The 121,896-nt window shown below is 36.6% G+C and overlaps 1 protein-coding gene across 1 annotated transcript; it reads right to left on the bottom strand.

The window, feature by feature from the left end:
- Positions 1-67,740: 67,740 nt before the first annotated feature.
- Positions 67,741-119,190, bottom strand: LOC132280954 (protein ROOT HAIR DEFECTIVE 3 homolog 2-like). The gene is made up of 22 exons (XM_059782701.1): positions 118,870-119,190; positions 105,199-105,265; positions 104,955-105,057; positions 104,600-104,670; positions 103,568-103,631; positions 103,426-103,491; positions 103,250-103,297; positions 103,084-103,146; positions 102,948-103,004; positions 102,074-102,232; positions 101,861-101,929; positions 101,678-101,769; positions 99,094-99,172; positions 96,339-96,504; positions 73,125-73,249; positions 72,678-72,940; positions 72,518-72,599; positions 72,260-72,421; positions 72,069-72,173; positions 70,934-70,960; positions 70,146-70,306; positions 67,741-68,179 (listed from the first exon to the last, which is right to left on the bottom strand). The coding sequence occupies exons 1-22, from the start codon at positions 119,021-119,023 to the stop codon at positions 67,741-67,743; spliced, it is 2,622 nt and encodes an 873-aa protein (XP_059638684.1). The 5' UTR covers positions 119,024-119,190.
- Positions 119,191-121,896: the final 2,706 nt, after the last annotated feature.

The raw sequence follows: 121,896 nt of genomic DNA on the forward strand, positions 1-121,896 counted from the left end.
ATTTGTAACAATGTCCTAAGAGAATCCAAAATCATAATTAAGTTCAAAACTTATATACAATAATTAAGGTATATAAACCACCTTCCATGCACAAGTAATTTGAAACCACACAAACCATGTCTTAGGGTTCCAAGTCTAAAATGGCATACCAAATGACAAGTCTTTATCATGATATAATGCACAATATAATACCATTACTTTATCTATTTAAATCATGCCACAATAATGAGCTTTATATACTAGATTATAACATTATAGGAATAGGTTTCTAAAATAATTACCAATAGTAATCAATAAGAATATATAATTATCACCAGAACATTATAGCAATTCAAGTCAATAAGAATTATATATAACATTAATAATTCTACACAAGATAAATACATATCATACATGCTTAAATCAATAAATCCTACGTCAAATGTGAGGATTTCCTATAATATGCAAGACTATAATGCTAAAAGCATGTACACAATATATATTAAACCCCAAAGGAACATAAAACACTTGAAGTATAAACATACTACCACCCCTACCTCAATAGAGAATTGAATCTCTATAATCCAAAGCAACCAAGCTTAAAAGAGAAAACTAAACTAGGGTTTTGTAGAGGAGAATGAGAGGAAACTTTTACTTCCCAAGGTTTAAAGTCTAAGGTGAGTGGAAGGAAGGCCAAAATGAAGCATAAAGCTCTAAGCGAAGTTTTTCTTCAATGGTGGCTAGGTTAGGGTTTGAGAGTAATGAGAGTGAGGAAGATGAAATGAAATGAGGTGAGTGGAGGATTTAGTATTCCTCCACTCATTATGTGTTCTTACACCATAGTCTTCACACACACTAAGTGTAAGACTTAATTTGGGACCTACACTTGTCACTAATCCATGTCTCCTTCCTAGGCTTAATCTTAAGCCTACACTTGTCAACCATCAAAGCCAATAAGTGCACCTATCCAAGGCCAACAAGTGGCTGAATCTCCATCCTCCACATGGCACAAGATTAAGTTTCCAAATGACTCCACCCCAATGCCAACAAGTGACTCCATGAGAGTGTGACACTTGTCACACTTTCTAAAAATTACAAAAAGTTCATTTTTCAAAATATCTTCCAAATTAAATTACAAAATGGTCCCTAAGACGAAAAATAATTACTTTACATAATTACACTAAAATCCCAAAAATTAAGAATGTTCCCAAAAAAGTATGCATCCATACCCTTTACGAAAAAGTAAGCAACTAGCATGCTTTTATATAAAAGTAAAAATACAAATATCTTGGAAATTAAATATTATGGATGCATGCAAAGCCAGAATCAAATCCGAGCATAAAAAGTGTGGTTATGCAAGGAAAACGATAAATGGGAAAAAGACGAAATAGGGCAAAAGACGAAAAAAAGAAATTACCAAAAAAAAGGAAAAGAAGGAAAATGACCAGGTCATTACAGTAACCTATTTTTCGTGTGGAATAAATTTTAAAAACACATCCCCAACATAAATCTAAGGCATTGGTTTCAAGAATAAGTTTATCTACTGTTTGAGAAAAATAAACTTTAGGAATGTTCACGAGATCTTTTTTAATCTGTTAAACTACTATTTTGTCATTGTCAGTTCATTCAAAGATGTTATCTTTTTGGAGCTTCTTTATTAAAGGAATTTTTTTTTAGACAAACCTTTAATAAAAGTGCAACCATAATTTAAGATTCCAAGAAAACTTTGATGTTGTTTTTTTTTTTTTATCTTGAATAACATCAGGAAAATCACGAATTTTTATAATGATATGATCCTATAGTTTTATCCCTTTTTGGGTTAAAACTAGACCTAGGAAATCAATAATTTCTTGTTCAACTACTAATTTGTCTGGTGACAAAATAACTCCATGTTTTTGGAATTTAGCAGATAATAGTTTTAAATGCTTCTTATGGTCTTCCCTTGTATTAGAAAAGACTAAGATATCGTCGATGTATAATATGACAAAATCTTTAAGGTTGTTATAGAACTTATCCATCCATCTTTTATAGATTTGAGGTATAGTATTGAGACCGAATGGCATTATAGTCCACTGATAATGACCTCGTGGTGTGCTAAAAGTAATTAATGGCTTTGACTTTTTTTTTTTTTTTTTTTTAATTTGAATTGCCAAGCTTTGCAATCAAACTTGCTGAAGATTTTTGCTCAGTAAGTTTGGTTGATTAGAACATCTTTTCGAGGATTAAAATAACCATCGAAAATTAAATGTTCGTTAAGCCGCTCATTATTGATTACCATACGAGCTTTTCCTCGTTTGCCCTCACTATGGTTTCTTACCATAAAAACAGGGCTACTATGAGGACTTTTAGTATGTTCAATAAGCTTCTTTTCTAGAAGTTCTTGAAGCTGATCATCAAACTCATCTATATCTTTTTTTTAGATATATCGTGGGTTTTACTCTGATAATGACGTTGGGATCCTTAAGCTTTATTCTGCAAAAACCAGGGCTACATTTCTAGAGTGTTAAACGATTATCAGAGAACTTTTGTCTCAAAAGAGCATACAACCAATGTTTTTCAATTAAAGCTAAAATATCATTTTCTCTTTTGGGTGGAGAAAAGTTTTTGTCACATACTGAGGCAAGATTTTCTCGGATAAGGATCTCAACCACTGTATTATCTTTTGGAGTTAAAGAAATTATTTTTTTCTTTTAATTGTATTGGCAAATAGGTGTAAATGAAATTACAACCAAAGATAAAATCTCATGTATGAATGGAAAGCAAAGTAATTTTGGAATAATGAATTTTTTTTCATTAAGCCAAATAGCAATATCTTTTGCTTTGAATTGGATAACAGTATGCAGTGCTTCAGGATCTATACCTTGAACACCTATGGGTTGTTTCATTGTTCTCCATTTGTTTGTTGGTATTGCATTGTATCTGCAGTAGCTGGTTGTGGCTCCAATATCAATGAAAACACAAAGATTATATGGCTTATAGCCTTTAAAATTGGAAATGCCATTGACATAGGCATAGTTCTTCTTCTTTCCTTGTGAAGGAGCAAAGAAGATTTCTTCCTTTTTGTGTTACAAGTGAAAAAACTTGGCGAAGTTAACTGATTGATTTGTTCCAGGAAGAATAGTCATTCTTTTTTCTGAAAGGATTCACTTGCCCTTTTATTCTTCAGTAAACCTTCTTCTAGGAGGTAGATCTGAAGGATGGATATTTGATCGTCTAGGAGGGCGTATTTTATCCCATCCTTGTGTTGTGTTATCTTTAATTTATAAAATAATCACTAGCAATAGAACGAATCCTTGTAGGATTGCACTATAAAGAGGTTGTCGGACCCACAGGGAGATTAGTATTTATGTTCTGCTTTTAATTAATTCCTATTGGTTTACAGGTAACTAGTTGAATTGTTTGATTGGTTATCACGATTTAAAAACAAAAATTAAATTAAAATTATGCTAAAGTGATCAGAGAGAGAAAGGTCTTACGGCTTTGACTTCACCACAATCATCGTACTATGGTTAACTGTTTCAACTCTGGAATTTTAACAAATTATATTTTAAATGAATTGAACTCAATAACATTCATTCAATTTGGGTTTTAAAAAAAGATGTTTTATAAAATTTAGTTAACTATAACCTGTCTGCGGTTAGCATGGACTATCCACCTACCAACTTTAGCTATTTTAACTACATTGTAAATAATCCATCTTTCCTAAGCATAGACTATGAAAACATTCTTTTATAAAAATGTTGGAACACCATTATATGACCTTTATTCTTATGTCCAGCAGGGCTCCGCCAGATACCGTCTAATAAGAATAGGTTGAGAATAGAGAACAAACAGTTATATCTAAGATAAGGTAATAACAATTTGTAATCTATTTAAAGCATTAAATCCAATTGAGTTGTCTCAATTGCTTATAGTTAAATAATCAAAAACATAATAAATATTAAAACATCCCAGAGTTAAGAATAATCAAACCATAATACTAGATTAGGTTGCATCAGTGTCCTAGGAGAGGAGTTAGCTACTCATGACGATACTAGATATCATCTGTGTTGGAATTATCTCCATCGTCACGAACGACACTTCTCTTCTTAGGATCTTCACCTTCTAAGGTTGTGGTAAAAGCTGCCACTACAGTATCAGCCTTCTAAATAATACGAGAAAAAGGGACCTCTTCTATCAAGGCCTATGCCTTCTTTTATAGAAAAAAATAAAGGTTGGGTGGGCTTTTAGGTCTTCTGACCCATCTGTAATGAGATATGACTTGTAAAGAGAACAATCCCGTAACTTAAATCTGATGTGTCATATAAGGCTCGTGCTTTAGGAAGTAGAGCTCGAGCTTGGAGGTTCAGGCTCGAGCTTTGGGAACAGAGCTCAACCTTCTTTGGATTAGTGCTCCAGCTTCAATGAATGGTGCTCGAGCTTTAATGAATGGTGCTCAATCTTCACTTTGACACTTAGCCAAATTCCTTCAACTATTTTCCGAAGCGTCTTTTCCTTCAACACTTAGAATATTTTTGGGCTTTATCTCTTTTAACATTGCTTGATCTAAGCATCATGAGCTCGAGCACTAGGTGCCAGGCTCAAGCTTTAGGTACTCCAGGCTCGAGCTTTGGGTAGTGGTGCTTGATCCTTGAGGTTTGGCACGAGGCCTTGGAAGCTTGGTTCTTCTATGGAAATCAACTCTTTAAATTCCAACGCCTTGTGCTCGAGCTTTAGGGTTAAGGCTTGAGCACCCTATGGTTAGGCTCGACCACCCTGGAGGTAAGGCTCGAGTTTCAATGCCTTGTTGATTTTTCTTCTTTTACTTATAGGGCTCGAGCCTCAAGACTTGGGCTCGAGCTTTGGATCTTGAATTCTTCCAAACTTCACCATTCAAGCTCTCAGCTTGTTGTGACTAACCGGCAATGACTCTGTAAGCTTTAATATCATCATAATGCCCTGGTTTTAACCGTTTCTTTGGGAAAGTACCTATAAACACACATTAAACATAAATCAGTCTAACAATGGATAGAAGAATCACTTTAGGCCTTAACATACGTATATTTAAGGGCTCGAATATTGGTAGTCCCTTAGCAATACAGAACTAAAAAGCCGCTTTCGTGGGAATTATGGTTGCATTTTGCCTATGCAACAAGCCTTTAAATCCCTAGGTTATTCCTAGTGGACGAGTTGTAGTCTTGTGAGGGTTTCCAGTCCACAAACATCTCAAATTAGTGTCTTAATTGTACGATAAGCTCATTCAAGCTTGTATTCAAATCATATAATGACCCAGTCATTTTCCTTCCTTTCCTTTTTTCTCAAATTTTACAGATAAATTTTTTCCATTTAATTTTCTTTTCTGAGTTCTGTTTCATGTCACTTGGTGTCATCTCGAGTGCTTGGAAATGGTTTTTGAGACTCTTTTGTCCAAATTAACAACTTCCATTAAGGATCGAATCATTTGCCATATTTTCACTTTTCGGACACTATACATTTTTTATCCTTTTCCCTATTTTGTCTTTTCCCTATTTGTCACTTTTCAGTACAACCTCACTTTTCATGCTCGGAGTTGGTTTTTGACTTCACATATCTTCATTCTAAGTGGTTTCCACGAGTAAGAAAGTACTCTGGTTGCTCCCGGTGTCCATAGGGGCATGGATGCACAGTTCTTTGGAATCCTTTTCTTTTCTTGGGGTATTTTTCATAAATATCTTTTAAAGATATTTTATTTTAGGGGTTTTTGAGAAATTATTTTTGGAAGATATTTTTATTCTGGGTCATTAGTGCAGTTAACCCTTTTTGTAGGGGCGATTGTGCAATTAATGAAAGTTATTGCAAAATACTTCGTTTTGAGCCTGGATCCTCGTACGGGAATCATTTCCACCTTTCATTGAGTCGTGTACTCTTTGAATTTCCTTCTGGTTGTTTTTCTCCAGTTTCACGGTTTCTTGCCCTAGTTGCCGCCGAACTTATTCGGGGCATATCTCTCTACTCAGGACTTTGTTTTTGGCGCTGCTTCTTTTATTGTTCATATTTTCTCTTTTTAGTTCTTTTTCATCCACAGAGTTTCACTGTTTGAGCACGTCTGCTCAAATTTCACTTTTCCGGACCCAGTGAGGTCTTTTCGGGGCACTTTTAGAGTTTTCCTATAAATAGAATGTCTTAAAGTGAAAAGTCACTTTTTGATCATCTTCCTCCCCTTCTTGGCCGACAGCCATAGGAGCCCAAGGGACTGCCTTCACTCTTTCTTCTCCTCCACTCGATTTCCTTTGTAAAAAGCTTCGAGCCTTAACGTTTATTATTCGTATTGATGACGCGCACCTTTCCCCCTTATTAGAACCCGTTTTTGACTAATTTTTAAGTTTGGGTTTGAAGTCAAGTTGTGATTTTGATGGGGCTTCCTTGGGATTCTTGTTCATTGTGTTGTCCACTACAAAACCCTGAAGTATCGTTGGATTTGGAGCACTTTTCTTTCAGTGTGGATTTGAGATTTTCATCTTAAATTGAGGTAGGGGGTGTTCTAGTTTATTATTCTTGATGTATTGCATGCTAGTGAAGTTTATGCAACTTATTTACATGCTTTGACATGAAATCTAGAGATTTTATTATTTATTTTTCTAGTGAGGGATTTGATTTTCCCAGTTAGTAATAACTTGGCTTAAACATGTGGCATACTATTAAATTACCCCTTGACATGTTCATTGACATATATTAAATTGAAATTTTTTGAATAAGTATTGAAGTTTTTATTTAATATTTATCTTGAATGAAAGTTTAATTCATGTGGCCTTAACTAGCACAAAATTAACATGTGTTGTCATATTATATTACACCCTAGCATGCTCTTCAACATAGGTGAATTTGAGAGTAATCAGAGATATTTTAAAATCTCGAGAATATTTAACTAATTGATTAATTAATTTATTCCATGTATACTATTCACTCCATTGGATTTCTAACTTGATATTCTTGATGTGCATGTCATATACTTTCATATATATTAAATCGGGAATATTTGGCTAGGTTTTGAAACCTTTCATTTAATTATTTTTCTAGTATTAAAGTTTAATAACTCATGGCCATATCTTACATAGAATTCACTTGTATCATGCTTTTAAATCAAGTCTTGACATATTGTATAACATATATTAATTTGAGATAATTTGGATAAATTTCAAAATCCAGAGATTTTAATTAAATGAATTAATTAAAATCCATTCAATGATTCTTTGGGCTTGATTAAGTTTCTAACTTGGTCTTCATGATTTCATTGACAAGTTCCTTCACGTGTATCACATTGAGAATAACCGGATAAGTTTTGAAACTTACATTTAATTATTTTCCTTTGTATGGAACTTAACTCACATGGTTGTGTCTTGTATGAAGTAAACTTGGAACTTGACATTGAACTCGGCCTTGACATGATCCTTGACATAACTTGTTTGTAGAACATTTGCACTTGCCTTGAAATCTTGATAATTTAATCCCTTAAGTAGATTAAATTTCCTTTTATGCTTCCATTGAGTGAATCATGCCTTGATTTTGAATCCTTGCTAATCTTATGAATCAGACTTTCATTTCATGGACTTTTATCTTTTTATCAAGTATCGTAACCCCTTGTACCTAGGTTTCATTAATGTACTTAATGAACATACACATTTGTCTTGGAATGGTTTAATTACACATATGTTATTTAGTAAGTAATTGAATCATGTATCTTATACTTTTGGTATATTTACTTCAATGGATTTCTTGTGCTATATATCTTAGTTCTAGTCTATATAAATGCACACTGCGATTTCTTGACATTTCACATGCCATCATAGTTGAGAACTTAGGGCATGACTTGTGTGTTTCCAAATTTTTGGTTGTGCATGAAACGTGGTTAATTCATTTCTTGTATCTTGATACTATCTTGACTTCCATAACTTGTTGATTATGGAACTTGGGATATCAATCAAGAATTTACATGGCTAGGACTTGGTTCTAGTACGGGAGATAGAGAACTTCCTACACTATAGTGCGCACTAGGAAAAGGTACCCATGGGTTAGTAGCCCTAAAGTGATCCCAAGAGTACGGTTTTAATCCGGGCGATATCCGAGTGTCCACATTAGTTGATTTCACTCTTTAAATTTCAAGTTGCTATTCCTTGAAGATTTAAAACTTGTCGTATTATGTGAAATGCTCTGATCTTGTTAATTGCATAGATATTATACCATATCCTTGATTCATGTATCACTCTTATCATGATAATTGGAATGCTCCAATCATGTTAATTGCATTGATAATGTAATTCTTGTTAACTTGTATACGAGTATACTTCTTGTTGTGTTTGTTGGTATGTTCCAACCATGTAAATTGCATTGATAATGTGATCCTTGTATTCTAGTATTCTCTTGGCATATTGTATGGATTATTCCAAACCTTGCTTAGGTGTATTGATAATGCAATTCATGTTGATCTATTTTCAAGCATCCATCTTATCATACTCTTTGGATTATCCCAACCTTGATTCGTTTCATATATATATATGTATCATGATTCTTGTTGATTATACTCTAAGGTAGCTTAAGATGCTTCCTGAGTCTCACCTTAACATAGACGCTCGGTGGCATAACCTTTATTTTTTTTATTATTGTTTTATGTTAATGTAAAAATCTACAAAGAAATCAAGTCTATGCATGCTCATTCCCTACGAGTAAACTTGTTTACTCACCCTAAAGTTACCTGGAGTATTGTTTCAGGTACGAAGGCCTGAATCGTGATGCTCATCATTCATTGGATGACTTGTAGCTTTTAAATTTCCATTTCATGCAAATGTTAGCTTGAAATGTCATTTTGTAGCTTATATTTGATTCCATATATGTAATGTGTACACAAGTACACTCTTTTTAATGTATTTAACATGTATAAAATGAGGCCAGAGGCCAATGACATGTACCTTGTATTCTATGCACTTTCGTTTTCAAGGTTCACTATGAAAATATTGAAAAATGCTAAGTCATTGCTTCATAACTTTTGCATCAGGTGTGGGAATTCCATTCTTTTTCTTTCCTAGGGTTTCTATGATCATGTATGAAGTGTCACCAAGGGCCAAGCACTATTTGTTTGGGTTTCGTGTTTTAGTCTTCAAGTTTCCCATTTTTAGTCATTTTTCTCAGTTGAGAGGTCATATTTTGCATCGAAGTTATTTTGAGGCCGCGGACTATTAGGACGCGTCTGAAATGGTTTTTTACATTTGTGTGTATATCTATATTACACAAAACTCTTAAGTTTCAACTTTTGACCTATTTTTGGGCGATCTATGAATTTTCAAGAAAATTCATGCATTGGGGTATCATTTTAATTTCCTCTTGGTTTTGGCATTTTTGGATGCTTGCATGACGCTAGGGAATGTTTTCAAACTTGTTCGGATCATTTAGAATGCATGTTTAGCCTTAGAGATGGACTAAACACCTCACACACAGATTGCAGCAGCTTTTTCTGTTGCAGTAGATGTGTCGGTCGACTGTTGAGGATCCATCAGCCGGTTAACAAGCCTTGTGGATCCATTGCAGTAGCCTTTTAGTGGAAAACATCATTTTGGCCTGCTGATCATTGGGGTTCAGTTGGTTGATGATTTAGTTTCAGCCAGCTGACCCTTACCGTCAGTCGATCGATCCTCCCTGGAGCTTCTCCATTTCAGTTTTTCTTGGGCAGCCTTGTTGTATCAACTTTGGGAGATCATATCTCTTTCATTTTAAATCCAAACTGGGAAATTCTTGAGTTTAAATTCAAGAGCTTGAAGTTAGCCTTCTAATGGTACTAACCACTCATCAAAACTCCATCTATAATGTGAGTTACTCTAGTTCTAATGAAATAGGTTTGTAGTAACTCTTAAATGGAGAAGGCCACTTTGTTTTAATTTCATATCATTTCCACTCGGACTCAGAATCAGGCGATTCTTGAGTCTAACTTCATTCATTTTTGTTGTCTTTCCAATGGTGTGCACGGTGGCACCTATTTTAGTTTGGAATGACCATTTTACCCTTAGTTCGTTTCTTTTCGGGTTTAGCATTCTTGTTTCAATTGCTTGGCTTATTTGAGTTACATGGCTTCATGGGAAGTCATTTTGGTATCTTAGGGATGACGTACATCTCTAGTGGTCATTTTACTTCTTCCGCTTCCACATTTCGGATTCGTTATCGGGTCATTCTTCGGTTCATCACTAACGCACTAGGTTATAAAATCCAGGGTCGTCACAAGTGGTATCAGAGTATCCAGGTTCGAATACCATTGACAACGGGTTTTGGGCGCATATCATGCTTATGTTGGTTTGCTTTGATATGTCATTTGTATCATGATAACATGTCTTGTATGATAACATGTTCATATGCTCAGGTATTTTGAGACATCCATTATTTGTTCAGCATGTTTTATATGTATATATGCTCCCTGATAACATGGTCTGGGTTAATATTATGTCCTGGTGTGATATCATGTCTGCGTACTTATGTTTGCATCACCGTATGCAACGTATGTCGGCATACCTTACGTTTTTCATTAACATGTATTGTTGTACCATGTACTTACGTGTTCCTTAATAACATGTTTTGACTTGATAACATGTCTGCTTCCTTATGTGGCAACTTGTTTAGTAGCTTATCTCGACTGTCTTAGCATATGATATATGCTTGTTTACCTTAGCACATTGTACCTGCTCGTTATTTTAGCATATAGTATATGCTTGTCTGTTTGAGTTCATTGTATACGCTTGTTCATCTTGACATGATTATATGCAGTATATCGTCATGCTTTACGTTCTTCTTTTGTATACACTAACGTGCTTTTTGTGATCTTGCTACTTGTGTGAGTAGATAGTCCGTTGCTATGTTGCATGCTAGATGTTTCCTTTTATGTCTAGTTTTAACATTGTCTCTTAGGATCTATCGCATCCCATGGATGCATTCTTGTTTTATGAGTTTCTTCTTTGGATAGGAGAAATTCATTCTGTAAGGACCCATGTCGGGAACCTGCTTGTCTATTTTGTTGGTTGGATGTTTCGAGACCTTAGTCTGACGGTCGATGTGAGTAAAACTCATGTGAGCATAGAATCGTAGTCCTTATCTGGTAGAGTGAGATGCGGGCCAGGGAGGCACCATTTCATTTCCTTTTCCTTAGTGGTTTCACGACGTGGTCGGGAAGTGTCATGGGTGTTTTGCAATGTAGGAGCTGCTGGCTCTACTTGCACTGTAGATCTAAGGCCTTAAGCATAGCGGTGCCTATGACATTGTTGTCAGAGTTTTAGGATTAGCTACCCCAACTCTTGCAGATGCTTGGTTCCTGTAATGCTTTTGGTAATGATCATTTCCGATATTGATGTCATCCGTATCGATAGGATTTTTAGAGTTGACCTAGTTCGGGGCAGGTTCTGAACTAGTGCCTTATATTGTCATGCTACCTTACGGACGAGTAAGTGTGGGCGGGTTCTAGTCACTATTCGTATTGTCTTATCACTCTCTTCTTTCATCATAATTTAACGTTTCATTGTCTTAGGATTCTCTCGGTGGTCGACGTTGAGTTGACAGGTTGATACGTATGAGGTTTTGTCTCAGTTCGTGGTTTCGCGTTCCTTTAGTTGATCTTGAGACTTCTGGAATTGTCCTTCAGTGCTTTATGAGCTGTCATTTGGTCTGACCATTTGTTCGGTCCATGTTCTATTTGTTCAGGTATGTGTCTAATCTTGGGGACAAAATTCCTTTAAGAATGGTAGGTTGTAATGACCCGGTCATTTTCCTTCTTTTCCTTTTTCTTAAATTTTACGGATAAATTTTTTCCGTTTAATTTTTTTTCCTGAGTTCTGTTTTTTGTCGCTTGGTGTCATCTCGAATGCTTGAAAATGGTTTTGAAACTCTTTTGTTTAGATTGACAACTTCCTTTAAGGACCGAGTCATTTCCACATTTTTACTTTTCAGACACTAAACACTTTTTGTCCTTTTCCCTACTTTGTCTTTTCCTCATTTGTCACTTTAAGGCACAACCTCACTTTTCATGCTCGGAGTTGGTTTTTGACTTCACGTATCTTCATTCTAAGTGGTTTCCACGAAATACGTATCTTTACTTTTGTAAAAAAGTACTTTGGTTGCTCTCGGTGTCCATAAAGGCATGAATGCACAGTTTTTTGAATCTTTTTCTTTCCTTGGGGTATTTTTTGTAAATATCTTTTGAAGATATTTTATTTCAGGGGTTTTTTAGAAAATATTTTTGGAAGATATTTTTATTCTGGGCCATTAGTGCAGTTAACCCTTTTTATAGGGGTCCTTGTGCAATTAACGAAAGTTTTTGCAAAATATCTCATTTTTAGCCTGGATCCTCGTACGGGATTCATTTTTACCTTTCATTGAGTCGTGTACTCTTAGAATTTCCTTTTGGTTTTTTTTTTTCTCTAGTTTTAGGGTTTTTGGCCCTAGTTGCCGCCGAACTTGTTTGGGGCATATCTCTCTGCTCGGGACTTGAATTTTAACATCGTTTCTTCTGTTGTTTATATTTTCTCATTTTGGTTCTTTTTTATTCACGGAGTTTCACCATTTGAGTATGGCTGCTTAAATTCCACTTTTCCAGACCTAGCGGGGCCCTTTCGAGGCACTTTTAGGGTTTCCCTATAAATAATTGTCTTAAAGTGACAAGTCACTTTTTGATCATCTTCCTCCCCCTCTTGGCCGGCAGCCATGGGATCCCAAGGGGCTGCCTTCACTATTTCTTCTCCTCCATTTGATTTCCTTTGTAAAAAGCTTCGAGCCTTAACGTTTATTGTTTGCCTTGACGATGCGTACCTTTCCCCCTTATTAGAAATCATTTTTTACCAATTTTTGAGTTCGGGTTTGAAGTCAAGTTTTGATTTTCATGGGGCTTCCTTGGGATTCTTGTTCATCGTGTTGTCCCCGACAAAACCCCGAAGTATCGTCGGATTCAGAGCACTTTTCTTTCGATGGGGATTTGAGATTTTCATCTCAAATTGAGGTAGGGGTATTATAGTTTATTATTCTTGATGTTGTGCATTCTAGTGATGTTTATGCAACTTATTTACATGCTTTGACATGAAATCTAGAGATTTTATTATTTATTTTTCTTGTGAGGGATTTGATTTTCCCGGTTGGTTATAGCTTGGTTTAAACATGTGGCATACTATTAAATTACCCTTTGACATTTTCATTGACATATATTAAATTGAAAGCATTTGAATAAGTATTGAAGTTTTTATTTAATATTTATCTTGAATGAAAGTTTAATTCATGTGGCCTTAACTAGCTTGAAATTAACATGTGTTGTCATATTATATTAGGCCCTAGCATACTCTTCAACATAGGTGAATTTGAGAGTAATCGGAGATGTTTTAAAATCTAGAGAATATTTAATTAATTGATTAATTAATTTATTCCATGTGTACTATTCACTCTATTGGATTTCCGACTTGATATTCTTGATGTGCATGCCATATACTTTCGTATATATTAAATCGGGAATATTTGGTTAGGTTTTGAAACCTTTCATTTAATTATTTTTCTAGTATTAAAGTTTAATACTCATGGCCGTATCTTGCATGGAATTCACTTGTATCTTGCTTTTAAATCAAGTCTTGACATATTGTATAACATATATTAATTTGAGATAATTTGGATAAATTTTAAAATCTAGAGATTTTAATTAAATGAATTAATTAAAATCCATTCAATGATTCCTTGGGCTTAATTAAGTTTCTAACTTGGTCTTCAGTATTTCCTTAACAAGTTCCTTCACTTGTATCACATTGAGAATAATCGGATAAGTTTTGAAACTTATATTTAATTATATTCCTTTGTATGGAACTTAACTCACATGGTTGTGTCTTGTATGAAGTAAACTTGTAACTTGACATTGAACTTGGCCTTGACATGATCCTTGACATAACTTGTTCGTAGAATATTTGTACTTGCCTTGAAATCTTGATAATTTAATCCCTTAAGTAGATTAAATTTCCTTTTATACTTCCATCGAGTTAATCATGCCTTGATTTTGAATCCTTGTTAATCTTATGAATCAGACTTGTATTTCTTGGACTTTTATCTTTTTATCAAGCATCGTGACCCCTTACCTAGGTTTCATTAATGTACTTCATGAACATGCACATTTGTCTTGGAATGGTTTAATTACACATGTGTTGTTTAGTGAGTAATTGAATCATGTATCTTATACTTGTGGTATATTTACTTCAATGGATTTCTTATGCTATATATCTCAGTTCTAGTCTATATGGATGCACACTGCGATTTCTTGACATTTCACATGCCGTCATAGTTGAGAACTTAGGGCATGACTTGTGTGTTTCCAAAATCTTGGTTGTGCATGAAACGTGGTTAATGCATTTATTGTATTTTGATCCTATCTTGACTTGCACGACTTGTTGATTTTAGAACTTGGGATATCAATCAAAAATTAACATGGCTAGGACTTGGTTCTAGTATGGGAGATAGAGAGCTCCCTACACTATAGTGCGCACTAGGGGAAGGTACACATGGGTTAGTGGCCCTAAAGTGATCCCAAGAGTACGGTTTTAATCCGGGCGATATACAAGTTTTCACATTGGTTGAATTCATTCTTTAAATTTTAAGTTGTTATTCCGTGAAGATTTAAAACTTGTCATATTATGTGAAATGCTCCAATCTTGTTAATTGCATAGATATTATGCTATGTCCTTGATTCATGTATCACTCCTATCGTGATAATTGGAATGCTCCAATCATATTAATTGCATTAATAATGTAATTCTTGTTAACTTGTATACAAGTATACTTCTTGTCGTGTTAATTGGTATGTTCCAATCATGTAAATTGCATTGATAATGTGATCCTTGTATTCTAGTATTCTCTTGTCATGTTGTATGGATTATTCCAAACTTTGCTTAGTTATATTGATAATGCAATTCATGTTGATCTATTTTTAGGCATCCATCTTATCATGCTCTTTGGATTATCCCAACCTTGATTCATTTCATATATGTGTATGTATCATGATTCTTATTGATTATACTCTAAGGTAGCTTAGGATGCTCCATGAGTCTCACCTTGACATAGATGTTAGGTGGCATGACCTTTTTTTTTTTTTTTATTGTTTTAAGTTAATGTAAAAATCGACAAAGAAATCGAGTCTATGCATGCTCATTCCCTACGAGTAAACTTATTTACTCACCCTAAAGTTACCGGAGGTATTGTTTCCGGTACGAAGGCTTGGTTTGTGATGCTCATCATTCGTTGGATGACTTGCAGCTTTTAAGTTTCTATTTCATGCAAATGTTAGCATGAAATGTCATTTTGTAGCTTATATGTCAAAAACTTGTATATTTGATTCCATATATGTAATGTGTACATAAGTACACTCTTTTTAATGTATTTGACATGTATAAGATGAGGCTGGAGGCCAATGACATGTATAAGATGAGGCCGGAGGCCAATGACATGTATCTTGTATTCTATGCACTTTCATTTTCAAGGTTCACTATTAAAATATTGAAAAATGCTAAGTCATTGCTTCATAACTTTTGCATCGGGTGTAGGAATTCCATTCTTTTTCTTTCCTAGGGTTTCTATGATCATGTATGAGGTGTGTCCAAGGGCCAAGCACCATTTGTTTGGGTTTCGCGTTTTGGTCTTCAAGTTTCCCATTTTTAGTCATTTTTGGCCGTTGAGAGGTCATATTTTGCATCGGAGTTATTTTGAGGCCGCAGACCATTGGGATGCATCCTATATGTCTTTTTATGTTCGCATGTATGTTTATATTGCACAAAAATCTTAAGTTTCAACTTTTGACCTATTTTGGGTGATTTTATGAATTTTCATGAAAATTCATGCATTGAGGTATCATTTTAATTTCCTCTTGGTTTTGGCATGTTTTGGATGCTTACATGACGCTAGGGAATGTTTTTAAACTTGTTCGGATCATGTAGAATGCATGTTTAGCCTTAGAGATGGACCAAGCACCTCACACACACATTGCAACAACTTTTTCTGCTACAGTAGATGTGTCGTTCGGCTGATAAGGATCCATCAGTCGGCTGACAAGCCTCGAGGATCCATTCCAGTAGCCTTTTAGTGTAAAACATCATTTCAGCCAGCCGATCATTGGGGTTCGGTCAGCTAATGATTAAGTTTTGGCCTTCTGACCCTTGTCGTTGGTCAACCGATCCTCCCTGGAGCTTCTCCATTTCAGTTTTTCGTGGGCAGCCTTATTGTATCAACGTTGGGAGATCATATCTCTTTTATTTTAAATCCAAACTAGGTCATTCTTTAGTCTAAATTCAAGAACTTGAAGTTAGCTTTCCAATGGTACTAACCACTCATCAGAACTCCATCTATAGTGTGAGTTATTCTAGTTCTAGTGAAATAGGTTCGTGGTAACTCTTAAACGGAGAAGGCCACTTTGTTTTAATTTCATATCTTTTCTTCTCGGACTCAAAATCAGGTGATTCTTGAGTCTAACTTCGTTCATTTTTTGTTGTCTTTCCAATGGGTGTGCACGGTGGCACCCATTTCAGTTTGGAATGACCATTTTGCCCTTAGTTCATTTCTTTTCAGGTTTGGCATTCTTGCTTCAATTGCTTGGCTTATTTGAGTTCGATGTCTTCATGGAAAGTCTTTTTGGTGTGTTAGGGATAACGTATATCTCTAGTGGCCATTTTACTTCTTCCGCTTCCGCATTTTGGATCCGTTATCGGGTCATTCTTTCGATTCATTACTAATGTACTTAAAATCCAGGGTTGTCACAATTCATATTATCCCTATAGATCATTAATCAGTCAAATATGGTAAGTACAGCCTATCATGTAATCAAAAAAACTTTCAACTTTCAATTTCAATTTCAATTTAGCAACCATGGTCCCCACATGCTAATTTAATCCTTCATTCAACAATCTTAATATCAAAAACACTTTTTGAAAGTGGTCCTACAATTAAACATGTGGTTTACTATCCGTGCTTGTATTCATTCCCTACTATTCCTCAATTCACAGGCAAACTTTTTAAATTCCAACTCTTAAGGCATTTATTATTTTTTTCAAGGTATGCATTTTTTCAAAAAGGATACCGTGCAATGTTCAGGTCTATTAAGCTTTCTAGATCACCCTTGTAATGAACTTTCACCCAATGACTCCTAGACCAGATGTTTTTAGGGCATTAAGTAGTAAAGCACCCCTCCGGACCTAATTGTTTAAGTAATCTAGGCAATCTAAACCCCCTATGTAACAAGCTTTCAGCTAACGATTCCCAAACCAGATGGTCTTAGGGCATCAGGTGTTAGAACACACCCCTAAGGACTTAATCACTTAAGCAATCTTGGTAGAGACCTGAACTTGATCATTTTTTACTTCTTTTCTTCACTTTTTTTTTTTTTTTTAATTTTTTTTTTTCATTCACATTGGTGAAGAATTTTTTTCTTTTATTGCATTGCATACATACCACTTTATTTTTTTCTTTTATTTTTTTATTTTTTTATTTTTATGCCTTGGTTATCAAAATTATCAAATCCTCCTGATCATCTCGGTTTAACTCAAAACAAAACAAGATTTCTAGTATTTACCCCATAGAATTCATACGAGTGTGAATATGTGCAGAGTGTAGCATCTTAGAGATTAATTTCGTTAAATAAGGATATCATCCTAACAGAGTAAACCACATGCCACTAATTGATTTCAAAAAATTTCAAGAATCCCTTTTCACAATATTTTAGCATACAAACCATTTCTAACCAACATCAGACTGCAAACAGAGTATATGGCAAGCGACAGACTTAAACTCATGCTAATAACATTAAATATCATATCATGTCCTTATGTTAGCAAATTGTTTTTGAATTTCTCCCAACTTTACCTTACTCCCAAACTTATTGTGCACATTGTCCTCAATGGGAGAACAAGAGAGAGTTAAAAAGATATTACCATACAAGCAGACCAGCAAAGATAGAGATCAAAATGAAGCTCAGAAGGGAAATGGAGAAATCACCCCCAAACTTAATTTGTATTATCTGACAAAATGAACAAACTTGAACACACATCAGAGTATTAAACATATCGAATAATAATATAGAAATATCACATGAAGTACAAATAGTAACATAAGCATAATAAAAGCAAAAACATATATATAAATGATCATGATTAGTACAATGCTTTCAAAATAACAAAATTAGGGCAGATATACATCATAAAGAAATAAATACATCCAAAAGACTGCCATAGTCAACAAAAAAAACTATAGAAACACCCTAGATAGCTAATCTATTTATAGGGGAGGAGTATCTGTAGATGTAGAAGGGGCGGATGGAGTGCGACGTAATAACTACTCTAATATGCTTTGCTGCGCAGTTAGCATCAACCTTCTATTTTAAGGTACAAAGGTTCGAGCCCTAACATGAAGACTCGAGTATGGCCTAAGGATGATAAAGGGCTAGAGCTTAGTTGTTGCAGGCTCGAGCATTTAGTAGCTGATGCTCGAGCTTCAAAGTGCAAGCTCGAGCATTAAGACAAATTTTTGGATATTTTCTATTTTCTATTTTTTAATTTTTATTTTCTTTTTCTTGTTTATCCTAAACCTAAACTAAACTAAACATAAAATAAACATAAGAAATTAATTAAAACCGAGAAAAATAATTAAAGTACAAACAAAAATAAAAACTAAAAATAAACTATGGTGCAACATACAAATGCTAAGTTTAACGTCGATAACTCGACAGCATATTAAGTTTAACGTCGATAGCTCAATGAAAATTGACTTCTCTAGTCCAAGTAAATAGGATCATAAAGTTCTACTGTCTCTACTATGCCGACTACCCTCTGTGTAGGGCTTAAGTCTCTGTCCATTGACTTTGGACAGTTGTCCAGTCTTGTAATCTTGTATTTCAATCGCACTATAAGGTGTAACAGAAATAACCACTTATAGACCATCCCAATGTGACTTCAGTTTACCAGGAAAAAGTTTCAGTCGTGTATTAAACAACCACACCTTCTTCCCAGACTCAAAAGTCTTATGCAAGATATGTTTGTCATGAAATGCCTTAGTCTTCAAGTTGTAAACCTTAGCACTCTCATAAGCATCATTGCATAATTCTTTAAGCTCTGTTAGTTGAAGCATTTTGTTAGATTTAGCAGAGTTCATATCAAAATTGAGCTTTTTTATGGCCAGAAAGCTCTGTGTTCTAATTCTACAGGAAGGTGGCACCCTTTACCATAGATGAGACGGTAAAGTGACATACCAATCGGAGTCTTAAAAGTTGTTCGGTAAGCCCACAAAGCATCATTTAGTCTTAAAGACCAATCTTTACAATCTGACTTAACCATTTTTTCAATAATTCTCTTAATTTCACGATTGGATAATTCAACTTGGCCACTTGTTTGGGGATGACAGGGAGTAGTAACTTTATGAGTGATGGAGTATCTTTGTACCAAAGTACGGAAGTACCTATTACAGAAGTGAGCACCCCCATCACTAATAATAGCTCGTGGCATACCAAACAGACTAAAAATGTTCATTTAAATGAACTCAACCATAACTAAGTGATCAACGGTTTTAGTAGCCACTGCTTCAACCCATATAGATACATAATCTATAGCCAAAAGAATATATTCATTATGATTTGACTGAATGAAAGGACCATGAAATCAATACTCCATACATCAAAAACCTCAATGACTAAGATTGGAGTTAAGGGCATCATGTTTCTTCTAGAAATTGATCTTGAAAGAGTGAATGCCAAAAGAAACCACATCGAAGAATTTTAACTGCAGTTTTCTTTAGGCTGAAATGACCTCCACAAGCTAAGCTATAACAGAAGGTCAGAATACTATGAAATTCACTCTCAAGAACACATCTACAAATGATTTGATCAGCATAATATTTGAAAAGCTGAGGATGTTCCCAATAGTACATCTTAATCTAAGAGAAGAATCGATCTTTTTCCTGGTTTGACCAAGACAAAAGAATTTTGCCTATTACGAGGTAATTCACAATATCAGGAAACCAAGGCAAATCTGTATGAGAAACCCCAAAAAGTTATTCATCTAGAAAGAAATCACAGACTGGAAGTGAAGTTGAAGTATCCTCAATAAAAATTCTAGAAAGATGGTTAGCTACTATATTCTCTGACCCTTTCTTATCCCAGATCTCATAATCAAACTCTTGAAGCAAGAGGATCCATCGAATCAAATGAGGTTTGGTTTCCTTTTTGGAGAGAAGATGTCTCAAAGCAGAATGATCAAAATAGACCACTACTTTGGAACCCAACAGATAAGACCTAAATTTGTCCAAAGCAAAGACAACTGTAAGCAACTCTTTTTCAATAGTGATATAATTCAATTGTGCTTCTAAAAGAGTTTTGCTCGCATAGTAGATAACATGAGGAAGCTTATCTATTCGTTGTCCTAAGACAACACCCATAACATAATCAGATACGTCACACATGATTTTAAATGGAAGAGCCCAGTTTGGAGGATTCATGATAGGAGCTGAAGAAAAAAGAGAGTGAAGCTTTTGAAAAGCTTCTAGGCATGATTCATTAAAGATAAAAGGAGCGTCCATTGAAAGTAGATTACACAAAGGACGAGAAATTTTGCTGAAATCTTTAATGAATCGTCGATAAAACCCGGCGTGCCCAAGAAATGATCGCACTCCCCTTACGGAGGTAGGAGGAGGCAATTTAGAGATCAAATCTACTTTGGCTCTAACAACTTCTTCTTCTTTTTTTCCTAAATGGAGGAAATTTTATAAAATAAAAATTATATTACAAAGGATCCATGAGCCATACCCCATACCAAACAATAAAAATAGTTGCCAAAATAGGCAAACTCACAACTAACCACAACCTAGTGAAAGACTGAAATAACATCTTGGAGACAAACTCCCAAGATGTCCATAATTTCTCACAAAACACTCTTAGCTAAATCATTTGGAGAAGTATAAAATTCATTATGCAATCTGGCATTCCTTTCCTTCCATAGGTAATATAGACTTGCAGTGAAAATCATCCTACAAAACTTTGTCCTTATAGAATTCATTTTGAATTTCAGAGCACAGTCCAAAGCCAACGCTTGAATTGAGTTAAAAGGTTGTAAAATCCAATGACAAATATCAGCCAAGCACTTACATACCGTCCAAGAAAATTCACAGCAACAAAAGAGATGATCAGCACTCTCAATAGGCTCTAACAACTTCAATACCTCTCTCTGAGATGATATATCCTAAAATGATCCCCTCTTGAACTAGAAAATGGCTCTTCTCCCAACTAAGAATAAGATTAGTCTCCCTACAACGCTGAAGTACTATGGACAGATTTTGGAGACAGTTTTCAAATGTGATCTGAAAACAGACTAGTCATCCATAAAGACCTCAAAAAACTTTTCAACTATGTTTGAAAAGATAGACATCATACACCTCTGGAATGTTGCTGGCGCATTACACAATCCAAAAGGCATCCGTCTATATACACATGTACCAGATGGACAAGTGAAAGTAGTTTTCTCTTGATCCTTAAGATCAATAGCTACTTGATTATAGCTAGAATATCCGTCTAAAAAGCAATAATAGCTCTAGCCAACCAATCGCTTTAGAATTTGATCAATGAATGGAAGAGGAAAATGATCTTTTCTAGTAGTGGTGTTGAGTTTTCGGTAATCAATACATGCACGCCATCTAGTGTTGGTGCGTTGTGAAACTAATTCTCCCTCATAATTCTCAACTACTGTAATACCGGTCTTTTTAGGTACTACCTGAGTAGGACTCACCCACTTACTATCTGAGATGGGGTAGATTATTCCCGCATCTAGCAACTTCACAATGTCCTTCAAAACCACCTCCTTCAAATTAAGATTCAATCATCTTTAGAGTTCCCGAGATGTTCGAGAATCCTCCTCCAAATGAATCTGATGCATGCAAATTGTAGGACTAATTCCTTTTAAATCAGCCATACTACACCTAATAACCTCTTTATTTTGCTCAAGAACTTTTAAGAGACTATTTTCTTGTGAACTTGTAAGATTAGAAGCAATGATCACCGGGAGGGTGTCATTTAAACCCAAGAAAACATACTTGAGCTTGTCTGGTAGTGGCTTAAGCTCAAGCTTAGGTAGAGACTCTGAAGAAGGAATAGGCGGAGTACTAGAAAGTGGAGGAAAATGCTCAAGTCTAGATATCCATGGAGGAAAATCTGTGATAGGAGTGGAATTGAGCAAGGAATTTACTTCAGCTATTGAAGATTCGATATCCAAGTCTTCATAATTGAAGTAATTTAGAGAAACTTCTAAAGGATCCTTGGATTAAATAGTTGGAAGTGATTCTTCAACCAACTCATCAATAACATCAAGGAAGAAGCATTCACTATCATTGTGTGGATGATAAATAGCATTGAAGATGTTTAGCTTGACCTTTATATTTCCAAAAGATAAATCCATGGCTCTAGTCTTATAGTTAATGCAAGCATTCACTGTGGCTAGAAAGGGATGCCCAAGAACAACAAAAATATACTTTTTGGAATTGTGGACCGGTTCTGTATCAAGAACTAAGAAATCCACTGGAAAAAAGGACTTGTCCACTTTTATGAGTACATCTTCAACAATACCTCATGGTTATCTGACAGAATAATCAGCAAGCTATAGAACAACCAACGTAGGTTTTTACTCTTATACACCAAGTAAGGAATAAGATTAACACTAGCTTCAAGATCAAGAAGTGCTCGCTCTATCACATTGTTTCCAATGATACAAGAAATTATAGGAGCATCAGGATCTTTAACCGTTAGAGGAATGTTGTACTTAAGAATAACACTGACTTGCTCGGTGAGACAATTTTCTTAAGAACTTGGCTTTTAGATTTCCGCTTGAGAGTGCACAAGTCCTTTAAAAATTTGGAGTAGGCTGGAATTTGCTTTATAGTATCAAGTAGAGGAAGATTGATTTTGACCTATTTAAAGACCTCCATCATATCTTAAATTTTTTCCTTATGTTTACCAAAGTGGGAGGGTTCCTTGAGATGTCCAGGATAAGGCGTTCTTGGCTCATAAGCTGTCTCGGGGTTAGGAACAGATGAAGAAGTGCTCCACCTTCAACTCCTGTGGTGGATTATGGAATAGAACTTGAGGAAACATCCTTGGGATGTTGATTATGGATGATAGGAACAACAGGAACCCAAAGCCTTTTTTTTCTTCCTATCCTTTTTCAACTTTATTATCAACCACTCCACCACTTCTCAATATAGTAATAGCCTGAACTTGCTCATGATAAATGCTTGAGGAATTAGTTTCATCAATCATGTAAATCAACCCTTTCGGCTAGGCTACTAGCTGACTTGGTAGCTTTCCATCATCTCTTCGATATAAAGTGTAACGACCCTGGATATTTATAAATCTAGTGTGTCCTATGATGACCCAAAACAGATCCAAAAATCCAGAAGCAAAAACAAGACAACGGTCTCCCAAGGCATAACACACCTCTAAGACCCTAAGATGACCTTCCATGAGGTCATGAAACCCAAAGGAATAAAGTGCGGAAGCAAGAGATAAAAAAAAAATAACAATTAAGCCCCTAGGGGCAAAATAGTCATTTCTAAAAATATAGATTTGGGTGCCACTGAGCACACCACTGGAAAGACAACGAAAAATTAATCAAGATGGACTCAAGAATTACATGATTCGGAGTCCGAACGAAGGAGAAACGGCAAGACGAAGAAAAATGAGCACTTAAGGCTAAAAGGGTAAAATGGAAATTCCAACTTAAATGGGTACCCCCGTATACACCATTGGATAGACGATAAAAAATTATCAAATATGGTCTCAAGAATTACTTGATTTGGACTCCGGATGGCAAAGATATCAAGTCTTGAAGTCAAAGGAAGGGAAACTCTATCCCGGTTCGAACCAAATTCTGATACTACCTTACTAAACAGAATTGGTTCCAAATCCCAAAAGCCAAATTCCAATTATCCTTGGCCGTCCTTTCTTGGTAACCTCAAATGCTAACATCAATTGTAGGACGGGGGTAATGAAAATCTCATTTGGGCATATGAAAGTGAAGTTGAATATCTTCAATCTGACCCTAAATTCATTTGACAAGCATGAAGAAGTGACTGTTGTAGAAAAATGTCTAGACAATGATTGTGAAAGAATGGAGTCTTTGCTTGAAACCAAAACTTCAAAAAGTTCATCTTCAACCTTGAATTCAAAAAAAGATGTTTCAAAATCTTACTTTGAAAGAGCATGGAAGCCCGAAGATCACATTGACAAAGGACCAACAAATTCCTTTGAACCTAATCCAACAAGTTCTTTAGGGAACCGTTTGTTGGGTGGAATTCAAAATACTTATCACCCCGACAAGGAGGGGATGCATTACAAGATGTTTGATCAGTGCTAAAAGAGCCCAACGTCTTGCTAGAGACGTTAAAGACTAGTAAATGCTTCGTGGGGCTATTCCTCCCTCATTTCTATTTTATCTTTCATTTCTTGCGTCGTCTAGATATGTTTTGGAATTCATACACTTGGCTAGGAATTTAGATTGAGTATGCATGCACTTTCAATCTGAAAATAGGGATTTTGTCTAAGTTCGATCGATCCCAAAAGAGATTCGATCGATCGAACACTCATCCCTGCATCCAATCATTGCTTTGTTCCATCGATCTGAAAATTCCTGCATAAATCAGCCCTCTGTGTATCGTTTGAGAATTCCTTTGGATTGATCTGAAAGTTCCTAGATCGATCCAACTTTTTCTTGGATCGATCTTCACTCCACACTTAGAAAATTTTTGAGATCCATGAAAAATGGCCTCTCTGTGCATCGTTCGAACTTCTCTGCTTGAATTCACATGTTCAATCGATCGAAGTACCTTTTCGATCGATCTCAGCTTGATCAATCTCTACTCTTTGTTGACCTTGATTTTGATTTTGATTTTGATTGCATTAGTGTTTTTATTTTTATTTTATTTTATTTTATTTTATCTTATCTTAAAAAACCTTTAAAAGATTTTTTTTTTTATTTTAGATTAAAGATTTTTGATTTTTAATTTCTACTTTTCGTTTCATTTTAAAATTTTAAAAATCCAAAAATTTATATATTTTCAAAAATTCCAAAAAAAAATTGTATCTTATGTTATTTTTCCAAAAATCCAAAAACAAAATGTTTTGAATTTCAATTTTTAAATATTCAAATATATATATAAAAAAAATTAAAAAAATAAAATAAAATTGTTGTCGAGGTGAGATCGATCTCAACATTTTCAAGATCGATCTTGTTCGATCGATCGGAAATTTTCCCTGATCGATCGAACCTGTCGGGAAATATTTTTAAAAACAAAACCCTAAGGTCATTTGATCGATTCATAGATCGATCTACAGACCTTCTCAACCCTCGCCGTTGCAACCCATCTCTCTCCCATCTTCGGCGAGCCCTCCGGCGACCTTCCCGAGGCTCGAATCTCGCTCCTTCATCTTAGATCTCATTTCTCTCCTTCGCACCACTCGTCTCTCTCGGATTTGGTAAGTTCCAAGTTCTCCCCTTGATTTTAAGTTTCAATCTACCTATTTGTGATGCTTGCCATGTTAGACCTAAGGTTGCTTTGTCTGAATCTTACCATATTTGAATTTTCTATGATTTTGTATATATATGTATATATATATATATATATAGTTTTGTATATATATTTCATTTTTAATTCAATTTTTGAATGTCACGGGCCAAACAAGTGACCCATATCGTGTTGTTGATGTGTGAGAGGGCCTCACAAGTCTGCTTGGGTGCCCCCGTGCCTTCCACATCACAGATCTATGACATTTCGAATTTCCCGTCCCAGTTCGATCGATCGAACTTTTCTCAGATCGATCATACAAAGATCGATCGAATTTTTCTCAAATCGATCTCATAGAGATCGATCTCACATTTTTGTGATCAATCGAACTTCATAGATTTGCATCCCACACTTCACACACTTTCTTTTGTGAGTCCATGCTATTTCATACATGCCCAATGCTTGTGTTTTCCACATTGGATGCATTCCATACTTATATTGTTTAGCATGCTTCACTTACTGTCACTGTTTATTTAGCCCCGTCATCACTTGCATAGATTCATGTCTTGTGTTGTCTATCTTATTTGACATACGTGTTTCTATATATTGTGCTTCAATACTTAATGCCAATACTAACTTATATTCAAGTGTTTTTCTTTCTATTTTACAGGCCATGGCTAGGGTCAAGACTGTTGCCCGTTAACATTATCATCGCCGAGTCAGGCCCAGATTAGAAGGGCCAGGTGAGCCTTCTCATATTAGGGAGCAGCCCGAGCATCAGGCAGGACCATCTCAGGTCCCAGATCCTAAGCAGCCTGAGCAGCTAGAGGATTATACAGAGGCTGATCTAGCTCAGTCCCCATCAGACAGCAGACTACAGTCTTCTGCTTCTGCATCCTCATCATCTCATGATGAGGTTGAGTATACACCATCACCTTCTTCATCTCTGCCTCCTGCACAGCCAGACCAGGGCATAGACAGACCTTTGCCAAGATACTCACGCCTTCAGGTGGCGCATGAGTCAATTTTTGACTTTTCTTTCTTCTCCCAGTATATCCTTCCCAGGGCAGCCCACGAGGACAATGACCGCAGGGGCATTTCAGCCATTCTAGCCCCGGTCACTTACCCAGTTTACCCGAGGCTTGTTCGGATGTTCTTTCAGAACCTCCGACCTACCTCGAGTAATCTGGTGGAGCTGCACACTACAGCGGATGGCTATCCTATCCACATCACAGTGGAGATCGACTCTGGCCCGATCCTGCCGATTCCCGCATGCCTGCCTTCTTGAGCTTGAGCTCGATTATCCTATTTTGGAGATGAGGCCTTCTTATACATTTATGGCCAAGGCACTTACAGGCCATTACAATGAGGGCAACACATTTGCTACTCGCACCTATTTGCCCGATGACCTGTGGATCTTTGATTCGGTCATGTACCGAAATATGTTCATGGCCGGCTATAAGATCCAGAGGCACGGCGATTATTTAACAGCCTATATGCTCTCTATAAAGGGTGTTGGGTTTCTATTCCAGCCGACTGTGATAATGAAGCTTTATGCTGACTATATCAGCAAGGCCAAGCCCAAGCCCAAGCGGGCTAAGTATCTTCCATTTGGCCATCTGATCAATCAGATCCTCCAGGATCAGCGCTATCCATTTCATCCTAATGAGCGCTCAGAGACAGAAGCTTGCCATTTTGGCAAGAAAGACTGGAATAAGAGCTACAATGCTCTTATTAAGAGTCTTTTAAAGGACGCAGCGATAGCAACAGAGGAGGCTGAGAAGGAGGAGATAGCAGCAGCAGCAGAGGCAGACGCACCAGCAGCGGATGATCCAGTAGTCGATCCAGCTGCAGTCCATATGGACATTGACTTAGAGCAGCATCCTGCAGAGGGTTTACAACATCACTCTCCAGCAGGGTCGCCAATTCATTCTCCGGAGCACGCTCAAGATGTACTACAGTTTCCTGATCCGTTCATACCTGAGGCTCCAATACAGACACCCAACTTTGGAAAGCGTCTCTAGACTTTGGAGGATGCCGTAGTCTCTATCTGCACAGAAACTGTCTCCATCCGAGCTGACATTTCCTCCCTGCGTACGGATGTCAAAACTGCGCTGCGAGACATATCCCGGGATATCCGTGGAGCGCGTCCTGCCCATTCTACCTCCTTAGCATGATCTTCATATCTCTCTATTACCTGTTTTACATATCTGTGATATTTACTATTTTTACTACTGTTGTGATATTTTTACGACCAGTCTATTGGCCCAGACATTCTGATGTACATTATTTTTACATTATTTTTATCTTTTGCTATATATGCATTATTTTGCTCTCTTTCGAATGTCATACCTTATATTGATATATATGTATTTGATTGACTCCATCAGGTGCACCCCAGTGATTTCAGTGAGAGAAAGTGCTGCCCAAATTTTCAGGACCACCCTTTTTCCTCTCTCTCTCTCTTTACTTCAATTTCTTATCCCATTTACACTTGCATGTCCACTATGCACTGTTATTATTCCCCTTTGTTATCTAATGAGCTTTTATCCAGTGCCATCTTTTCAGGACCATAGTTAATCCCAAGTTTGTGGGGGGTTATACCGCCTACCTTAGATACTTGTGTCCTGGCCATTCTTTGCTATAGCAACACTGGTATACTCTTTCCTTTGTTCTCTTTACACATTGAAGATATTGTGCTATTTAAGTTTGGGGGGGTAATGGTGTTAATTGCAGTATTTGCTTTCAATTTTAAATTTTAAGCATGACTTGTGTATTTGAGGGATTGTCTATGATTGGTTCATAACTAGCGATGATTTTGATCTTTTAAGGACTATATTGTTTAAAATTTAAAAATTGCTTGACTTAAGAGTCCAATACTCATTATATGCCTTGTGGATGCCATTTAGGAATAAATTTTTTGAAAGATTAATATCTTACTTGCACTTGTGGTCCACATTATCCTGATTTTGTGATTGTTTTTAGATTCCCTCTAAGATTCTACACTAGCATAGGTGTACACTAGCATTCATTTGTAGAGTACATGCTTTGTTGATTATTGAATTGGTTATATCCTAATTGGGCTAGTAGTGCATTGAAAGCTTTCATTTTGATAAAGGTGGATAACAAACCCTTTTCATTGAGTAGCCGAGATTCTAGCCTCATCAACCACTGAACTTCTCGCGCCGAAAGGTGGAGAGCCCAAACTCTAGGTTAATAATTGAACATGAAAAAAAAAAAAAAAAGGTTGCAAAAGCAATAAAAAAGTGAAGACTTCTCCCAAAAGGTGAGAAGTGGGAAATGATTAGATGGAGGTTGTTTTGATTTGTAACCTAATTGATTTGAACTTGTAAGTCCTTAGGGGTGTTTGAACGCCTAATACCCTAAAGCCGTCTGGTTTGGGAGTCATTAACCTAATGCTCGACCTCATGGATCGCTAGAAAACTTAATAAATCAACACATTGCACTATGCTTCCATCTTTGATCCTTTCAAAAAAAAAAAAAATTGAGTGAAAAGAATAAGCGCACCTAGAACAATAAAGCTTTAATAAGAGGTCCACTCTTTGTCTTGATGATCGGTCTTAGATTTGTGTGCTAGTTTGAGGGTAAGGATGTGATTATTTCTTTAGTTAGCTAAGATAGTAACATATTTGATGTCGGTCCACTCAAAAAGGATTCTAGTGTTGTTTTGATTTGCATGATCATTTTCTTGATGTGTGGAGGACCATACTTGCTTGCTTGATGTTAAAATTTTGAGAGATTGCTTGAAAATGGTTGAAAAATTGTATACTTGAGGTAGTTTTCTCCCAATGCTTGTTTGCAATATTGGTACCTCTTTTATGAGAATGAGCTTAATGTTTGTGGGTATCATTTCTGGAAACCCTCACGAGACTTCACTAGTCCACTAGGGGTAACCTAGGGGTTTAAAAGGCTTGTTGCATATGCTAAATGCAATCGTGTTCCCTACGAAAGTGGCGTTATCCATTTATTACTTTTTAGTTCATACTTGTACAGTTATTCATTTCATTCCTTTACTTTCTAGTTCATTGCTAGGGACTAGTAATATTTAAGTTTGGGGGTGTGATAAGCGCTGAAAAGTGCGCATTTAAACCCCTTAAGCTTAGGTATTCTAGGACCTTTATCTATCTTACGTTCCCATTTTAGACTAATTTCGTGTTATTGCCCTTTTTAGGTGCTTATCCCCAAAATAAGCTAATTCGGCCAAATAAGAGCTTAAAAGAAGGTAACTCAAGCTGGATGGAAGAAAGGAGCAAAGTAGAAGCAGATTGAAGCAAAGTGTGGAAATTCAGCAGGTTCAATCGATCACAAGGATACTTCGATCGATCGAAAGTTCATCGATCTAGACTCTCCAAGATGGATCCAAGCTCTTTTGTCCTTATCCAAAGATCCCACAAAGTTTGATCGATCCAACAATTCTCAAATCGATCGAAAAGATTCCATCTTATCCTGTTGTACCACCCTACATACCACTTTTGTCTCATTCCCTAAATTATCTCAGATCTGTCCTTATCCAAAAAGGTGCCGCCATGGGAGGATCGATCCAGCCAAAGTTTGATAGATCTCAGCCATATTTGATCGATCACAGCACAGGTTTGATCGATCGAGCCCTCTCAAATCCGAAAAAAATATATTTTCAGCTCATTAAAAGTTATCTCATTGTGCAATCATTGGAGGAGCCCTTGTGTACGAGCCTAGACCATTGGGTGTGACATTTGAGCTACCTATATAAGGAATATGAGCCACTTTTACACATATGCTTAGATAGATAGTTTTTGATAATCTTAGACACAATTCTTAGAGAGGAAGAAAAAAGAAGAGGAGGCTAGAGACATTCTTGAGAGGTTTTCCATCTTCCACAAGAAGAAGAGCACTTCTACTATGGAGATAGCCCTTGAGGGTTGGAGGACACCATTCATGAGTGGCTAGACATCTTCTTGGGGCTAGAGTTAGCCCTAAGCATGCTTTCTTTACCATGATTTATGTATTTCGTTATTGATGCATGTCTATGTGTGTTGATGCTATAGATCTAGAGATTATCAAGACATAGTGCTTAATAGAATACTCTTGTGGTTTATTTGATGGATCATACTCATTTCTTGATGGATTGTGCCTTGCCCTTAGTCTAATTAGTTTAATTTTCATGTCATTAGCTTAGATGTAGTGTAGCTACCTTAGTTGTTAAATGGGAGGACAATATATGCTTATTGTTTGATATTTCATACTTATGAATGCAAGTAGTATATTTCTCTAATTATGTGATGTGTTTGGATTGTGAGCTTAAAGAAGGATTAATGACTTAGTTTGATGTATTGTGCTATTCATTGTGTTGTTTAGACAATATATACTTAATTGATCATCCATGCTTATTAAAACAACCACACACACTCACTATTGTTGCAACATATGTTTTCCCCCTCATTAATTGTGAATTGAGTGTATAGAAAGGTGATGCTTAGTGGTGATCTCTAAGTCCCAAGATCTCTCTCTCTTATTTTCTCTACCCTTTAATTACTTGTTTTATATTGATCTTGTTCAATCTTAATTGTAGTTTAATCAACCAAATAACATACCTTTGATCATTCAACCTACTAACCCTAAGCATTGTTCCATTACTAGTAGCCCTTCAATCCCTTGGGACGATCCCTACTCACCCTTGCTATATTTTTAGTTAATGGTAGTAGTGGCATTTATAAATGTAAAACTTAGCTACATTACACATCCACTATCTTTTGCACATCTTTAAACGTTGGTGCTTAACGACAACACCAAGCTACATTCAAACAACAAAACACTAATCACAATATCTATGCAATTTAACCAACATAGAAGCATGCTATACAAAGTAACAAGATATAGATTCTCAAAGTTATCAACTTGAACTCTAAAATACGAAAACAACTAAATATAACAATTTAGTATAATTAGAATTTCTAATACATCGCATCAAGACATAGATTCTCACAGTTATCAATTTAAAATCTAAAAGTGCTTAAACAACTAAATATTGCAATTTAGTATAATTAGAATTTCTAATACCACACATCAAGACATAGATTCTCTAAGTTATAAACTTGAAATCTAAAGGTGTGAAATCAAATAGTGGGAGACTTAGACATCTAAGCTGTCGAGACCTCAATGGTTATTCGGAGCATTAACCCGCTGGTTATACCACCCCTAGTGTGTACTATATTGTAGAGAGCTCTCTATCTCCCGAACTAGAGCCAAACTCTAGCCATGTCTCAGTAACAATGTCCCAAGTGACTCCAAAATAATAAGTTAACAACTTATATATATTAAATAGTATACGAAACTACCTTCATGCACAAGTAGGTTGAAACCATATAATACATGCTCTAAATCCACAACTACTATAGGATGACAAGGTCGAATCTTCATAGTGCGATTTGTTACTCGCTATAATAACATCACATATCGAATATTCAGTGTGTGATTCATTACACGCTATAACAACATAATTCAATATTGAAAACATAAACTGAAGAATCTAATACAAGTCTAAAATCATGCTTTAAACATACAATCAATGTCAAACACATGATTTAATCAGTTATGCAGTAGAAACAGAAATTAATTAAATAAAACAATTAATTTCCCTAAGTTTCTAATCTCAATCAAATGGTCCCTAATTAATATATGTTAAACAACATAGCATGGTCATTACATATACCAAATCAAAAACTTAATTAGGCCATTTGAATAATAAAATAGAATTTAACTAAATCATGATAATCAAATCCCTAATTTCTAAAACAATATCAAATGGTCCCAAATTAACATATGCTAGTATACAAGTCATAGTCATCACAAATATCAAGTTAAAACACAATTAAGTCAATGGAACTTTTAAAATACATTTTAATTAATCTTTTTAATTAAAATTTTTACATTTTCATACTTAACCAAATGCTCTCAAATTAAAGTATGTTAAAGTACATGCCAAGACTTAATTTAAAAGCATGTCACAAGTTAATTTCATGTAAGGTACATCTACGAGAATTAAACTTTCACAAAAGATAATTATTAAATAAAAAGTGCAATTCTAATTCAAATTATTCCAATTTAATATATGTTAACAAACATATTAAAGCATAATTTATTATCATGCCACAATTTAATTCTAAGCTATATACATCCTTGTAAATTAAATCTTATACAAAGAAATAAATATTACTAATATTCTAGATTTAATACAAGGCATGCAAACAAGTTGTATAATCATGGAAAACACTCAATACAACACATACAAAATCCTAAAACACCCCCTACCTCCATTTGAGATGCAATTTCAAATCCCCACCGAAAGAAAAGTACTCTGAATCCGACGATACTTCGGGGTTTTGTCGGGGACAACACGATGAATAAAAACCCCAAGGAAGCCCCATCAAAATCATAACTTGACTTCGAACCCGAACTTAAGAAATGGCCAAAACGAGATTCCAATTGGTGGAACTAAAGGCTTCACCAAGACGGACATAAAACACGAAGGCACTATGACTTTTCATTAAAGAGAAGAAGCTCAGAAGAGGAGAGAGAAGATGACAGTCATGGCTAGCATGGGATCTGACCAAGAGAGAAGAGAGAGAGAGAAAAATCTAATTTTTCTTTCTAAGACCCCCTATTTATAGAAAAACCCTAAAAGTGTCCCGAACGGGCCCCGTCGGGTTTGGAAAAGTGGAATTTTAGCAGACACGCTCAAACAGCAAAACTCCATGAATGAAAAAGAACAAAAATAAGAAAATATGAACAATGGAAGAAATGGCTTCTAAAATTGAGTCCCGAGCAGAGAGATATGCCCCAAACAAGTTTGTTTGCAACTAGGGTCAAAAACCTTGAAACTAGAGAAAAATTACCAGAAGGAAATTCTAAGAGTACATGACTTGACAAAAAGTGAAAATAAATCCCGTACGAGGATTCAGGCTCAAAATGAGGCATTTAGCAATAACTTTCATTAATTACATAATAGCCCCTCCAAAAAGTGAAAATTGCATAACTGACCCAGAATGAAAATATCTTCCAAAAATATTTTCTTAGAAACCCCTAAAATAAAATATCTTTAAAATATATTTATGAAAACCACCTCAAGAAAAGAAAAAAATTTCAAAAAACTTTGCATCCATACCCCTATGGATACCGGGAGCAACCAGAGTACCTTTTTGCAAAAGTAAAGATACGTATTTCGTGGAAACCACTGAGAATGAAGATACATGAAGTCAAAAACCAACTCTGAACACAAAAGTGTGGTTATGCCAATAAAGTGACAAATAGGGAAAAGACAAAATAGGGAAAATAACGAAAAGTGAATAGTATCCGAAAAATAAAAATGTGGAAATGACGCGGTTCTCAAAGGAAGTTGTCAATCCATGGAAAAGAGTCTCAAAAATCATTCTAGAGCACTCGAGATGACGCTAAGTGATGATAAACTAAACTCAGAAAGGAAAAGATCATCGAAAAAAAAAATATTCGTGAAAATCTGAGAAAAGGAAAGGAAGGAAAATGACTGGGTCATTATATTTTACAAGTAATAAGACTATGTTCTTAGATGCACATCGTCCTTAGAGGCTTATGAGCAATTTGGAACATTTTTGTATTTTGCCATGCAAATGTTTAGCATATTTTTCCTTTGATGTTATTTTTTTGCATACCATAGATATATGGTATTTTAGAAGCTAAGATGGCTTCCTTGATATGTAATGTGTATCTAAGTATACTTTTTTATGCATATTTTGTATATATAACATGAGGCCAAGAGCCATTGGTTTTTAAAGTTCACAAGTATGTTGTTAAACTTGTTTTGGATCACTGGGAATACATGTATAGCCTCATGGCTGCCTTAAACTTGCTTATTGTTTTGTCGTTCAGTTGTTTTCTCATTTTTGTTTTATCGTTCAATTGTTTTCTCATTTCTATTTTGTCGTTCGACTATTTTCTCATTTCTGTTTTATCGTTCGGCTATTTTCTCGTCTCTGTTTTGTCATTCGGCAAATTGTTGCCTTCTACTTCATCATTCGGCCAGACGTCCGAACGCTTGATTTTTTCGTCAGAACGTTTGTCAATGTAAGTCAGAATGCTTGACTTTGCAAGTCCAAATGCTTGATCCTTTCGTCAGAACGTTTGGCCATGTAGGTCAAAATGCCTGACTTTGCAAGTCCGAACTTGATCCTTTCGTCAGAACGTTTGGCCATGCAGGTCAGAACGCCTGACCTTGTGAGTCAGAACACTTGAACCTTTTGTCAAGACGCTTGAGCCTTTTGTCAGGACGCTTAAACCTTTTGACCAAACACTTGAACCATTTGTCAAAACGCCTGACCATGTAGGTCAAAACTTCTGACCCTGATGAGTGGTGAACCGACGCTCAACCTTGATGAGTGATGACCCAATGCTCGGCCTTGATGAGTGCCGAACAGGTGCTCGGCCTTGTTGAGTGCTGAACGAGCGCTTAACACTAATGAGTGCCAAACGAGCATTTGGTGCTTTGGCATTGGACAAGTACTCGTCCATGCCTTGAAACCCTTTCTTTTCTTTCACTTTGATCACCTTTCACTTCCGCATTTTGGATCCATTATCAGGTCAACTTTTGGGTCATCACTGACGCACCGGCTTGAAAAACTTAGGCCGTCACAGGTGGTATCAAAGCTTCCTTAGTTTGAATACCTTAGGACGATTGGTTTTGGGTGTATATCCTACTTTCGTTGATAAACTTTGGTATATATTCATATACTTTTGAGAATATGTTTTGGCATTGTAACATGTTTATGTGTTTCTTGATAACACTTTCGGTATTATGACATGTCTCTATGTTTATATGCTTATGTGTATAAAAGCATCTTAGTTTGACATGTATGCTTATTTGCTTAAGTGCTTAACCATTTAAACAACTTTCTTTGATTGCTTTAGCATGACCGTATGTTGCATACCTTGTCTTGCTTCGTGTTTTATGCACTCATAGTTTGAGTTGCATTCGGTCATAATAACTTGTGTTATTGTTGACCTATTTCCCTTCGTACGTCTAGCATCATGGTTGTCACGCGTGGAGAGTCTTCACGTCAGGGCATTAAGGAACAGGTGGCTAAAACCGAGTTCATAAGGGGTTCAGGAAAGCCCAGAATTCCAGTTCGTGGCGTGGATGCTAATCCACTGTAGGCACCGACTTATGAGGAGTGAGTGGCTTAGGGAATCAATCAGGGGATTACTGAATCCCTACAGGAGTTGATACGTAGGCAGGTGGCAGGGATACAGATTCTGGCATAGGCACTGGCACTGATAGTCAATGAGGCAATGGAGTACTTCATGCGAATACATAGGGTTAAGATTTATCTATTTGTGGGGAGTTCAGATCCACTAGTCTTAGAAGCTTGGTTGGACCTTATGGTTTGCAAGTTAGACAGTATAGCGGTACCCACGGACAGGTTGAGGATTTCTTTGACTGCCTCTATGTTCATGGGAGATACAGATATCTGGTGGAGGTCTATGACCAATGTCCACAACATTGAGTTGATGACTTGGAATGAGTTCAGAGACTTGTTCTTTGAGCATTTCTTTCCTAGGGCTATAAAGCGGGAGATGAGGATACAGTTCACAGGTCTTTATCAAGGCACCATGAGTGTCATTTAGTACGAGACACGATTTACTTCTCTCTTTCGTTATACCGAGGATATGGTGGCAACAGATGAGGCCAGGGCAATGAAGTTTCAGGATGGGCTACATCTTGACATCAGGCCACGGGTCTCAATTCTTGATTTAAGGACTTACAAAAAGGTGGTCCAGAGAGCTATGCTAGCTGAGGCAGAGGAACGGGATCAATTACGGATCAGGGGTCCACATAAGCAGCCTTGCGAAGACATTCCGTCATCTTTCAGGAGTCAGTAGAAAAAGGCCATAGTAGGGAACAGTACATATTCACAGGGGGCACTGTAGTAAATTCATTCTGCACCCACAATTCCTGTATCTTCGGGATTAGCCCAGGGTGTGGTTTGTTACTGATAAGCGCCGAATATTGTATATTCAAGCGCCCTAAATTGCATTAGTAAAGTCCGTTGTATGTTAATTTATGTAGATTATCTTCATTTCTATGTTTTTATGCATTTTCAGGTTCATTGGCCAAAATGGAACAAGAATAAGGCCTTGTGGAATCTTGAGCAACAAAAGGTGCCAATGCTGAATTCTGGCAGCAGTACAACCTGGGCTTTTCTCGCCATTTTGACCTTCCAAACTCGAGAACTGGACTTCCCTCATAACATGAAAGATTTAGAGCTCTGAATTAGCTTTCTAAATCTTCAAACGGTTTGTCATTCGGAGCTCGGAGCAGAGAGTTATGGCCTTGTTACCAGAGGTGCGCAGAACTGCCTGGCAGCAATGAAATTCTGCCTTGATCTTCATTTTCGACCAACCATCCTTGAGAATTGGATCTCCACCAAAACATGAAATATTTAGAGCTCTGAATTAGCTTTCTAAATCTTCAAACGGTTCATCATTCGGAGTTCGGAACGCAAAGTTATGGCTGTTTAACCGAAGTAGGTCTGGGCGGAGCAAGGCAAGAATGGAGCATTCTGCTCCAATTTCGAGTGCTCGAGCCCTTATTTCGAGTGCTCGAACTTAGGGCAGAATTGCATCCGGAAATGGCCCATTTTCAGCCACTTGCATCTTGGGTTCCTCAATTCTAATTTCCCTCTTTAATGGTTGGTTGGAGATGTTGGTTGGTGGGGGTTTCTAGAGCCTTATCTCTAGAAGATAAGAGAGGGAAGCCACACAATAGGAGGGAGCTTCATTTTACAAGATTAGAGGAGAGAGAAGAGAGCAAGGAGGGGGTGTTCTTGAAGCCAAAGGAAGGGAGCTCGAAAATGGCTTATTCTTCCAAGCTTCCTTCTTCCATTTTTGTATCCATGGATAACTAAACCTCCATCTAGGGAGGTGATGAAGCTCTCTCTTGTAAGCATGCTTTAATTTCATCTAATTTGGGGAATGATTCATGTACATGGTAGTTTCATGATTTAGAGCACTTACACTTGTTGTAATGGATTTCAATGCCTATAAATGATCATGTTGAGTTCTTATCTTGTCTTAGATTTTATCCTCTCATGATTATATAACTTGCATCTTCATAGTGAGAATGGAAATGAAATTGTGAAATGGGTTTAAAGGCATGTTGTATGAGAAATTTGTTAATCCATAGCTTAAGACTTCCTTTTGATGGATTAATCTTGTATCTTGACTTCATGTGCTATTACCATAGTGATTAAGGGGTTTGATGGTCCCTAGCTTAGTGAGCATGTTATGGCTACACCCTAATCTAGGTAGTTCTAGCATGTGGCTCTTTGAGGGATTATACTTAAATCTTGATCCTATGATTTTCTTGAGGATAATGTAGCAATCTAGTATTACTACATATCATTGCCATGTAGTGAAATTGTTTCCCAAGTTAATAGAAATTTAGTATGTTTATAGGATTGGTGGTGAATTCACTTCCCTAGACCTCCTTTTCTAGACTTCTTCTTCTTAAATTCCTTGCATTTATTTCTTTAAGCACATTTCAATTCTAGTGACTAAGTGACAAACCAACAAAACTCTATATACCCCCTCATCATTCTAAAAGTAATCTAGACTCTTAGGTTGCCATAGACTAGCGCAGTCCCAGTGGTTCGACTTACCCGACCAATAGCCCTATTTTACAATGATTCGTGCTATTGCGAAGGTTGATGTTTAATTGACCAACCGATCAATTTTTGGCGCCGTTGCCGGGGACTGCAAACGGTTTAGCAACCGAAGTTTCTAGGGTTAAATTTAGTTTGATTGTGAATACTGTGTTTTGTGAATATTTCTTGTGTGGTTTAACCTTTTTTGTGTTGTAAGTGAGATTCTAGGAACTCGAAGCTCGCCGTGGGAATGCTAGCAAATTGTAAGTCTAGAGGACCCCAGGTAAGTCTCGTGACTTCTAGTTTCGAATTGTGAATATCGTGCATGTGTTAAGCTTAGAAGTAATTAAATTGCAAGCCCTTGTCGAGGCTATTTCAATTGTTTTAAATTTCGTATTCAAGCATTGGTCCTTGTCGTGGCCATTTACATTTTTTGTCTTGATAATTGAGGAGAATGGGAACATTGTATGTGGAGGTTATGGTGATGAAGTGTTGTGTTGATTGCTTTGTGTGTTGTTGAATTACTCCTAGATGGAGAATAGTTATCTTCCAACTCAATTCTACACACCTCATGAGTTTTGTGCTTTTTGCTCTAGTAATACACATCATACAAGAGATTGTCTTCCAACGAGACAATTCTCGGACTTCTATCTAGAGCAACCAAATGAAAATTTCTTTGAACCGGGTAGTGATCCATACTTCAATGGTTATAACTCGGGTTGGGGAGACCAACAAAACTTCTTGTGGCATGACATAGGAAATTCAACCCCACAATCTCATATGCAACCTTTTCAACCCAATGATCATCCTTTCCCGCCCTCTTCTCCTTTTCCACCGTCTCCATTGGATGAGCTAATTGTTGCTAACAAACAAATGATGGAGTCTATGCACACGCAAATGATGGACTCCAACAATCAACTATTGGCTTCCCTTGCTAGCATGCAATCCACAGTAGAGTCTATCAATCAAGTGGTACCATATCACCAGTCCCAAGTTAGTGCAATGATAGATGACCAAATATCTCAAATTCAACAAAGGATTAATGCTAAAAATCATGAAGAGGAGGAAACATTTTCATTTGAATTTATGGCCAATCCAAAAGAAAATTCTATGAATGATGAGATTACTCCTAGTAACTTTCATCATGAGAATGATCAAGTGGTTATTACATGTGAAAATGATAAAATGGTGGTGGAAGATCAAATTGTTGCCCCACATCAAAATGAAGCAATTGTGGCTCAAAATGGGAAAAATAATGATGTAGAGATTGTCTACCCTACTCCAAAACAGCCCCTACATAATCCTTTGCTTGATACACCTCCTTCAATGGAGGATCCTCTAAAAGCTTGTTTGGCTCATTTCAATTGTGAGGATTTTAATGTTGACAATTCCATTTCGGAGGTGAATTCTTTGCTTAATATTCATCCACATATTCATTCTTTTCCTTTGTCAACATCAAATGTATCTCTTTCTTGGGAGCTTGCATCTCATCCCATTCCCTCACTTGAGTTATCTCAAACTGTTGAGCCCGAACCACCGGATAAGTGTGGGGAGGATGTTGAAAGTTTGAAGGACAATTCTCCGGGCATTCCCATGCTAAATATGATTTTTCAAAACCCTTTGCTAGGTGTGCCCTCACTTGATCCATCTTCCCATAATCCAAATCAGCCCCATAGTCCAAAGTTCTTCATTGAGAAAGAAGAGTGGGTTGAGGTCTTTCCGTTACCTCTTTTCCACTTTTGTCTTCAAAGTCTTCCTCCTCCACTTTTAAAAGAATTATCCTATTTGGGGACCTATGACTCTCTAGAGAGACATGGTATAGGGTAAGGAGGACTAACTTGATCTCGGTGCGTCTAGCTATCGACGTTAAATTTAGCACCCTTGGGGAGCAATTCTTTCGACTTCAATGCCTCCCTAATGATCAATTGCCTGAGCCATGAAATTTTATAGGAAATGGTTAAGAAATGCCAAAATTTAACTTTCTCTGGAACTATCTTAAGTTGTGTTCCACATTTTTAGACTGACTTCTTAGACCTTCTCCACTCTTGTTTTCATTCCCGGAAGTTTCTGGCTCTATCAGGCAATTTTCTCGGACTTTCGACATGGCACTCACATGCATAGCCTCTCATCTTCAATGCATTGTTGGATCATGGTTTCTCAAAATCATCCATGCGTTGGAAAGGTGCTACATTTTGAAAAACTTTCCAAATTGTCCATGCATTAGAAAGAAGTTGAAAAGTTTTCAAAATTTTCCATCCATGCATTACATTGGAATGACATGCAAAGTTCATCTCTCAACCTCACTGCATAATGTTACAATGCATGCAAAAGTTCATCTCTCAACCTCAATGCTACTGCCTTCATTTCGAGCACTCTATTTCCTCTTTGGAGTGCTCGAAAGCTCTATGAAGCTTGCACAAAACCATTCCGAGGCTACTGCTTGTATTTCGAGCGCTCTAAGTCCATTTTCGAGTGCTCGAAATGTAAGCCTCTTCATTTTCCCGAGCTTACTGATCCAATTTTGAGCACTCGAATTGGCATTTCGAGTGCTCGACATCCCTCCACATCTTGCCAATCTCTCTGCCCCAAGCTCGAGCACTCTAGCTCCCATTTGGAGTGCTCGAGCCTAGCCAACTTGCCCACCATGCAACAAACCAAGCAACCTTCCCATCATCAACCAACCTCTTCACCCCATCCTCTCCACTAACCTCCAACCAACCCACAACCCCTTCACCTCACCATCTCTCCCATTCTCGGCAACCCAGCAACCACCACCCCTCAACCTTAAACCTTCTCTTTCTCTCAAACCAAGTTTCCACCATGCAGCTTCCCTCCCTCACTCACTGCATGTCCTTCGAGCACTCGAAGAACCCATTTCGAGTGCTCGAAGTGTGAACCAACTTCTCTTCCTCCCTCACCCGAGCCCTCATCTTTCACAACTCACCTCACCAAACCATCACCCTTACCACCTCTCGGCATCAACCATCTTCCCCATCTCCCTCACCTGCAAACCACCAACTCAACCTCAACCCCACACACCACCCTCCTCCCTCTCGGCAACTCCTCAACCAACCCACATTAACCCACACCCATGCATGCACAACCATGCATGCACAACCTTCATCTCAAACGCATCAACCTCACCTCATCATTCTCAACCCGCATCTCACCTCCCCAACCAACCACCATCCCTCTCGGCCTCACACCATTCAACCACCATCAACCTCACTTCACCACCCTCATCTCATCCCACCATGCATGCAACCCATAACTCAACCAACACCATTCCCTCAACCTCATGCCTGCCCAAAACCATCTCTCTCTCTCGGCACTTTCATGCAACTTGCATGCACCTCACAACCAACTCCAACTTCACAACCCAACCACCCTCAACCTCACCACCCCATGCAAACCCACCTTCACCTCCTCCACCTTTTTCCCCACTCTCCTCTAACCCAAGCACCATCATCAACCTCCCACCCATCCCCACCATTTATCCCACGCACACAGGGCCTTTGGTTCTCCATTGTTGGGTAAGTGTCTAACCCTCTTTTTCTTTTAATTTTTGATCAATGGAGGATGGGATTGCTTGTGGGAAGGATTTGTGATTGTTTGGGAGTTGTGTATTGCATTTGCAGGGCCAAATTTTTGGATTTTCTCATCTCTAATCAACCTTTGGCCCTCTTCCTTTTTGTCTTGCACACCACGTGTTTGACGAATTGCCTAAGCCAACTTTATCTCTCTAAATGCATGGCTTTTGGCATTGTTTTGTTTTCCATTTTACACTTATGACTCATGTGTGCCAATTTGTATTTTGTATGGATTTTTACCTTGCAATCACATTCGTCTTAGTGTTTTCATTTCTGTTTTGATTTTTTTTTTCTTAAGAGACCTATGCTTTCACCTGTGTACATTAGTTCTGTCTTGATAGGTCTTCATGTCCAAGTTTGGGGGACGCCGTTGCGCACTCACATGGCTGAACATCTACGTCGTCGTCACTCCACTTGGTATTATTGTTCTTTTACCCTCTTTGCGCTTATTTTGATTTACTTGTCTTCTCACATTGAGGACAATGTGACATTCAAGTTTGGGGGTGCATTTATGTATTTTTGGTTTTACATTTTTGCTAAGCAATGATAATGGAATTTGAAACCTGTTGGAGATGAAAGCATATGTTTAAAACTTTGTGTATAGAAGCAGCTGATATTTTTGAAAATAAAGAAAATTTGAGTTGAAATGATCATGTAGATTCAAATTAGTCTGTATAAATGTCTCAATTAAATTCTCGCTGGATTTGACACTCTTTTAAGCTTCACAATGCACAGATGCACATTGGAAACTTAACTGTGAGGCATGCAACTTGATTGACCTTGACCTTGCCCTAGTTAATCTGATTTGATGAACCTAATGGATGAATACTTTTGGCATGAATCTAAAAAAAAAAAAAAAAAAAAAAAAAAAAAAAAAAAAAAAACTTAGAAAGAAAGAAAATAATGATCAGTTGACGTTCGTAGCCTTTCCAACTCGAGTTATTAAGCCCTAGGAGTGTCTCTACACTTAGCACCCTAAAACCGTCTGGTTTGGGAGTTGTTGGCCTAACGCTTGCTACAGGAGTTGGTTAGAAAGCTTAAGGGACTTAAACATTGCACGGTCATTCAAAAAAATAAACTGGTAATAAACATGGTTCGTTGGAGTTCGTAGCCTTTCCAACTTGAGCTATTAAGCCCTATGGAGTGTCTCTACACTTAACACCCTAAAGCCATCTGGTTTGGGAGTTGTTGGCCTAACGCTTGCTACAAGGGTTGGTTAGAAAGCTTAAGGGACTTCAGCATTGCACAACCATTCTATGTTTCGCTTATGAGTTACAATAAATTGTCAATAAGCAACAAAAGTTGTCTTGTAAATAAAATCATGCCTTAGGGACCTCATTTAAAGGGGAATTCAATGATTTGAAAACTTGTGCTTTGGAATTGGAAAAGAAAGTAAAAGCCGCATGTTGAGAATCCAATTCACTTTCACTGAAGCTAGAGTTGATTTCCATTCAAGAGATGATAATTGAGTTATTTATATAGACTTTGATGTTGATGCATGTATGTGGAAATGTATTTAGCCAATTTTTGTATCAATGCTTCATATATGCAAGGTAGTCTTCCCAATGACCCCATCTCCAGCTCTTTTTCTATTTCAAGTTATTTTTGAGCAATGTATATATCTTATTTTACCATGGATGATATTTTTGTAGTAGCAAGCCCATGGTTGTCTTTTCATTAAGTTTTTCATTGTAGTTTTGCTAAGGGACTAGCAAAATGTAAGTTTGGGGGTGTGATAAGCGCCGAATATTGTATATTCAAGCGCCCTAAATTGCATTAGTAAAGTCCGTTGTATGTTCATTTATGTAGATTATCTTCATTTCTATGTTTTTATGCATTTTCAGGTTCATTGGCCAAAATGGAACAAGAATAAGGCCTTGTGGAATCTTGAGCAACAAAAGGTGCCAATGCTGAATTCTGGCAGCAGTAGAACCTGGGCTTTGCTCGCCATTTTGACCTTCCAAACTCGAGAACTGGACTTCCCTCATAACATGAAAGATTTAGAGCTCTGAATTAGCTTTCTAAATCTTCAAACGGTTTGTCATTCGGAGCTCGGAGCAGAGAGTTATGGCCTTGTTACCAGAGGTGCGCAGAACTGCCTGGCAGCAATGAAATTCTGCCTTAATCTTCATTTTCGACCAACCATCCTTGAGAATTGGATCTCCACCAAAACATGAAATATTTAGAGCTCTGAATTAGCTTTCTAAATCTTCAAACGGTTCATCATTCGGAGTTCGGAACGCAAAGTTATGGCTGTTTAACCGAAGTAGGTCTGGGCGGAGCAAGGCAAGAATGGAGCATTCTGCTCCAATTTCGAGTGCTCGAGCCCTTATTTCGAGTGCTCGAACTTAGGGCAGAATTGCATCCGGAAATGGCCCATTTTCAGCCACTTGCATCTTGGGTTCCTCAATTCTAATTTCCCTCTTTAATGGTTGGTTGGAGATGTTGGTTGGTGGGGGTTTCTAGAGCCTTATCTCTAGAAGATAAAAGAGGGAAGCCACACAATAGGAGGGAGCTTCATTTTACAAGATTAGAGGAGAGAGAAGAGAGCAAGGAGGGGGTGTTCTTGAAGCCAAAGGAAGGGAGCTCGAAAATGGCTTATTCTTCCAAGCTTCCTTCTTCCATTTTTGTATCCATGGATAACTAAACCTCCATCTAGGGAGGTGATGAAGCTCTCTCTTGTAAGCATGCTTTAATTTCATCTAATTTGGGGAATGATTCATGTACATGGTAGTTTCATGATTTAGAGCACTTACACTTGTTGTAATGGATTTCAATGCCTATAAATGATCATGTTGAGTTCTTATCTTGTCTTAGATTTTATCCTCTCATGATTATATAACTTGCATCTTCATAGTGAGAATGGAAATGAAATTGTGAAATGGGTTTAAAGGCATGTTGTATGAGAAATTTGTTAATCCATAGCTTAAGACTTCCTTTTGATGGATTAATCTTGTATCTTGACTTCATGTGCTATTACCATAGTGATTAAGGGGTTTGATGGTCCCTAGCTTAGTGAGCATGTTATGGCTACACCCTAATCTAGGTAGTTCTAGCATGTGGCTCTTTGAGGGATTATACTTAAATCTTGATCCTATGATTTTCTTGAGGATAATGTAGCAATCTAGTATTACTACATATCATTGCCATGTAGTGAAATTGTTTCCCAAGTTAATAGAAATTTAGTATGTTTATAGGATTGGTGGTGAATTCACTTCCCTAGACCTCCTTTTCTAGACTTCTTCTTCTTAAATTCCTTGCATTTATTTCTTTAAGCACATTTCAATTCTAGTGACTAAGTGACAAACCAACAAAACTCTATATACCCCCTCATCATTCTAAAAGTAATCTAGACTCTTAGGTTGCCATAGACTAGCGCAGTCCCAGTGGTTCGACTTACCCGACCAATAGCCCTATTTTACAATGATTCGTGCTATTGCGAAGGTTGATGTTTAATTGACCAACCGATCAGTTACCATTGTCAGTAGCCGGCGCACATCAAGCCTCGCTGCCTGCAGCTTCAACCACAGGCTAGTCAGACATCAGTTTCTACAAGAATAAGGCAGGGAGCTTACTTCTATTACAAGCAACTAGGTCATCTCAAGAAGGATTATCCAAAGTTGTTGAATAAGTCACGTAGTGGCACAAATTCACGGATGGTACTGGCATAGTTTATAGTGGTTCAGTCTGGTTTCAGAGTCCCTCAAGCACCATAACCAGTGGCACCAGTTGGCACTTATCCAGCCAGGGGTTCTACACCTACTATTTCTACACGTTAGTTAGACTATCATAGCAGTTCACAGCAGGGCTCAAGGGCTCAGGGATGAGCCTATGCTCTTTCACAAGCAGATGCTTCTGCAGGGACCTCTTCAGTTCGAGGTATCCTTCTAGTTCTTGGGCACGAGTTTTTGTTGACACAAGTGCATCACATTCTTTCATTTCTATATCATTTGCACATTCATTGGGTTTGGAGGTCACATTTCGAGACAGTCTTCTATGTGTTGACATGCCATTTGGGGTTTGGATCGTGTTTGTCGGGGTTATGCTATCAAGATAGCTGGGCGGACCTTAGAGTTTGATTTTGTTGTTCTCGACATGATGGGCTTTGACGTCATTCTCAGGATGGATTGGTTGTCATTCTTTCAGGCTACAATTGATTGCTTTTAGGCGAGGGTATCCATTTACACTCCCAAGGGAGATTGTTTCCAATTTGTAGGAGATCAGAGCGATTCCCACCCAGCGATGGTTTTCAGCATTGGTGACTGGAGTCGCCATAGATCCTACTGGGCTAGTTTGTCAGTTGACGAGGATTGCAATTTAGGCCGTGTTCTTCCAGCAGTTATTGAGGAATTTATTGATGTCTTTCCAGAGGAACTGACAGAGTTACCTCCTTTAAGGGAAGTTATTTTTGCCATTGATGTCATTTCTGGTACAGCACCCATCTCTATGGCACCGTACCGTATAGCAACGGCAGAGCTTGATGAGCTGAAAGGTCAGCTGGATGATTTGAAAGCTAAGGGCTTTATTCGTCTTAGTGCTTCACTATGGGGAGCACCGGTTCTTTTTGTGAAGAAAAAGGATGGGTCTTTGAGACTTTGCATCGATTATCACAAGTTGAATCACGTTACAATCAAGAACATGTATCCTTTGCCTAGGATTGATGACTTTTTTGATTAGTTGAAGGGAGTGACATACTTTTTGAAGATTGATTTTAGATCGGGTTATAATCAGTTGAGGGTTAAGGATGAGGATATATCCAAGACTGTTTTTCATACACGGTATGGCTATTATGAGTTTCTGGTGATGCCATTTGGTTTGACTAATGCTCTAGTAGTTTTTATGGATTTGATGAACCGTGTATTCAATGACTATCTTGACAGATTTATGGTGGTGTTTGTTGATGTCATTATTATATACTCAGCTTTGGTAGAGGAGCATGAGTATCAGTTGAGGACAGTGTTGCAAATCCTTAGGGATAACCAATTATATGCAAAGTTCGAGAAATGCGAATTTTGGCTATCGGAGGTAAAGTTCCTTGGATATGTCGTGTCAAAGGGCGGTGTTGCAGTGGATCCATTGAAGATTGAGTCTGTGATGGATTGGGAGCATCCGAAGACATTGTTTGAAGTTCAGAGTTTTCTTGGCCTAGCCGGCTACAACAAGAGATTTGTTCGGGATTTTTCTCATCTAGCGGCACCTATGACTCGACTTACTCACAAGGGAGTCAAGTTCATATGGAATGAGGCTTGTAATTTTGCTTTTCAGGAGTTGAAGGTTAGATTGACATCAGCTCAAGTCTTGATTATACCTGAATGTGGTTTGCATTACGTGGTCTATTGTGATGCTTTGCGAGAAGGTTTAGGGTGTGTTCTAATACAGATTGAACGGGTGGTAGCTTATAAGTCTCGATAGTTGAAGACTTATGAGTTGAACTATCCGACACATGATTTGGAGTTGGTAGCAGTTATCTTTGCCCTAAAAGGGTCAAGATTTTCTCTAATCACAAGAGTCTCAGATATCTCTTATCTTAAAAGGATTTGAATTTGAGACAGCGCAGATGGGTCGAGTTCATGGAGGACTATGACTTTGAGTTGCAGTAACATCCAAGGAAGGCCAATGTGGTGGCCATTGCATTGAGTAGGAATTTACAGAGTACTCTTGCTAGTATTTTCGTCTATAGATGGAAGACGCTAGAAGAGTTCGCAGATCTTGGTTTTCAGCCTTATGAGGATGTTTCACAAGATATTTTGTTTAGCCTTGTGGCTCAACCAGCTCTTGTTAGCAGAGTTATTGAGGCACAATAGGAGGATGGGGAGATGAAGTCCATCCACTTTCGAGGTTCAGGCAGTGAGAATGTAGAGGGTTGGACCTTGCATTCAGACAGTGGTCTCAAGTACAGAGGGAAGATGTTTATTCCTTTATCTTGTCGTGACGTTGTTCTTCAGGATTTTCACCATTCTCGACTCGCAGTTCATCCTAGTGGTACGAAAATGCATCACAATCTGTGGAGACAATTTTGGTGGAAAGGTATGAAACAGGATGTTTCTCATTTCGTGGCTAAATGGTTTACTTGTCAACAAGCGAAGGCGGAGCATCAGAGACTGGCAGGGTTGTTGTAACCACTACCAGTAGCAAAGTGGAAGTGGGAGCACATCACTATGGATTTCGTGACGGGACTTCCGAGATCCAAGGCAGGGAATGATGCCATTTGGGTCATTGTTGACAAATTGACTAAGACAGCTCACTTTTTGCTTTGGCAATGACAAATGACGCAGAGAGACTTAGTGGATTATATGTAGGGCAGATTGTAGTCTTCACGGGGTTCCAGTATCCATTGTTTCGGATAGGGATCCCAGATTCATGTCTCACTTTTGGCAGAGTTTTCAAGAGGCTCTTGATACGGGGCTTCATTTTAGCATGGCATTCTATCCTCAGACTGATGGTCAGTCGGAGCGTACCATTTAGATATTAGAGGATATGCTATGAGCTTGCATTTTGTATTTTGGGGGTAGTTTGGAAGACTACTTACCCTTGGTTGAGTTTGCCTACAACAACAGTTACCAGACAAGTATTGGCATGGCACCTTTTGAGGCATTGTATGGCAGACCTTGCAGATCTCCAGTTTGTTGGACCGAGGTAGGTGATATAGTCGCCTTGGGTCTTGACATTGTCTTTGAGACTATAGAGAAAATTAAGTTGATTCAACAGCGATTGGCTACAGCTCAGAGCAGGCAGAAGAGTTATGCTGACAAGAGGAGGAGATCCTTGTCTTTTGAGGTAGGGGACCACGTCTTTCTCAAGATTTCTCCACGAAAGGGACTTCTGAGATTTCGACAAATGGGCAAGTTGTCTCCTAGGTTCATTGGACCATTTCAAATTTTAGAACGCGTTGGTGAAGTTGCGTATCTTTTGGTATTACCGCCAGACCGAGATAGGGTTCACGACGTCTTTCATGTCTCTATGTTGAAGAAGTACGAGCCGGATCTATCGCATGTTTACGGTGGATAGATATTATTTTTGATGAAGATGTGACTTATGAGGAGGGTTCAGTCCAGATTCTTGATTCACGGGAGCAGGTCTTACGGACCAAGACCGTTCCATTGGTAAAGGTCTTGTGGAGACATCACGGCGCTGAGGAGGCTACCTGTGAGCTCGAACAGGAGGTTTGCTCTCAGTATCCCAGTTTATTCTCTCTTTCTGGTACGACTTGATTTCAGGGATGAAATCCTTTTAAGGAGGGTAGGTTGTAATGACCCGGTCATTTTTCTTCCTTTCTTTATTTTGGTATTTTTTTTTTTTTTTGGTCCTTTTCCCTATTTTGTCTTTTTTCTATATATCATTTTTCCTTGCATAACCTCATTTTACATGCTCGGATTTGATTCCGGCTTTATATGTATCCATAATGTTTGATTTCTAAAGTTTATGCACTTTTACTTTCGTAAAAAATGCTAGTTGCTTACTTTTTTCATAAAGGGCATGGATACATAACTTTTTGGAAACATTCTTTATTTTTTAGGTTTTAGTGTAATTATGTAAAATAATTATTTTTTGTCTTGGGGACCATTTTATAATTTAATTTGGAAGATATTTTGGAAAAGGGCCCTTTTGCAATTTTTAAAAAGTGTGACAAGTGTTACATTCTCATGGAGCCACTTGTTGGCATTGGGGTGAAGTGACTTGGAAGCTTAATCTCTTGACATTTGGTGGGTGGAGATTCACCCACTTGTTGGCCTAGGATAGGTGCACTTGTTGGCTTAGATAGTTGACAATTGTTGGCTTAAGATTAAGCCTAGGAAGGAGCCATAGATTGGTGACAAATGTAGGCACCAAATTGAGTCTTGCATTATGTGTGTGTGAGAAATAGTGTAAGAACACCTAGTGAGTGGAGGAATACTAGATCTTCTACCCACCACTTTTTATTCTATCTCTTTCCTTTTCCTTTTGCTCTCATCCGAACCTAGTCTCCCTTGAAGGAAAAGATTGGTTTAAAGCTTACTACTTCATTTTTGGGCTCCTTCCACTCACCTTAGACCATTAACCTTAGAAAGTAAAAGTTTCCTCTCACATTCCTATATAAAACCTTAGTTTTGTTTTCCATTTTAAGCTTAGTTACTTTGGATTATAGAAATTCAATTCTCTATTAAGGTAGGATAGTAGTATGTTTATACTTTAAGTGTTTTATAATCCTTTGCGATTTAATATATATTGTGTACATGCTTTTGATATTGTAGTCTTGCATATTATAGGAAACCCTCATTTTTTTTACTTAGGGTTTATTGATTTAAGCATATATGATATGTATATATCATGTGTAGAAGGATTATATGATTTAGTGGTATACTAAATTCTAATATTTTCACATGTGGTAGTGATACAAAACTCTTGTAAAATTATTGATGTTATATGCAATTCTTATTGACTTGAATTGATATATTTATTGTGATGATAATTCTATATTCTTGTTGATTACTTTTAGTGTATAAAGCTTATTGTTGAGACATGATTTAAATTGATAAGTTAGTGGTATTGTATTGTAAATAATATCATGATGAGGACTTGTCATTTGGTATACCAGTTTAGACTTGGAACCCTAAGACATGGTTTGTGTGGTTTCAAAATTTTTGTGCATAGAAGGTGGTTTATATGTCTTAATTATAGCATATGAATTTTGAACTTGATTATGATTTTAGATTCTTGGGACATTGTTACAAGTGTTACAAGTTACATGGCTAGGGTTTGGCTCTAGTACGGGAGATAGAGAGCTCCCTACAATATAGTGCACACTGGGGTGGTATGACCAGTGGGTTAATGCCTGGAATAATAGTTTAGGTCTTGGTTTACTCTGAGATTTGATATCAAGGTTTCCACTAATTGATTTCGCATTCAAATTCAAGTTGACAACCAATGTTTAATTGTAACTTGTAATTTTTGCTATTGGCGAATTGATGTTGTTAAGTACATTGATATTGTTATTGTGTTGTTAAATAATCATTTATGTTAGCTTAAGATGATCCCTTATTTTACCTTGAACATAGACGTTAAGTGGAATGATCCTTTGTATTCGTCTATATTGATCTTGTAATGATATTGAAACTTTAGGGTATACGCATATGCTTCTTCCTACGAGTAACTTGATTACTCACCCTAGTTATTTGAGTTATTTTACAGGTAAGGAGACTATGTTCTCGGATGTTCATCATCCTTAGAGGCTTATGAGTAATTTGGAACATTTTTGTATTTTGCCATCCAAATGTTTAGCATGTTTTACCTTTAATGTCATATTTTTGTATACCATGGATGTATGGTATTTTAGAAGCTCAGAGGGCTTCCTTAATATGTAATGTGTATCTAAATACACTTTTTGATGCATATTTTGTGTGTATAACATGAGGCCAAGAGCCATTGGTTTTTAAAGTTCACAAGTATGTTGTTAAACTTGTTTTGGATCATTGGGAATGCATGTATGGCTTCATGGCTGCCTTAAACTTGCTTACTGTTTTATCGTTTGGCTGTTTTCTTGTTTTTGTTTTGTCGTTCGACTGTTTTCTCGTTTCTGCTTTGTCGTTCGGCTGTTTTCTCGTCTCTGTTTTATCATTCAAAAAATTATTGCCCTCTGCTTTGTTGTTCGACAAGACGTCTAAACGTTAGACCCTTTCGTTAGCACATTTGGCTATGTAGGTTAGAACGCCTGATCTTACAAGTCTGAACGCTTGATCCTTTCATCAGAACGTTTGGCCAAATAGGTTAGAATGCCTGACTTTGCAAGTCTGAATGCTTGATCCTTTCGTCAGAACGCTTGGCCATGTACGTCAGAACGCCTGACTTTGCAAGTCCGAATGCTTAATCCTTTTGTCAAAACGTTTGGCCATTTAGGTCAGAACGCCTGACCTTGTGAGTCAAAACACTTGAGCCTTTTGTCAGGATGCTTAAGCCTTTTGTCAGGACGTTTAAACCTTTTGTCCGAACGCTTGAACCTTTTGCCAGAACGCCTAACCGTGTAGGTCAAAACGTCGACCTTGATGAATGTCGAACTGGTGTTCAGCCCTGATGAGTGCCGAACCAGTGCTCGGCCTTGATGAGTGCCGAACAGGTGCTCGGCCTTGTTGAGTGCCGAATGAGCACTCAGCACTGATGAGTGCCGAACGAGCACTTGGTGCTTTGGTATTGGACAAGTGTTCGTCCATGCCTCGGAACCCTTTCTTTTTTTTCGCTTTGATCACCTTTCGTTTCCCCATTTCGGATCCATTATCGGGTCAACTTTTGGGTCATCACTGACACACTGGGTTGAAAAACTTGGACCATCACACTTATCACACCCCCAAACTTACATTTTTCTAGTTCCATAACAAAACTAAAATGAAATGACAACAAATCTCCAATTTCGTGGGAGTGACGGTTGCATTTAGCATATGCAACAAGCCTTTTAAACCCCTTAGGCATCCCTTAGAGGACAAGTGTAATCTCGTGAGGGTTTAATAGGAATGTTACCCTCAAAAATAAAACATGGTGCATAAAGATGCATAAAAATCATTTGCAAACTTGGAACATAAAGAACATTGGAGATGGAATCATTATGAAGACTACCTTGTGTATATGAAGCATTAATAAAACAAAATGGCTAATCAACTTTTAATTTTCACGTATTAACATCATAGTCTATATAAATACTTCAATTGTCATATCTATAATAGAAACAATCTCTAATTTCATTTAAAGTGAACCGGATTCCTAATATGTAGCTTTTACCTTCTTTTTCCAATTTCAAGATCACAAGTTTTCAAATCATTGACTTTCCTTTTAAATGAGGTCCCTAAGCCATGATTTTATTCAATTTTTCTTTTTCTTTTTCTTTGCTTTTCTTCTTCTATTTTTTTTTTTTTTTTTTAGATGGTTGTGCAATGTCTAAGTCCCTTAAGCTTTCTAACTAACTCATGCAACAAGTGTTAGGCCAACAACTTCCAAACCAGATGGCTTTAAGGTGTTAAGTGTAAGGACACTCCAAGGGCTTAATAACTTGAGTTAGAAAGGCTACAAACTCAAACAAACCATATTTATTATTTTATATATATATATATATATATATATATATATATATATATATATATATATTTTGAATGACTATGCAATGTTTAAGTCCCTTAAGCTTTCTAACTGACCCATGTAGCAAGTTTTAGGCCAACAACTCCCAAACCGGACGATTTTAGGGTGTTAAGTGTAAGGACACTCCAAGGGCTTACTAACTCAAGTTAGCAAGGCTACGAACTTAAACAAGTCATTTTTTTTTTTTTTTTCATTTTCAACTTTTTTTTTATTTTTATATATATCATGCCAAAGATACCTATTCATTAGGGTCATCAACTCAAATCAACTTTGTCCTGATCAAGGTAAATTAGGTTGCATGCCTCACAATTGAGTTTCCGGTGTGTATATGAGAAGTGTGAAGCATAGAAGAGAATACTACTCAAAGATATTCTAATTGAACATTTAAACAAACTATTTTGAATCTACATGATTATTTCTTATTTTTCTCATTTCAAAACTACAAATTACCTCTATACACAAAGTATTCAACACATGCTTTAATTTCCAACATGTTCCAAGATTACACAATTACTGCTTCCAAAATTTTTATTATTATTATTTTTTATTTTTCATTTTTACAATACTTCACTTGAATGAAATAACAATTGTAACACTATAATATACGCACAAAAATACCCCCAAACTTGAATGGCACATTCTCCTTAATGTGTGAAAACAAAGACTAAAATTTAAAAACAGGGGGTAAAAAAAACAATAATACCAAGTATGGAAGGGAAAGTAGTGGTGTCTTGACCATATGCCACCATGTGAATTCTAATTGCAACACCCCCAAACTTGAATTAGAAAACCTGTCCAACACCCTTATATACACAACACACATTATATAAAACACAAAAAGACATAAAAATAAACAACTCCAAACTTTATTTAATAAAAACTAAATTTCCATGCAAAACAGCAAAAACAAACACAGCCATAATTTCAACACAGAAAAGAAAAGTAATGCCAAACGCGGCCCAAAATAATCTTCAAAAAGTACTATTAAAAATTAAAGAAGAAACTGAAAACAAAAAATCAGTCCATCACCAAAGAAGAGGATGAAATACGGGCTCTTCCGGGTGCTCGATCGATCAATGACTGCAACATAGCTTGCAAAACCTACTGGCCCTCCTGACTCTCCTTACGAAAGTCTGTAAGGGTGCCGTCAATAGAATCAACTCTCAGCTGAAGAGTATCAAAACGAGTGCTGAGAGAGTCAAAATCTGCTCGTGTCATGACAGGAGGTGGGGCAGCAACTGGTATAGCGTCGTCTACAGCAGTACGAACATCACCCCAATGGAACATATCACCAATGCGCACTTGCCTAGCCTTTTTCAACTGTTAAGTGCTCTTCTTCCATTCAGTAAGGTCATAGAGAAACACGGTCTTTTCTTTTACCTCAAGTCGGGCACCTTGCAGCCCTTATTTTTCAACAATTTGGAGATCAAATAAAGGAAAGGAAATGACCAGGTCAGTGCATTATCTAATTACTCAACAAGAAGGTTATTATAGAGCTTTAGAATTGTGATGACCCTGGATTTTTCAACCCAGCGTGTCCTGCGATGACCCGAACCGGATCCAAGATGCGGAAGCAAAAGAATTGAAATGGCCTCAAAAGATGTACGTCATCCCTAAGGCACTGAAGTGACTCCCCATAAAGCCACTAAACTCGCATGAGCCAAACAAATGAAGTAAGAATGCCTAATCCGAAAAGAAATGAACCACGAGCAAAATGGTCATTTCTAAATTGAAATGGGTGCCACTGAGCACACCATTAGAAAGACAATGAAAAATGAACAAGGTTAAACTCAAGAATCGCCTGATTCTGAGTTCGAACGGACAAGATATGAATTTAAAATAAGGTGGCCTTCACCGTTTAAGAATTACCATGAGCCTATCTTACTAAAACTAGAATAACTCTCATCATAGATGGATTTATGATGTGTGGTTGGTACCATTGGATAGCTAACTACGAGCTCTTGAATTTAGAGTTAAGAATGACCCAAATCGGATTCGAAATGAAAGAGATATGATCTCCCGAAGTTGGAACAACAAAGCTGTCCAATAGATGCTGAGAGGGAGAGGGTTCCAAGGAGGATCGGTCGACTGAAATGCAACGGTCACCTGGTCGAAACCCTACCATCGGTTGGCCGAACCCAATCGTCAGCCGGCCGAAACAAGGGTTTTTCCCAAGAAAGCCTACTGAAATGGTCTCGAGGAAATCGTCTGCCGACCGATGGAGCTTCATCAGCCGACCGAAACTCCTGCTACTGCTATGAAAAGCTATTGTAATGGTGTATGTGATGCTAGGTTCATTTATAAGGCTCTCTAAGCTTTATACATAATCCGGACAAGTTTGAAAACATCTCTTAACATCATTGAAGCATTCAAAACATGCTAAAACAAGGGGAAACTCAAAATGACACCCCGTGGAGGAATTTTTCATAATAATTCAATAAATCGTCCAAAATTAGGTCGAAAGTTGAAAATCAAGGGTTTTGTGAAATGTGGACATGAGTAGAAATTAATTTATGAATTAATTGAATTGGGTCCATGGACCGGACCAATTATTAATTCATTGTAGCCAATAAAATAATAGGCCCAATGGATTCTCACTCATAGCCCAACTTGATATTGGAATCATATTAGATTTGAGATATATGAATTAGAGATTGAGAAGGATTTGTTGTTTCCTTTTCTTTATCTTTATGTTGCCTATAAATATACATGGTCTATGTATATTTTTGGTCTGATTTTTATGAGAAGAAAAAAAAAGAAATATATTTTCTCTCTCTAGAAAATTAGGGTTTATGTTCTCATCTAATGGAGGCTCCCACAAGCCTAGTTTTCCAAGGTCATTCATGGAGGCTTATGAGTGATTCCTAAAGACAAAACAATTACCAAGAAGATGAAGATCCAAGGAGAAGGCATCTTGCTAAGGGATCTACAATAAGTGAGAACATTCACTTTAGAGGAAAGATTTAAAGGTTTACTCAGACCTTTGATGTAAGTATTCAATCTGTTAATTGAATGATACATCATGTTTTAATTTTTTTTTTTACATAAAACTTATCTCTATATGATGAATCAAGATCGATGAATTAAAATCCCTCGAAAAGTTTTTAAAACTAACACGTTTCCCAACAGTGGTATCAGAGCATGGTTTGATTCATTACTAGAGATCATGTTTTTATCAAAATCATCATCATGGATCCAAATTATATAAATATATTGATGTATGATTTAATATATTGATACATGATGATGTATGTATAATTGTGAATGGATGATGATGTGTGTTTGGGCCATAGATGAAGCTTATAGGTATATTGAATGTAATTTTATCTTTGGATGAATGTAATTAAGGCTTTGATTTAGCCGTTTGAAAGTTCAATGATGTAATTTAATTTTTTCCATTGTATTTCAAATTGTAAATATTTTTAAAGCCATATAATATTCATCAAAGGTTGCTATGAAGCTTCAAGAAGGTCCAATAGGGTTAAATTAGGCTTCAGGAATTTTCTGGGATTTTTTAGAAATTTTTTAGAATTTTTTTGGAATTTTTAGAGCCTAAATTTAATTTCTGAAAATTTTAATTAATTTTCTGGATTTTTCGGCGATTTTCCAGCGATCAGAGCTTCGCCAGCAGCAAGGGCGGCGCCGGAAGGTGGTCGTCCAATCTGGTGTGCCGCGGTCTAAGAGAATTTGGTGCAACCACTATCAAGACCCTTGGATCAAAGTTAGCCCTGGAGTTGATAAGGTGCAGCGCACCTACATGGAGGATGGAATGCAACCTTACTAGAAGCGCGCGTGAAGATCACCCGCTGTCCTAGCCGGAACGAAAAAAAAAGTGTGCGAAGTACACGCGCTGACCAAGTCAGGTCTTCAGGCGCGTGGAGCTCACGCGCTGACTATGTTAGCATCCCTCAGGCGCGTGACACACGCCTGCACACCACCCCCAGCGAATGCCAACGTGTGGGGCATTGCTGTTGACTCCTCCAACGCGTCGCGGCGCGTGGAGACAACCTATTCACTCCCCTAGCGAGTGCAAGAACGTGGGGGCATGCTGGACACTTTCCGGGCGCGTTTCATGCACAGTTTAACCTCTTCAGGCGCGTACCAATTTCCTACGGGTGTTTACAAGCTGATTGAAAACCGTCGTGCAATTATTAGAGCAATTAAATGTTAAAAGCTAAATCCATTGGCCATTTAATTTGCTTTTGTCTGTTGTTTATTGATGTATGTGATGCATGGGATAGATAATTGTTGATTAATTATTATTCATGCATTGGATCCATGATATTTAATTAAATGAATTGATTTATATTAATTAAATTATGAAAATTAATTGGATTTAAATACTAGTTAATTTGAGGGCACTTATTGGGAAACGAAAAATCATTTTTGTAAATTATTTTTAAAGTGTGCCTCAAATTAAATATTAGTGAATCGTTTAAAGTCCAAATATTTTCTAAATTTAATTGGATTAAAATCAAGACGTTTTGCATACATTATATCATGTAAATGAATAAAATGAAAACCCTAATTATAAATGATTAAAAATTGAGTGGGAGCGGAGATTTTTATACATTGCTCCATGGCCTTCGTTATTAAAACCATTGTAATTAGATCTTCAAAAATAAGGCCCCACGCATGATTTGAAGAGTCTTAATATTACAAGAATGGTTAACTCATGAAAATTAAAATATTAAATGTTCATTGTAATTAGATCTTTAAAAATAAGGCCCTACGCATGATTTAAAGAGTCTAGATTATAATGGCAAGATATTTAATGTTTTATTTTTCATTAGAGCTTTAATAACGTTATACACTCGATCTAAAATCAATAGTATTAGCTCCCCAACGGAGTGGTCTACACTAGGTGATTTTAGAAAGGCTAAACATAATCGGAAATCATTTCATATAGATAGATAATGCATTGTCTTAAGAGATATGGAGATGATGGGATTTGCCCGCCAATAGCAATAATGATCTTCGCTAACCGAATAAGTTATTGGCGTATTGGTTATCCGATTTTTCATGCAGTGGTTAAGGAACCCACATACTATTTTAATGGAAGTACTCGCCTAATAGTAAATGAATCTCAACAATAGTAATAATGAACTCCTCCAACAGGATAAGTTATTGACATATTGATTGGTTGATTTATTATGCTATAGAGTTGAGGGACCCGCATTAATTAAAAGGGATTATTCACCAATAATGATAATGATCTCTTGTTCGATTGAGATTTATTATATTATGTGGTTACCAAACTCATTTTAATTTTAAATATGCATGACAGTATTAATAATTCACCTTGCATATTGTATGAATACATTTATATTCAGATTAATTATGTCTAATCCAGTTTATCTACTTGCTTACATATTCAATGTAACTGGACCTCATTAATATTGACTGGGAAAGGAACTTAGATATTTTATTCACAACGTAAGGGTACAAATATATTTACTATTCCTAAACCTAATTCTTTTACTTTAAGATACCCAAGAGAACATTAATGCTTTGAATAAGTGAAATAAGGCAAATGATATGACTTGGTGCAATATTTTAGAGTTTATCTCAAATACGCTACGAAGCTAACATTTACATTATTTTATTTTCTTCAAGCATTATGTTAAATGTCAATAAGATGTTTTGGTGAGATTAGATAGAGAGTATGCCAAAGTACTATGTCAGACTTGAATACCATCAAGATAGCCTAAGGAACTCCAGTATGAAATTGAATTTTGGAAAATGATTGTTTATTATTTAAAACTTAGTTGGAGATCAATAGGGCTGACTTGGGTGGTAAGTTTCAAGTTGACATGATTATTGCCTTGTTACCAAACTCGTTCGACTCTTTTAGAGTGAACTAAATAAGGAATCAGTTTGAGTTTACACTCGCTGATATTCTTATAGAATTGATAACAGATAAAGGGATAATCAAAAGTATAGGCGTTCCTATTAATCTAACCTAGTCTATACCATCTTCTTCTAGGCCCAAGTGGAAGGGTAAAGTAAAGAAGAAGGATGATAATAGGACTAGGATAGCATAAAACATGGGTATTCAAAAAGGTTAAAGGGAATAAGGCAGTGTATGTTGAGGGCGAAGAAAACTGTTTCTTTTGTCGCTAACTAAAACACTAAAGGACGAACTGTCTAAGCAATGACGTGGCATAGGAAAATATATATTTAATCATTGAGTCATGTTATGTGGTTGCGTCTATTAATTCCTGATGGATAGATTCTGGAGCCACTAAACATGTTTGCAATTCATTGTAAGGATTTCAGGAATCCAGAAGCCTTAATGATATGGATATATATTTATCTTTTGACCTAATGCCAAGGTTGTAGTTAAGTCAGTGGGAGTATTACATCTGAAATTAGAGAGTATGAGGATATTAGTATTAGAGAACTATCTTTATGTATAGAAGTTAGACGCAATCTAATTTTTGTTTCACTTGTGGTTTATAAAAACTGTGTTGTTTTTTTGTAACACTGCTTTTATAAGATTAAATAGATATACGATTGCTTCTGGTGCATTGAAAGATGGTTAATATACTATAATCACAAACTCTAAGATTTGCAGGATGTAGAAACTAATGTTGCATCTTCTAGATTGAGTGTTAAAAGAAAATTTGCTATTCCTGACTCATTATATTTTTTTGGTGTCTATTTTTGGGTTGTAATCAATCAAAATAAGATTCAAAGATTGGCCAAAGAAGGTTTATTCCTAGTGAGGCAGAGGAGCCTAAACCAAACTTGTGAATCCTGTTTTGAAGGATAGATAACTCTAAGGGCTTAATCAACGAAATGAAATAGACATAAAGAACAATTGGAGTTAGTACACACGGACACGTGTGGTCTTATGAACATCCAAGTAAGATTACTTACATTTTGAATAAATTTACCTATTGCGACACAAGTTTTATACTTTTAGTATATTCCGAGAGGGTCAAGACTGATGTGAAACACAAATTAGGTAAACTTATCAAAACACTTCGATCTGATCATGTATATAAGTATTTCTTGGGATAGTGCAAAGACTATATGGTCAATGAGGGTGTTGTGTACCAGTTTTCCGCAATTGACGCTCAATGGATTGAGGTGTCAAATAGGAATAACAGAATTCCACTTAACATGGTTAGATCTATGAATAGTTATGCTACATTATCTCTTTCATTTAAGAGTTTAGCGTTAATGATATCAATGCGCATTATGAACTGCATTCCATCTTAATCTGTCTCAAGGATACCGTTTGAGCTGTGTTTTTGACTAAATATTAGTTTGAATCACATGCACATATGGGGTAGTCTTGCACATGTGCGCTTGATATAGACAAGTAAGTTGGAAGCATATCATAGGCATGCTAGATTTGATAGCTACTCTAAAGTCACTAGGATGGATTATTTTATAATCTCAAAGATAAAAGTTGATTGTTTACACTCACTGTTTATCTATAGGAGAATCATATTATGAATCACATACCTAGTAGTATAATGTTAGAGAAAATGGTATGAGTACCAGATGTACCATATGTGAACACACTTATTATAGAAATTGAGAATAATATATGAATTCCCTATTGATGCGTCAGCATCATCTAGTACACAGATTCCTGCATCGGTACATTGATGTAGTGGGAGGATTATCATCCAATCCGACAGAATCATGTTTTTAGGTGAGACCATTATGGACATCCCTGTTAAACATGAGTTGGACCCGGTAAGCTACACGGAAACGTGAACCGATATGGATATAGATCGTTTTGGCGAGTTACTATGGAATCAGAGTTGGAATTTATGTATTCTAATAAATTCTAGGATCTTGTAGAACTTTCTAGTAGGGTGATACCTATGGAAGGCAAGTCAATCTATAAAAAGATACCAGAAGATTTCTTAGTGAATAAATCATGAGTGTACAATGGAATGTCATTATTTTTCTGATTCTATATATATTGATGACATCCTACTCATTTAGAATGATGTAGAAGTTTTGTCATCGATAAAGAGGTAGTTGTTCAATTACTTTTAAATGAAGGATTTTCAAGATGTAAGCTACAATCCTAGGATCAATCTTTTGTAAGATCAGGTTAAAAGGAAAATAGGCTTATCTTAATAATCCTACATTAATAAAGTTTGACCAGGTTTGGTGTGCATAACTCAAAGAATGAGTTCTTACTTTATTGATATGGATGACTCTCTCTAGTAAGTAGTTTTTCAAGACTATACAAGGAGATTGAGCAAATGAGACTGGAACAATATGCTTCGGCATATGAGAGTCTCATATATGCCATGGTCTATACCAAACAGGACATCCGCTACATAGTAGGGATAGTTAGTAAAGATCAGTCCAATACTGGACTTGACAACTGGTCTGTTGTGAAAAATATCATTAAGTACCTAAGGAGAATCAATGATAACATACTCATTTATGGATGTAATGATATGGTTCTAGTCAAGTATGCTAGTTTTGATTTTTAATAAGAAGTAGATAGTATGAGGTTCATGACTTAGTGTATGTTCACTCAATGGAAAGGAAATCAGTTAGTAAATTGTTAAGCAGATTTCAACTGCTGACTCAAACCTGCAAGTGGAGTACATTGCAGCCTTAAAGGCGGCAATGGAAGACTTTTTGGTTTGATCTCACTGATTTAGAGGTTGTGGAGCATACTAGTCTGCCTATCGAGCTATATTGCCACAATAGTGCAGAAGTAGTCCAAACCAATGACCAAAGGTTCCATAGAGGAACAAGATACACTAAGAGGAAGTATCATGTTCTACATGATATTGTCCGGCAAGAAAATGTACTTGTGGCTAGAACATTGCATTGGAACACAACTTTGTTGATCTATTAACAAAGGTGTTATTGATTAATAATTTTGATCGTAATCTAGATAACATTGGAGTTAGATGCAATTTGAATTGGCTATGAAGGCAAGTGGGAGCTGTTGGGATTTATATGCCCTAGCATAGCAAATTCTTAGTTGGATTAAAGTGACATAAGTTCCTGACGTTTCTGAAATATTTATGTTTTATACAATTGGTGAATTCAATGTATTATGTTTTGATTCATTATAGAATTGATAGTGTCCACTTGATTATAAAAGATATTTATATATGTATGTGATGGCGATCAATATATAAGTATAAATAGTAATCATAAATGGTTCATAGTCGTTAATTATGGATGGACTCATAATTAATTAAGACTTAAACTGGATCCGCGTTAGATTGAGATATATTGCAAGAGCCGTCGTATGCAATTGCTCCCTATCACTGTCATGGCATTTGACTCTTAAGTATGAGAAAAGTATAAACTCTTTTATTAATTAATAATTACTTTGATTTGTTCGGCGGATTCTTCGGGATCCTTAGATCGACACTTTGGGTAGTTATGTAATTAATAGTTAGAGGGTTATATTTTCAATATTTTTATCATTGCTACTTATATTTATTTTGTATTGATTGTGGTTGATCACAAAGTAAATTCGAAGGCCTTCGTGTGTTTTTAGACAAAATGATTTATTATATATTTATTTATTTAAATTATTATTTTTGTTAAACAAATGTTTTATTGTGATCGAGCCAGAAATAATCAATGGTACCAAAATAAATATATTAATTAAGTAGTCAGATTAATGGCTTTATTTATCCGATAAATAATTATGCATAGAGGGGTCAAATTGCAATATTGACTTAGAGGTTATTTTTTATTTAATTGGAGTTCAATTAATTTCTTTTAGTGGAGTAGAAATTAATTTATAAATTGATTGAATTGGGTCCATGGACCGGGCCAATTATTAATTCATTGTAGCCAATAAAATAATAAGCCCAAAGGATTCTCACTCATAGCCCAACTTGATATTGGAATCATATTAGATTTGAGACATGTGAATTAGAGATTGAGAAGGATTAGTTGTTTCCTTTTCTTTATTTTTATGTTGCCTATAAATATACATGGTCTATGTATATTTTAGGGGTGATTTTTAGTAAAAGAAAAAAAGGAATATATTTTCTCTTTCTAGAAAATTAGAGTTTATGTTCTCATCTAATGGAGGCTCCCACAAGCCTAGTTTTCCAAGGTCATTCATGGAGGCTTATGAGTGATTCCTAAAGGCAAATCAATTACCAAGAAGATAGAGATCCAAGAAGAAGGCATCTTGCTAAGGGATCTACAATAAGTGAGAACATTCACTTTATAGGAAAGATTTAAAGGTTTACTCAGACCTTTGATGTAAGCATTCAATCTAGTTTTATTGAATGAGACATCATATTTTATTTTTGCATAAAACTTGTCTCTATGTGATGAATCAAGATCTATGAATCAAAATCCCTCAAAAAGTTTTTAAAACTAGCACGTTTCGCAACAGTGGTATCAGAGCATGGTTTGATTCATTACTAGAGATCGTGTTTTTATCAAAATCATCATCATGGATCCAAATTATATATATATATATTGATGTATGATTTAATATATTGATACATGATGATGTATGTATAATTGTGAATGGATGATGATGTGTGTTTGGGCCATGGATGAAGCTTATAGGTTTTCGAATGTAATTTTATCTTTGGATGAATGTAATTAAGGCTTTGATTTAGCCATTTGAAAGTTCAATGATGTAATTTAATTTTTTCCATTGTATTTCAAATTGTAAATATTTTTAAAGCCATGTAATCTTTATCAAAGGATGCTATGAAGATTACATGTGTATTTTAAGTGTGATTTTAAGAACAAGAAAAAGGAATACACTTTCTCTCTCTAGATTTTAGGGTTTGTTTTCTCTTCTAAAAGGAGGCTACCACAACCCTAGATTCTGAGGTCATTCATCAAGGCATATTGGTGATTCCTAAAGGGAAGATAACAATCAAGAAGAAGGAGAAAATATCTTACTAAAGGGATTTATAATAAGTGAGAATATTCACTTTAGAGGAAAGATTAAAAGGTTTACTCAGACCTTTGATGTAAGTATTTAATCTGTTTTATTGAATCATACATCATCTTTTATTTGTTTTTGCATAAAACTTGTCTCTATGTGATGAATCAAGATCCATGATTGCAAATCACTCAAAAGTTATAAAAACTTGCACGTTTCTCAACAGTGGTATCAGAACATATAGTTTGATTCATTACTAGAGATCATGTGTTTATAAAAATCATATTCATGGATCCAAATTATATATACATATATAAAATTATTGATGTATGTTGATGTATGATTTATTAGGTTGATATATATTAATACATCATGATGTATGTATAATTGTTGAATGGATGATGATATGTGTTTGGGCCATGGATGAAGCTTATAGGTATATAGAATGTAATTTTATCTTTAGATGAATATAATTAAGGCTTTGTTTTAGCCGTTTGAAAATTTAATGATGTAATTTAATTTTTTCCATTGTATTTCAAATTGTAAGTATTTATTAAAGCCATGTAATATTCATCAAAGGATGCTATGAAGCTTCAAGAGGGTCTGAAAGGGTTAAATTATGCTTCAGTAATTTTCTGGAATTTTTCCTAATTTTTAGGAATTTTTCTGGAATTTTTTTAGGCTTAATTTAATTTTCTGAGAATTTTCTGGAATTTTTTCGGCGTTTTTCCTGTGGCCGGAGCTTCACCGGCGGCGAGAAGGGGAGTCGGAGGAAGCACGGATCAGATGTGGCGCAGGTTGAGTGAGCCTGGCGCGTGAGGAACAAACACGCGCCAGGAGGTTGCAGGTTGATCAATGCACGCACCAACCAAGGGTGATTTGTCCTCTACGCACGTGAAGGCACGTGAAGGCGCGTGCCAGCGCATGGGAGCGCGTCCCACGTGCCCCATGCGCGTGCCAGCGCGTGGTGGTGCGTGGGGGAGCGTGCCTTGCCTTACAGCCTGTCCCAGGCGCGTGCGAGCGCGTGTGGGGTCCTCCAGGCGCGTTCCAAGCGGCGTTTTGCTTCTCCTAGCACGTACAAGCTTCCTATGAGTGTTTACAAACTGTTGAAGGACGCCCGTACAGCAAGAATAGTATTTAAATGTTAAAAGCTGAATCCATTGGCCATTTAAATTGTTTCTGTCTGTGGTTTGATTATTATTTATGTGATGCATGGAATAATTTAATACTGATAATAATTGTTCATGCATTGGATCCATGATTTTTTATCTAAATGCCTTGATTTATATTAATTAAATTATGAAGATAAATTGGATTAGATTGCTAATTAATTTGAAGGCGTTCATTGGGAAACGTAAAATTATTTTTGTAAATTATTTTTTGCCTCAAATAAAATATTAGTGAATCATTTAAAATTCATATATTTTCTAAATTTAATTGGATTAAAATCAAGGCATTTTGCATGCATTAAATCATGAATTTAAAACCCCAGTTTTATATTATTAAAAATTGAGTAGGAGCGGGGATTTTTATGCATTACCCCATGGCCTTCGTAATTATAACCATTGTGATTAGATCTTTAAAAATAAGGCCCTACGCATGATTTAAAAAGTCTAAGCTATTAATGGCAATATATTTAATATTTTATTTTTCGTTGGAGCAATAATTACGTTATACACTCAATCTAAAATCAATAGTATTAGCTCCCCAACGGAGTGGTCTATACTAGGTGATTTTAGAAAGGCTAAATCTAATCGGGAATTATTTCATATATAGATAAGGCATTGTCTAAAGAGATATGGAAATAATGAGTTGTTATCGTCAATAAGCAATAATGAATTCCGCCAACCGGATAAGTTATTGGCATATTGATCGTCCGATTTTTCATGCAATGTGGTTAAGGGACCCACAATTAATTAATTATTTTATTCTTGCATGATTATTTTTATTCACTTTATTTATTGTATAAATGCTTTTATTTTCAGATTTATCATGACTAGTCCATTCAGTCTACTTGCAAACATACTAAAAGAAAATCGATTAACTGGACCTAATTATATCAATTGGAAAAGTCAACTAGATATTGTACTCACATATGAGGGGTTGAATTATTAATCTAATTAATTAAATATTACTATATTTCAAAACACTTCCAATTTCTCTCAAATTCACCTATGTTGAAGAGCATGCCAAGGCCTAATATAATATGCTAACACATATTCATTTCAAGCTAGTTAAGGCCACATGATTTAATATTTTATTCAAGATAAATATTAAATAAAATCTTCGTTACTTGTCTAAATGATCTAGATTTAATATATGTCAATCAACATATCAAGGGGTAATATTCTATCATGCCACATGTTTAAACAAAGCTATAGACAACCGGATAAATTAAATCCTTCACAAGAAAAATAAATAATAAAATCTCTAGATTTTATATCCAAGCATGTAATCAAGTTGTATAAGCATCACAATCATGTAATATAGCTAGAAAATAAATTATAACACCTCCTACCTCAATTTGAGATGAAAATCCCAAATCCCCACCGGAAGAAAAGTGTTCTGAATCCGCCGAAACCGAAGGGTTTTGTCGGGGACAACACGATCTACATGAATCCGAAGGAAGCCCCATGAAAATCACAACTTGACTTCAAACCCAAACTCAAGAAATGGTCAAAAATGAATTATAACAAGGGGGAATGGTAGAACACGTCGAGAGGAACAAAAAATGTGAAGGCCGAAGACTTTTTACTTAGGAAAAGTAAATCAAAGGAGGAGAGAGAAGGTGGCAGCTCCATGGACATCCATGGCTACTTTAAGTCGTGCAAGGGGAGTGGGGAAGATGAAAAATGAAATATCTCATTCCCCTTTTATAGAAATCTCAAAAGGTGCCCCGAAAGGACCCCGCCAGGTCCGGAAAAGTGAAATTTAAGCAAACATGCTCAAACGGCAAAACTATGTGAAAGAAAAAGATTCAAAACAATAAAATATGAATAACGGAAGAAATGACGTCGAAAACTGAGTCCCGAGCAGAGACTTATGTCCCGAACAAGTTCGGCGACAACCGGGTCCAAAAACTCTAAAACTGAAGAAAAATGACTAGAAGGAAATCCTAAGAGTCCATGACTCAACGAAATGTAAAACTGAATCCCGTACGAGGATCAAGGCTCCAGACGAGGCATTTTGCAATAACTTTTGTTAATTGCACAATGGCCCCTACAGAAAGGGTTAACGGCGAAACTGCCCCAGAATGAAAATATATTCTTAGATACCCCTGAAATAAAATATCTTCAAAAGAAATTTATGAAAAATACCCCAAGAAAAGAAAAAGATTTCAAAGAATTGTGCATCCATGCCCCTTTGGACACTGGGAGCAACCAGAGTACTTTCTTGCAAAAGTAAAGATACGTATTTCGAGAAAACCACTGAAGATGAAGACTTGTGAAGTCAAAAACTAACTTCGAGCACAAAAAGTGAGGTTGTACCAAAAATTGGCAAACGGGGAAAAGACAAAATAGGGAAAAGGACAAAAGTGAATAGTGTCCCGAAAAGTGAAAATGCGAAAATGACTCGGTCCTCAAAGGAAGTTGTCAATCCACACGAAAGAGTCTCAGAATTCAATTCTGACCACTCGAGATGACACTAAACAACGAGAAACAGATCTCAAAAAAGAGAATTAAACGGAAAAATTTTATCTGTAAAATTTCAAGAAAAAGGAAAGGAAGGTCAATGACCGGGTCATTACAAGAATTTAGTCCCAAATGAGTTGAGGATTGCAAAACCAATAACCTTTTTCGGCGGCATAAAGCGTATTCAGAAAAACACCCTTGCGCTCGGAATGTTTAGCAATGGGAAAAACATTTTTGGCAAGGACAACATCCAAGAGCCAAAGTCGACATGGAATGTAGGACTTGTTGGTGCTAGTGGTGCGTTTTAGAGTGAAATTGCCCTAACAAATGTCCCTCACAATATTGGGAAGGTCAATGGTATCTGGGAAAATGCCTTAAATAGGCTTGTCGTCCTCGTCCAAAGGGGACTGCATAAGGCATTTCCAAGCTTTGGCAATGTCATTGATGGTGAATGCATAAGGCACTCCATCAATGGTGGTCTTGATTAAGGTTGGCTCGGTGCAAGAATAGGTCATATTGGTATAAAATTCCCAAACCAAGCGTGGGCAAAATTCAGAAGTGCAAGGTTTAAACAATGCACTAAGGCCGCGATCTTTCAATTCCTTAACTGCCCATATTATCTCTAAGTGTTCCTTAAACTTGTCTTTCATGAAAAAATTGGCTTCAAATTCAATTGGCCAATCCGACCAATCTGGATGAGGAGCATCTTGAGAAGGCTCCTTGGAAGAGCGAGCGCACTTGGAAGATGTTTTGGGAGCCATTTGGATGAAGGGAATTAGTTCAGGACTTTGGTTGAGCACCTGGTGGGCAGTCCTGAAAATCAAAGAGTAAAATAATGGGGGTAATGGTCAAAACCCGAAAATTTTCAACTTGCAAATGGCACACTATAAGCCCCAAACATACTCTACCTCCAACATGAAATCAAGCCCCATTCTGCTTTGAAAATATATGAAATGAAATAAGGAAGAAGTTTGAAGGAAGCTTACCCCAATGGAGAGTGCAAACCTTGTCTTACTTGATGCCAAGGAGGGAATGGTGATGGAGGAAGATAGGATGGACATTGAGAGGAAGAATGAGAAAGGGAAGAAAATAAGAGAATGAGGGAAGTTAGGGTTAGAGGAGAAGAAGAGACGTAGTGAGTGAGGGAGAAGAGAATTAGAAAGAAAGAAGGCTTTTTGAAATTCAAACTTAGGCTGGGGATATGTACTGGGCCTTAGCATCCGGATGCAGGATTTTGCATCTGGACACGAGGTGTCAATGGGCTGCGCTGGGGCATGCCACGTGCGCAGCTAACAAGGCTGTTAGTGCTTCGTGTCTGGACGCAGTATCTTACATTGGGACGCGAAAATGGCCAGGGACTGTTTTTTCATTTTGGTAGAATGGAGGTCCGGCTGAGCTCAAAAAATTCCCTAATTAGAAACTTAAGCTCCATAAGGCCCTAAACACCCAAAATGATCATCAGAATGGCGTTTGGAACTTTTGCGTGAAAGCCCTATTTGTATGGTCCGAAATTAATGGTCTTTATTGCATTTTCAGGCTAAGCACCTCAAAATAAGAAAAACACAAAAACACATATAAGGTATACAACATCAATACAAAAATGGACTAAGATGCAATTTAGTGCACTTGAATATGAAATATTTGGCACTTATCAGTGTACGTTCACTTTGGCACACAACACCTTATTTTATGAATTGAGCATCCTTTGGACTCATTTTCCATTTCTTTGGCAAAATCTGATTTAAAGGCATTTTGGGGCTTTTGCTTGAAAAATAAATTCCAGACTTGACATGATCACATAGAAAATGTGATTTGAGAGGGGGTTTCTTCTTTGTGTTTTTCCAAACAATGTCGTCTCGGTCTTGAAAACCATATGTCAAAACTGATTTTCTGGTACAAGTACTTTTTCGAGAAAAAGTCTGATCTAAGGGATATTTTGGGGTTTTCACATCAAAAATTATTTTAAGTGGAGTTTTTTTTTCGTGTTTTTTTCCAAAAAATGTCGTTTGGTGCCCCAAAACGGCACACTATTTTAGCATTTTTTTGCCCAGCATTATTCACTGCTGTCAAAATCCTATTCACGGTCGCGACAATATCAAAACTTTGTTTCAACTTTTCTATTCTGTCCAGACTACAAATCAAGTGATTCTTAAGCCTATGTTCGTTAATTTTTCACTATCTATCCAATGGTGTGCTCGGTAGCACCCATAACTTTTGGAAATTACTATTTTGCTCCTAGGGCTAAACTTGTCCATTTTTAAAACTTTGTTTCCGCATTTTTGTTTTCTTTTAAGTTCCGTGGTTTCATGGGAAGCTATGTTTGTGTCTTAGAGATGACGTATATCTCTTGAGACCTTGTTTTCATGTGAAATGACCATTTTACCCTTGGGGGCATACTTGGTCTATTTTCACCGTTTTACTTCTGCATTCATTTTCTTTTTGTTTCGTGGCTTCATGGGAAGCTATGTTTATGTCTTAGGGATACCGAATATCCCCATAGACTTTGTTTTCTATTTTCACTTCCGTATTCTGGATCCATTATCGGATCATCCTTCGGGTCATCACTGGTCACACTGGATTGAAAAATTTAAGGCCGTCACACTGATAACGGCTTATAATATATATATATATATATATATATATATATATATATATATATATAGAGTAATTTGAAGAGACAATAGAAGAAATATAGAAGGAGCAAAAGGTATATTATTAATATATTTTTTCAAGTCCATCATCAAGACCAACATTAAGTAGTATATATAGGTTTTATGACATGATGTAACCTAGTGCCCCAACTGTAGCCCCAACCGCAGCCCCAACCGCAACCCCAGCCCCAACCGCAAACCCAACCGGAACGCCAACCGCAGCCCCAACCGCAGCCCCAAATGCAATATCCAATAAAGTGTAATCATTTGGAGGAGTGGGCTTGGGATCCTTCAAAAAAGAATGAGAAGTACAATGCATCATAATGCCAAATTAGTATCTTACAGGCATATATCATTAAAGGATCATGTATGGAGGGCATCTCCAATGCAAAATGCTATATTTTCATACTAGCTAAATCTATATTTTGAGATGAGGTATAGTGTCAAAATGCTATATTTTTGTAGTTATGCTCCAATAGATGTAGTTATGCTCCAATGGAGCATTTCATTCAAAATCTTATTTTTTAACATAACCATTCCAAGTTTTGAGATCCCATTGAAGTGTCTTATTTTTATTTTAGCAAATTTTGACAATCTCAAAATATGAGAGGTCTTTTGAGAGCCTCCTGTTAGAGTGTCTTATTTTCATCCAGCTACTATATTTTGAGTTTGAGAGGCCATTTGAGAGCTGCTATATTAGGCAACACTTTTGACAATCTCAAAATATGAGAAATCTCTTCAGAGGCCATTGGAGTGTCTTATTTTCATCTACTTATTATATTTTGAGTTTGAAAGGCCATTTGAGAGGCCATTAGAGATGTTCATTCACCAATATTGACCATTGAAAGGATAAGAATATGGAAATAAAAACAATACATGCTGAAAATATAAATTGGTGTATCAACACAATATTGACCTTTGGAGGAGTGGCCTCGCGATCCTCCTGAAAAGAATGAGAAATACAATACATCAGAATGCCAGATTAGTGCCTTACCGGCATATATCATTAAAGGATCATGTATGGAGGGCATCTCCAATGCAAAATGCTATATTTTTATACTAGCTAAATCTATATTTTGAGAGGTATAGTGTCAAAATGCTATATTTTTGTAATTATGCTCCAATAGAGCATTTCATTCAAAATGTTATTTTTTGACACCACAACCATTCCATGTTTTGAGAGCCCATTGGAGTGCCTTATGTTCATTTTAGCAACTTTTGACAATCTCAAAATATGAGAGGTCTTTTGAGAGCCCCCATTAGAGTGCTTTATTTTCATTCACCTGTAATATTTTGAGTTTGAGAGGCCATTTGAGGGCTACTATATTTGGCAACACTTTTGACAATCTCAAAATATGAGAAGTTTTTTGAGAGGCTGGAATGTCTTATTTTCATCTACTTATTATATTTTGAGTTTGAGAGGCCATTGGAGAGGTTCATTCACCAACATTAACCATTGAAAGGATAAGAATATGGAAACAAAAACAAAACATGCTGAAAATATAAATTGGTGTATCAACACAAGAAGAATAAATATGAACAGAAAGTGTATATAATCAAGCTTCTGATTCAAATTTTGTACATGGGATCTCAAACTATTTGAGTCTCATACCTTCACACGTGCAACCTTGAGTCTCAAGACTGCTATTCTTTCTTCTTCTTCTTTTTCTTTCTTTCTTTTTTTTTTTTCTTTTTTTTTTTCCAGTAAATCCTTCAGGTCTACTATTCCTTTTAACAAACTTCAATATTCTTCGGAAGAAGTCACTTTTTTTACCAAGACAATGCAGTTTTTAGTATAGTAAATCTAACATGTAATATTGCTTCAAAGTTTATAAGGATTTGATTCAATTATTTAAGAAAATTAATTATAATGAATGATCTCTTTAATCCTCATTTATTCATTGATGAGCATAATTTTAATTCCAAATAAACAAAGAGACCACTTTCTTTCAAATTCTATGAATGACACCACATTTATGGAATAAATTGCAAGACAAGAACTTATAAAAGAGAAACAAATTTATGAAAGAGCACAATGTATAATTATATACCAGTTCAAAAATTGCTCGATCGACAGTAGGATCAGTTTCTGCCCTAAACTGCCTCCACAGAGACTTGCACTGCATTGGCGTAATCAGAGTATTTTTTGGAGGGACCTAGATAAAAGTTCTTCCTTCATGAGGAATCAGTTCAAAAAATTACATATAATACAAAATTACCAGCATTATATACTTATAACTACCTTCTTCCACGTGCTTGAAGCAAGAGGATCTGCAGAAGCTCCAATGCTCCTATCTTGGGTAGAAGGAACAGCCACTGTTCCATCGGATTCCTCATCCAATTGTATCTCATCAGATTCCTCATCCAATTGTATTGCAGCCAAAACAGATAAAAGCTTCAGAGACTGCAACATAATGATAAAATACACCATTTAGGAACTCCCAAATTATGCACATACAAGTAATACTAACTCCCATCATGATAGATCTTTGCAGATTACCGCAGAGCGTGCGACCTTCGCTTTTGTTATAATGTCTTCCTTCTTAGTCGGCTTTGAGTCAAAGTGGAAATCAGTTGAGAACCTGGAGATGTTCCGAAGCTATAAGCACCAAAATGACAAAAAGACCAATTATAAAACATTCCACCATTAAATTGGCTACCTATACTTCATGCGGATCAGAACTTTCCGTGCTTCCTCTCTTGCCTTTTTCTCCACCATACTTCTAGCGGAGTCCCTCAAATTTTGCAACAATCTGTCAATTGTTGCTTGCTTTAATTCAAAACTGGCGGTAGCAGTTAAAAAACCTGATGTGGCAGCCTCAGTCTCGCGTTTTAGAAGCTTTCTTATTGATGCCCAGGTGTCTTTTCCTCCAGCTTCGAAGAGGGATTCTACAGGTTCAGTCAGAGCTTCGGTAAGTTGTTTCTGCAAGTTAAAAAGATTCCAATTGAGTTACATACAAAATGAACTAAGATTCCTTTTTCGGAAAAAAAAAAAAAAAAAAAAAAAAAAAAAAAAAAAAAATGATCTAAAAACAAAGAAGAAAAAAAGAAAGAAAAAGGAAGCCCTATTAGAACACCAATGAGATGCACCACAACCATGAAATTACCTCGAAGTTGGCTACTATTTCTGACAACTTCGCACTACGAACAGATAACGCATGTGCCTCAATATCATGATAAAGTTTTCCCCCCACTTTTGAAGCATCCCAATTAGCTTGTCGTATGGCAGCATCTGAAATTGGGGGAGAAATTGACCATCAATTAAGTTAAGGCACAAGTCTATAATTAAATGTTAACTAACCTACTACAATTTAAAAATCAAACAAAAAAAAAAATTTGAAAATATAAATATAAAGGGGTTCTTGTTTCATTTTATTAACATAACTATCAATTTTGGAAATTATTATACTTTTAAATTAATTCCAAAAGATTGCTAAAATAAATAATAATAATAATAATAATAATAATAATAATAAAAGAAACAAAATGAAACATGATTACCAAAAATCATCCATTCTCAAATAGTTAAAACAGTAAAATCCGTATAATTTAATTCTACTATCTTCAATGCATATATTTACTCAAGTATTGCATTACCAAAAAATGTAAATTATACTCCTGAAACCATAGTTAGTAAAAATACAGTGAAATATGTGTCTGTAAACATATGGATTTTATTTGCCTTTCTTATTTAAAAAATTGTCATTAAAAAACAAAAATGAAAAAAAACAAATTGTTTGTGTTGGAAATTGTATCTCAAATTCCTATTCTAATTAGGATTCTATTTTAGAGTTGTCTTCTATTAGGTAATTTCTTATTTGGCAAGTTTTGGCCTATAAGAAATTATAATCCTTGTGGAACAAAGAATTATATTTGTAACTCTATAAATAGGTACATATGTTGTGGGTTGAGACTTATGAGATTAAGAGAGATGTAATCTCGTGAGGGAGTTGATGGGTTGAGGTAGTTTATGAGTTGATAAAGTAGGAAAAACACCGATAACACTAATAGCGAGGGATTAGGCTCATGGAGTGGTACATGGAAAAAAGGTATGTATATGGTGTTGTTACTCTATTGTTGTAATATATCTATGAATCATAGTGGAATCTCTTCTTATTCATGGACGTAGTCTGATTTTGGCTGAACCATGTATATCTTGTGTTTGTGTGTGATTGCTTTGATACCAATTTGTTGGGGGCAGCGGAAGCGCATGAATAACAAAGATTTGTTATAGCAAACGCAATGAACCAAAGTAAAATCAAGAATCACGGCAGAAAAGTAAACATACCACGCAAAGAACACAAAGATTTGTACATGGTTTGGTAACAGCCTACGCCCACAGTCGGGATCCGGAGAAAGTTTTCACTATGTGTAAAATTGGAGATTACAAGATTTCAGCCCCTCACTCTCTTTCAGTATAGATTCCAGAGTCTCTCTCCCTCCATCTCTTTCAAAACCTCATTACTCAAGCACAACAAAATCGTACTGTGTGTTTTCTCCATAATCTCATCTTTGTCCTTGATCTTATCTAGCAATGCATCTTTCACCTTCAACATTTTGGATAACCCTTGTTGAACCAACAAAGCCTGCATCCTAACCCACTACAGGTTGAAATCTTTTTGGCCATTAAACTTCTTGATTTCTATAAACTTGGATAACTTCCCTGCTTCGAACGAAAGCTCTAATACTAGTTTATTTCATGCGCTTCTACTGCCCCAACAAATTGGTATTAGGGCTTTGCAAAGAAAGCTAATAAAGTAATCACACACAAACACAAGATATACATGGTTGAGCCAAAATCTGCCTACGTCCATGGATGAGAAAAGATTCCACTATGATTCGTAGATATATTACAATAATAGAGTAACAACACCATATATATGCCTTTTTACCATGTACCACTCCACGAGCCTAATCCTTCGCTAGTAATGTCACCTGTGTTTTTCCTACTTTTTCAACTCAAAAACTACCTTTACCCATCAACTCCCTCATGAGACTATATCTCTCTCAATCTCATAAGTCTCAACACACAACATATGTTCCCATTTATAGAGTTACAAACATAATTCCTTGTTAGACAAGGATTATAATTCCTTAGAGGCCAAAACTTACTAAATAAGAAATTACCTAATAGAATACAACTCTAAAATATAATCTTAATTAGAATAGGAATTTGAGACATAATTTCCAATAATCTCCACCTTGGCTAAAATTCCATCTAACTACTCCTTTCGCTACATCAATATACCCCTAAGGGCCTCAGTAACTACAAGTACCAATCAAGTCCAGACAATGTCTGAACTTTAGTGTAGGAATGACCTTAGTCATCATATTTGCCAGATTCTATGCTGTCCCAATCTTCCTCACTGCAATGGCACCCTGTGCAACCACATCTCTGATGAAGTGAAACCTAACATCAATGTGCTTGGTCCTCTTATAGAATATCTAATTTTTAATCAAATGTATAGCACTCTGGTTGTCGTAAAACATAGTCAAATCGTCCTGTTGCAAGCCCAAATCACCAACCAAGCCTCTCAGTCATATAGTTTCCTTCACTACCCTGTAGCTGCCATATACTCAGCCTCAGTAATAAACAATGCAACTACGGGCTGCAAAGTCACTTTCCAACTAATCACACTCCTATAAAGAATGAAGACATACCCTGTCAAGGACTTCCTCTTATCAAGATCTCCAGCATAATCCGAATCAACATATCCAACAACACTCCCACACGTGTCACTACCTCTGTCATAGACTAACCCAACATTTGCATTGCCTCGCAAGTATTGTAATATCCACTTCATGGCCTGTCAATGGACTTTCCTAGGTTTATCCATGTATTTGCTTATTACACTAACTGCATCTAAAATGTCTAGTCTAGTGTACACCATAGCATACATAAGGCTACCAACTGCACTAGCATAAGGAACACGAGACATGCGCTTTACCTCCTCCTAGGTCTTTGGTGACAATCATGCTGAAAGTCTAAAATGGGCAGCCAATGGAGTATTCATAGGTTTTTATACCTGTATACCGAAGTGTTCCAGCACCTTCCCTATGTATTTCTTTCATGACAAATATAATCTGCCCGCTTCTCTGTCCCTATGAATTTCCATTCCCAATATCCTCTTTGCAGCACCAAGATCCTTCATCTCAAATTCACAAATAAGCTGAGCCTTCAACATGTTGATTTCAGACATGTTCTTGCAAGCCATCGACATATCATCAACATACAGCAACAAGTACAAATACGAACCATCTGAGAGCTTCATGTGATACACACAACTGTCAAACTTACTCCTACACTAGCGATTCCTAACCATAAAGGTGTCAAATCGCTTGTACCTCTGTCTAGGAGACTGCTTTAGCCTATACAAGGACTTCTTCAGTAAGCAAACATGATCTTCCTTTTTCTTGAAGACCCATTTATAACCCACAATTTTCTGGCCCTTAAGCTTCTTAACTATCTCCCAGGGTCGTATCCAGCAGATATGATGACTAAGGTCATTCTTACACTCAAGTTCAGACATTGTCTACACTTGATTGGTACTTGCAGTTGCTGAGGCCCTTAGGGGCATGTGGAGGTGGTGAAAGGAGTAGCTGGATGGAATTTTAGCCAAGGTGGAGATTGTTGAAAATTGAATCTCAAATTCCTATTCTAATTAGGATTCTATTTTTGAGTTGCATACTATTAGTTAATTTCTTGTTTAGCATGTTTTGGCCTCTAAGGAATTGTAATCCTTGTCCAACAAGGAATTATGTTTATAACTCTATAAATGGGTACATATGTGGGTTGAGACTTATGAGATTGAGAGAGATGTAGCCTCATGAGGGAGTTGATGGGTAGAGGTAGTTTATGAGTTAATAAACGAGGAAAAACACCGGTGACACTGATAACGAGGGATTAGGCTCGTGGAGTGGTACATGGTAAAAGAGCATGTATATGGTGTTATTACTCTATTATTGTAATATATCTACAAATCATAGTGGAATCTCTTCTCATCTAAGGACGTAGGCCGATTTTGGTTGAGCAATGTATATCTTATGTTTGTATGTGATTGCTTTGTTGGCTTTCTTTGTGTTTCACATGCTTCCGCTGCCCAACAAATTTGTATCAGAGCTAAAGGTGAAGGAGATCCAAAAAACATAAGAAGTCTCAACATGTACTGCAACAGGCTTCAGTTGTAGGTGAAGTCAATTAGCATGGTTATATAGCAAGGAGCTCGAGTACTCAAGTTGGAGCCTTAGAGGTTTAACTGATCGGGCAGCGTAGAGTGTGGGCAATCGGAGTTTTGCAGAAGGATCATCAAGATTGAAGCTGCAACAGAATTGTCTTCATCACTGCCGTGACAGCAAAAGGAGTGCCTGGATAGAATTTTAACCAAGGTGGATATTGTTGGAAATTGTGTCTCAAATTCTTATTCTAATTAGGATTCTTTTTTTAGAGTTATATTCAATTAGGTAATTTCTTAGTTGGCAAGTTTTGGCTTCTAAGGAATTGTAATCCTTGTCGAACAAGGAATCATGTCTATAACTCTATAAATGGGTACATATGTTGTAGGTTGAGACTTATAAGATTGAGAGAGATGTAGTCTCATAAGGGAGTTGATGGGTAGAGGTAGTTTATGAGTTGATAAAGTAGGAAAAACATTGGTGTCACTGATAGCGAAGGATTAAGCTCGTGGAGTGGTACATAGTAAAAAGGTATGTATATGGTGTTGTTACTCTATTGTTGTAATATATCTACGAATCATAGTGGAATCTTTTCTTATCCATGGTCGTATGCTGATTTTGGCTGAACCCTATATATCTTGTGTTTGTATGTGACTGTTTTGTTGGATCTTTGTGTTTCGCACACTTTCGCGGACTAATAGTTTGAGTATAACACTTATTTTGTTGTTTAAGAAATTGTCATTAAAAATTCGATAAGAAATATATAATTTTTCTTCTCTTATGCCTTGTATGTTTCATTTCAACAATATAAAAGGCTAAAAATAATAAGAAAGTATGGAGTGTTGTCGAGAGATAGAGGATTCTACATCATTGAAGAGTTTGTAGAAATTGGTAAATTCTAGAAGATTTCAGAAGTGTAGTAAGTTTGCAAATATGTATATATTTAGGTAGAGAGTTGTATTAACTAAACTTTAACTATAGATTGTAATGTATCCTAACCAAAGAGGTCTATATATATATGGACCCAAACTCTAAAAGTGAAGTTGAGAGAATAAAATTTAAGTGGAGAGTTGTAGTAACTAAACCTTAACCAATGATTGTAATGTATCCTAACCGTCGATCGGGGAAAATGTTTGTAAGGAGTCAACACCAACTTTAAAAGTGAAGTTGAGAAGTTTTAGGAGTAAGTGAGTGCATAACGTCAAGGGTGTATAAAATGCGTAGTTAAATTTAGTACATTTATACAAAGTGGTGTTTAGTACAAATAAAACATGTAGGTTCGTAGGAGTTGAGAAGTTTTGGGAGTAAGTGAGTGCAAGAATAAAGTTTTGTACGCTTAGAAAGAATAAAATGCTTAGGTACGTATGGGAATAATTGGCGTAGTGTTGGCGAATTTACTAACTAAGCCTGGAACTATCATTTATTAATTGATATTATATAATAGCAAATCATTAAGTTTCACTTATCTCGTTAGTTTTGGAATTAGGAGAAGTAACAAAAGTTTATAATCATCACCATATTAGCCATTCTTATCAAATTGAAAAAGTATACATTCTTAAACATTAAATGTGCACTCACATCTTGAATAACTTTCATTAGTAAATTATTTTATCAAATCCCAATAGAGTTACAAAGTATATTTAGTTGGTGTTTTCATCAGAATAAAAAAAAATGCATAGGTTGCTTACAATGGAAAGTACAAGAAGTATAAAATCATGCGTATATGAGATCCTAATTTCAAGCAATAAAAAAATTAGTCAATTCAAAGGCATCAACCATAGAGTATAGTAGGTTTGGGTAGTATAGATTTTAAATATTAAAATAACAATAAAATTTTTGAAAAACAAGAGGCCTAAAGCCGCATGTTACACGAAAAATAGAGAAAATGTGATTCAATAATATTGATACATATTCCATAATTCATTTGTGCATTACTATTTCATTTCCTTTAACAGGGAATCCATCAGATTTACTAGCAAAAGGAATCCATTAAGGCTTAAACGTGTGACCTACATATGGAAGACAACAATAGATTTTTGCATCTTATATGATCTTTAATATGAGCACAGCTCTTCTTATAAAGCATTGGAGCTACTTAGCTTGTTAAAGCTTCAAAATCTTCTAGATAGGCTAAGCAAAATTCCAATGATAATATTCTATAGGAACCTTAAAACTTTATACATTTCGCACCAAATTTAAAGACAAGAACCTCTTACCCCCTTCCCTCCTTTCCTTTCTTTGTTTAAAAGGGTTGGAGTAGGGGGAATTTAGTTGTGAAGGGTCTAAATTATTATAATACTAAGTATTTGTTAGCAGATATGATAGCCACGGTTATGGAATGACTTACCATATTAGTAGAGATTTATGCTATAGAATAAGTAATAAAATATGCTATGATTTAATTCAGATCTTATTTTATTTTATTTATTATAATATGAGCATGTGCTCTTTTTTATTTATAGATACTAGAGCTGTGAATGAGTGATTCATCTTATTCAAGCCTTTACACAATTCTCAACTTTTTTCTTCTTTTTATATTTCTTCTTAGTCTCAGAGCTAACACCTTTCCACACCTTTTATCAGCCTTGATATTTGTGCGACAGTCATCTTAGGTTGTTTGTGACATCGTGTGATATTGCCTACATATGTTTTTATGTATTCTTGTTTTGTGATCAAAAATATGTATTTTTAAGTTTTACAAATTCTTTTTTACTCTTCTTGGGTTGGGTAAATTGAGATCGTTGGTCTCCAACACCTAGAGAGGGTTTGGTTGAGTCTACAGAGAGGTTCTAGATATTAAGAATGAGGTTGTCTATCTATATGTAAGCGGGCAGCGTTCCTTAAAAAAAGTCTGTATTTGCACTTTTCGGGAATGGTCTAAGGAAACATTGTTATTATTTATGGTTTAAGGAGACATTTTGATTTATTAATAGAATTTGTGGTGTTTTTGGAGTTGTTCAATGTTGTGTGACAGATTATGGCAGATTTAGGGTCCTCGACTGTTGATTTTCTTGGCTCAAGTTTTGTGGGTAGTGGTGCCATTTTTTCCACCAACTCATTAGAAAATCTAGGACTTCAAATCACCACAGTGAAGTTAGATGGCTCCAACTATTTAACTTGGGCACAGTCTGCCAAGATGTTTATTAGTGGCAAAGAAAGATTGGCTATATTACTGGTTCTGAGAAAGAGCCATTTGAGTCAGAGAAGGCATATCCACATTAGTTTGCAGATAACGATATGGTTATATCTTAGCTAGTCAATTTGATACAGCCAAACATAGCCATTGGTTATATGTTTATGAAAACTACTAAGTAGATCTGGGATTTAGTTCAATACACTTATTCTCAGAGGCAGAATAATGCACGGATTTTTCAGTTGGGGCAAAACATCACTAGGATTTCTCAGGGTGACTTGATAGTTTTAGGTTATATCGCCAAGCTGCGTGCTATTTTGGAAGAGATGTCATATTACGATTTCTTCCACTCTTGAAAGGATCCAGATGATATAGTTTTATATGTAGGGATTGTGGAAAAGAATCGAGTGTTTCTGTTTTTTGCTGGGTTGAACGACGAGTTTGAGTACGCTCATATTCATTTATTGGGCTTATCTTCATTCCTTACTATTGAGGATGCACATTCCCATGTGTTGTTAGATAAAAGCCATCAGAATCATCCATTAAGTGTTACTTCTGTTGATCATTTTGCTATGGCAATTTAGGTTCCCAACCTTTCAAGAACTGCACCATCCAAGTTTGTTCAGAATTCTACCACCGGTCTTCCTCTATGACGACAACGTGAGAGATGTGACTATTGTGCAAAAATTGGTCACATCAAATCTCGTTGGTATGCACTACATGGACGCCCATTGCAATAGAAACAATAGCCTCGATCCTCTGCACATTCTGTTACACAACCAGTCTCATTGTCAACTCCTGACAACTCTGCCACTATATCTTCTACCATATTTAGCTTGACTCAAGCTGATTTGGACAAGTTCAAACAATTATTCAAATCAAATGGAGGCATCATCTTACCCAACCTCTACTTATGCCAACTCAGGTACTATTGCATTTGCACATACTGTATTTGCATCTTCGATACCATGGATCATTGATTCTGGTACTTCAAACAGTATGATTGATATGTCTTTATTCTTCCAATCTTATACTATCTGCTTTGGCCATTGCAATGTATGCCTTACGGATGGCTCTCCATCTTCCATTATTGGGAAAGGTCACATATCAGTTACTCCTTCATTAACTATGTTAAATGCACTTCTTGTTTCACAGTTGACTAAAAATCTTATTTCTGGTACTAGCATTACTAAACAATTAAATTAGAGTGTAACGTTTTTCCCTCTCAATGTATTTTTTTGGATCTGGTATCGAAACAAACGATTGGCAGTGGGCGTGAAATGGATAGCCTATACCTGTTGGATGTTCTATTATCACCTCAAGCACATTCAATTTCATTATCAAACTCTGTTTCATCTAATAAAGCTCAACTTATACGTTGGCACATGTATTTAAGACATATTTCTTTCAGTTATTTAAAATATTTGTTTCCTTCCTTATTTGTTAACATGACAGTTTAAGATTTATCCTGTGAGACGTATCACCTGGCTAAACATGTTTGTTCCAATTATCCTACTAGTAGTAATAAATCTATTTTAACACCTTTTGAACGTGTTCATTCACATGTGTAGGGTCCTTACCCAATTACTTCTTGTAATACCCCTAATTTTAAAACGACAGTCTCGGTATTTATTTAATTGTATTAATTTCAATTTATTTGATTAATTGTTTATATGGCTAATTGTTTAATTATTTAATTGATTTAATTGCTTAAGTATTTATTTGAAATGAATTGTTTAATTGATTTTTGTGTGCTAAATGATGAGTGTTAAATTGGTTGAATGTTAGGTGCTTGTTTGTAATTATTAGTTACGAATTAAATGATTTAAATGGTTGTTTTTATTTTTTTTTTCTATTTTATTTTAATGGTTTTGGATAATAGGAATGGACCATCCAATTGAGTCACATGGACTACTTGGATATAAGGCTTAATGGGTACAGATATTACCCATGAAAAGTTATGCATACATACATATATATATATATGGGTATATATGTATATAAGGAGATTATATTTTATTATAATTTTTATCAATTTATATATATATAATTATAAGTAATTGTATATATACTTATATGTCACTTAGCGGATAAATTTATAGGTATTTATGCTTATGTTTATTTTTCTTTTCTTTTTTTGTTAAGTTAGCATAATTGGATTATAAGAAGGATTAGGGTTAGTTTATGCAGTATATATATATAACTATATGTCTGCCAAAGGGTTTCATAAAAACCCTATTCACATAATAAGGAGGCAGAGAGTTCTGAGAGAACGGAGAGAGGAAGAAAGAAAAGATTGGCCAAAAACCAAGGTAGAACCAAGGAGAGAAAGAACAGGTGTTGTTTGTGGGTTGAACCAAGGACAACAGTGGAGTTGAAAGCAGCCAAGAGTTGCCAGAGAACTTGGATGAAGAAGAGAGATTTCAATCCGAAATCTTAGAGGCAAGTTTTGCTTCTATCTCTTTCCCTTAGACTTGTGTTCTATACATGCCTAGGATAACTTCAGGATAATTAATTAAAATTAATAAACTGTTTTGCATGCTAAATTTGATAAATTATAGTATGTATTTTGTGTTTATATAAACTGTTGGCTTTTGGAATTTCTTACATGATTCTTGAATATAATTTATTTAAATTATGCATAAGAGGTTTAAATAATGTTTAGGGTTGTTCTGACTTAAAACAATAGCCTTAGTACCCTTAACGGAGGAGGACAGAGTCACCGGAGCCGGAGAAGACGAATAGCCCAATTTTTACGTCGAACGGTTCAAGGCACACGTCGACCGATTTTCATGAATAAATCGACATCTGCACATTTTCCGTCGACCGGTTTACATAAACCAGTCGACATCTATATTTTCTGTCAACCGGTTTATATAAACCAGTCAACATTTATGTTTTCCTGTCAACACCTACGTTTTCCCGTCAACATCTAGGGAAAAACATGTTGACCGATTTGCCCAGCATAAGAATTTTTGGATTTTTCGCTTAGGGCGTGTTTAGGGCTATTTTAATAACTCAATGTGTCTAAAATTAGCCTAATAAATTACTGATTGCATAATATACCTAAATATGCTAATTATGGGATTTAATTAACTTAAAAGTTAGTTAGTGGATGTAGATGATGTTAAACTATTTTAAATTAAATACTTGAAGTTAAATAGTTTAATTATGCTATTGAGGTTTAAGCAATCTATTTGAGATATATGTTAATTTCTTATTGTGTAAATTAAATGCAGGCTACTTAGAATTGTTATCTTTGCTTACTTATATGCAAGATTAGCTATATGGTTTTTATCATGTCTTATTTCTGGATTTATTTGATGCACTACTTATTCTATTGCATTATTTATTGATTGTATGCATTTTATGCACTAGTACGGGATAATAGCATATTAGGGATGGATTAACTAAAAATATTAAATCCTACCTATTTATATATGACGTAGTAGATTAACTAAAATGTTAAATCCTACATATATTCATGTCAGGTCAACTGATTCAGTTGGATGGCATAACGGATATTTTATTTTTTGTTTTAGGATAAATTATATATATATATATATATATATATATATATATATATATATATATATATATAGTTACGAGCCATGATTTGAGCTTGAGTCTTAGGATCTATGGTTAGGGCACATAAATTGCCAGGGATGTGTAACTATCTATAGTATAGTTGTGTGCCCTGGTAGGTCTAGGTACTCATGCCCACTGTATATGCGTTTTGTATGTTGCCTACTATTCTGGTAAAGGCAACCCTATAGTCTAGTGAGTTTCCTTTAGTGTGTACTTATATACGGACTATTAGATATTGTTGTGTTGACAAGGATGTATACGTGTATCTGATCTCTGCTTGGATTGTAGTAGAGTAGAAATTATTCGTAGGCCTAGCCTACTTTTATTTTTTAGGTGTTTGACAGTTCCAGTCTTAACGCTTGATTATGCCAAGCAGAGATAGTTATTCACTCTTCCGACTCTACATAGGACTCTTCTGCATGTTTTAGTTTTGGATTTTATTTCAGTTTCAGTTAAGGCATTATTAGGGATCCATTCGATGGATTCATGAGTTGTAATGATATTCGAGGATTTGGATCTTTATTTTAAAGGCTTAATTATTATTTAATTTAAGGATTTTATTTTAGTTTTCTTTCTGCTTATTTATTTATTCTTATTCTTTTTGTACTTAATGCCTGTTAAATTCTTTAATTGTTTGATATTTTCCTCGGGTTTGGGCTTAGGCCTGATCAACCCATGTCTCGGAGTCGAGGGGTATCACAGTTAGTATCAGAGCATTCTAGGTTCAAGTGTCTCTAGGATTCTTTCGTGTAAGACTTCGGCATAACGTATTCTTTTATTTAGGATTTGTTGTATTCTTTTACGGTCCACTTAAATCGTACTAATGTCTATCTTTTGATGTTAACAAAATGGTTAATGCTAAAAGAAGTTAGGACAATCAGAGAAATAAGCAGCGAAGGGGAACGGCACGTAGGTAGCAGGATTCCCTACGGCGTCAACAAATGGAGGAAGAACAACAACTGCCTAGGTTTCAGGAGGTGGAGTATGAGGAAGATGGTCAGTTGCACATCGAGTAGGAGGAAGTATAACAGACTCAAGAGTCTCAGGATCGGGGCCACACTCAGGGCAGGGATCAAGAGTATTCTCCTCAGTTAGTTTACATCATTGCTCAGGCTGTAGCAATAGGCATAACAATTGCACTTCAGAATCAACCGCATATTCAGCAGACACTAGTAGCAATACCAATGGTTCAGAATATGTTTAAGGGTCATTGCTTTTCCTGTAGAGATTATGGGCATACAGCTAAAGAATGTCCTGGGTTAGCTCATGGATAGTAGAATGGGGGACTACAAGAAGGACAAGGTCAGCCATAGGCTAAACAACTGAGAGAGCAATTTAGTACCTTCAAGGGTAGTTTTTATAAGTGTGGAGAGCTTGGCCACACTTCTAGGCAGTGTCCTAAATGAGGATATACCGGGCCATCTAAGAAGGAGGGTACCGAATCACAAGGAGGAATGCTCTTTTAGGAGTTATAATTAGTACTAGTAGTAGTGGGAGTATTGTTAGAAGTGTGGTAATGTTAACTCACGTATACTAGTATTATTTTACCTTTAAAGATTATATGATAATTATTTTTTTGGAAGTTTATGATTAAAAGAAGTTCTTAATAAAGTGAACTGGTGATTTTCATATCTCTGTTTTATTTCATAAGAGCATTTTGTGGTATTTGCATAATGGGTTTACTAAACCATATTAGAAAGTGTATGTTGTGATAATAAAGGAGTATCATAAAGGATTGATTGGTATTTAGGCAGGTAAACAAATTTTGCTTATAACTACATTGTGTGGATACAAGACGGTTACCCATAAATTTATAAAAGAAACTTGTGGTAATCAATTCTGTAAGTTTGATTTTAAAGGAAGGATTCCCAAGAAAGAGTGATATCCTAAATATGAGTAGATTTTATAGTGCATTATATACTATATGTGTTTTGCTCTACGGAGTATTCAAAAACTAGTGTTTATAGTTTAATTTGTAACACAAGTATGTGATTGACCACATAGTATTTTTACACCTATAGGCGTACCGCTATTTTATGTGAGAGTGATGAGCCTGCGACACTAGATATTGGTAGACTTAAATTTTTAGCCAATCTATTAGTCTTGGACATGCATTCTTATAACATGATACTTGGGATGGATTGGTTATCTCACTACCATACCCAAGTTAATTATTATGATAGGTCAATTATTTTCACTATACCTGATAAGGGTATGTACGTCGTCGCTATGCCACGTTTTAATGGGGTTTCTAGCACGTATTTGTTTTACATTAAAGAGGAGATCGAGGAGGAGGTTACTGTATCATTGGATGGTATACCAATTATACAGGAATATTTGAATGTTTTCTAAGAAATTCTAAGGTTGCCACCAAGTTGAGAGACAGACTTCGTGATTGACTTAGCTCCAGGCATTGTGCCTATTGTTAGGGCACCATATAGGATGAGACCAGTGGAGATGCTCGAACTAAGGTATCAGATTCAGTAATTACTCAGTCAGGGTTTTATTCGTAGGAGTATTTCACCTTGGTGAGCACCAGTTTTGTTTATGAAGAAGAAGGATTGATCACTTCGCTTATGTATAGATTACAGGGAGTTGAATAAGGTTACTATTCGTAATTAGTACCCTTTGGCTATGATTGATGGTCTTTTTGATCAATTGAAGGGAGCTACTTATTTCTCTAAGATTGATTTGCATTCTGGATATCATCAACTTCGGGTTAGGGAGCAAGATGTTCCTAAGACAACGTTTCTCATTAGATATGGTTCTTATGAGTTCCGTGTCATGCCTTTTGGTTTGACTAACGCACCAGCAGTATTTATGAATTTAATGAGCAGAATCTTTAGGGTTTATTTAGATCAGTTTGTCATCGTATTTATTAATGATATCTTGATTTATTCTAAGTCAGAGGAAGATCATGCTATACATCTTCGCACAGTGTTACAGACATTTCGTGAACATTAGTTATTTGCCAAGTTTGAGAAATGTGAATTTAAGCAGCGAGACACATAGTGTCTGAAAAGGGAATAACAGTGGATCCAGCTAAGGTCTCAGTAATGGTAGAGTGAGGACAATCTACTACCCCTTCGGAGATACGGAGTTTTCTAGGATTGGCAGGATACTATCGCAGATTCATTCAGGGGTTCTCGAAGATAGCAGGACCACTTGCTCATCTGACTAAGAAGGGTGTACGGTTCGTATGGGATGAACATTGTCAGAAAGTTTTTGATGAGCTAAAGAGTAAGTTGACTTCTGCACCGGTTTTGTCTACATCGCAGAGTGGGATAGAGTATCTTGTCTACACGAATGCTTCTTTACAAGGTCTCAAGTGTGTTTTGATGCAGGGGGAGCGACCAATTTCGTATGGATCTCGTAAGCTTAAGCCTCATGAGTTTAATTATTCGACACATGATTTGGAGTTGGCAGCTGTGGTCTTTGCCTTGTGTATTTGGAGGCATTATCTGTTGGGAAAGTCCTTTAGATTATTTAGTGATCACAAGAGTCTGCAGTATTTGTTCACTCAGGAGGAACTGAATATGAGACAGCGCCGATGGTTAGAGTTCGTGAAAGACTATCATTTCTCTATATAGTAACATCCAGGGAAAGTGAATATGGTGGCAAATGCACTCAGTTGTCGACCCTATGCTAGTCTATCTGCATTATTCGCCATTGAGTGGGATGCTTTAAAGATAGTTGATGAGTTGTCTGATACTTTTATACCTTGCATGGTAGTTACACCTTCTATCATTCACAAGGTATTGAAGGTATAACTCATAGATCAGCAGTGCATTAATAAAGTTATAGAGATAGCTTCTTGGGAGGTTCTATTCTATCATCTTGGAACTGAATGAGGCTTGAGGTACAAACAGCGTTTGTGGTACCTTCTGTTGATAATTTGAGGAAGGATGTGATAACTGGACTCACCATTCTAAGTTTTTTGTTCATCTAGGAGGAGATAAAATGTATTAAACTATGAAGCGACAGTTTTGGTGGGCAGGTATGAAAAAAGGCATTGCTATCTTTGTTTCTAAGTGTAGTACTTACCAGATAGTTAAGATTGATCATCACAGACACCCAAGTTCTCTACAACCACTACTTATATTAGAGTGGAAATGGGAGAGCATTTCTATGAATTTTGTAGAGGGATTGCCTAATTCATTTAAGGATCATAATTCTATTTGGGTTATCGTTCATAGGTTGACTAAATCATCTCATTTCTAGCTTATTCATACTAATTTCACTTCGGAATAGTTAATAAGACTTTACATTACAGAGATTGTAAAGTTACATGGCATTTTGTTATCTATTATATTGAAAACGGATTCAAACTTTGTGTCGGCATTTTGGAAGAGTTTTCAACAGGCTTTGGGTATCAAGTTGCATCTTAGTACTGCTTATCATCTTCAAACTGATGGGCAAACCGAGTGGGTTAATCAGATTATGGAGGATATGCTTTATTCTTGTGTCTTTGATTTTAATGGTCATTAGGATGACTATTTGCCACTTGTGGAGTTTGCATATAACAATAGTTTCCACAAGACTATTGGTATGGCACCATTTGAGGCATTATATGGTCGACCAGATAGATCTTCTATTTGTTGGATGAAAGTTGGAGAGAGTAGATTTTTGGGTTCTGAATTCATTAAGAATACCTCAGAAAAGATTGCCCTTATTAAGGATCTCATGCACACTGCCCAGAGTAGGCAGAAGAGTTATACAGATCACCTATGAAGGGAGTAATGCACTTTGGGAAGAAAAGGAAGTTGTCACCGTGGTTTGTCGGTTCTTTTATGATTACGGATCAAGTTGGAGCTATAGCTTATCGGTTCGCACTTCTAGATCACTTACATCGTGTCCACAACGTGTTTAATGTTTCAATGTTGTGAAAATTTCTGCGAGACGAGGATCAGTATCAATATATCGATGTTGGTGAGATTGAGTTGCAACCGGATGCAACTTATGTGGAGCCACCGTGTCATATTATAGACTGTATGGACAAAAATTCTTCACAACAAGGTCAGATCATTAGTGCGTGTCCAGTGGAGTCACCATAGTGAGGCTGAGTCCACGTAAAAACGGGAGGATGTCAATTGCTCACAGTTTCCAGAGATAATGGAATAAGGTAAGGGCGAATTCCGAGGATAGAATTTCTTTTGTTAGGGGGGAAAAATGTAATACTCCTAATTTTAAAAGGATAGTCTCGGTATTTATTTAATTGTTTTAATTTCAATTTATTTGATTAATTTTTATATGGCTAATTGTTTAATTATTTAATTAATTTAATTGCTTAAGTATTTATTTGAAATGAATTGTTTAATTAATTTTTGTGTGCTAAATGATAAGTGTTAAATTGGTTGAATGTTATGTGTTTACTTGTAATTATTAGTTACGAATTAAATGATTTACATGGTTGTTTTTAGTTGTTCTATTTTATTTTAATAGTTTTGGATAATAGGAATGGACCATCCAATTGAGTCACATAGACTACTAGGATAAGAGGCTTAATGGGTACAGATATTACCCATGGAAAGTTATGCATATATATATATGGGTATATATATATATAAGAATATTATAGTTTATTATAATTTTTATCAATTTATATATATATATATATATATATATATATATATGTATATATATAATTATAAGTAATTGTATATATATGTAATACCCCAATATTTTAAAGGATTTATTAATTGGGATTAATTAGTTTTATTTTATTTAAAAATAATTTGTTTGATTTAATTAGAATTAATTGCATTTATTTTATTTTTAAATGATTTGTTTTATTTAATTAAGTGTTAGATTAATTGTCTTATTTTAATTAAGTTATATTTCGTGATTATGTATGATGATTGATTATTTGTGTGCTTAATTATTAATTAAATTGTTGGCATGTTGATTTTATTGGTATGGTATGACTTAGTTATAAATTCTTGCTTGTTTATGTGCTTCATGTAATTAGTTATTTTAATTTAAGTGTTTATTTAATTATTTTATTTGTTTAAATTAATTAGATTGGGCTTAAAAAAAGTTGGACCAAAGGATGTGGTCTTAGGCTTGGATAAAGCCTTATTGGGTTAATTAATACGGACCCATGGTTATAAAGATATTTAAATAATTATCTTTGCATAATTTTATTTATATGTTTAATTATATGTATATAAATATAATTAATTAATTATTATTATGGAAGGATATATCTGTATATATTAATTTATATATATATATATATATATATATATATATGACTTAATTAATTAATGGTTAATTATGGAAGGTTATCTACATATATATATTATATAATATGTGTGTATATATTTTATATTATTTGATTTGGATTTTAATGTGTATAAATTATACACATAAGGTTTAGGGTTGAAAGTTTTCCACGTTAAAAAATAAGAAAGACAAAGAGAGAAGAAAAGAAGGTTGACAAGGGGGATGCCAGATTTGGAAAAAGGACACTGGAATTGGAAGAGACAATCAGCTTGAAGCATCTATTTCGGTTCGAAACCTTCAGGCGAGTTCTTCTCTAACTTTCCTCTTAGAACTCATAAGGATTTTACCTTGAGTATCAATGTATAGATTAATAACCATGGTTAGATCGGAGCAATTAAAAGCATAAATTATGATTTTTGAATTATCGGATTTTAATTGCATATATATATATATATATATATATATGGGTGTTGTATATATTTTTAAAGTGAATGGTTATGCTTGATCTATGACCCAAAAGGGTTATTTAGAGTTTATAGAATTTCTAGGAATTTTTTATAATTTTCTAGATTGCTTTTATGTTTTTAGAGAATTTATTGGATTTATTTTAAATTTACTTTTGGGTATTATATACATATATTATATTTTTATTCATTACTGGAAGCGTAACTGTTTCGGGGGTTACACAAAAGGAGTTGGATTCTGTGTGGCACGGCACACAACCCTTTCGGTGGAACCTAGGATGGTCCTGATGATATGCGGATGATTTAATGCGGGCGTGTGCATAGGAAGTTGGTACAATCGCTGAACTGGGCTATATGATTAATTTAATATAAATAGATTGATCCAGTGTGATGCAGTCCTATGGGGATTCAGTGTACCATAGATTTGAGCCTCAGATGCGGCTGGATCAAAAGAGAGATTGATATAGTGTAGCACAGATGTATGGAGGTGTGGTAAAATGATCTGGTGTGACGCGCGCACAGGACAAGTTACATCCAGCGAATAACAGAGTGTCACGTCAGCCAGAAGGAGAATCAGGCACGTAGGCAGTGCATGAGAGCATATAAGCACGCATGAGGTCAGTTGCCAGTGCTAGGTGGTGCGTAGAGGCGCGTTTAGAGTCTTTCGGCACGTGTGTCGGTGCGTAGGGGCGCATGAGGTGGTATTTAAGGCTCGGTAGGGTCCTGTGGGGTCCAGTGAATTTTCAGATTTAATTTCAAGGCTGTTAGGGTTGAAAACAACCACTAGAGGAGATATTCTCTGTGTTCTGAGAGCCATAGAGTATCACATCGGTATTTAATGGGCGTATATATAATTAATTAATAATTGAGGATGGAAGAAGGTGTGTGTGTGTGTATATATATATATATAATCATTTATATATGTGTATATATAATTTAATTAATTTATGAGTTGTATGGAATGATGTTTATATACGTATATATTGAAATATATTTATATATGATTTTGAATAATAAAGGATCATTAGGGAAGGTGTTATATATATATATAAGAGGTTTAAATAATGTTTAGGGTTGTTCTAGACTTAAAACAGTAGTACTCTTAATGAAGGAGGACGGAGTCGCCGGAGCCGGAAAAGACGAACAACCTAGTCTTTACGTCAACCGGTTTAGGGCACACGTCAGCTGGTTTTTATGAATCGGTTGATGTCTGCACACTTTCTGTCGTTTGGTTTACATAAACCAGTCGACATCTATGTTTTCTGTCAACCAGTTTACATAAACTAGTTAACATCTACGTTTTCCTGTCAACATCTTTATTTTTCCATCAACATCTGCGTTTTCCCGTCAACATCTAGGGAAAAACATGTCGACCGATTTGCCCAGCGTAAGAAGTTTTGGATTTTTCGCTTATGCCATGTTTGGGGCTATTTTAATAACTCAGTGTGTCTAAAATTAGCCCAATAAATTTCTGATTGCATAATATACCTAAATATGCTAATTATGGGACTTAATTAACTTAAAAGTTAATTAGTGGATGTGGATGATATTAAACTGTTTCAAATCAAATACTTTAAGTTAAATAGTTTAATTATGCTATAGAGGTTTAAGCAATCTATTTGAGATGCATGTTAATTTCTTATTGTGTAACTTAAATACATGCTACTTAGAATTGTTATCTTTGCTTACTTATATGCAAGATTAACTATATGGCTTTTGTCATGTCTTATTTTTGGGTTTATTTGATGCATTACTTATTCTGTTGCATCATTTATAGATTGTATGCATTTTATGCACCAGTATGGGATGGTGCATATTAGGGATGGATTAACTAAAAACATTAAATCCTACCTATTTATATGTAATGGAGTGGATTAACTAAAATATTAAATCCTACATATATTCGTGTCAGGTCAACTGATTTAGTTGGATGGTATACCAGATATTTTATTTTATGTTTTAAGATGGATTTTATATATATATATATATATATATATATAGTTATGAGCCATGATATGAGCTTAAGTCTTAGGATCTATGGTTAGGGCTCATATATTGTCAGGGATGTGTAGCTAGATATAGTGAGTTATGTGCCTTGGTAGGTCTAGGTACTCATGCCCACTATATGTGTGTTTCGTATGTTGCCTACTATTCAGGTTGAGGTAACCCTATAGTTCAGTGACGTTCCTTTAGTGTGTACTTATATACGGACTAATAGATATTGTTAGGTTAACTAGGATATATACATGTATCGGGTCTCTGCTTGGATTGTAATAGAGTAGAACTTGTTCGTGTGCTTGATCCACTATTATTTTTCAGGTGTTCGACAATTCCAGTCTTAGTGCTTGATCTTGCCGAGCAGAGATAGTTATTCACTCTTCCGACTCTACGTAGGACTCTTCTACATGTTTTAGTTTTAGATTTTATTTCAGTTTCAGTTGAGGCATTATTAGGGGTCCATTCGATGGATTCCCGAGTTGTAATGATATTCGAGGATTTGGATATTTATTTTGGAGGCTTAATTATTATTTAATTTAAGGATTTTATTTTAGTTTTCTGTCTGCTTATTTATTTATTCTTATTCATTTTGTACTCAATGCTTGTGAAATACTTTAATTGTTTGATATTTCCCTTGGGTTTGAGCTTGGGCTTGATTAACCCATGTCTCGAAGTTGAGGGGTATCACACTTCTAGCCTTAGATTTTAATATTTTGTATTGTTAATTGATGATCATAGTTATGTTATATGGGTTTATTTTATGAAAACCAAAAATAAGGTGTACACCATTTTAAAAAAATTTATGACAATAGTTCAGACTCAATATGGTTGTACCATGAAAAAATTCAGATCTGACCAGGGTACGGAGTACACTTATAGGGAGGTACAGCAGTTATGTATAGAATTTGGGATTGAACATTAGATGTCTAATGTTAAATCCCTCAACAGAATGGCTGTTTTGAAAGAAAGAATCACCACATCCTGACTTAGCCAGAGCAATCTGCATTGGTATAAATGTTCCCCAATCATTTTGGAAAGATGCAGTTCTTAAAGCTGTCTACATCATTAATAGAACTCCTTCTAGGGTTTTTAACTTTGCAGCCCCCCACTCTCAATCTTACATCCAAATTCATTTTATTTATTTATTTATTTACTATTATTCCTTCGCGAGTGTTCGAGTGTGTGTGCTTTATTCAGTAGTTGGGGCAAACTCGTACAAAGCTTAACCCCAAGGCTTTAAAGTGTGTTTTTTTTGGCTATTCTTACTCTCAAAAAGGTTATAGGAGTTACCATCCTCCTAGTAGTCAGCGGTTTATATCCATGGATGTTTCTTTATTTGAGCATACACCATACTATAGTTATTCAGTTGGTTCTCAAATTGAATGGTTCCCATTGAATACAATTAATGATCACCTTGTTCCGTCTTCAACTCCTCTACCGTTGCCTATTTCTTCTTCTATTATTCCTTCTCGTAATACCCCTCCGGCAGTGGAAATTGTTCCTTTTCCACAGGTTTATAGTCGGAGATAACAAGTATAAACTTCTACTCCCATGATCGACTGCCTTGTACCTTCGGCACTAGCTCCGCCTTCTTAAGTTATTATTTCGCTTGATGATCGCCCCATTGCTCTTCAGAAAGGTAAACATTCTTGCACTTTCCCTATTTTTAATTTTGTTTCTGATTGTGCTCTCTCACCCTTCTATCAAAGTTTTCTTGTTTCTATTCCCTCGGTTCCTCTTCCTTCTAGTGTTGCAGATGCACTAGCACAACCTCAATAGCGTGATGCTATGACAGAAGAACTACAAGCACATGAGAAAAATCATACTTGGGACATGGTTCTACTTCGTATTGGACGAAAGGTTGTGGGTTATTGTTGGGTGTTTACAGTTAAGCATAATCTAGATAGGTCAGTTGCCAAAGGTTATGCTCAAACTTATGGCATAGATTATCAGGAGACTTTTGCCCCTATTGCCAAAATGAATACCATTTATGTATTATTTTTTGTTACTGCGATTTGATCTTGGCCTCTATTTCAGTTAGATGTCAAGAATGCCTTTCTCAATGGTGATTTGCAGGAGGAGGCGTATATGGTTCCCCCTCCAGGCTTTCGTTCTCCTACTCATTATAGTATAGTCTGTCATTTTCGTCATTCCCTGTATGGCCTTAAGCAGTCTCCTCGAGCTTAGTCTGATCGTTTTGGCACTGCCATGCTTAAGTTTGGTTTCCATTAGAGCGCAGCTGATCACACCTTATTCTTACGTCATTCAGGTGATAAGACAAATGCTCTTATTGTGTATGTCGATGATATTATTCTTACAGGAGATGATACTGTAGGAATTACTGAGGTTAAGAGCTATCTTGGCCGTCAGTTTGAGATTAAGGATCTTGGTCCTTTTCGGTACTTCTTCAGTATTGAGGTGGCTCGCTCCAAGGATGGTATTTCGATCTCTCAGTGCAAGTGTGATCTTGACTTGCTTTTTACTTCTAGTTAGCTTGGCACTCGTCCTGCTGATACTCTGATTGAGCAGAATCATCGGTTGGCTGATTTTGAGGGGGAGTTGTTGTCGGATGTTGGTAGTATCAACGATTTGTTGGGAAGCTCATCTATTTATCCATGACTCGACCTAACATTACTTATATCGTGAGCGTCATGAATCAATTCATGCACTCTCCCTGCACCCTTTACCTTGATGCAGCTATTCGGATCCTTTGCTACTTCAAATGGTGTCCAGGCCGTGGTATTTTGTTTGTCAATCATAGTCACTTATGTGTTGAGGCTTGGATAGATGTCGATTATGCAGGATCAGTTTCAGATAGGAGGTCAACTTTGGGCTATTGTATCACTATTGGTGGCAACTTGGTTACTTGGAGTAGTAACAAGTAAGATGTTGTCTCTCGATCTAATACAGAGGCAGAGTATAGGGCTATGGCTCTTGGAGTATGTGAGTTTCTATGGCTGAAAACATTGATAACAGACGTGTGCCTTCCAGTGTCGTTTCCATTCTCACTTTACTGCGACAAGTCTGCCATTAGCATAGCAGCAAATCCTATTCAGCATGACAGGACTAAGCATATAGAGGTGGACCGTCACTTCATTCGAGAGAAGATCATCTCTGGTCAAATTTGTACTCCATTTGTCACAAGCTCTAAGCAACATGTAGACATTCTTACAAAGGGCATCAGTAAGATTGTGTTTGAGAATGCATTGTCCAAGTTGGGCATTTCAGATATCCACGCACAACTTGAAGGGGAGTGTTAGCAGATATGATAGCTACAATTTATGGAATGACTTATTATATTAGTAGAGATTTGATTATGCTATAGAATATGATGTGATTTGATTTAGATTTGATTTTATTTCATTTCTTGTAATATGAGTATGTGCTCTTTTTTATCTATAAATACTAGAACTGTGAATGAGTGATTCATCTCATTCAAGCCTGTATACAATTCTCTCCTTTATATATATATATATATATATATATATATATATATATATATATTTCTTCTGTGTTTATAGTTATTAATTAAGTAAATTTACATGAGACAAAGGTTAATTGTGTTACCTTATAATCGTTACACACAAAAGTAACTTAAAATTTATATGAAAGCAATGTACGTAGAATGCAGGAGCAAAAACCCTATTGCAACAGGGTAGAAGCAAAACCAAATCAAACAATATAAAGTCCCATGATAATTGCACGCGTGATTATCCACTATTTTATATATATTATAGTACCTTGACATCCCTCGTAGAACTCGAGCATAGAAGACTGAGTACACATACGAACTGAAGCAACAAACCCTTCTCCTCTGTGCAATGCTTGTTGAAGTCCTGTCTTAAAACTTTCAAGCATTTTAGAACGTAAATGTCCCAACATGGTAATGTAAGCGGGATGCACTATCTGCACGATACATAAAAAATGAGCATGTGAAAAAGATATATGTATTTATAGAAAAGCAAATGAATAATATTTACTACCTCTGTCCCTAAATAGAAGTCCATGTTTAGAAATTTGAGTTTTTAAGGGGACATGCAATTAATGCATTGTCCTCTTTTAAAATTACCAAATTGTCATTTTTAATTTAAATATATATAGTTACAAAGTTTGAAATTTTTAAAAAGATAAAGGATAATGATGGGAATATAATGAAAAGATGCTTTGACATTTTAAAAAGAACACCTAGGATATGTAAAAAGAGAAAAATTGACTACTAATTAGGGATGGAGGAAGTATCTAAGTAGATGAATAATATTTATCATCACTGTACTAATGCTAACTGATGAAAAATATGATGCTACAGTCATGGTTAGTTAACATGGATGGTACATGTCAAATTTTTTAGGCAAAAAATCATTGATCCATCGTTCTTCTAATGGAGGGACTACATCTAGGACCTCTTAATGTGCAAAAAGTGACTGCTCAAATTTTATTACCTTTTCACTGAGTACAGAAAAGGACCACAGATTGGCCAACAATTAATATATTTTACGGTTTCATCAGTCATTAATTTACTGTTTGCTCAGTAGGCATCTGAATTCTATCATGAAAGAGAAAAAATGAAATAATAATAATAATAATAATAATAAATAGACTATTATTTACTGTTTGCTCAGTGGGCATCTGAATTCTTTCGCCGGTTGCTTACTGAAGTAGCCATATGTTTGCCCTAGAAAACAGCATTAGCCAATTTCTGTAGAGCTAATCTGAGCAGGGTTTGGCTCCTTGCATACATTTCAAGTCTTACTTTGTATATTGTGCTTTATATTTCTTTATCTAGCTTCAGCCGTTTTAGATCCCTTCGAGTCAAATAGTAGTTTGAAGGGGACTTCAGGTTTGTCACTTTGACAACTAACAAAATGTGATGGGATCTTCCAGATGCTCACAGATTAGAGCTTAGGGGCAAGGTTGATGCATGTTTCCTTCTTGTTTTTTCACATGTGCTGGCCCTCTTGACTCTTGGTGGTACGTAGTGACTTCCCTATAAATGCTATGGTTCAAATAGGTTTGATAGAATGACTTAACAAAATGTTGTCCCAAGTCCCAACTATATGGGTTGACTACATAAATCATTTACGTTCCAACTTTATGGGTTGACTACATAAATCATTCGTGTTCCGTCATTATGCTATATTTGAGGTCATAATTTTTTTTAAAATTACATTTTATTAGATCTTTTCTTACTACCTCAACTCATGTCCATTTAGATATGCACCTAGCAAGCATAGCTAATGATTCACGTTCCCTATAGAATTACTTGGGGAAAAAAAAAGGTGAACTATATATATATTTTTGATAAGTATAAAAAAAGGAAGTAACTATGTTAAACATTCAACATTAAGTAAAAATATAAATTTAACCTAAAAAATTAAAAATTAAAAATAAAAAGGATGTTATAAAATATGATTTTTCTAGTCATACAACTACGTCCTTGGTTTTTATTACTTCATAAATACAACACAGTCATATACTAACACCCAAATAACATACTCGGGTTCATGTAAAATAGAACTCAACCGATGTTAGTTTTGGTCCTCCCCTTCCCAATGTGAATCATAGTAGTCTTCCTCACTGGTACAATGAGTGGCCTTCATTGCACATTACCAATTCATCGTAGTAAATATCACTCACGTTATCAAATGCATTAAATAAAGATAAGTATTCACTATTATAACATCGCATACCACTATGAAATAAGGATAGCCACCCCAGCACCATTCCCTTCTCTACATCTCATAATGCCAGAAATGTTCAGCAGAGATCCTTAAAAATTACCCCCCCAACCCAAAAAAAAAAAAAAAACACACACACACACAAAATAAAATAAATGCAACCAAACAAGAAACAATCTATATGACCAGATTATCAAAATTATATATACTGAAATTGCTGCACTGCACGTGAATTAACATGCAGTTTTTTCAGTTTGTTTGCAGCAGATATCATCAGCCTGGAAATTTATCAAGTCTGTAATGTTAACCACAAATGTGCAAAAAAAACTATATCGCAAACCATTCTTGGTTGATCCAATTAATCTCAATTATTGTGTTGAATATCTAAAGATATGGTGTAGTTCGAATTTCTTAGAGAAATTGTAAGATGACCTTTGCCTTGATGGAGCTCCTTGGTGCTAGCTACTAAACTAAGCAGCATAGCAAATCTCTGGTAATAAATTTCAAAATCTGAACGATGTGAAAGCAAAAATGCTTGCTTCTAAAAGTAAGCTGGTGCCTGCAGTTAGCACCAATGATTATAGCTAAATATTACAGGCCCCATTCACTTAAAAGTTTTTTTTGGAAAGAAAATTTGCATCTCAGGTAGCTTAAGAAGGCGATCGTCATATAATCATTATTCAAATTCATTAGTGTTTAACTTTTAGATGATTATATTTGCAATAGGTTAGACAACCTGAGAAACAAACAACCCAAATAAAAATATGGAATCTATTAATGACCTAAAAAAATATGACGGAAATGACTAAAAATGTGTCACCTGCAACATTTTCGACTCCAATTCTTGTTGTTTTGCATTTCTCACGCCTTCATCAAAGTACATGGCCTCCAGTTCATAACTATAGAAAAGAATACGTAGAGTAAACAAGCAAGATCAAAGGGTCCAAATCAATTTAGTAAAGGAACATTATCTCAGAAAATAACCAACAAGAGGATTAGAGCAAAAAATTCAACATCTCCAATTTTGATTTCAGAAAAGTATTATGAAGTTTTAGAAAGTTCAAAAGGACAAAAACTGAAACAAGTACAATAGCTCTTAATTTTCACTTTCACTTGAGCTTTCCACCCCTAAAAAGCAGAACCAATACAAGAATAAGTTCTTGATAAGCACAGAACCATTAATGATCATCAATTTTGCCTTGGTCCAAATCAAATGGGATTGGCCACATAGATTCTCTTCTTTCATTTTTTTCTATTATAAGTCATGCCTCCTATGACACATACCAGTTCAATAGGACTTAAAGACATCAAAGTTACCAGATTAACATTTAGAATAATGTATCAATTTGCATAATTGACATCAAAGTTACCAGATTAACATTTAGAATAATGTATCAATTTGCAAATTAAGCATGCATTGCATGAGGTTTTGGAGCATAATTGAGATGACTATTTAGGGTAAGGTGCAAAAAACCTTCTTGAATATTGGTCATTTGTAATTAATCCTCTTGAATTACAATTTGTCCATTTAAATTAATTAAATTTTTACAATTAACTCCTAATGTGACATCTCCCGTCAACTAACTGGTAATAATGAAAATAGTAAAAAATAATTTTACCCCCTCTATAAAACTGCATTGTTTTGGCAAATATCTACTTAGATTGATGATGTGAAAGGAAGAAATCTCAACAACCAATTAGAATGCGACAAGTCATCCAACCTTTTTCCCTTTTTATATTTTTTGCCCTTTGAGTACCCAACCACACACTGACGCACGCAACAGTAAACATTCTTCCTCTTGTTTCCTCACATGCATCTAAAACTACGTCGTTTGGTTATTCCCTTAGGCCATTCTGTATATACACACACATATATATTTATATATATACATCTTCACTGTTCATCTTCTTCACAGCACATCTTCAGTTTTAGTATCTTCTTTAATTGCAGAAGCCAACTTTCTATTTGTGGAATCTCATGTTGGAGTTGGGTTCCCCTACACAAACACATCCTCTGATCTCACCAAATTGGATGATGGGTTTGTGGGTAATTCAATAATTAATCATATTTAAATCACAAATTGCAATCATTTTATTTTTCTTAGTTCTTATTTATATATTCAACTTATATATATATATATATATATATATATATATATAGCTGAGGATGCCTGCAATTTTATGGTGAATTGGTTGAAAATATTTTGACAGTTGAAAACCCATGATCTCTTCATATTAGGAGAGAGTTTTGAGGTAATTGATTAATATAGCCTAACCTCAAGACTCCATTCACCAAACAAATTTTCCATAAAAAAATTTGGGTGCCATTTTTACAATGCAGTGAGGACCGAGAGACCAAAGTGGCGACGGAAAAGTCGGCCGGAAGTTTCGACGAGCGCGATGACCAGCAGATGTTACGGTGACAGCGAGAAAAGGCTCCAACGATTAAGATCCGACGGCTTAGTGATTTATCAATCGATTTCATCATCACCAATTTGAGAAATTCGAATCGTCCGAGCCAAAGTAGTATTATAGTATAGAACAGGGTGTGGCATAGTGCCTGTGTTGACTCGGGGCGAGCCGAAGTCCCTCGCAGACAGTGAATCCCATAGCCGACGGTTCCTTGTTGCCGGCCAATCCTCATCGCCATCCCCGTGGCCGTAGTACTTTCCCCTTCTGGGTTTGCAGAGACATATATGATATATATGTACAATAAGTAGGGCAATGTTTGGTTAGGATTTAATGGTAATAAAAGGGGCATTATGATCTTTTAGTTTCATAAAGAATTGCATGGTCATTTAAGAAATTTAGGTTGTCACGTAAACCATCATGTGCTTCTTCACGGTCAATTTCAACCGGCTTATCACCGGACGAGTTAATTGTAACAAATTTGTTCGTTTAAGGATTGTATGCCAAATTATTAAATCAGGTGGGTTTTATGTTATATGGTCAATACTACAACGGATTTTTTTGCACTTTACCCTGACTATTTATTATAACAATAAGATAAGTGACAAAATAATAATAACTATGACAAAAGTAACATATAAACAAACAAAAATAAATAAATATAAGGAGACAATAACGATCAATTTGTAACCAATTTTACAACTGTATATTTTGAAGGGTTTTTTAACTTCCGAGAGATGTCACAATATAATTGTCATATTTCTATAAACGGAAAAACAGGTTCACCGGTTACTTTTCCTAAAAAGATTCTAAGCCTTTTGAATAATGAATAATCCATCTTATTTGAATGATGCAGTCATATAATAACAGATTAATGGTTCGTACATTTTATTGACAAAAATGCCTTCAGATTAGAAAGGTCAGCAATGAAAACTTAATTTCCTTGTTCAGGAAGATATTAATTTAATTTTATATAATAAGGACTGAAAACCTACTCTGAAATATGGGTTTCTAAGATTGAACTTAGCTTTTTCCCAAAACCAGATACGGGACCACCTTGAACCGCTTCCACCAGTTTTAACCAACCCTACATCAAATCAACAACTAAGCTTTGCCCAACAAATGATTTCTGGTAGACCAAAAGTAACACCAGAATGGAAGATTGATGCATGAAATACCTCATTGGTGTTCAAGCAACTGAGCTTCTCATTTGCGATTTCTTCACAGCGAACAGTGGCAACCATGACCTGGTTATGTAAAAATAAAAAGGAATAAAGCAATACAGAAAAAGAATATTACAATAATAATAATAATAATAATAATAATAATAATAATAGTTGCATAAGAAATCCAATAATTTCTTATCAAAACAGGGAGGAACAGAATGTAACCTTATGAGCAGGAAGGTCAAGATCCCTATTTTCTTTTATAACTTTCCATATCTGCTGTGTACTGAAGGAAAATCCTGAGGCAGGGACAACACCCTGTCTATCCCCAGCAAGCCCTCCTGGAGCAATTGAATGGAAAAAACGCTGCCTCAGTTGAGCAACCTGTATTAACACACAAAAGACTGTAAGCCTGTAAAACCCATCTGTAAATTATAGAGTAACATGGGTGAAAATGCATAGTATAAGATAATGATTATTCCAAGCACCTATTTTGTAATTCGGTATAAATATCTATACCCTGTAATAAAAAAAAGATAATTGGCTCCAACATTTGCAGGACAGAAGTACCCTTGTTTTTTGACATATACAACTATCATCCTAGAGCTTATATCTTTCAATGGGGACCTTTTCCATTAATTACCCACCTGAATTTTTGATGGAATCTGAAGAATGTTTTTAAGAGATTCTACAGGAATAATGCAAGAGAAGATGCATGTGATTGTGACATATAATCATAAAAAGCTGGTATAATTATACCACTAACTTGTGGTTTATGCATTAAAATGAACTTCTGTTTCGGTGCTCTGATGATTGTGTCCAAAAGTAATCCATCAAGATGTTTTTATTTCTACTTAGGATTGTTCATATTGCCAAAAAAATTATTGACGTGTAACTGACAAAAGATCTCAGGACATGGAGGTTTCTAAGTGATAGGCCATGTGATTTCTCAAAATTCTAGCATGAAGAGATTCCTATTTAAAGTTTGGCTCGTCGCACATCAATTGCAGTTATATAGAGAGCATATCCAGGACCAAAACAAAAAGCTGTAGTAAATAGTATGTAGCTTTAAAAAAGCAGTTCGTATTAGAGGGACTACCTCCTCTTTAAACTTATCTTCCTTATATTCAAAGCTGGATAAAGCAGTGACTTCCACCTTCAAGTCCAAGAAAGCTAAATCAGAAAGGAAAATTTTACACATACAGACACACACACCCACAGAGAGGATGTCTTGCATTGAAAAATTCACTCAGAGATGTGTCCTTGTGGGCATGAGGCTTAGAAACCGTGTCCCATATCTGCAGGAACAATTATCCATAATAAGGCTAAAGGACAAAAGATGCAAGCTAGAAAAAGGATGCAAACGACAACCGGAAAAACATGGAAATATGCACAAAATACCTTTTGAATATCCTCCCTCAAAACAGGCTCCAAAATTTGAAGTGGGGTCTACATGGGCAGGCAGTCAAGGGAAGATAATAAATCAAAACGAAAGAAATAAGGCAGCATTTAACTAGAGGGAGAACAAAGTAGATGGAACAACTTCTTTCAGGAAAATGAACTGCTAAATTCCAAACCTTTGTTTTGTCACGTATTACGAAGAGAAGTGTAGTTTTGCGTGGGCTAAATAATCGCATCATAACCTGAAGATTAGAAAATAGACCGTCATAATTAGAAAACAACATGAGAAGGTCAACTTTAATATAAACATGGGAGTACCTGAAATACTGTTTTCAAAAGAGGTTTGTTGGCAGCCTGCTCCCGACCAATATCATGGCACCACCTGTTATGCAATATTAGGCATTTAGTTGATACTTGAACTACTAACTCTTATACATGTATATATACCAAAAAAAATGGATATTACAGTCCATTAAGATCTAAGACACTTAGAAACTTTTTAGCTCATGATTAAATGGGATTAAAAACCAAATGCGATCATGTTTCCTTTGTTTGGTATATGAGGGAAGAAAGAGGCTTTCCAAAAGGGAGGAATGAACACCCTCTCTTCCCTAGGGACACCTATCCCATCCCTTCCTTCTATCTATTTTTCCATCCCTCCTACCATATAGAGCATTATACAAAAAAATTTCGCCCTCTCTTCCCTAGGGACGCCTATCCCATCCCTCCACCCCTTCCTTCCATCTATTTTTCCATCCCCCTACCATATAGACATTATGCAATAAATTTTCGACATGCAATTCCAACATCTTAACATAATCAGTCAAAAATGCATCAGATATGAATATCATACTTGTAATGGTAGAAATATATTAAAGAAAATAAAATTTGAAAAAACTTTCTGGGATGCATGTCCAAGCCGCTAGGGCCAACCATATATGCATTCTGGATAATCTGAACAGACCTATATTTTAGAGCTTGATTGGAGTTTCGGGTTCACTTATCAGAAAGATAAGTTTGGTCCATTCCAGCATGAATCAGTGAGCTAACAGCATAAAATATTTATTCACTACAAATTTCCCGTTAAGCTGCTTAATGAGTTATTTAAAAAGGGTCAAGCTGGATCCTGGGCAAATTTATATAATCTTCTTTCGGGCAGGGAGTAGGCTTCCACATCTTGGTATGATCATGATTGGCCATGCTTGAGTCCATGTTTCAAACAATTTTGATCTCAGTTAACCTGGATCAGACTCGTGACCACTCTTGATTCCAACCATATATAGAGACGATTCTCAAGCCATAAGGCAGAAAAAAGTAGAAAAACATTATATGAAAAGATTGCAAGCTTACATATTTATTAGTACAATATCTGAAACTGCCAAAGCAAAGAGGGCACTTTGTTTCTCAAATGCCGTATCATCCTGAAATTTAAAAATTACCACGCCGAAGTATCAGATTAGAACAGGGTTTAAAATACTACACAAACGTCCGTACAAATTTCACAATCAGAAGATTCAGAACCCAACTGGATAAAGCAAGAAACATCATTTAAAGGTTTGTACGATTAAACTAAAGGCCAAAAGGGTAGAGATAACAAGTTTAAGGTAACCGCAACAGTCATTTTTCTGATCACAACAACTGAGCTCTACTTTTTCCTATTATTCCTTTGGATAAAAGTAACAAAGATCAATAGGAAGGCTATTACCTCGCCCCTTTCCCTTCCATCAGTTCCCTCCAAATCCAAGACAATTGTACGAGGTTCAATGTTGATACCCTTCGCTATCCAAATGCCCTTGGTTGTTTGATTCCTGTAACAGAATAACATATGTTGCATGTCTCTTGTATGGTTATGAGTGCAAGTAACAGCAAGAGAAACAACTGTATGACTAGAAAAAGATAAACTTGTCCTCCTCAATGTGATGCAAAACAGAGAGGCTGAAAAAACTAACCTTCCCCTGAATGCATCCATTTCCGTAAAATTGGTATTGAAAATATGATTTAAAAGTGTGCTCTTCCCTGTTCAAAAAAAAATCCTTCTCTTAGTGCATATAGCAAAATGTGCGAGTGTGGACATCACATATACATACATTAATTTATGCACAACCAAAACATACTTAGCTTGTATATTACCGTGAAAAATTAAAAACAAAACATTTTTTTTTTTATAAGTAGAAATATATTAGAAAGCATTCAAGAGGGAACGCATTCCGGAAGTTATATAAGGGCCGAAGCCAAAAGAGACGGCCTAAGGACCCAAGGAGCCCAAAAATTCAACAATCTCCTCTACAAATTTACAATTTCTTCCCATCACCCAACTAAAAAGAGAACTAATAATAATAAATTTCAAAGCCCTAATGGAAGATTCCTCTCTGTCAAAAGATCTTCTATTCCGCTCCTTCCAAATGCACCACCAAATACAAAAAGGGGCCGCCCTCCGAAAATCAAGAGCACGGGCTCCCACTGAGCAGCCTCTCCAAGCATCAATCAAATCCCTCGGATACCGAGGCATAACCCAATGGATGCCGAACAACCAAAAATAAGGTTCCAACAGCCTTGAGCAACATGGCAATGTAGGAGGAGGTGATCCATTAACTCCCCATCCCTTTTACCGATGCAACACCAGTAAAACAAGGAACAAACCTCAAACCTCCCCTGTAAGTTAACCCTTGTAAACCATGTTCATTTAATCATCATACCCATAATAAGTGATTGGACAGTAGGAACCACCAACGGAAAATAAAAGTGAAAAAAAAGAGGTATAATCCACTTATTACAACTAGTCTTCCTTAATATTTAATCATCATTTTCGGTCGTCCTTTTCGTCTCTTACCTCTTATTACAACTAGTTTTCCTCGTTTGACCAACGTGTCTCTAGGTTTCTGATGTATGTGTCCTAACTAGTCTCTATAATTTTCTCACCAATGGGTGCTAGGTTTCTGATGTATATGTCCAAACCCTATCTGTTCTTGTTTCTTTTTTAGAACCCAACATATCGCTCCACACAACATAGTTAGTCTACTAACAGTCCTATATAATTTTCCTTTTAGAATATGTTTTATTTATTTTATAACATAAAACCCACTAACTTATCACCATTTTGTCCACCCCGCTCCAATCCTACTAGTTATAACGTTATCTATTTCTCCATTTGTGTATTATTGATCCTAGATAACAAATTGTTTTGAGTAATTTTTTGGTGTTCAAGTGTTATCATTACATTATTAATGTTTGAATCTGTATTGAATTTATACTTCATATACTCGGTTTTAGTTTGCTTTATATATCCTCAATCCTTTCGATTCTAAAACATTTCTCCACATTTCCAAATTTATTGGTAAGCTCTATTTAAAGATATCCAAGAGCACCATATCACCGGCAAGCATCATGCACCATGGCATCTAGATTTGTAATTCTTTTATTATCTCATCTAAGATAATTGCAAAAAAATATGGGCTTAGCACCAATCCTTGGTTCAATCCAATGTTTATGAAAACCTCACTAGTGTAACCAAAAGTGGTATGAACTTTAGTTTGTGCATTCTTTTATAATTTGCAAGGGAATTTGTTTTCTTTGTAGGCCCACCAAATTATATCTCTTGGGACTCCTCTAAAGACCAAATTCATTTTTGAATGTTTACTAAAAGTGACTCAACTAAACAAAACCTCTCCTACAAAAGGGTACAAAACAAAATCAATACTACGTAGTATAAATTAGCATGGGTTGCATGCAATTACATCCATATGGTATCGATATAGTGCGTATAAACCTCATTGTTTGTTCACCTCCTTGGCTTATACATTAAAAATGGTGCGGATTGTCACTATCACACTGTGGAGGGAAAAAAGCTCCCTCCAATAAGAAGCGTACACGTCATCACTACACATATCTATATTCCAAGGACATATGAGGCCCGTCCGGATCAAGCCCAAATTATATTATCTTTCAGCCCAATACCACTTACGTTGGACCTTCAACACTGGATGAAAGCCTTAACCAGCCCAATATCACCTCATTGGAAGTACCGGCCCCTTCATGAAGTCATCCAACCCATATTACATCCGGCCCAACTACACCATCTATGGTCCAGTCCTAATAAGAAAAGGACTCAACACAAAGGAAGTTTCCGTGTGAGAGATATTTTACATAGGAAGAGTTATACAAAGAAAAGAACTCCATATAAGGAGAATATTGTACATGGAAAAGGATTGGAGGACAAGCAATGCGAGTCCTACCATGATTCTACTATACTATTTGTGTATAAATAGAGGCCCAGACCTCCAATAAAGGAATCAAACAATTCTACACTTTTCTATACACTATTCTTATTTATTCTTATTGTTTTTGAGTGAGTTGTTTGATTTTTCTTAATCATTATTGGTTGAGCGGAATTTTGCACCTACACTTTAGCGCCGTCTGTGGGAATCGTATAAAAATATACTCCCACTTGTTCTTTAAATCAAATCCTTAGTCGTATCTGGAATGTCAAACGGAGAGTCAGCAATGAATCAACAGATAGAATTGATGCAAAAGATGCGAGAGGAGTTCTTGCACTAATTTGAGACACTCCGGCAAGCAAACGATACGAGTGTCGCCCAGATAGCTGCGCTTCAGTAGCAAACTCATACGCTGCACATGGCAATGGCCAGGCTAACGCCACAACCACCACCAGGCGATGCTGCAGCACCACCCCCCTACCCAGAATTTACCTCCAGTTCACGAGCCTCCGGCCAACGGGACACCACCCAACGGGGCTCGACCTAATGAGGTTCAGCAACAACAAGGGACGAGGTCTGAGGCGGTTGCTTCGGATAATCTCCCGCGTTGAACACAGGACGAACAGGCCGAGTCCAGCCATAGGCTTACGATATGGTCCAATGGCGTTCCAGATGGCGCACGCGTACAAGATGCCTTCGACGAAAAGAAGCTATTAAGAATTCAGACACCAACCGAGATGGCTAGAGAGCACAAGAACTCCTTGGTCAAGACCCCCTTTACTGACGATGTGTACCTTGTGAAGAGACCAAGGAAGTTCACTATGCCATCCTTCACCCAGTTCGATGGGGCAGGAGACCCCTCTTGGCATCTCGATCATTATGCGCAAAAGATGGCACTGGACGATCATAACGATCCGTGGATGTGTAAGGTTTTTCCTACCAGTTTAACCGGAGCAGCGTTAGAATGGTTCAGGAATAGGCCACACAAATCTATCCCTGATTATGAGACCTTGTGCACTATGTTCTTAGCCCAGTATTGCGGAAATAAGAAGCAGAAGAAAAATATCGCCAGCCTTTTCACCATAAGGCAAAGGAAGGGAGAAACTCTGCAAGATTTCTTATCTAGGTTTAACATGGAAGCCTCGGAGATAGCAGATTGCCACCTTGCCCCGGCAATCGAAACATTTAAGTTGGCAATGATCCAGGGAACCAAGTTTCACACATCCTTGATCAAATATTCCCCCCCGGATATGCAGACTTTGAACGCTAGGGCACAAATCTATATTCGGTTGGAGGAAAACGTAGCCCACCGTGCACAGCACGTTACCCTCATCACAGTGGAAAACAAGTCTAGAGAGAAAGCTGCAAGCACAAGGATGTAGAAGGTTCCTCATGCCGCCACACAAGTCACCCAAGCGCCTGAGAAGAGGCAAAGGACAGAGGACAGGCTTACCCCTCTCCGTACTACCTTAGTGCTCCTGTTCTAAGAGAATAAGACGAGGTTCGCAACTCCTCAGCCCATGAAATAACCCTTGGAGCAGAGGGATAAAAGCAAACATTGTGCCTACCATAGAGACTATGGGCATACCACCAATAACTGCAGGTCCCTTCAGCGACAGGTAAAAAGCATGATAGTGAGAGGAGAGTTGGTGGAGTATCTCGCCACGAAGGATTACGTAAAACCGCGGAAGGTTAACCCTCGACGGGTAGAGGGCGGTCAGGTAAAGGTTATCCATGCCATACACGGAAGGTCAGAGGATGATGAAGAGTCTGAAGAGTTATACAGATCCAGGCTGAGAGAGGCTCATAAGTTACAAAGATTGTCTTCGGTAAACACGGTTGCGCCAGGCAGCATCAACATTAGATTCGGTAACAATGATCTGTCTAGAATCCAGCACCCGCATGAAGACCCCTTGGTCATCAGCCTCCTAGTGGCGAATTATATGATCAGGAGGGTGCTGATAGATCCGGGAAGTAGCGCCAACATCATTACAAAAACAGCCTTCGATTAACTGGGGGTTTCACCATCGTCCATCAGGCCAACTTCCAGCCCCCTAATGGGGTTTGATGGTACTAAGGTGAATCCGCTTGGGGTGATCGATCTATCCGTTACTGTAGCAAAGAGGACTCTGAAGGAGAACTTTGTCGTGACGGAGATTCATCATCTTATAACCTCATTATGGGGAGAGGTTGGATTCATCGTATGAACGGAGTCCCCTCTACCCTTCATCAAGTAATGAGGTGTTTATCCCCAGATGGCAGGGAGGTCATCGACCTCTGGGGAGACCAGGTTGCTGCAAAAGAATGTTACATGCTAACGCTATATAAAGCAACGAAGGCGTCGAAATCACCTCAGTCAGAGACGAATCCCAAAGACGTAATCAAATAGCAGTTACAGTATCCTCTGCCCAAGTATCTCAAGGTAGAGGAAAAAGCCGAGGCTGAAGCACCTACCGAGGAGTCCCTCGAAGCTATAGAGGTAGTCCTCGGAGAACCTCAAAAGGTCACCTACATTGGCTCATCTTGCACAGCCGAAGAGAAGGAAGCATTGATCGGGGTCATTCGGTGCAATTCGGATGTCTTTGCCTGGGATCACTCGGACATGGTAGGGATCGATCCTACAGTCTCATGCCATAGTTTGAGGGTTAACTCAGAATTCAGGCCAGTCAAGCAGAGGCACCAACGGTTCGCACCTGAACGGAATCGCATAATAGTCGAGGAAGTAAATAAACTATTACAAGCAGGATTCATTTGAGAGGTGCAATACCCACAATGGCTCTCAAATGTAGTAGTCGTTCAAAAGAAGAATGGGAAATGGAGGGTATGCGTAGATTATACCAACCTTAACAAAGCTTGCCCAAAAGATAGCTTCCCTCTACCCAAGATTGATCAAATGGTGGATGCTACGACAGGTAATGAGAGGCTCACATTCCTCGATGCATACTTCGGCTATAATCAGATTCCCATGAATCCTGAAGATGAGGAGAAAACTGCTTTCATCACAGAGACGGGCACTTACTGCTACAGAGTGATGCCCTTCGGTCTAAAGAATGCCGGAGCCACCTACCAGCGACTTGTCAATAAAATTTTCAATAATCTACTAGGGAATACAGTTGAAGCCTATATCGATGACATGGTGGTCAAAAGTATACGGAAAGAGGATCACCCGAAGCACCTCCAAGAGGTCTTTGATACTCTCAAGAGGTACAATATGAAGCTGAACCCCACCAAGTGCTCCTTCGCCGTCTCTTCAGGACAGTTCCTCGGGCACATTGTAAATAAAAGAGGAATAGAAGTAAGCCCAACTCAGGCAAAGGCACTCATACAGAACCAAGAGCCAAAAACCTGTAAGGAAGTGCAAGTTCTAACTGGCCGAGTTGCGGCCCTCAGCCGGTTCATATCCCGATTATCTGATAAGTATAAACCTTTCTTTGATACTATTCGATCCAAAAACAAAGATATGTGGGGACCTCAGCAGCAAGAAGTTCTCAATCAATTGAAAAGCTACATGACAAAACCCCCAATCCTTTCTGCTCCAACGCCCAGAGACACTCTCATCCTGTACTTGGCAGTATCAGCTGTAGCAACAAGCGCAGTGTTGATTAAAGAAGGAGGCAAGATTCAGCACCCAATCTTTTACACAAGCAAAACGATGACGGATGCCGAGACACGGTACAGCAAGACGGAAAAGATAATCCTGGCTTTAATTTATACCAAGAGGAAACTTCGACATTACTTCGAATCTCACAGCATAGTGGTACTTACAAATCACCCTATACGGGCTATCCTAGCTAAACCAGACTTGTCTGGTTGAATTACAAAATGGGCTATTGAACTTAGCTCTTTTGATATCACCTATGCACCAAAGGTATCTCACAAGGGGCAGTCAGTAGCGGATTTCCTACTGGAGTATGAAGATCAATTTGAGGAGCCGACACTTCAAGAGCCGTACTGGGAGTTACGGGTTGGTGGCTCTTCCAACCAGAAAAGGGCAGGGGCCGGGATTGACATCACAACACCCGAGGGTACCAAGCTGCAACAGTCAATTTGGCTAGATTTCCCAGCTACTAATAACGAGGCCGAGTATGAGGCGTTGCTTGCCGGACTTCGGCTAGCTAAACAGCTACAGGTACGGTGTTTAAAAGTTTTTAGTGACTCACAGCTTGTGATCAATCAAGTGACAGGGCACTATTATCCCAAGGAGGAACGTATGAAGTCATACAAAGATACTGTAGAGAGTGCCATCCGGGAGTTCGATCAAATCGAATTCCATCAGGTACCACGAGATGAAAATGCCGAAGCAGATCGATTGGCCGCAGCCGCATCATCTTCAGACGAAGAGTTGATTCGGCTTGTTCCAATCGATGTCCTCGAAGAACCTAGCATTAATCCCCGGCAAGAGGTGATGATGATCCCGGAAGTTCCACGCGAGCCATGCTGGATTGATCCAATCGAGGCCTACCTCAATGAGGGAGTTCTCCCAAATCAAAAAGCTGAGGCAAGGAAGCTTAGGCTTACCGCGGCTAAATACTCAATCATCAATAACCAGTTATACCGTAGGTCATTCTCCGGTCCTTATCTCAAGTGTTTAACCCCTACTGAGGCTCTCACAATTCTAAAACAAATTCATGAAGGAGATTGTGGAAATCACTCGGGAGGAAGATCCCTTGCACACAAAATTCTAACCCAAGGCTATTTTTGGCCATACTTGGCTCGGAATGCCGAAGAATACTCAAGAAGATGTGACAAGTGTCAGCGCCATGGTCCAATAAAGCATCAACCTGCCGAAGGTTTGCATGCCATGGCTAATCCATGGCCGTTCGCCTAATGGGGGATTGATGTAGTAGGACTGTTACCCAAAACCGTGGAAAAAAAGGAGCATGTGCTTCTGGCTACGGATTACTTCACCAAGTGGGTGGAAGCTGAAGCCTTCTCTAGCGTCACCCACGAAGAAGTAAAGCATTTCATTTGGAGCAACATTATTTGCCGGTTTGGGGTACCAAAAGTCATCGTAATGGACAATGGTAAGAACCTCGATAATAGAAGTACAAGAAAGTTCTTTAACGAAAATGGAATCCTGCAAAAATTGGCTGCAGTTAGTCATCCACAAGGCAATGGGCAAGCTGAAATAACTAATCGCATGATATTTGGGTGCTTAAAGAAAAAATTAGAGAAATTGAAGACAAAATGGTACGAGAATCTCCCCCAAGTGCTCTGGGCCTATCGAACCACTCCAAGACGACCCACGGGAGAAAGCCCATTTGCTATGGCATATGGATCCGAAGCTGTCATTCCTACCGAGTCAATAATCCCAACCCTTCAGACATCCTTGCTACTGGAAGGGAACAATGAGCAACAACTCGAACATAGCCTTGATCTTGTGGACGAAATGAGAGATGCCGCAGCAATTCGGCTCGCAGCATACCAACAGCAGGTGTGTAACAGTTATAACAAGCGTGTTCGGTACCGTAGGTTCTTGGTTGGCGATTGGGTTATGAAGCAGGAGACAGCGTATGTTAAAAAGTTGGAACCCAACTGGACAGGACCCTACAGGATTACCGAAGTGGTAGGGAAAGGAGCTTATCGGTTGGCTGAAGTTGATTGGCGTCCTATTGCACGTCCATGGAATGCCATCCACCTCAAAAGGTATTACCACTAGCCAACATTGTCAATATCGTATGTATGTTTCTATTTTTATAACAAGGGGGATCCATACCTATATGCCATGATGTTACCACAGTGGTACGGTTATTACAATTACAGTTGATTATTACAGTTACAGTTGGCAATTTTTAATAATTTCAATCACAAGTTTTTCATTTCAATTTATTTCGTTTAATGAAATTTAAGTTTCCCTCTTTAAGATTGTCAAAATTTCCCTTGATCAACTTCATTGTTGTTATGCAAAGAGTAAACACTGATTGGCGAAAGAAAGCAATCATGCCAAGTGGATCTTTATGGGTGGTTGGTTTATTTTTTGTATTACTATTGTCCCACATCGTTTAAAAATAGAACGAACACACAATTCGCCTCGGATCCTAAGTGTCCGAGACAGCTTCGGACCCTAAGTGTCCTATTCAGCAATATTCCTCCACGACTCAGTGCCGAGGAACAATTCGCCTCGGATCCTAAGTGTCCGAGACAGCTTCAGACCCTAAGTGTCCTATTCAGCAATATTCCTCCACGACTCAGTGCCGAGGAACAATTCGCCTCGGATCCCAAGTGTCCGAGACAGCTTCAGACCCTAAGTGTCCTATTCAGCAATATTTCTCCACGACTCAGTGCCGAGGAACAATTCGCCTCGGATCCTAAGTGTCCGAGACAGCTTCGGACCCTAAGTGTCCTATTCAGCAATATTCCTCCACGACTCAGTGCCGAGGAACAATTCGCTTTAGACCTCTGGTGGCCGGATTAGAACTTTTTCCTCCAGACTCCAAGTGTTTAATACCCTATGGATATATCATAAGTTCATCATGATCCACCCCACATCAGGAACACACGAGAAAGAAAGAGTATGTATACGTTTACTGCAGGCAAGTCAAAGGCAAGAAGAGTTCACTTAACAGTTAGATCATTGTCCATATGAATCATCCTGAGATGTCAATTAAACTGTTAAAAGGATCTCCTTCTTCCCATCATCCTTACTTTTTCTCGGATAGCATAAATTCGAAGCATAAAGACAATGTGTTTTGTTTGTCATAAAAACATTACCAGTCAGAAAAGTATGAATAATATCAAAAGCATACATCAAAAACAAATCAGGCATTAAAAGCCTAAAACAAAAATTATATTTATTATCCCAAATATACTGTCAATAAAAACAAAATACATGGTTCTACTTTCTCTTCGGATCGAAGGGAGTAGATTCAAAAGCATCCATTACGGTAGGACTTGGGGTAGGAGGAATTGAAGCCGCAGGGGCAGAAGAGCTAGGAGTACCCTTCAGGTATGCCTTCACCATCTCGGCAAAGCGGATTTCAGCTTCCAAAGCCTGTGGCCCTTCATTATATGGGAAGTGCACCCCCACCTGCTTGTCAAAAGCGTCCGGATCCATTGTCTTAGGGCCTGAGCCCTGATTATAGCCAGACCGGAATGCTTTAGCACTAGCCAGGTGTGCCAGACAGGAGTAGCGCCCCTGCATTTGCTTCCCCGCCTTGAAGCAAGCAGTAAGAGCCTCGGTCAGGCGTTGAATTTCGGCCTGAAGAGAATCCACCTTAGCCTTAGAGGCAGCCAACTGCCTCTTATACACATCCTTGGCTTCAGTAGCTATCTTCAGATTGGTAGAGGCAGTGGTGGCTCTCTTCTCTGCATTGTCAAGATCCTTCTCTAGCTTCTTGATGGAGAGGGATTGGGCTTCAGCAGTGGCGCAGAGGGCCATGGTGTGGTATAGACTCTGTATAAAAAGATAATAGAGGAACAAATATGAGCATAAATGGAAACATAAGTAAGCAAGAGTAACATAATTCTGAAGGAGCAATACGAACCTCTATGGCCCGGACCGGGGCAGAGGAGAGTAGTTGTTCCAACCCCATTTGGCTGATGGCTTCCTCGTCCTTTGGGAGCCACATCCCTCGGGCCACAGCCAGTGCAGCTGAAGGGTCTGTGATCACAGAATCCCCTGAATGCAGGACTGACTTGTCAGCCCTGGTGAAGGAAGGAGTCCAAGGAGCCCCAGTTTCAGCCAGAACATATGCCCTGACTTCATCTTCAAGTTCGGCCTCTCCAGCCTTTTTCCCTCTACTTTTAGAAGGGACCTTGCCCTTGCTAGAGAATGGGGGGTTGAGGCGAGATTTCTTCATTGGTGGTTCCTCAACCTCCACCTCACCCTCAGTAGACCTAATAACGACCAAGGGTTGGGCATCTTCAGCTTTCTTTTTTAAAGCCTCAGCCCTCCGTATCTCCTCCTCAGTCATGGGGAAACTATCAAAGGATGGTAGAGACAGATCCATGAGGTCTGCAGCAACAGCACTGGAGGCAATATCCTTGAGATTTGAAGAAGTTAGCAGGTCCTCGATAGGCGAGGGGTCACTCCAGACTCGTTCCTCAAGAAAAGAAAGTTTGTTCCTTGCTACGGAAGATGGAAATGTAACTGAAAAAATACCAAGAAACTCATAAGTACGGCGAAACATTAAGACTTGGCAAGGAAAATAGCCAGAACACTTGGTATGAAGGGAGGTTAATTATTCTATACCTAACTTCTCGAACTTGCGCGGGATGGGGAGCGTAATTGATTGGGGCACGGACCATTTTCCTTTAACTATAACCATCATTTCTTTCCACTTCTTCTCGGATGAAGGAAGGTTCGTGCATATCCTCTGATGAAGGGTAGAGGTAAAAAAGAAGCGACCAGGCTCGGTCCCATGCTTAGATATATTATACGTAAGCAGAAGGTCGGCAAAGGTTAAATCCAGAGCCTCTAATTTCCGGCGCACCAACAGTGCCGAAAAGATGCGAAAGAAATTAGGATTTACCTGAAGGGGGGCAAGACCTAACTTGTTGAAAACTAAATGATAGAAGGAGTGAAGAGGGAACCGGAGGGCGCTAAGATGCCCGACCGAAAGAAGCAACTCACTCTCTTCAATTCCCTCGCCGGAGGTAAAATCAGCACCCTCGGGATATTCTACAATTTCTACTCCCTCAGGAATATCAAATTCTTCCATTACTGAAGCAACATAGAACTTGATGCGGCGAATAGAGATGATTGCTTTCCTCTCTTCATGAGTAAGAACATTATCAGAGCCTGAGGTGGATGTCTCGGCTGGAAGGGGGGAAGTACCTAATTAATTCAACGAAAGACGATCTGTAGAAACCCTAGGAGGGGGAACCCTAATGCGAACGGGGGAAGATGAAGCTGTGGATTCAGAATCCCCAATGTCTATACGTTCGGAAGTAGATGAAGTACTTATAATGAAAGATTGAAGAGAAAGATGCAAAAAAAAACTAACCTGACAAAGCGATGGAATGAAGAACGTAGGAGTGCAGCTAGGGCGAATGTAACTCTTGCAGAATCTTGTACGACGGAGTAATAATGAAAGTCCTCGAACCGTCTCTGAAGCAAAGTAAAAAACCGATTTCAATTCCCTCTTTAATGGGAGCCGCCACTCAATTAAAAATGAAATTTGGGGCAAAGTGTGGAGGGAAAAAAACTCCCTCCAATAAGAAGCGTACACGTCATCACTACACATATCTACATTCCAATGACATATGAGGCCCGTCCGGATCAAGCCCAAATTATATTATCTTTCAGCCCAATACCACTTATGTTGGACCTTTAACACTGGATGAAAGCCTTAACCAGCCCAATATCACCTCATTGGAAGTACCGGCCCCTTCATGAAGTCATCCAACCCATATTATATCCGGCCCAACTACACCATCTATGGTCTAGTCCTAATAAGAAAAGGACTTAACACAAAGGAAGTTTCCGTATGAGAGATATTTTACATAGGAAGAGTTATACAAAGAAAAGAACTCCATTTAAGGAGAATATTGTACATGGAAAAGGATTGGAGGACAAGCAATGCGAGTCCTACTATGATTCTACTATACTATTTGTGTATAAATAGAGGCCCAGACCTCCAATAAAGGAATCAAGCAATTCTACGCTTTTCTATACACTATTCTTATTTATTTTTATTGTTTTTGAGTGAGTTGTTTGATTTTTCTCAATCATTATTGGTTGAGCGGAATTTTGCACCTACACACACCGTTTCAAGTTGGGACATATTCACAATCTCTTCTGTCGCCTCAGTTTACACACGCTCTCTCACTCTCTCTACAACAGAGAAGACTCAATAATCGTGATAAGGCCATCAAGGTCACCAATTAAAAGAAGATTCGGGAACGAATTGCATCCTTCGAGTTACAGATACAGAGCCGGTGTTCGCCGGAATGTCAACATCGCCGGAGAAAGCATAAGTCCGCAGCAAAATCGGATCTTGACGAACTCTAGGGTTTGGGATTAAAGGGAGAGGGAGTTGGCTTGGGAGAGGATGAAATCTACGACGTCGTGATATTTGGGGTTTGGGAGTACGGTGTTAATTCGGAGGTATGCAGAAGTTGGGATTAGAGATGGAATGGGATTTCTTGATTTAGGGGAGAAATTGTTGGACAAGTTGGGTTGGAGCTGATTGACGAGTTCTTTATGACTTATTTATATATATACATATGTATATATATATATATATATATATATAGTATATAAATATAAGTATTTCATGATGAGTTATGGTAAGTTTTTTTTTTTTTTTTTTTTTATCTTTTCTGAAATTGGTGTGCAATTGAACAAGGGCAAATAAAGCAATTGGTCCTTCAATCGCACTCTCTGGAAACCATTGTTGAACATGGAAATCTCTTATAATTCTGGGGGAATCGTCCCTATCCAGAAACGACGGTTGATAGAGAGATGATATATATATCTATAGGGGGACAGCTCTGGGAATGGGCAAGACGGGAGTGAAAGCCGTACGACTTAGCTCCGTCGTATCCTTGTAAACATCATCCACTCCTGCTGATAAGTCAGTGAATTTCTTCTGTACTTCTCACGTATGCTTCTTCGGACACGTTTCCACCAAATGATCAATTCTCTGACAAGGATAACATACCTGAGGCAACCATTCCTATTCCAAACTTGATAGCACAATCCCAGCCCAATAACATCAATTTCACCATTGTCAGAGAATGGTTGGGCTGGGATTGTGCTATCAAGTTTGGAATAGGAATGGTTGCCTCAGGTATGTTATCCTTGTCAGAGAATTGATCATTTGGTGGAAACGTGTCCGAAGAAGCATATGTGAGAAGTACAGAAGAAATGCCTAAGGGCATTTTGGATATAAGGAAGGGCAATTTTGGTATTTAAGGTCTTAAAATGGTCATGTGCCAACTAACGTCCATTTTCTACAGAATTTTTTACCAGAGGTACTTAGTAGCACATTTTCATATCTAAGTATGAATTTATATAAACAAATAAAACAATAGAGGTATAATTTGCACAAATTAAAAACTATACGGATGTTTTTCAGACTTTCCCCCTGTATGTATATATGGAACACTATATAGCATTAAGGAATTCGATTGAGTTAACTCAGCTATATGTCCGCATAAATGGACGGAAAAACATTAAAAATGACCACAATCTATAAAACCCAAACTCTGAACAGACATGCTTAACACAAAGAAAATGGTCCTAAGAATTATAAACCTCGTAACTAAAGACCCAAGTTGGTGTTTTTTTTTTTTTTTTTTTTTTTTTTTTTTTTTTTTTTTTTGGCCTTTCTTTGTTTTTTGGTGGTAGGCAACTAGAAACCCAAGCTCTCTGTACACGACTGAATGTTGAAGGAGCTCAATTCAAGTAAACATACAAGTAAGTCGATTAGAAAGTAGCAGGTAATAGAGCAAACCACAAACCACTGCTTTGTGGACCCATGATTGCGACGACAGCATAGGAAAGACCGCACTCGGCGAGCTTCACAGTCTTCATGAAACTTTGGAGACCGACGACATTGAAATTGCCATGTCCGTCAATCAATTGCGTGGCACAGCATTCTTCTAGTCCAACCATGACTAATATATATACACAGATAATACTCGAAACGCTTGTATACACAGCTACACACTAACAAAGTGTATATATAGGAATTGCAAAGAAGCTAGGGCTTTTCTGTCAGACGTAGACAGGTTAGAGAGAGAAAACAGAGAGAGAGAGAGTACCAAGGTACAAACAAGGAGTTGTAGTCTCTTTTTATCAGAGAAAGGATAGCCTCGTTATATATATATAGTTCTCCAACCAATTCCAAAAAGAAAAAAACTTGGGTTATTCTAACTTCCCCCGCACTCAATCTGCCTCTTTTCGTACCACTCCCGCACTCCTTTGCTAAAACTTCAACTTGGGTTATTCTTCTTCTTTTATTGTATCCATAGTATTACCCAATAAAATTTATAGAAGTTGTATTGTCTACAGTGTCTTTCAAACATGGTGATTCATAGGGTAAATGAAAAATATATATATATATATATATATATATATATATATATAGTAAAATTTAAAATAGAATAGAATAAAATGACCATTCTTATTTTATTGTTTGATTATAGATATAAAATGTAGATCGGTTAGAGAGACCGGTTAGAGAGAGAAAAGAGAGAGAGAGAGAGAGAATAAAAGGTCCAAGCATGGAGGATAGCCATGTTATGCGTAAATCATACTAGTAGTATATTTTCTCTCCAAATGATGGGAAAGGATATATATATATCTAGTTCTCCTACCAATTCCAAAAAGAGAAAAACTTGGGTTATTTTAACTTTCCCCGCACTCAATCGGCCTCTTTTCGTACCATTCCCGCACTCTTCGGCTGAAACTTCAACTTGGGTTCTTCTTCTTCTTTTATTCTCTCCCTCGTCTGAGTATCCATAGTATTACCCAATAAAATTTATTGAAGTTGTATTGTCTACTAGTGTCTTTCAAACATGGTGAAAGTTTGAATTTTCATACGGTAAATGAAAAAAATATTTCTATAGTAAAATTTAAAGTAGGAGAGTGGTACTTACTTTTAAAGTAATGTTCTATAAAAGATATAGATAGGTGTGATTTTTTTTTTTTTTTTTTTTTTGTCAAGTAAATATATATCTATCAATTTTATTTTTTATTTTTTTTAATTATTTTTGTTTTATAGGCGAAGGTGCAATTTGTATAGATGGGATTCCTAACGCATTTTTTATTTACTTTTTAATAATTTGACAAGTTTCATATGTAGTGGAATAAAAATTGTATGAGAAAAAGTTAATGTAATACAAATATTTTTTAAAAAGCGTGTATCACAAGTGCATGTGATAAGTTAAAGGAGAATTGGAGACACTACAAGAAAAACAGTTTTTTAGAATGCCTTTTTTGCCACAGTTTTAAAATAACCGTGGTGAAATATATATTTTCTACCATGGTTAAAACCGTGGTAGAAAGTGTCTTTTACCACGGTTATTTTAAAACCGTGGTAGAAGATTCTTTCTACCACGGTTAAGGGAAAATCATGGTAGTAATTGTATTTTCTACAACGTGTATAAAAGAATCGTGGTAGAAAGTGAATTTATTTCACCACAGTTATAAAATAATCGTGATAGAAAAGCGAATTAATTTAACTCAGGTTTAGGCCCGCTAATTGTACCACTATTTCTACCACGGTTAATAAAAAATCGTAATAGTAAGTTATTCTACCACGGTTCAGGCACCATGGTAGAAAGTGAATTTGGTGAAAGGCTTTACACGGGTCTTATTCCCGCTACTTAAAATTTTAGGGCAAATCATTTCAGACCACACACACACGGACAGACCACAGGCGGGCAAATCATTCCAGCCTCCCAAATTGCCTCTATCTGCAATGACCCGATTATTTTCCTTCCTTTCCTTTTTTCGATAATTTCTTTTTTTGTCATTTTCCCTATTTTGTCTTTTTCCAGTTTATCGTTTTCCCTTGCATGACCTCACTTTTTGTGCTCGGATTTGATTCCGGCTTTACATGCATCCATAATATTTGAATTCCATGATAATTGTATTTTTACTTTGTTAGAAAATACATTCTAATTGCTTACTTTTTCGTAAAGGGCATGGATGCATACTTTATTTGAATTAATTCTTGATTTTGGGGTTTTAATGTAATTATGTAAAATAATTTTTTTTTTTTTGGGACCATTTTGCAATTTAAATTGTAAGATATCTTGAAAAATGACCTTTTTGCAATTTTTAGAAAGTGTGACAAGTGTCACACTCTCATGGAGCCACTTGATGGCATTTAGGTGGAGAGACTAGGAAGCATAATCTTTTGACATTTGGAGGGTGGAGATTCACCCATTTGTTGACCTAGGATAGATGCACTTGTGTAATACCCCTATTTTCCAAAAGGATAAAATTGGAATTTAAGTTTATTTTTGTGCATTTTTAATTGATTTTGTGTCTATTTGTTTATGTGATTAATTGTTTTATTTGTATTTGATTTAATTGTTGATGGTGTATTTGAATTTGCCTTATTTGATTCATTAGTATTTAATTTAATTTTGGTGGGTTGCTTTGTTAAGTATGTGTTGAATTGTTTTATTTTTATTTAATTTAATTGTATTTTAGTTGTTGTAATTGAATTAAATTCATTTTTAAATGCTATGTTATTTTATTTATTTATCTTTAAAACGAGGTTGGGCTTGGATATGATTAACGGACTATTTGAATAATGTAAAGGGGTACAGTTTTTACCCATGGAAGTATATACATGTATATATGGGTATATATGTATATAGGGTAGTTTTAATTATTGGTATTTATTAATAATTAAACTGGTGTTGTTTATCATATTTTAATATATGTTATAATTTTAGGGTTACGTGTATATTCTCACGTATTTAACCGACTTGAATTATAACTTTTGTGGTTGCCCTTTTCTTTTTAGGATT

Source organism: Cornus florida, unplaced genomic scaffold, assembly GCF_030987335.1.
Source record: "Cornus florida cultivar Cherokee Brave unplaced genomic scaffold, ASM3098733v1 CherokeeBrave_3.0.0_Hap2_Chr11, whole genome shotgun sequence".
Classification (NCBI taxonomy): Eukaryota; Viridiplantae; Streptophyta; class Magnoliopsida; order Cornales; family Cornaceae; genus Cornus; species Cornus florida.

Excerpts from the sequence above, each read along its gene's own strand:
- LOC132280954 (XM_059782701.1), bottom strand. The coding sequence starts at position 119,023 with ATGGTTGGACTAGAAGAATGCTGTGCCACGCAATTGATTGACGGACAT. Across the intron at positions 72,174-72,259 it reads CTTCAAGCACGTGGAAGAAG|GTCCCTCCAAAAAATACTCT; the intron begins GTAGTTATAAGT and ends ACTTTTATCTAG. Across the intron at positions 68,180-70,145 it reads GGGGCACTAGGTTACATCAT|GACTGCCCACCAGGTGCTCA; the intron begins GTCATAAAACCT and ends TTTGATTTTCAG.